The sequence below is a fragment of the Amphiura filiformis genome, chromosome 18, assembly GCF_039555335.1.
Source record: "Amphiura filiformis chromosome 18, Afil_fr2py, whole genome shotgun sequence".
NCBI lineage: Eukaryota > Metazoa > Echinodermata > Ophiuroidea > Amphilepidida > Amphiuridae > Amphiura > Amphiura filiformis.
The window spans coordinates 62355719-62499897 of record NC_092645.1 but is presented as its reverse complement, the minus strand read 5'-3'; the positions used below and the strand labels follow the sequence as shown (position 1 = coordinate 62499897).

At 36.8% G+C, this 144179-nt stretch overlaps 3 protein-coding genes across 4 annotated transcripts; 2 read left to right on the top strand and 1 right to left on the bottom strand.

Moving 5' to 3' along the window:
• Positions 1-43621: 43621 nt before the first annotated feature.
• LOC140139286 (uncharacterized) lies at positions 43622-45050 on the bottom strand. Its single transcript, XM_072161066.1, has 2 exons — positions 44050-45050; positions 43622-43673 (listed from the first exon to the last, which is right to left on the bottom strand). Exons 1-2 carry the CDS (start codon positions 45048-45050, stop codon positions 43622-43624), a joined length of 1053 nt encoding a protein of 350 aa, XP_072017167.1.
• Positions 45051-85399: 40349 nt separating this feature from the next.
• On the top strand, positions 85400-115155 carry LOC140138904 (uncharacterized). 2 transcript variants are annotated; one of them, XM_072160689.1, is made up of 16 exons: positions 85400-85612; positions 91396-91484; positions 93456-93608; positions 95581-95694; positions 95874-95996; positions 98386-98508; positions 100926-101048; positions 101450-101572; positions 101894-102016; positions 106362-106484; positions 106800-106922; positions 107457-107579; positions 107960-108085; positions 109237-109404; positions 113836-113987; positions 114447-115155. In XM_072160689.1, exons 2-16 carry the CDS (start codon positions 91409-91411, stop codon positions 114594-114596), a joined length of 1923 nt encoding a protein of 640 aa, XP_072016790.1. In that variant the 5' UTR covers positions 85400-85612; positions 91396-91408; the 3' UTR covers positions 114597-115155. The 2 variants fall into 2 exon arrangements, with proteins under 2 accessions (XP_072016790.1, XP_072016791.1); XM_072160690.1 differs by lacking the exon at positions 101894-102016.
• Positions 115156-133322: 18167 nt separating this feature from the next.
• LOC140138906 (neuropilin-1-like) lies at positions 133323-138532 on the top strand. Its single transcript, XM_072160692.1, has 5 exons — positions 133323-133583; positions 133968-134093; positions 134849-135019; positions 135368-135510; positions 135623-138532. Exons 3-5 carry the CDS (start codon positions 134869-134871, stop codon positions 135824-135826), a joined length of 498 nt encoding a protein of 165 aa, XP_072016793.1. The 5' UTR covers positions 133323-133583; positions 133968-134093; positions 134849-134868; the 3' UTR covers positions 135827-138532.
• The last annotated feature ends 5647 nt before the right edge of the window (positions 138533-144179 follow it).

Genomic DNA, 144179 nt, shown 5'->3' with positions numbered 1-144179 from the left:
ATTTTAGTTCGTACTTCGGTCTTAGTACCTGTATTACTGCTGTATGTGATACAGCTGTGATTTTAGTATGTACTTCGGTCTTAGTACCTGTATTACTGCTATATGTGATACAGCAGTGATTTTAGTACGTACTTCGGTCTTAGTACCTGTATTACTGCTGTATGTGATACAGCAGTGATTTTAGTACGTACTTCGGTCTTAGTACCTGTATTACTGCTGTATGTGATACAGCAGTGATTTTAGTACGTACTTCGGTCTTAGTACCTGTATTACTGCTGTATGTGATACAGGAGTGATTTTAGTGCGTACTTCGGTCTTAGTACCTGTATTACTGCTGTATGTGATACAGCAGTGATTTTAGCTCGTACTTCGGTCTTAGTACCTGTATTACTGCTGTATGTGATACAGCTGTGATTTTAGTGCGTACTTCGGTCTTAGTACCTGTATTACTGCTGTATGTGATACAGCAGTGATTTTAGTTCGTACTTCGGTCTTAGTACCTGTATTACTGCTGTATGTGATACAGCTGTGATTTTAGTTCGTACTTCGGTCTTAGTACCTGTATTACTGCTATATGTGATACAGCAGTGATTTTAGTACGTACCTCGGTCTTAGTACCTGTATTACTGCTGTATGTGATACAGCAGTGATTTTAGTTCGTACTTCGGTCTTAGTACCTGTATTACTGCTGTATGTGATACAGCAGTGATTTTAGTACGTACTTCGGTCTTAGTGTTTGTATTACTGCTGTATGTGATACAGCAGTGATTTTAGTTCGTACTTCGGTCTTAGTATTTGTATTACTGCTGTATGTGATACAGCAGTGATTTTAGTTCGTACTTCGGTCTTAGTACCTGTATTACTGCTGTATGTGATACAGCTGTGATTTTAGTTCGTACTTCGGTCTTAGTATTTGTATTACTGCTGTATGTGATACAGCAGTGATTTTAGTTCGTACTTCGGTCTTAGTATTTGTATCACTGCTGTATGTGATACAGCAGTGATTTTAGTTCGTACTTCTGTCTTAGTACCGGTATTACTGCTGTATGTGATACAGCAGTGATTTTAGTATGTACTTCGGTCTTAGTACCTGTATTACTGCTGTATGTGATACAGCAGTGATTTTAGTTCGTACTTCGGTCTTAGTACCTGTATTACTGCTGTATGTGATACAGCAGTGAGTTTAGTTCGTACTTCGGTCTTAGTACCTGTATTACTGCTGTATGTGATACAGCTGTGATTTTAGTTCGTACTTCGGTCTTAGTACCTGTATTACTGCTATATGTGATACAGCAGTGATTTTAGTACGTACCTCGGTCTTAGTACCTGTATTACTGCTGTATGTGATACAGCAGTGATTTTAGTACGTACTTCGGTCTTAGTATTTGTATTACTGCTGTATGTGATACAGCAGTGATTTTAGTACGTACTTCGGTCTTAGTACCTGTATTACTGCTGTATGTGATACAGCAGTGATTTTAGTTCGTACTTCGGTCTTAGTACCTGTATTACTGCTGTATGTGATACAGCTGTGATTTTAGTTCGTACTTCGGTCTTAGTACCTGTATTACTGCTATATGTGATACAGCAGTGATTTTAGTACGTACTTCGGTCTTAGTACCTGTATTACTGCTGTATGTGATACAGCAGTGATTTTAGTTCGTACTTCGGTCTTAGTATTTGTATTACTGCTGTATGTGATACAGCAGTGATTTTAGTTCGTACTTCGGTCTTAGTATTTGTATTACTGCTGTATGTGATACAGCAGTGATTTTAGTTCGTACTTCGGTCTTAGTATTTGTATTACTGCTGTATGTGATACAGCAGTGATTTTAGTTCGTACTTCGGTCTTAGTACCTGTATTACTGCGGTATGTGATACAGCAGTGATTTTAGTTCGTACTTCGGTATAAGTTTTGTGACAAGAGTTTGTTCTATATATCGTTATGAATTCGGCAGACGGCCGAACCCAGGCTTTTGGTAAATTCATTTTACGGATGCATTATTTTTGAATTAGAGAACAAGGGATCTATGCTTTACCTATAGAGGGCAGCATATCCATTTTAACGGTTATCGTAATGCACCGATAGCTAACCCTGTATGTCGCCCTCTTTTGATTACTTATTATGCTGTTATCATCTGATCTCCGTTAAAAAATTGATATGCTGCCCTCTATTATGTACATTGATCCCTTGTTCTCTAATTCAAATGTTATGCATGCGTAAAATGAATTTACCAAAAGCCGTCTGCCGAACTCATAACGATATACTTACTAAAAATAGAATAAGAAGATCATGGTTTTTGCTTGAATTCATTTTTCAGTTCTTGTTTTAAGCTTTTGATTTGAAAGCTTGATCTCTTGGTGGATATCACTAATTAATAGTATCTTATGACGCATTTACTAGTGGAAAATTGGCAATGAGAATTCTTCTAAAACGATGAGAATTTGACAAAAGTATGAGAATTTAAAATTTTCTCATTGATATAAAACTTTCTCATTCAAAGTGACAGTTTGTTGACACGGTAATTAATATTTCTCATTCATTTGGATGAGAAAATTTTATATAAATGAGAAAATTTTAAATTCTCATACTTTTGTCCAATTCTCATCGTTTTGAAAGAATTCTCATTTTAAATTTTCCACTAGTGATTGTGGCTTTAATGCATGGGAGATGATACCTCGTGAAATTCATTCCTCATCAATGTACGCGTCACTTAATATCATGATATGGTCAACAAATCAGTAGCGTAGCCAGCGGTGGGGCAGGAGGGGCAGAGTGCCCCTGACAAAAAATTGAAAGATAAAAGTGCCCCTCTGACAAAAAAATTAACGAGAAAATCGGGAAGGCTATGGAAATGAAAAGGGACAAGGAGGCCATTTCCCATCAAATTTCACCCCGATCACGGGACAAAATAGTGTAAAATACCAGATTTGTGCGCGCTACGCGAGCGCATTAATCCAAATATAATATTTTTTTGGAAGCTCTAAGACTTTTACATGAGGGCAATTCCATGTTAATCTGTGTTGCACTTTTTGGTACCTTTTACAAACTTTATGCTCCAGCTTTTAAATTCATTTGAGTTGAATCTTAATATAAATGACCATACGAGTATGTTCCCCGGAAACACCCCGCCCTTTTGGATTTCTCAGCTCTGAAAGACCCGTAAATTTGACCAAAAAAGAGCTCAGAGAGACCCTTGATTTTGATCATCTCAAAGACCGGTAAATTGCTCATTTTTCACATTTCTGTTTTTCTCATGCGATTTGCAACTAAATGCCAAGAAAGACCCTTGATTTTGACTGTCCGCAGCTCCAACAGCCCCCTTTTACCGGTACGCCGCCAGCTTCGAAATCCACCTCAAAATACCGGGGAACACACCCACCAAAAATGTATGATGTGCCCCCCCCCCCCTCACCGAGGTGTATATACTTCACGTAAACCTTGTTTTGTGATATATTCAATATTTGTGTAGTTGCAAAATTGGTCTAGATGTATAAAGCGAGCGCGTCGAGTAGTAAAATTGCCCGCTCTGTAGACTTGTCAAATACACCCCGCCCATTTTACCCTTCTTAGGCTCAGAAATATTGTACATCTTCTTACTGATTTGATTGTTCAGTAAGTCTACTTGCAAAATGGAATTATCACTGTCATCATCTTGATCTTCAACTCTTTCTACTGTATCAGTTCTACCTCGGCTTTATCATAATATAAAGCAATAACAACTGCAAAATATTCAACTATCCATTTCTGGGTATCGATCATATAGTGCAGTATATGTTCGTTGGACGAAGTTCCTGGATCAATTTCAGATCTGACATTATGCAGTCATGTCTACAGCAGACTTCACCACGACCTTTGCAGGACTTAAACCCCATTAAACCAAGATAAACCTCATTGAAAACAGCTCAACTATGTTAAATCAGGGATGTGTCTCATATCCATGGTTAAATCCACAAACACATGTTTCTAATTTACCTGTGCGATATTACAATGGGCTGCGGTGAAATAGGTATCATGATTTCAGTTGGATGCACCATTACAAAGCATAGTAACAATACTGTGAGTGGCCTTTGTTTCCCAAATAAGAACAATAGTCTGCATATTGTTAACCAGGCTTTTTGATGGTACAACTCATGTCGAACTTGTCAGAGTAATTGTGATTGTATCACACAAGTAAATGAGAAACATGTGGTTTTAGACTTAACACGGTTTGGAAATAAGTTTTTCATTTTTTAGCTCCCTATCGAGCAGTCAGAACTCCATATTTGGGAGGGCTCGACAACAAACTTCCCAAAATCGCATTTTAATAATATTTCAATGACCATAGAGGGACAGAATTGAAGTTTATTTACAGTTTCTATGGCGAAAATTGATCAAACCGATGACACGGCGGTAACCCTTAGAAGTTGGAACGATCACAAGTCAGCTGTTGAGCACAATTGCCATTGAAATTACACGTCCGACTGCTATGAAATTTTGGAATTTCTCTTCGGAAAAAATAGCTCGACAACAGCTTTTCCGTGACATTTTTACTTCAAATTGTAGTATGTTAAGGATGAATATTATAATTCACATGTGAGCCTCTATGGCTAATATTGGATGAAGGGTTTTCCAGCTCACTAACTAGTTTATTGCCTATACCTACAGTACAGTGAGTGAGCTAGAGGTCAATCATAAATTGGAGCGCTGTTTGTGCACTGAATAGGAAAAACGGACAGTAAATAATGAATTAAGTTCAATATCTTCGATCAATTCGCTATCGTTCTCATTTATTATGTTTATTTGTTTGTATGCCGACACCCTCATTCATTTCTTCTCTCAAATACATGATAGTCTTCCCAATTGTAACGCATTAGTTTGTATGCCGACGCCCTCTTTCATTTCTTCTATCAAATACATGGTAGTCTTCCCAATTGTAACGCATTAGTTTGTATGCCGACGCCCTCTTTCATTTCTTCTATCAAATACATGATAGTCTTCCCTTGTAACGCATTAGTTTGTATGCCGACGCCCTCTTTCATTTCTTCTATCAAATACATGACAGTCTTCCCTTGTAACGCATTAGTTTGTATGCCGACGCCCTCTTTCATTTCTTCTATCAAATACATGACAGTCTTCCCAATTGTAACGCATTAGTTTGCATGCCGACGCCCTCTTTCATTTCTTCTATCAAATACATGACAGTCTTCCCAATTGTAACGCATTAGTTTGTATGCCGACGCCCTCTTTCATTTCTTCTATCAAATACATGACAGTCTTCCCTTGTAACGCATTAGTTTGTATGCCGACGCCCTCATTCATTTCTTCTATCAAATACATGACAGTCTTCCCTTGTAACGCATTAGTTTGTATGCCGACGCCCTCTTTCATTTCTTCTATCAAATACATGACAGTCTTCCCTTGTAACGCATTAGTTTGTATGCCGACGCCCTCTTTCATTTCTTCTATCAAATACATGACAGTCTTCCCTTGTAACGCATTAGTTTGTATGCCGACGCCCTCTTTCATTTCTTCTATCAAATACATGACAGTCTTCCCTTGTAACGCATTAGTTTGTATGCCGACGCCCTCTTTCATTTCTTCTATCAAATAGATGACAGTCTTCCCAATTGTAACGCATTAGTTTGCATGCCGACGCCCTCTTTCATTTCTTCTATCAAATACATGATAGTCTTCCCAATTGTAACGCATTAGTTTGCATGCCGACGCCCTCTTTCATTTCTTCTATCAAATACATGACAGTCTTCCCAATTGTAACGCATTAGTTTGTATGCCGACGCCCTCTTTCATTTCTTCTATCAAATACATGATAGTCTTCCCAATTGTAACGCATTAGTTTGCATGCCGACGCCCTCATTCATTTCTTCTATCAAATACATGACAGTCTTCCCTTGTAACGCATTAGTTTGTATGCCGACGCCCTCTTTCATTTCTTCTATCAAATACATGACAGTCTTCCCAATTGTAACGCATTAGTTTGTATGCCGACGCCCTCTTTCATTTCTTCTATCAAATACATGACAGTCTTCCCAATTGTAACACATTAGTTTGTATGCCGACGCCCTCTTTCATTTCTTCTATCAAATACATGACAGTCTTCCCTTGTAACGCATTAGTTTGTATGCCGACGCCCTCTTTCATTTCTTCTATCAAATACATGACAGTCTTCCCTTGTAACGCATTAGTTTGTATGCCGACGCCCTCTTTCATTTCTTCTATCAAATACATGACAGTCTTCCCTTGTAACGCATTAGTTTGCATGCCGACGCCCTCATTCACTTCTTCTATCAAATACATGACAGTCTTCCCAATTGTAACGCATTAGTTTGTATGCCGACGCCCTCTTTCATTTCTTCTATCAAATACATGACAGTCTTCCCTTGTAACGCATTAGTTAGTATGCCGACGCCCTCATTCATTTCTTCTATCAAATACATGACAGTCTTCCCTTGTAACGCATTAGTTAGTATGCCGACGCCCTCATTCATTTCTTCTATCAAATACATGACAGTCTTCCCAATTGTAACGCATTAGTTTGCATACCCACGCCCTCTTTCATTTCTTCAATCAAATACATGACAGTCTTCCCTTGTAACGCATTAGTTTGTATGCCGACGCCCTCATTCACTTCTTCTATCAAATACATGACAGTCTTCCCTTGTAACGCATTAGTTTGTATGCCGACGCCCTCATTCATTTCTTCTATCAAATACATGACAGTGCTCCCAATTGTAACGCATTAGTTTGTATGCCGACGCCCTCTTTCATTTCTTCTATCAAATACATGACAGTCTTCCCAATTGTAACGCATTAGTTTGTATGCCCACGCCCTCTTTCATTTCTTCTATCAAATACATGACAGTCTTCCCTTGTAACGCATTAGTTTGTATGCCGACGCCCTCTTTCATTTCTTCTATCAAATACATGACAGTCTTTCCTTGTAACGCATTAGTTTGCATACCCACGCCCTCTTTCATTTCTTCTATCAAATACATGACAGTCTTCCCTTGTAACGCATTAGTTTGTATGCCGACGCCCTCATTCACTTCTTCTATCAAATACATGACAGTCTTCCCTTGTAACGCATTAGTTTGTATGCCGACGCCCTCATTCATTTCTTCTATCAAATACATGACAGTCTTCCCAATTGTAACGTATTAGTTTGCATACCCACGCCCTCTTTCATTTCTTCTATCAAATACATGACAGTCTTCCCTTGTAACGCATTAGTTTGTATGCCGACGCCCTCATTCACTTCTTCTATCAAATACATGACAGTCTTCCCAATTGTAACGCATTAGTTTGCATGCCGACGCCCTCTTTCATTTCTTCTATCAAATACATGATAGTCTTCCCAATTGTAACGCATTAGTTTGCATGCCGACGCCCTCTTTCATTTCTTCTATCAAATACATGACAGTCTTCCCAATTGTAACGCATTAGTTTGTATGCCGACGCCCTCTTTCATTTCTTCTATCAAATACATGATAGTCTTCCCAATTGTAACGCATTAGTTTGCATGCCGACGCCCTCATTCATTTCTTCTATCAAATACATGACAGTCTTCCCTTGTAACGCATTAGTTTGTATGCCGACGCCCTCTTTCATTTCTTCTCTATCAAATACATGACAGTCTTCCCAATTGTAACGCATTAGTTTGTATGCCGACGCCCTCTTTCATTTCTTCTATCAAATACATGACAGTCTTCCCAATTGTAACACATTAGTTTGTATGCCGACGCCCTCTTTCATTTCTTCTCTCAAATACATGATAGTCTTCCCTTGTAACGCATTAGTTTGTATGCCGACGCCCTCTTTCATTCCTTCTATCAAATACATGACAGTCTTCCCTTGTAACGCATTAGTTTGTATGCCGGCGCCCTCTTTCATTTCTTCTATCAAATACATGACAGTCTTCCCTTGTAACGCATTAGTTTGTATGCCGACGCCCTCTTTCATTTCTTCTATCAAATACATGACAGTCTTCCCTTGTAACGCATTAGTTAGTATGCCGACGCCCTCATTCATTTCTTCTATCAAATACATGACAGTCTTCCCTTGTAACGCATTAGTTTGTATGCCGACGCCCTCTTTCATTTCTTCTATCAAATACATGACAGTCTTCCCAATTGTAACGCATTAGTTTGTATGCCGACGCCCTCTTTCATTTCTTCTATCAAATACATGATAGTCTTCCCAATTGTAACGCATTAGTTTGTATGCCGACGCCCTCTTTCATTTCTTCTCTCAAATACATGACAGTCTTCCCAATTGTAACGCATTAGTTTGCATGCCGGCGCCCTCTTTCATTTCTTCTCTCAAATGCATTTAGTCTTTCCTTGTAACGCATTAGTTTGTATGCCGACGCCCTCTTTCATTCCTTCTATCAAATACATGACAGTCTTCCCTTGTAACGCATTAGTTTGTATGCCGGCGCCCTCTTTCATTTCTTCTCTCAAATACATGACAGTCTTTCCTTGTAACGCATTAGTTTGTATGCCGACGCCCTCTTTCACTTCTTCTCTCAAATACATGATAGTCTTCCCAATTGTAACGCATTAGTTTACATGGCGACGCCCTCTTTCATTTCTTCTCTCACATCCATGACAGTCTTTCCTTGTAACGCATTAGTTTGCATGCCAACGCCCTCTTTCATTATTTTTTTTAAATGCATGTAGTCTTTCCTTGTAACGCATTAGTTTGCATGCCGACGCCATCTTTCATTTCTTCTCTCAAATACATGACAGTCTTTCTTTGTAACGCATTAGTTTGCATGCCGACGCCCTCTTTCATTTATTTTCTAAAACACAGGACATTGTTTCTTTGTACCGTATTAGCTTGCATCCCAACGCCTGCTGTCATTTCTTATCGTTAAATTATCCCTCTATATTTGCTAATTAAAGACCCATTTAGTAATCCAAGCGAAAGTGTAAAAAAATGTTTATAAATTGCTAAAAAGTGAAGGATAAGTCATTCAAATTGTCATTTGGTATTTTTGAAACAAAAATTAAGCAAAAAAAAACAAACAAACAAACAAACAAACAAACAAAACAACAAAGAAAACAGCAGTATTAACGAAGTTGAAGCCCCATTCGAATACATGTAGCTAATTTAGATACTGTCAGTATCTAAATGACAGATTCATGTAAATTGCTAATTTTTGTCTTAAGGGAAGGGATATGAACGTTTGGACAGTATTTATTGTGGGACATTAGAGCACATCAGACATATCGAATTGCATTCTGAATACGAAGAATGTCATTCTGATATCAAATAATTTTGATTTTTTTTAAAGTCGCAATGTCATACACATTTTATGGGAAATCATTAAAAATTGATATTTTTGATATTTACCAGTACTCGAAGTAAATATAAATCTGATGATTTATACTTAACGTGTATGTAGGTGGGATGAAAAGCCGACGATCAATTGAAAATTTTGACCTTTCGTATTGAAGATATGGATTTTTCCCCCAAAACAACAAACAAAATTAGGTCTTTTTGGGAAAAAAATCCATATCTTCAATATGAAAGGTCAAACTTTTCAATTGATCGTCGGCTTTTCCTCCCAGCTACATGTATACACCACTTTACTTCGAGGACTGTTATATATCAAAAATTTGAAAAATATCAAATTTTTTATAATTTGTCTTAAAATTTGTATTATATCGTGATTTTCAAAAAATTAGAATTATTTGATATCAGAAAGACATGCTTCGTATTCAGAATGCAATTCGATACGTCCGAGGTGCTCTCATGTTCCATAAAAATACTGTCGAAACGCTCAAAACGCTCATTCCAGATCCCTTAAATTTACGGCTTTCGGCTGAACCACTAGCAGGCTATGTTTACATATTTATGACAATGACGAAGGTACCAAAATCTGAATTTTGATGATTCTTACGATCGACCGGATGAGCAAATCACTGAATGGGCCTTTAACCTTCCATATTACACTTTCTCTTGTGCCACGATGGGTACGTATGGTGTCGCCAACCGCAACAAGTGAAACTAAGTTTGGTACAGTTAATATTCAAGGAATCGGTTGAAGTGTTTCCAGTGTCACGATACGATATACGAAAGAATAATCGTGTTTCAGAGGGTAATTGATAACGCTTAACGTTTTAGGACAGAAATAAACGATATCCCCTACTAGGCTATTCCAGTAAACCCACACATCACTATAGAAGACATGGCCTTATTATTCTACACAAGGAATGTGAATTTCAAATGGGTATGTCTTCCAAATTTTATAAATACAAAATAAATAAAAATGATAAGAGGTGCACGGATTTCAACTGGAAAAGCCCGATTCAGGGATGAGTGAAATGAGGCTTAAAAAACGACTTGCCCTTATCGACCGACCCAAAAATCTCAAAAAAGTAGGTTTTAAATTTGAGATTTTGATATTTTGGTTTATAATTTCAAAATATTTGTTTATAAACAAATTGTGACTCGATTTCTGCATTTATGTTTCATATAAACCACGTGACTACGTTGAAATTTTTTTTACATATTTTATTTTTTAGAAAATATATTAGTAATCAAAACAAATTTCTGCAAATGATGATCTGAGTATCTATCGCATTGAATGCAAAATAACACCACCGCGATTTTATAAAGAAACAACACAGAACCACGTGCTGAGGTCGTGCTCATTACGCAGCATTACGCATAATGACGTATTTATGTAGAAATTAAAAAAAAACTTAAATCGATTGACCGACCCAGGTGTTGGCACCTAAAGGGCAAGTCAACTAATTTTTTTAAAGCCTGATAGCGAACAATCGATCCTTGTTGTGTTTATTGCATCATTTCCTCAATTTTGATAGCCATGCCATAGTAGTGGTGCTCTCCGCTCCACCTGTAACCGTTCTACATCCATGTCCATTTTAAATCAGGGCTCATGTCCCTGCCCTATACACATGGTGACATGGCTATAAATTACCAGACACTCAAGATAACCGTCAGTAAAGTAATGAGTAACGAACCTGCCACACCGGCTCTACATATACGATACCTTGACCTACCTTGACCTAAGGCGTCGGCACGGGTGGCTCACTCTGCCTTGCCATCTGTGTCATGATGCTTTGCCAGGTTGTTCTTTGTGTTGCTAGCCTTCCAGCTTCCACCAGGGATGTCAAGTTTATGGTTAAGGAGTCTGTCTTGATGCAGTCCGTCCATCTCTTTGCGGGTCTTCCTTTAGGTCGTTGTGGAAGTATGCTTGCTTCCAGGAGGATTTTTGGATACCTTGTGTTTGGCATTCTTTGGATGTGTCCAAAGAATCGCAGTCGTTTCTGGGTTACTCTGTTTAAGATGGTGTGGTTCATATCTAGTGATTGACGGATGGTTGAGTTTCTAATTTTGTCTAGTCGAGATACTCCCAGGATTTTTCTCAGACACATCATCTCAAAGACAAGCAGACGATTCTCATCTTCCTTTTTCAAGGTCCAGGTTTCTGCCCCATATAGCAGGATGGAGAGAACAATTACTTTATACAGTTCAACTTTGGTTGAGCGGCGAATATCCTTGGCATTCCAGATTGGCTGTAGTCTTTGAACCGCACCTAGCGCTTTTCCAATTCTGTGTTTGACATCCTCCTTACATGTTCCTCTGCCAGATATTTTGCCCCCGAGGTAGATGAACTCATTTACTTGATTTAGGTTTTGTCCATTTATATTGATGTTGAGCTGGATTTCTTGTCTACTGATGACTTGTACTTCAGTTTTGGAGATGTTGATCTTGAGCCCTAGGTTGGAGCTATAATTGAATACTTTGTCCACAAATGTTTGGAGGTCCCTGGGTGTCTCTGCTATGAGAACAATGTCGTCGGCGAAGCGGAGGTTTGAAATAAGCTGGCCTTGGATCTGTGCTCCTGTGGCGATGTTGTGAGTTGCATAAAGCATAACCAGTTCAAGGAGGATATTGAAGTGTTTGGGCGAAATTACGCATCCTTGACGTACACCCACTGTGGTGTGGAACCATTCCGTGAGGTCACTATTTACTCTCACTGCATTGTTGGATTTGCTGTAGAGGGCCCTAAGCATATTGATTATCTTGAGTGGAAATCCGAAGAAGCTGAGTGCTTTCCATACACCCTCTTGCCATACCGAGTCGAAAGCCTTCTCAAAGTCTATATAACAGCAAAATAACTCCTTTCCCTGTTCGAGGTATTTTTCTGCAATTTGTCGCAGTGTAAAAAGTTGATCCACAGTCGACCTTCCTGGGCGGAATCCCGCTTGGGATTCGGAGATAACCTCTTCAGCTTTCTTTAATATTCTTTTTTGGATAATTGTGGTGATGATTTTACCTGCATGGCTTAGTAAGCTAATGCCCCTATAGTTACCACAGTCCAGTTTATCCTTCTTCATGTAGATAGGGGTAATGATGGCTCTGCCCCAGTCATCAGGAAATCTTTCGTTTTTCCATATCGTAGTACAAAGTTTGTGCATTATTTCCACGCCTATTTCTCCGGTAGCTTTTAGTTCTTCAGCAGTCACGTTGTCATAGCCAGGGGCTTTGTCATCAGTGAGTTTCTTAATTGCACTGATAACCTCCTCTTTCAGGATATCTGGTTCTTCCTCATCCATAGCCATTTGTGGAATGCTATCAGTCATTTCAGTGTTTATTGGATTTTGTTTGTTGTAGAGGTCTTCGTAGTTCTCTTTCCAGCGACTTTTCACATCCTCTAAATCTGTTAGCACTTCCCCCTGCTTGTTTTTAACAGTTTGCATTTTAATGCTGGGTTTATTTGTTATCTTCTTTATGGTGGAGTAGACCTCCTTTGCTTTGGTAGCTTGATGCGCTTTTTCTACATTGACACATAGATCCTTTAGCCAGACATCTTTGCATCCCTTGGTTTTCCGTTTTATGTCTCGTGTGAGATAATTGTATCTTTTCCGTTTGTTTGTATCTGTTTTCATCTGCTGTTTCACCTTTGATCTTTCTTCGCTCAGTCTTTTTTTTAAACCAAGGAGCTTTCTTGAGGTGTCACTTATGGCAGATTTGATACCATTCCACATGGTATCAACATCAGTGTCGTCATCATTGAGTAATGGGGCAAACTTGCCTCCAATTTCTATCTCATATCTTATCCTTGTGTCTGGATTTTTGAGTTTGAAAATGTCATATCGTTTGGGGTGGTTACATTTTGGTTTTGACTTGAACTTCAGTTTGATGTCACTCAGCACCATTTGGTGGTCAGATCCAACGTCTGCACTTGGATAACTTCTGCAGTTGGTAATACATCTTTTCCACTTGGTGTTGATCATGATGTAATCAATTTTGTTGTGCGTTTTGTGGTCTGGAGATTCCCATGTCCATTGCCTTTTGAATTTGCTTTGTTTGAACATTGTATTGGTTATGCACAAGTCATTTGTTGCACAGAATGTGGGTAGTTTTTCACCAAGTCCGTGTTTTCCCATGATGGTCTCCCATCCTGAGTTATCGCTTCCAACTTTGGCATTTAGATCGCCCATGACGATTAAGATGTCATTTTTTGGTGTTTTGTCAGTTTCTCTTTGTAGTTGGTCGTAGAATTCATCTACGCAGGTCTCACTGTCGGCAGTGTTTGGGGCATACACTTGAATGATGGTGATTGCTCCCGTCTTTGTCTGAAATCTTGCTGAGATCAATCTTGGTGAGATGGGGTTGTATCCTAGAAGTGCACTTTGAGCCACTTTGTTAAGTATCAGCCCTACTCCTTTTCGGTGTACTGATAAATTGCCAGAGCTAAGAATTTTGTAGCCATCTATGGTAAACTCTCCAGATTCTGTCCAGTGAGTTTCAGCTAGGCCAAGTATTTCCCATCTGAACTTTTGCATTTGATTTAGTAGAATTTCAAGATTGCCATCCTGGTGTAATGTCCTAACATTCCAGGTGCCTATTCCTATATTACACTTAGTAGTTAGTAAAGCCACCTTTTCCTTTGGTGCATCGGCGACAGCCCTTCCAATTGGGGCTCGGCTTGGTGTTGACCCCGCTCTGGGAGGAGCATCAAACCTTCCAGTTAGCTTTAAAGCAGTGGTGTTTTGCAAAAGTTCATTCTACAAATCATATACTTTGAAAACCTGCTTAATTTATTGTTGTTAATGAGTTATGTACGTTTTTACAAAAGTGTTGTTGTTTCAGCCCTCTTTACAACATAACTCAAGAACCACAGGACCTACAAAATATATCTGTGATATTTGAATTCTTCTACACGCTCGCTATGAATTGAGCAATGGAATTTTTGCTAAAGCTCACTACCATTCGCAAGATGCTGTGACCTACATTTTTTGTTGCTGCTTCGACCAACAATACCTCGTATTACCTTAACATGAGTACTTCAATTATGCCCCTCCCATTCCCCTCAATCAATGTTGGTAGTTGTTTTTTGGTCATGCATCCCTAGAGACATCCAATATCGATTGGTGGGGAAGGGGGAGGATTGTAGTAGCAGGAAACAATTCAGACTTAACATCAAAGAAAGCTAAATTTCAGTATGTTAAGTATAACCAAAATACGGGTTAAAACAATCCTACTTTTACACAATCCTACTTTTACACAAGTGTTCGAACAATTTATGACCGGGATTGTTGGATGGAAAGCCGTCCATCATATGAAAAGTTTGACCTTTCGTACTTATATATATATGACTCATTTGTGCTGTTTGGAACTGTTGCGGCCCATTATGGTTGCAGAAAGAAATTACGCTTGCGGCACATAACTTCTGAACCATAGGTCGTATTGAGAAAAAATATTCCATATTAATCCTTGGTATACTTTAAAGTTATATTTGAATACTTTCAAATTTGTACCCCTGTATAATCTTATGGGGTCATTTTGTGGTCATTTATTTCAAAATGCTCAAGGGTGTCAGGGTGGCACCCGCCAGATTCTCAGTAGTTCTCAGAGATACAGAAAACACAAAAAAACATTGTGCGGACGCTACTTTTGAGTCAAGCCAAATATTCCGGATGATTTCAGCACCAGACTATTTTAAGGCCTTTTAAAACGTTAATATTATTTCTAAGTGTGTATTATATCACTAATACATAAATTCAAGACAATTCATTGGTTGATTACTATTTGCCATTTTTACCATCACCCTCTCCGTGTGATAGTCTTTACTATCATAGTGCTCTGCCGTAGTGCGCCTGCGCCAAGCCGTGCGCTGACTAATTGAACTCGCCGATTTAGTTATGGGGTGGAACCCAAAATGTGAAGTATTATCACGGCAAAACATGGTGTTATGTTGATGAAAAAATGTATTTCCTACCTTAAATAGTATTTTAGTAATATAATTTATGCATGAGTGATATAAAACAAATATTAACTGTCTTAAATTCGTGTAATGGTCGAAATATAATCACTCGGTGAAAGATGTATTGTTCCATTCCAATGGAACAATCCATCTTTCACCTCGTGATTATATTTCGACCATCTACTTATAGACAGGTAATATTTGTATACTATTAGACAACTACAGAATGATAATTTATCCACACGACGAATGTTTACTTGTCAATCCGTTTTAACGGAACACATTAAGTTCGGTTAATAATTATGACGGTTTTATGGTTATTCAAATGTTATTTAACACCGAAGTATATCCTTGTCATTTGATTGGTTGATTGTAGGTCATTATGTCATTCAAACTTGATTTGCCGCAATTCTGGATGATTAATAACATAGGAAATGTAATACAAATCTACAAATAAAGCTGTGAATAATCCGAATTTTTCTTTAGTGAAAGAAAAAAGTAGAAAACAAGAAAATGAAAGCTTGCAATATGGTTATAGGCCATGGATACGCTGAGTGGCTAGGTAAGGTTAGATTTTATTTTATCGCGTAGCAAAAGCAGCCTGATATATTAATAATAATAATAATAGTATTGAATGGCTTTTTTGGGTGATATACAGGAATATATTGCACTTGCTAAAAATATCGTACTTCTCTAAGGTTCGTACGATATGCTGTTAACTCGTGCAAAGCAAATCAAATGTGATTTTCCATGCCAATATTTTTCGTCCATCATAACAACTTACCCTAAATTTCGAAATCGATGAGATTTACATATTTTGGTGTAAAGACACAAAACTACCTTTTCTTTTTCAAGTTTGACAATTTTTTGTTGATATTTTAAGGTATGTTTTTAAAGTCAAGACAAAATTGAGAAAACTGTGTCTGTGTAATATAATGCTTACGGTTGCATGAAGTTGTTTAAAGATTTCGTATGCGGCGAAATAAGAGTAATGTTTATTACTTTAAAAAACACTAAATACAACCCTATTATTATTTTATTCAATAATTGTAGCCAATTATAGTCATTGTTTTAAATTGCTAGCTAAATACATTATGCACTGGGCAAGCCAGAGAGTCAAGAAAAGTGACAAAGCGCAGCCTGATCTATATTCGAGGTCCGGGTTCCCGAAGAAAAATATTATTCGTTGAACTATAGCGAAGTATATTAACCCATCTGCTTTTGTGTTTGGAAGAATAAAAGTAAAATGAAGTATTTTTTGTCCGTCCTGCCCAGCTGTGAACCACCGACCCCTCGGGTTTGGTGTACCCTGTCGTGATAGCAAGCCACGTGTGGTGACCTGACCGACCAACCTTTTCGTGCCCATATGCAGTTGGATCCTCACGTAATTACACTCCTCGGCATGCTTGTAGCACCCAGGTCCAGGCTCTTAGGTCAAAGGATGGGATGTTAGGTGAATAATAATAAACATTCCTTTAAAAAAGGAATGTGGCGCCCAATGTGAACTTGGACGTGATATGGTGAATTCCATGGTGTGTAGATTTGGTATTATAATGATTTTTCTAGGGAAGTGTAGAAGATGATCAAATGCAAGAGAAATGTGTTTGATTGGGGAAGGTGTTCTGACAATCCAAATATAAACTTAGTCCACCTCAAATGACCTGTAACAATTGAATATATGAATACAAAAGCCACCTAAGTCCATACTTTGGCCAAATTGAGTTAAGCATGGGAAATTGTTGCTATACATAGGCCTGTCATATGCATGAAAGAACAACTCAAATTCATTCTCTGTGTCTATTGGGCATGTGAAAAATAGCATGTATGAAAGAATCACCCAATTCCATGATTTGAGTCTTGTAACACATTGATTGAAATCCAGTATGTATAAAAGTCCACTTGTAACACATTCATTGCTAGAGAATGAAAAAAAAAGTGGGTAATGGTGAATCCAACGGACGAGGACACAAAACACATCAAGGATCAATAAATGAAGCAAGGTACACCAACTTGATGTGGGGAAACAAGTAAAATACAGACTAGACAAAACCAGCAAATGTAGGCATAGGAAGTAAGCAAAGTTCGATAGCCAAAAATTACCAGTTCCAAGGCTCACAAAAGTGCTAAACCTGCAAAAACAACAAGGATCAATGGTAATACAAAACTGCACTAGAACAAGTGATGAAAATCACTGTGCATATAAACAGACACGCTAAACCAAACATCCAGAGTAGGCACAAAACAAGCAAAGTTCGATGGCCAAAAATTGCCAATTCCAGAGCACACAAAAGTGTCAGGAAAACAGTACACTGGAAGTGATGAAAATCACTGTGTACATAGCAGTCAAACACTAAACAGACAAAAAACAACCGACGTTTCGAGCAGATAAACTGCTCTTCTTCAGGGACAGACAACAAAATATAAAAGCAAACAACGAAAACTACATGCTGTAATTTAAAAACAAATTCAAGTCAAAAACTGAAGGCAAGTTCAAATAGAACTCAGTAGCAAACAAGATAAGCTCAGAGCAAAATAAGCATGTTTTTGAATAAAAATCATTATGATACCAAATCTACACACCATGGAATTCACCATATCACGTCCAAGTTCACATTGGTAGTAAACTGTGCTTCATTGAAGTAAGACATTCAAAAGTCCAAAATTTAAAATGAACCCCACGAAGTCCCTGAAATGCTAATCGTCATACCTAATACAGGTTAATCCACTCATTTGCACATAAAACTTACCATATTGACCAGGTAAATCTAACTGAAGGAATTAAAATGATACACGGGTTTTTCTCTCAAAATAACTTCGCATGGACTTAGGTGGCTTTTGTATTCATGTATTCAATTTGTGATTGACATTACTTAATTCACCTCGGATGACTTTGATCTGACATTCAACATATTCGCACTTACACCAATCATATCCATAACAATTTAACTCTTACAACTTCCTGTCAACTCTCTAATTTAAAACTCTAAATTTCTGTCTGTTTGCCTTTTCTGTCTTATTTAGTACACTACAGTTTGTTACAATTATTAAGATAAGCAAACATTGCTGGGTTGATAACAGGATTTAGTTATTTACTTAATCCAATCATGGAGGTAGTAGCTAGATTCTATGGTAATTAGCAAACAAAAGCCATCAGTTTAAGAGGCCTCGTTAATTGATCTTATCACTATGGACCACAAGAGTCTCATCCCAATGGCATAGTCCAATAACCTCAATTACATAATCATAGTGCAAAATTTGACCTCAAGTTGCAGAGTATGAGTTTGTGTACAAAGGATGAATGTACAAATGTATTAGGGTTTAAGAACTGTTCCCATGATAGATGAGCATGTTGTGGATCCTAGTGTATGGTCAAATGTCACCGTCTATCGGGTTCTAAGGCACACGGTAAACTGATTGAACGCATACAAAGGTCAGGATTTATTTGGTGTTTTTATACATCCTAATTTTGTATTTTAAACAAAGAATATACGCTCACCATTTTATCCCGTGCATATCAGAAAACAATAATAAAATAAAATCCAAGCAAACTGTGGTTTTATTTCTGCGCTGGGCATAATTTTAGCAAACAAATTGCGAAATCAATCTGGCAAGAGTGAAATTAGAAGCTTTTCACAAAGTCATGCCTATATTGTGGTGCGCCTCCGTAGAGGACGCCACAAAAACAGAAATTTGCAGGTCACGAGTCATATTGGACGCAATGTTAAAACGAGGCCTGACTGGTACTTCCCAATGCAATGTAGAGCCTACGTTACGATTTTAAGTTTAAACTGTTTACCCATAAGTTGAATTGTTTAATTTCACAGAGCAATCTGTTCAATTTATACATTGATCGGTGTTAATATTGTGCTCGTCATTTCTTAATTTAATTTTAATTGAATTTGTTTAAGTTTGGCAATAATTCACAAACATGAAACTTCAATCGTGGCGCTAGATATACGTCTTGCATTAATCAATAATTGACTACTTCATGTTTGATTTATGGGGCTTAATTTTACATTAATTGTTGTATTGTTGTAATTTTTCCCGGTTGATGAAAATTGTCTTGCAAATACTTATTATGATTCTAATATAGTGCATATGCTATGTAAAGCCTTTTATTATATTAGCTATATCAATTATTGTTTTATTATTAATTGATAGAACCGTGTATGAAAGCCAAACCTTGGCAAACCCACACCAACACACCTGGTACAAAACACAACCAACCCGTGCTTACCAAACCTTGGCAAACCCACACCAACACACCTGATACAAAACACAACCAACCCGTGCTTACCCGCGGGTCACAAGAAGTACTAATGTGTGTAGTCAAAAGTATTTGGTTGCTTCACCTTTCACACATTTCTGAAATGCTTTCTTATTTAGTAATACAATCAGATGATGAGGATATTTATATAACAGGAGATAAGCCTGATTGAAATCATCAAATACCAGCTTATTTCCTGATTAATATTGTATTAAATATTTAATGTACAATGCCACATAATATAATAAATGACATTGAGGCAAAAGCAATTACTTTCGGAAGTAATTTTCATTATTACAGCTCTAGCAATATAATTAAGCACGATCATTCCATTACAAACGATATTGCAAAATATTTCCTGGGGCAGTCCTATCCTCTCGCAATATGGTACTTCCCAAAGACGTAGGCGTAATTCTAGATGAGTAAGCCGCTCGGTTGAAATCACTTCATGTCACCCCATATCCAGTGGTTTTTTTCTCAACGTTATTTTATGAACCTCTGTTGTACTAGCAATGCCACATTTCCTTCTTAGAAGCAGATCAGAGGTATTCCCGATATACGAGTGTGTTAATGTGAGCACCCCCTGAGTGATCAAACAGACCCGTGCCACGTAGCAATGGTTCAATTTGTCGACATTATAGTTAAATTTTGGCACCAGGATTGCAGATGAAGATACCAATTGATACCAAGTCTACACCACATCACTTGTGTCTCCGTGTCTGAAACCGAATGACTTCTAGGAATGCTCCGCTTTATATCCAGCCGTAGTTTGATCAATCGAACTTTATAGAGAGTTAAAGATACTAAAGATTTGTATCAAAAGCTGATTTTTGTGTAAGTGGATAAACTGCAAAATGATTAAAATGCCATTGGATATTTCTTTCACGTTGGCCATTATCGTTGCAGGTAAGTTTACATCCTTTGTTCATTTTATAATTCTCAGACAGATGAAGAAACCAAAATGTTATAGTTGATGACGGATAGAATGTCATAAAATGCTGTTCGATACCATCAACTACAAACGATTTTACAGAAAACGTTTAAATGTGTGGGTTATAAAAAGGGTATATAAAGGGCACAAAAAGTTTTCATAACATTCAAACATTTATAAGCGCTTGCTACAAAACATTGGAACATTATGTTATTTTTAAATGAAACTTAAAAGTGTTGACAAATAAGTTGATAAAAGTTTTGCAAAAATATTTGCCAAGACACATTTTGCAATTACATTTTGACAACATGTAAGACGTTATAAAAAGCCTTTTTGTGTTTAAAAATTGGTTTAAAGTAAAGGACAAGTCATTAAAATTGTCATTTGGTATTTTTGAAATGAAAAAAAAATGGCAAAAATCAAGGAAAGCAGCAGTATTAACAAAGCTGAAGCCCGTAGCTAATTTCTTTTAAGTAGAGAAATTACATATCCGTGTAAAATGTCTTATTTTTGTCTTTAATACCAGCCTTTTGGCTTAACCACTAACAGGTTCTGTTAGCACATTATGAAGAAAAATGATTTTGACGATCCTCTAGATGAGCAAATCTCTCTGTCTCTGTCTCTGTCTCTGTCTCTAGTTTCACGAAAGCGAGTTTATTTGCGTATCGATCTACATAGCTACGTATCAACGCGAATTCCATAATTAATTTAGGCTTAGTAGGAAAAGAGACAAATAAGTAATACAATTATTGAAACAGTACTTCGAAAAATTTATGAGATATGTAAGTGAACTGCAAACTAACCCAGACTTGATGATAACCGACCAAATTGTTTTCCCTACCTCACAACAAATAAATCCACAAATGTTGAAATCACATTTTTTGCAAGCTCCTTCTTGAACATTGACCGTTAATATAGAGCATTTTTGCAATAATTATCAGTATTTTCAATGAAAACGTTGATGGTAGGAAACAGCCACGCCTAAGTTTATGGCTTAGTTAGGTACATATTGAGGAATGCAACTCATTGTAAAACAAGAGATTAGTAAATTATGCGATACATAAAACGCGTCCCCGCCAGAACGGTTCTCGGGCTCTCGTGGTTGTTAAACAAAATTATTTCCATATTTACAAAATGACCTCAAGTGACCCCTAGACACTCACACTTGTTGACATGACACATCTCAATATACCCAAGGGTCATTGTGTCCAAGTCGCATTGAAAGCCATCAAATCAACAAATGAAGCCGAGGGTTAACATTTGTTTGCAAACGTTTAACATTATCTGCACAGACGCACCCCCACACACCTCCTACATCGGAGATCATATTATAGCCCCATCCCTTCTAAACTTCTTTGGCGGGGACAAAATGAAAACTTGAGATGTCAGATGTTTTAACACTTACAACATATGTCTTGTGCCTAAATAATAATAAAATAAGGAACCAATGCCACCTCCTTTAATTATATATATATTACTGAACCGGTTGAACACATTGTGATGTGCCCTGGGTAATTTAATTTGATTATTTATCTTTGTTTACGAAATTAGAGTTATTTCATGAGTGATGACATGTCTGGGAATTCCCCCTCTGCAGCAACTTGAAAACAAATTGAATCATATCTAACTTTGGATTATGGGAATCCCCTCAGGAAGTGATGTCATGTGAAAGGTTAATGTTATAATTGAGACTTCGGAATTTTCCAGATTACATCATAGTGTGAAGGTAGTAATTTTCTATGCTTGGTATATAAGAAGATGTAAACATAATTCTACGCAGGTTATAGTGTTGTTCTGGGCTAGCTAATGTGCTAAGCGTCCATTTCCTTCAAAGAAAGGAAATTGCAAACCAGAAATATTTAATGTAGTCAATGTACTACTACCTGCCCTGCCAGTAATGTCGGAGAAGATTTAGTCTACGTCAAAGTGCTTACCTCTTCCAAGAAAGGAATATAAGCATTCTTCTATCGACTTGCTGAAGTTTGGTTTGAAACAACACATCTGTCAAAGTAAGTGGAAACAGGGGGACAACTGCAATGCAATGCAGGCCTGTTTCCACCATTTGTACGAGGATTTTATGCAAAAGGATGTAAAAGTCTTCAGTGGACTTCGCTGAACAGTGATCTGAAGGCTGCTGGCTAAGTAAAAATATTAAACAGTGTATTTGATTGTATTGATTATATGTATTTGTGTTCACTCACAGTATAATTGTCAAATCATACGTACTTTGCTTTTGATTAAATACATAGATATTGTTAACTTAACCAATCAGTTTTGTTGTGCATTCTGAAGTGAATTTGGAAAAATGTGTTTTTGGCCTTGAGTCATATCAACGACTCTTAACAACATACCGTAGCCATGCAGTTTCTCAACATTTATATCATTATAAAATATTGGTAAACTTCTTTCTAAAGTGAAACGCTTTGCGCTCACAATCGAATGGGGAAATATATATTTGCAATGGACTAATATCATAACACGTATGTTGGCAATAGCAACCGGATAACAGAGGGAGAATTATAATGAATTAATTTAATGCTATAGCGACTGGGTATCTAATTTTGCACATCTTGCAATGCATTTCTTTCTTTATTACAATTCATATTTTATTCATGGCTGAATAATTATAATTTCCTGTTTCACGGTGGATGGACAATTGGACATGCTTTAAGCATACTTTAACAGATTAATTAAGTAGAAGTAAAAACGGTTAAAGGGGGTAACCCTATTGGTTTTGGATATGGATTGTCTTTAAAATTACATAATAATATCAAATATCGCCTCCTTTATGCTGCTTTGTGAAAAAACGAGAGCATTTTCAGCGTAAATGTGAATAAATAGCCAAATTTGCAATCCAATACCTTGGTATACGTGAATTGCATTCTGGGCAGGCAATGACGAATGCTGACATGCTGTACAATGCCCGGCCCGTTTTGAACGGAAAATGTTTTTTTTTTCGTACCGTTTCAGAAAAAAAGGAAACAAAATATATTTTCCCTTGCAATATGTACATTTCAAATGAATATAAAAAAGTTTGGGTAAAATGGAGAGGAAAAAAAACCTTCCGAGACCGGGTTTTGAACCGGGTACCTCTCGGGTAAAAACAAACGCGCTAGTCAATTGAGCTATTTAGCACACCACGCTTGCTATTGCCGTTTTCATAACTATATACGGCGCACCGTCTCCTCAGCAGTTAGTGTGGTTCGCTTTTTTCACAGAATGTGTATGACGCGAAACCAAAGTAGCTGTTGCGGTGACTGATATTTCGTTCATAATTCCCTCCCAGAATTCCAAAGTATTTACCATTGTTTACAAACTGGTATACCTGTAAAAACCGCTGTGATTCATGATTTCTCCGGAAATACATCGACTTGGAGCGTCAAATTTCAGGATAGTAATGAGAAAAATAGTATCTATTATGTGATACCAAAACCTCATCAACAATGAAAAAAATCGGGGGATGATGCTGTCGATCGGGTTACGGACCTTTAAGTACTATTCGCTACCGATGTAATGTAATAAACGCATTAACTACCATAGCAATAGAAAATAGATCCGGTTAGAAATTATCCGGGTACTTGCCCACTATAAACACTATAAACATATTTGCACTATAAACACACCGGTATAAATTGAGTGCGGTATTACCGGAAGTAGGGGCTTCTTCGTGATGCGTAGGATGCGCGCAGGACATTCGGAACGATTCTCACCCGAAGAGTTATCAGAACAGAAGCTACATGTTCACTGCTATGGTCATATTTTTGATAAAAATTTGACCAACTGTTTATTAAATATCCTCCAAGGTCTATGGTGAAACGGATGTGCCTACTAAGCATGCCGGGAAATATACTGACCAATTCAATTCAGTTCATAGAGATGATATACCACTTGTGACCTTGCGACCTTTTTCAGTCGCATGTCCCTTTATATTGATCCCTGCCCCGAACGACTGATTACCCCGGGCTGATTGCATGCAAAACATATCACTAGATGACTGACTGTAGGACATAGCGCCACCACACGAGTGTTGGTTACGTATGTGGCCTCATGCGATGCATACATACGTAAAACCGTACGTATTGTTACGAGTCGTACTGACTCAAGGCCAAAATCACCTTTTACCCGAACTCACACGAATGTACAACACAAATACACTGTTTGATTAAGCTAACAAAATCTAAGTCTTTAACTGAAAACAAAGTATTATTGGTACATATAACAACAATTGCATATATAATAAAATCACACAATCACATTTTTATTCTATCAGTACTTCTTGTTGGTGATCCTAGAGTTCTTGCAATGTTCTGGACGACTGATGTATATATCCTTATCCACTTGTCCTGCGGAAATCAGATAAGCCCATTGTACACTTGCGTTTATAAATATCCTTGCGTATGAAATCCTCACACGAAAATGATGCTGCTTTCTCCAATTACTTATCTTCTTGCGCTGCTTTCTTTAAAAATATATCTCCTTGCGCTGCTTTTTCAAATATTTATCTCCTTGCGCTGCTTTCTCCAAAAATGTATTTTTCCGCTGTATTTGACAGATGTGTGGTTTTCATAAACCCAGCAAACTGCAGCAATTCGACAGAAGAACTTTAATCATAAATCTCCTTTGTTGCTGTATTAAAAATAGCTCAATTATTGGCTATGTAAACTGGTTGAAATGTACTTCATTTTGAAGCACGAAGACCATCACACACATTTTACAATCTCCCATGACATTCTGTAATCAGCAAACTCAAGCTCTCACATTTTTATACTCCCAATCTATTAATAGACCATTTTGTCACATTTACTTCCTGACGGGAATTTCCAAAATGATATCCATTTCACAATCCAAGGGATTTTCCCAAGATTAATTATACACATAACCTTTCACATTACATCACTTCCTGGGGGGTTCATATGGTGCAATACACTGAACTGGTGATTTCCAAGTTCCAAACAAAGATCTGACTTTGTTTACAATAATTTGAGTGGTATTCCAAAATGACTTTACAGACCAAGTGCAATGGGGTTTCCCATCTCATGAAATACTTCCAGCTTGTAAACAAAGTTAAATAATTAAATTAAATATTATTACTCAAGGCACATCACACTATTAACGTACGTAAAAATGTACGTCGACGTTTGGAAAATCGCAATCTCTCTAATATTGTTATTTCTGCTGTAAAATCCAAGAGTTTGCTAAATATTACAGGGATGACTATTTGTATCTTATACCAAGTTTCAAGTCTACAGCCTTAGGACAACTAGCAGATTCTATACAAAAGCCCCAAATCAAGAATGCGTGCTATTGATTACACGTAGTTGAATGCGTATTCAACCCCGAATACAACTCTTTGCGCAGCGGTGGATACTTTTTGGATTTAGCATAAAGCCAGATAGCTGTAAATACCCGTTTTGAGGTATATTTCGATTGTTTCAGAACATACAAGTATTGCAAATAATTCGTGCACATTAATTTCTATAATATACATTTCAAATGAGTGCTCAAGAATGTTCAAAATTTTCAGAAAGACCAATGGAATGGTACCAAGATTTTCAAAGCCGTTTACTCAGAACAGCAAATTTGCGTAATCGGCACTCTGCCGTGTTCATAACGATGTGATATGCATTCCAAGTTGTTGATTTCGCATTAATATTTCCTTCATTTACAGCTCATCTGTGTGTGGTGCAGAGCCACCTTTGCGTTCTGGAAAAAAGACCAGATCCATCAAGAGGCGGTGCCTTGAGATGGTCTCTACCATTTGCAGAAATATGTCTTTGTCAAGGCGTGGTAGCACCTGTATATGCCAAAACATGTCGAAGAAAAGATGTCAAATATGAAGAAAGTGATTTGTGGTTTATTGATGACCCACATCCACTCACCATGCGTCATAACTGGGAAAAAGATATACTTGATGATTTCTTGGATCGCACTACGTATTGTAGTAAGAAGATTCGTATACTCGAAATTTCAAAAATTAAATCCTAATAAGGCAACAGTAATAGGCTTAATAGATGAAAATAAGACCCATTTTTTCAATTTTAATATTTCATGCTTATTGTATTGGCGCTAGCAAATATGATTTTTATATGTATCATAATAACATGATGATTAGCCTGCAACAAATTAACCCCATCATTTTAACCGTGATGACGATGATGATTATGGATGATGATGATGATGATGACGATGATGATGATGATGACGATGATGATGATAATGATGATGATGATGATGATGATGATGATGATAATGATGATGACGATAATGATGATGATGATGATGATGATGATGATCATGATCATGATCATGATCATGATCATGATCATGATGATGATGATGATGATGATTCATATTCGTCGTCGTCATTTATATCACCAATGTCATTATTTTTATTATGCATCAATATACAGTATGCCAAAGAATTAAGGTACCAGTTACGTTCACCCCCTGTATATCCTATACGAAGGCAGATATGTCATAAATGGAACCAACAACCAATAGCTGCATCTTTTAGCTCGAATTTAAGACCTCATTCGTTGAAATTGTTTAAGAAATAAAGACACGATGATACAAAAACCCAAGGAAGATGCAAATTTAAAAGTTGCAGTTTGCCCCATTGCATGCCCTATTGCACAAAAAACTAGCGTCGTGCTTTCATTGATTAAAACACAAAAGTGCAACTTTTTATTTCGTATCTTCATTAGGTTTTGGATCACGTTTCTTTAATTCTCAACCAATTTCAACAAATAAGGTCTTAAATAAGAGCTAAAGAGTACAGGTATTGGCTGCTTGTTTTAATTTTGACACATTTGTCTTTATCTAGGATATACAGGGGTGAATACAACTGGTACCTTAATTATTTGGCTTACTGTAGATTAACGTGCTTAATAACACAGGAACGCCTTTTATTTCATGAAATGTTTAAATAACTAGAATTGAACTGGTGCGTGAGATGGTATACCACAGAAAATATAAGAACACCACGTGTCTTTCTTTCTATCGGTACCGTGGAATACCGCTCGTTTTTCACTTTACACCCAAAATTAGAGCCTGCGTTTTTTAGAATACATACACCCATAAAGTATTCGCATTGCCATAATTCTCAAACCTAAAAGCAAGGAATAGGGTTTTACTCTATTATTATTTGTCTATTTATAGACTTAAAGAAAGCATTTGATACTGTAAATCATGATATTCTGATTAGGAAACTTAAACAATATGGGGTATATGGGGATGAATTATTATGGTTTAAATCATACTTAAACAACAGAGAACAAACTGTTAATGTTAACTCAACTCTTTCTGACTTTAGGCCAATTGATATTGGTATTCCTCAGGGCTCAATTTTAGGTCCTTTACTGTTTATCATTTTTGTTAACTGTTTACCTAATGCTGTGTCTGAATGTAAAACTGTAATGTATGCTGATGATACCTCTTTAATGTGTAAAGCTAAAAATGAATCTGATCTTAAAATTAAAATGGAGTCATGTCTAAGTAGGGTAGCTGAATGGTTCAAAGTAAACAAACTCACTTTAAATGTTGAAAAGACTAAGTTTATGATCTTTGGTACAAACAAAATGCTTGAAAGGTTCAACAATGTACATTTATTATATAACAACAATGATATTGAAAGAGTAGATGAGTTTAAATATCTAGGTATAAAATTTGATAGCAAGATGTCTTGGTCAGCTCACGTTGATAATGTTAGTAAAACTATTTCCAAAAGAACTGGTATAATAAAACGTATAAAATATTTCCTTCCATATAAAACCACTGTAATGTTATCAAATGCTCTTGTTATTCCCCACTTTGATTATGGCAGCATGGTCTGGTCAAATTTTAGTGTAGAGTACCATAATCTGCTTCAGGTACTTCATAATAATTTAGCTAGAATAATTCTCTCAGCAGATATAAGGACACCAACTAATGATTTAATGAATACATTGCAGTGGGTTAAACTTGATCAAAGATGGCATAATACTCTATTAATGACTGTTTTCAAATGTTTAAAGAACGAATATCCATCATACTTATCTTCTCAATTTGATTTTGTTCATGATAACCATAATCATATAACTAGAAATCATACTTCTAATACATTGATTGTTCCAAAATTTAAATCAAATTCAGGTCAACGTACTTTTCACGTCAGGGCAGCCTATGCATGGAATTCTTTGCCACCGACAGTAAGAGCGCAGATGGAAAATATGACTTTAGGCCAATTTCAGTCAAAAATTAAAGAAATTTAGGCCTGTCTTTATCTACATTTTGTTCATTTGCTTGCTTATTTTTTGTATAAATATAATTATTGTATTTCTGTATTTTGAATCATGGTATTTATAATTTTCTTGTATTTGATGATACCATTATACTTATTTGTAATACTAGTATATTATGTATGCTATTTTTGTAAATATTGTGTATCGTAATATATTTTGTTGCTATAACATGTATACAATGAGGGCCTGTTGAAAAGCAGTGCTTGTCACTGAAGCAGTATTACCCTCAATAAAGAAAGAATAAATAATAATAACCAGAGTTACTCTATTAACTTTATTGGTAGAGCGCGCGTACCAAATGCTTCTAACCGCACAAATGGAGCTCAGGGGTTCAAACCCCACTGGTCGCTCTATTGAGTTTTTGATCACAATATTTCTCAATATTTCTACTTTAATTTACTTCGAGAGAGTACATTTTTGAATAAAAATGATATTTTACAAGTTTGTAGATTTAATTATTTAGCAGTTAAAGTGATCGATGTTGTTTTTGATAGGGCCGAAATAAGGCATTGTGATTTTTATTTATTGTTATTTTTGACTAGTAACCGAATCCGAAAGATTACCTGTTTTGCATTCTTCAATGATTAGCCTCCAAATTATTCGTCAATATGTTACTTACTTTTCATTTATAGCCAATAATGACAGAATTATAAAAATATAAAAATTATAATTTTACATAGCCTACACCAATAAGTGAACGTTCTTTACAGAAACTGACTTTTAATAGTCCATTTCGAAAACTTATCTTATTTCAGAGTGTACTTTGGGTACTGATAACTGTGACCCCAATGCTGCTTGCACCAATAGCCCCGTTGGCTCCTTTACATGTTCATGCATTGCCGGCTACAGTGGAGATGGAGTAACATGCACAGGTTAGTCTATTTTGTTCCATATTAGTTTCTAGTAATTGTCACCCATTCGCGAGTCATAAGTACATTTTGGTAATGGTGCATTCGTATCGACATTTTCAACTCATTTTATTTAAGTAGTGTTGACTTCAAATTGTATCGTGTTTCACAGTACAAAAACATTTAACTTTTCTTTTGGTGATAATTTAATGTTTTTAACCAATATTATGAGTTATTCCAAACTTTTTTGTACAGACATTAATGAATGTAACTTGAGCACTAATAACTGTGACGCAATACCGTTGGTTCCTTCACATGTGAATGTAATGCCGGTTACCGGTATTTCTAGCAATTGTCACCCTTTTGCTAGTCATACTACATTTTGGAAATGGTGCAGCATTCGCATCGACATTTTCAACTATATGATTGCTTAAGGGGTCTGACCATTAATGTAGCGTTCTCCGAAAAGATTTTTCGAGAAATTCATTAATTAATCAAAAAATAAAAAATCTCCGATCTTGATGTACTGTATTTAAAAATTTTTGAACAAGCTATGGTGCAAGCTTTGTATTTGATGTAGAATAAACTAATGTGAAAGTCAGAGATATTGACATTCTTTCACTGAATAGAGTTGATCAATAGACCAGTGGTTGAACATAGTTTTGCGCATAATAAACCTATTAGATTAATGAATGGGAAATGAATTAGAAAGTTTCTTATCGGTGAGTTACTTGAACTCGCAATAAAAGATACACATCTGGTAAAATGCCAACTTCACCTCCAGTAGGCTCCTCGATAACTGATATAAGTCTTTATGTTGAATACTCTTGAACTACATTGTATAAATTATGTTAGTTATAAAAACTGAAGCGATCTCATCACATGTGAACTGTCCGCTGGACCTGTGGGCGGCCATTTCAATCTCCGCTATATCCACCCTGTCACCAATTAAGCCTGTCTCCATATTAACTGGCCGGATCGCTTGATGTGTGTTCAAAAGGAGTACACTAAATGTTCACTTGAATATTCACGGTTTTGAATACTGCACAACTGTACTTAGTGTTCAAAACTTTAACACCATCTGCTTATTGACTTTATGGGCGCTAAAGATTAAACAATCATTTTTATGAACACAATAGTGTTACTATTGAACACTAGAGCGTATCAAATCTTATTACAGTATGTTCTGATGTTACGTTATGAATACTAAGCATTACAAAATAAATTGAATACGTAAGACCAATTTTGAACAGCCGGTGTTCTAATGCTGAACACTTTTTTGCAGTGTTAGTTTTAGCTAGGTTATACTGCTCAATGTGCTCATTTAATATAGTCTTCTTGGGCTTTACCTCAGCTGCTCTCTCCTTCTTCTTCTTAGCGTGTTTGACGGATATGTAATTAGACCAAGACAGTTTATGTCGTTGACCAATCTTAACCAGAATAACTTGACCCTCCACTCGTCATACTTGGATTGCAAAATACACCACTAATCATAAAAAAACGCTCTCACAATCAGTAGTTTTCACAGTTTCTGAGTAAGCATCAGGAGTACAGGTACACGTTACGATCTGTTAAAGCAATACGAGGAACCGGTATTCGCTAACGCTCTTGTGGTTGCTGGCACCAAGCTTCTCGCCTACATCAACATTCTGGATTAGACCAAGTCTAAAATGTTCGCACCCCTGGTGTGTTTCTTGACTAGCTGGAACAATAGATTATCTTCCACACAGGAAAGAAACTTCTTACCAAGAGCAGAGGGGGCTTCACATTGGGTCCAATTTATCTCCCGCAAATTAAAGTCACCCACAATAACGGTGTTATCAGAGTCAATGGCATTGATGGAATTAGATAGATATTTGAAGGTTTCTTTGTACAAATCCAAAAATTTGGGTTGATGTTACGTACCTCAATGACAGTTTCGTGCTAAGACTTAGCACTTTCTCAAATTGACTGACCAATTCCTGCACATCGTCGGCTGCTTCCGGATGGAGCTGGCGTAGAATAAATCTGCTAGCACAGATCACGTGGCCGAGCAAAACCATGTAATCGGTTGGGAGGAGTCCCAAAGACAGAGAACAGAACAGGAAGAGGAGACACACAAAAGAAGCCATCTGGATAAGAAAGAGGGGAACCAAGACACTCAACAGAGACTAGGGGAACTACTTTCTTCCGCATATTTACGAATAGGTCCTAACAGCGCCATCTACGCCAGCTCCATCCGGAAGCAGCCGACGATGTGCAGGAATTGGTCAGTCAATTTCAGATGGAGCTGGAGTAGATGGCGCTGTTAGGACTTAAAAATAGATATTAGAAATGTTTCCTTTTTTATCTAATACATTATGACGTATTTCATACATTTTTGTATAGATGATAATGAATGTACTTTGGGTACTGATAACTGCGACGTAAATGCTGCTTGCACTAATACCGTCGGTTCCTTCACATGTACATGTAATGCCGGTTACAACGGAGATGGAGTAACATGCGCAGGTTAGTGTATTTTGAGCCATACCACCATTTTATTTATTTCAAATAATTTTCACCCCAATAATACGAGAGAGTCCAACTACATTTTTTTAAATGGTGCATTCCTATTGAAATTTTCAAATGTGATTGCTTTAAGTTTTCCAAACAAATTCATTTCAGTACCAACATTTGTGATGTGATCAAACAAACATGATGCATTATGTTACCCTGGAAAGCCAACTTAAATTTATTCAAGCGTTATTAAGTTTTAGTTATATCATGTTTCCGAATTAAAATAATCATTTTAACTTTCCTTTTGATTATAGCTTTTGTTTGTACATATTATGACTTAATAAATTATGACTTATTTCATACAATTCGTTCAGATGATAATGAATGTACTTTGGGTGCTGATAACTGTGACGCAAATGGTGCTTGCACTAACACTGTTGGTTCCTTCACATGTGCATGTAATGCCGGTTACAATGGGGATGGATTAGTATGCACAGGTTAGTATTTTGTGCCATATCACCATTCTATTTCTTTCTGGTAGTGTTCACGTACCTCTTCGCGGGTCATAGTACTTTTGGAAATGATGCATTCCTATGCAAATTGCCTGCCATACTTACTGTTTAGGTTTTCAAAACAAACTCGTTTCGGTAATAATATTGGTGATGTAATCAATCAAAAATAATACATTAGGTTGCCAAGGAAACCCAATTTCAAGGTAATTTTGAGGTAGTTCACCAATTCACCTATCTAGGCTCTACTGCCACAGACAATCTATCTCTGGACGCTGAGCTCAACAAAAGGATCGGCAAGGCGGCCTCTACTCTCTCCAGGTTATCTAAGAAAGTATGGGAGAACAAGCAGTTCACCAATACAACAAAGATGGCGGTCTACAAGGCATGTGTAATCAGCACGCTCCTCTATGGTAGTGAATCATGGACAACCTACTCTCCACAAGAACGGAAGCTTCAAGTATTTCACCTGAGATGTCTACGCCGCATTCTTGGAATCTCCTGGAAAGACAAGGTCACAAACAATGAAGTCATGTCTAAGGCGGGTATCCCATCAATGTTTACGCTACTACGTCAACGTCGCCTTCGATGGCTAGGACATGTCAGTCGAATGGAAGATGGTCGCATTCCCAAGGATCTCCTCTACGGAGAGCTATCTTCAGGACACAGAAGAAAGGGTCGACCGCTACTCCGCTTCAAGGATGTCTGTAAGCGTGACTTTAAAGCACTTGACATGGACTGGGTCACCTGGGAATCTGCTGCTAGTGACAGAAAAACTTGGAGGCAACATCTCTCTGACGGCCTGAAAAGGGGAGAAGACGCGTTTATCCAGAAAGCTGCTGATGAAAAACGAGCAAGGCGCAAAGCCAGTCAGTGTGAAACATTCAAACCAACCCTACCAGATGCATCAGTCTTCAGATGCCAGGTCTGCAACAAAATCTGCAAGTCTAGCTCGCATTGGTCTATTCAGCCACACAAGACGATGCTTTCCAACCTCAGACGGCGCTACTCCATAGTCTGCGAAGACTGACGGATGCCAACGTAATCATTTTAACTTTTCTTTTGATTATACCTCAAAATCCCAAAAATACAGATATTGATGAATGTGCTTTGAGTACTGAAAACTGTGACGAAAATGCTACTTGCACCAATACCGTTAGTTCCTTCACATGTGCCTGTAATGCCGGTTACAATGGAGATGGCGCAACATGCGCAGGTTCGTCTATTTTGTACCATATTTATATATTTCTTATTATTGTCACCCATACGCGAGTCAAAACTACTTCTTGGAAAAGGTATCCCTATCAAAATTGTCCACTGCTCAAAAACTGTCAAAGTTTTCCAAATACAAAAATCGTTTCACTAACAATATTTGTAATGTGATCAATCAAAAAAAAATACATTATTTTACCAATTTATCTGAGTTTATTATTGAGTTTTATTTGTGTCATGTTTAAGATTACAAGAAACATTTTAATTGATTTGCATAATAACTCAAAATGTGTGTTTTTACCCAATAAATTATGACCTATATTATTTCTGTACAGATATGGATGAATGTAATTTGAATATCAATAACTGTGACGCAAATGCAGCCTGCACCAATACCGCCGGTTCCTTCACATGTGGATGTAATGCCGGTTACAATGGGGATGGATTAGTATGCACAGGTTAGTATTTTGTGCCATATCACCATTCTATTTCTTTCTAGTAATGTTCACCTCTTCGCGGGTCATAGTACTTTTGGAAATGATGCATTCCTATGCAAATTGTCTGCTATACTTGCTTTTTAGGTTTTCAAAACAAACTCGTTTCGGTAATAATATCGGTAATGTAATCAATCAAAAATAATACATTAGGTTGCCAAGGAAAACCAATTTCAATTTTTTCAAGCGTTATTGGGTTCTAATTGTGTCATGTTTTATAGTATAATAATCATTCTAACTTTTCATTTGATCATACCTCAAAATCCCAAAAATACAGATATTGATGAATGTGCTTTGAGTACTGAAAACTGTGACGAAAATGCTACTTGCACCAATACCGTTGGTTCCTTCACATGTGCCTGTAATGCCGGTTACAATGGAGATGGCTCAACATGCACAGGTTCGTCTATTTTGTACCATATTTATATATTTCTTATTATTGTCACCCATACGCGAGTCAAAACTACTTCTTGGAAAAGGTATCCCTATCAAAATTGTCCACTGCTCAAAAACTGTCAAAGTTTTCCAAATACAAAAATCGTTTCACTAACAATATTTGTAATGTGATCAATCAAAAATAATACATTATTTTACCAATTTATCTGAGTGTATTATTGAGTTTTATTTGTGTCATGTTTAAGATTACAAGAAACATTTTAATTTATTTGCATAATAACTCAAAATGTGTGTTTTACCCAATAAATTATGACCTATATTATTTCTGTACAGATATGGATGAATGTAATTTGAGTATCAATAACTGTGACGCAAATGCAGCCTGCACCAATACCGCCGGTTCCTTCACATGTGGGTGTAATGCCGGTTACAATGGGGATGGATTAGTATGCACAGGTTAGTATTTTGTGCCATATCACCATTCTATTTCTTTCTAGTAATGTTCACCTCTTCGCGGGTCATAGTACTTTTGGAAATGATGCATTCCTATGCAAATTGCCTGCTATACTTGCTTTTTAGGTTTTCAAAACAAACTCGTTTCGGTAATAATAATGGTGATGTAATCAATCAAAAAAATTACATTAGGTTGCCAAGGAAAACCAATTTCAATAATTTATTCAAGCGTTATTGGGTTCTAATTGTGTCATGTTCTATAGTATAATAAACATTTTAACTTTTCTTTTGATCATACCTCAAAATCCCATAAATACAGATATTGATGAATGTGCTTTGAGTACTGAAAACTGTGACGAAAATGCTACTTGCACCAATACCGTTGGTTCCTTCACATGTGCCTGTAATGCCGGTTACATAGGAGATGGCGCAACATGCACAGGTTCGTCTATTTTGTACCATATTTATATATTTCTTAATATTGTCACCCATACGCGAGTCAAAACTACTTCTTGGAAAAGGTATCCCTATCAAAATTGTCTACTGCTCAAAAACTGTCAAAGTTTTCCAAATACAAAAATCGTTTCACTAACAATATTTGTAATATGATCAATCAAAAAAACAACAACATTATTTTACCAATTCGTCGGCTGTATTCCATAGTGGCGTATGGTGATTTTTGGTCATTTTTTGAAAATTGGCACATATGTTTTTAATGATGTTCTCTTTCATTTTTCTAAGTCTCATCAGTCATAATTAGCTAATTAATTAGTATTTAATTAATTAAATGTGGCGTATAGTTACAAAGTGACATTTTTTGTATTCCATAGTGGCGTATCGACCATATGCCACTTTTTATACACATTTTATAATTATGAAATATCGGCGAAAATGAAAAACATCGTATGTCATAGTGGCGTACGCGTATCGGACCTATACGCCACTATGGAATACGAACGACAAAAAAGTAACGCCATAGGGATTACACGGCGACCGAGGTGGCGTACGGTTAACGTAAGGTTAGGGTATTGCGTTTTCTTCGTTTTCCATAGTGACGTATAGTCTTATTGTCAGTTTGCCAGCAATAGTATGTATTTATTTCTTTTGAAAATATATAACAATAAAATCTATTTAGTTTACTACAGAAATTTCACATCATTTACAAAATATAATGAATGTCTGATTTACACAACTCGATTTTAAATTGGCATTTCTTCAAACCCGATTTTCTCGAAAAGTTGTTTATTCGCGGCGCCCCACTATACGCCACTATGGAATACGGACGACGAATTTATCTGAGTTTATTATTGAGTTTTATTTGTGTCATGTTTAAGATTACAAGAAAGATTTTAATTTATTTGCATAATAACTCAAAATGTGTGTTTTTACCCAATAAATTATGACCTATATTATTTCTGTACAGATATGGATGAATGTAATTTGAGTATCAATAACTGTGACGAAAATGCAGCCTGCACCAATACCGCCGGTTCCTTCACATGTGGGTGTAATGCCGGTTACAATGGGGATGGATTAGTATGCACAGGTTAGTATTTTGTGCCATATCACCATTCTATTTCTTTCTAGTAATGTTCACCTCTTCGCGGGTCATAGTACTTTCGGAAATGATGCATTCCTATGCAAATTGCCTGCTATACTTGCTTTTTAGGTTTTCAAAACAAACTCGTTTCGGTAATAATATTGGTGATGTAATCAATCAAAAATAAAACATTAGGTTGCCAAGGAAAACCAATTTCAATTTATTCAAGCGTTATTGGGTTCTAATTGTGTCATGTTTTATAGTATAATAATCATTTTAACTTTTCTTTTGATCATACCTCAAAATCCCAAAAATACAGATATTGATGAATGTGCTTTGAGTACTGAAAACTGTGACGAAAATGCTACTTGCACCAATACCGTTGGTTCCTTCACATGTGCCTGTAATGCCGGTTACAATGGAGATGGCACAACATGCGCAGGTTCGTCTATTTTGTACCATATTTATATATTTCTTATTATTGTCACCCATACGCGAGTCAAAACTACTTCTTGGAAAAGGTATCCCTATCAAAATTGTCCACTGCTCAAAAACTGTCAAAGTTTTCCAAATACAAAAATCGTTTCACTAACAATATTTGTAATGTGATCAATCAAAAAAATACATTATTTTACCAATTTATCTGAGTTTATTATTGAGTTTTATTTGTGTCATGTTTAAGATTACAAGAAACATTTTAATTTATTTGCATAATAACTCAAAATGTGTGTTTTTACCCAATAAATTATGACCTATATTATTTCTGTACAGATATGGATGAATGTAATTTGAGTATCAATAACTGTGACGAAAATGCAGCCTGCACCAATACCGCCGGTTCCTTCACATGTGGATGTAATGCCGGTTACAATGGGGATGGATTAGTATGCACAGGTTAGTGTTTTGTGCCATATCACCATTCTATTTCTTTCTAGTAATGTTCACCTCTTCGCGGGTCATAGTACTTTTGGAAATGATGCATTCCTATGCAAATTGTCTGCTATACTTGCTTTTTAGGTTTTCAAAACAAACTCGTTTCGGTAATAATATCGGTAATGTAATCAATCAAAAATAATACATTAGGTTGCCAAGGAAAACCAATTTCAATTTTTTTCAAGCGTTATTGGGTTCTAATTGTGTCATGTTTTATAGTATAATAATCATTCTAACTTTTCTTTTGATCATACCTCAAAATCCCAAAAATACAGATATTGATGAATGTGCTTTGAGTACTGAAAACTGTGACGAAAATGCTACTTGCACCAATACCGTTGGTTCCTTCACATGTGCCTGTAATGCCGGTTACAATGGAGATGGCGCAACATGCACAGGTTCGTCTATTTTGTACCATATTGATATATTTCTTATTATTGTCACCCATACGCGAGTCAAAACTACTTATTGGAAAAGGTATCCCTATCAAAATTGTCCACTGCTCAAAAACTGTCAAAGTTTTCCAAATACAAAAATTGTTTCACTAACAATATTTGTAATGTGATCAATCAAAAATAATACATTATTTTACCAATTTATCTGAGTGTATTATTGAGTTTTATTTGTGTCATGTTTAAGATTACAAGAAACATTTTAATTTATTTGCATAATAACTCAAAATGTGTGTTTTTACCCAATAAATTATGACCTATATTATTTCTGTACAGATATGGATGAATGTAATTTGAGTATCAATAACTGTGACGCAAATGCAGCCTGCACCAATACCGCCGGTTCCTTCACATGTGGGTGTAATGCCGGTTACAATGGGGATGGATTAGTATGCACAGGTTAGTATTTTGTGCCATATCACCATTCTATTTCTTTCTAGTAATGTTCACCTCTTCGCGGGTCATAGTACTTTTGGAAATGATGCATTCCTATGCAAATTGCCTGCTATACTTGCTTTTTAGGTTTTCAAAACAAACTCGTTTCGGTTAATAATAATGGTGATGTAATCAATCAAAAAAATTACATTAGGTTGCCAAAGAAACCAATTTCAATAATTTATTCAAGCGTTATTGGGTTCTAATTGTGTCATGTTTTATAGTATAATAATCATTTTAACTTTTCTTTTGATCATACCTCAAAATCCCATAAATACAGATATTGATGAATGTGCTTTGAGTACTGAAAACTGTGACGAAAATGCTACTTGCACCAATACCGTTGGTTCCTTCACATGTGCCTGTAATGCCGGTTACATAGGAGATGGCGCAACATGCACAGGTTCGTCTATTTTGTACCATATTTATATATTTCTTATTATTGTCACCCATACGCGAGTCAAAACTACTTCTTGGAAAAGGTATCCCTATCAAAATTGTCTACTGCTCAAAAACTGTCAAAGTTTTCCAAATACAAAAATCGTTTCACTAACAATATTTGTAATATGATCAATCAAAAAAACAACAACATTATTTTACCAATTTATCTGAGTTTATTATTGAGTTTTATTTGTGTCATGTTTAAGATTACAAGAAACATTTTAATTTATTTGCATAATAACTCAAAATGTGTGTTTTTACCCAATAAATTATGACCTATATTATTTCTGTACAGATATGGATGAATGTAATTTGAGTATCAATAACTGTGACGCAAATGCAGCCTGTACCAATACCGCCGGTTCCTTCACATGTGGATGTAATGCCGGTTACAATGGGGATGGATTAGTATGCACAGGTTAGTATTTTGTGCCATATCACCATTCTATTTATTTCTAGTAATGTTCACCTCTTCGCGGGTCATAGTACTTTTGGAAATGATGCATTCCTATGCAGATTGCCTGCTATACTTGCTTTTTAGGTTTTCAAAACAAACTCGTTTCGGTAATAATATTGGTGATCTAATCAATCAAAAATAATACATTAGGTTGCCAAGGAAAACCAATTTCAATTTATTCAAGCGTTATTGGGTACTAATTGTGTCATGTTTTATAGTATAATAATCATTTTAACTTTTCTTTTGATCATACCTCAAAATCCCAAAAATACAGATATTGATGAATGTGCTTTGAGTATTGAAAACTGTGACGAAACTGCTACTTGCACCAATACCGTTGGTTCCTTCACATGTGCCTGTAATGCCGGTTACAATGGAGATGGTGCAACATGCACAGGTTCGTCTATTTTGTACCATATTTATATATTTCTTATTATAGTCACCTGTACGCGAGTCAAAACTACTTCTTGGAAAAGGTATCCCTATCAAAATTGTCTACTGCTCAAAAACTGTCAAAGTTTTCCAAATACAAAAATCGTTTCACTAACAATATTTGTAATATGATCAATCAAAAAAAACAACAACATTATTTTACCAATTTATCTGAGTTTATTATTGAGTTTTATTTGTGTCATGTTTAAGATTACAAGAAACATTTTAATTTATTTGCATAATAACTCAAAATGTGTGTTTTTATCCAATAAATTATGACCTATATTATTTCTGTACAGATATGGATGAATGTAATTTGAGTATCAATAACTGTGACGCAAATGCAGCCTGTACCAATACCGCCGGTTCCTTCACATGTGGATGTAATGCCGGTTACAATGGGGATGGATTAGTATGCACAGGTTAGTATTTTGTGCCATATCACCATTCTATTTATTTCTAGTAATGTTCACCTCTTCGCGGGTCATAGTACTTTTGGAAATGATGCATTCCTATGCAGATTGCCTGCTATACTTGCTTTTTAGGTTTTCAAAACAAACTCGTTTCGGTAATAATATTGGTGATGTAATCAATCAAAAATAATACATTAGGTTGCCAAGGAAAACCAATTTCAATAATTTATTCAAGCGTTATTGGGTACTAATTGTGTCATGTTTTATAGTATAATAATCATTTTAACTTTTCTTTTGATCATACCTCAAAATCCCAAAAATACAGATATTGATGAATGTGCTTTGAGTATTGAAAACTGCGACGAAAATGCTACTTGCACCAATACCGTTGGTTCCTTCACATGTGCCTGTAATGCCGGTTACAATGGAGATGGTGCAACATGCACAGGTTCGTCTATTTTGTACCATATTTATATATTTCTTATTATAGTCACCTGTACGCGAGTCAAAACTACTTCTTGGAAAAGGTATTCCTATCAAAATTGTCCACTGCTCAAAAACTGTCAAAGTTTTCCAAATACAAAAATCGTTTCACTAACAATATTTGTAATGTGATCAATCAAAAAAAAAAACACATTATTTTACCAATTTATCTGAGTTTATTATTGAGTTTTATTTGTGTCATGTTTAAGATTACAAGAAACATTTTAATGTATTTGCATAATAACTCAAAATGTGTGTTTTTACCCAATTAAATTATGACCTATATTATTTCTGTACAGATACGGATGAATGTAATTTGAGTATCAATAACTGTGACGCAAATGCAGCCTGCACCAATACCATTGGTTCCTTCATATGTGCATGTAATGCCGGTTACAATGGGGATGGATTAGTATGCACAGGTTAGTATTTTGTGCCATATCACCATTCTATTTACTTCTAGCAATGTTCACCTCTACGCTAGTCATAGTACTTTTTGGAAATTGTACATTACTGTGCACATTACCTGCTAAACCTGCTTTTAAGTTTCCAAACAAATTCATTTCAGTTTTCAAAACAAATTCATTTCAGTAAAATTAGACATTAGGCAATTTATTCAAGCTTTATTGACATTTAATCGCTTACTTGTAAGTTTTGTATCGAAAATCACCATTTGTGGTGGAATGAGAGGGTTGTGATGATATGATCAACTTTGAAAGAGGAAACAATGGTAGACGTACAAAACAGCCTTTGGTTGATATAGGCTATGACAGTTGGCAAGCTTAACCCTATTCTATTACCCCACAAAAGTGGTATATTTGAGTGGTGTGGAGGTATCATTTAAACTACTGCGTTACAGTGTTATCGAAAAGTTTAATAATTAATTGTAAATTTTATGCAAATTAGCTCATGAATAATTAATGAGCTCATAGCCAGATAGGATGAAAAACGTATTTTGATTACATTTTTGAATTGTATGAGTACATCAATGTGGCAATTTTATGCAATTTTAAATACGCTGCCGTGTTTCTTCATATAATAAAAAGAAATCCGAGTTAATTTGGACTATATTTAAGAAGTTTATGGACAATTTTGGGCTATTTTTAGGGCAAAATATGGCATAAAGATGGTTAAAATATGCAAGATTCAAACATTTTAAACCATTTTGTGATGTGTAAATGGTAGTTATATAACAAAAAAAGGATTTTTATTAATCATGATATATAAACTATGAGGCATGAGCATTTATCTTTCACTTCCGTAGTCCCCTCTTGGGCACTACATGAAAACATAACAAATCAAGAGGAAATATATGTCTGAATTAATATCCAAAAAGTTCCCACGTTTTACTTGGCACATTTAGGAGTTATTTGGGGTTAAAAATGTGTTTTTCGTGATTTTTTTTTCCATTTTTGCCCAAAAATGTCAAATATTAAAATAGCTGTAACTTTAAAAATAAATTAAGTAGACATTTCATTTCTATTGTAGATGTTACATGTCACGTAGATTTCCAACACTGGTGAATAAAAATGTCACAGCACAACAAGATACAAATATAGCAAAAATCATATTTTTGTGCTATTTTGGTCATTTTTGACCTAAAAATGTAATTTTTGCATGGGGAAAAAATAAATATATATTTTATTGATTTAAAAAATATCTAAAATTATATCAACCTAGTTATTCTGAGCAAAAAAGTTTATAATGGTGAATGGCTGTGAGCTATAGTTTTTGATCTATGGCCCTTTCAAATTCACATATGGACTAAAATAGCATGTTTTTGTCACTTTTTCCAATACTAAGCTGAAAATGATACTTTTTTGTAATTTTAACAAAATTTTCAGTGTTTGGTAGTTCGGTTTCCATGGCAGCAGCAATTATATTGGTCAATTTTACTAATTTCAATGCAGCAAAATCATTTTAGTCATCATTTTACTGCATTGAAACACATTATTAAGTGAAGTTCCCATTAATTCAGACATATCTTTACTGTTGATTTGTTGTGTTTTCATGTAGTGCCCAAGAGGGGACTACAAAGGTGGAAAACCAAGGGCCATAGAGATGCATGCCCCATAGTATAATAGGTCATTTCACAATAAAATGTCCATCTGAAACAAAGGTGGCTTGTCCGTGGTAGTGGTCATGTGTTCAAGGTGTTTTCAAACTTTCGGAATTCACTAGGCCTGTAATTTGTTGATTTTCTCAATATACCCCAAATAGTTCATTACATTATATTCCATTTTTTACCTTTTTCTTTCTTCCTTTCTTTAATTGTTTTTATTATTATTATTATTATTATTATTATTATTATTATTATTATTATTATTATTATTATTATTATCATTGTTATTATTATTATTATTATTATTATTATTATTTCCTATTTCAGAGTGTCCTGTAGATTACCTGGCATTTCAAAACTCCTGTTATAAGATCTACAGAGCTACCTTATCGAGAGATGATGCCTCCAGTGCTTGCACTGCAGCGAATAGTCATCTCGTCGATATAACATCTCAAGAAGAGCAAGACTTTTTGGTGGAAAAATTAAACTCCCAAGACTCCAGTAATGCATGGATAGGACTTTCGTCACAGAATACCAACGGCCCATTGTACTGGACGGATGGCTCACCACTTGATTTCGAAGCATGGGATAGTGATGGTAGAGAAGATGGTGGCAGGTGTATTCGGATGAGGAAAACGAGTAATTACGAATGGGATGATAAGGATTGTAGTCAGACTCACAAATTTGTGTGCGAGTTTGAATGAAAGTTGTTTTACGATCATTATGTTACAAATATTGGTATCTATGAATGTAGTGTATACCAGAAAAAATAGACTTTCGATGATATTCAAGAAGCAACTCAAAAATTGACCTTGAGGTTGTGGCGTATGCATTTTTGTATCTAACATTTCATACCCTGTATCATAGGCGATAATCCGGGGTGGGGAGGGATGGAGAATGGTCCATACAATCACTGTAATTATGATTATAATTATAATTATAATTATAATAATTATAATTATAATTATAATTATAATTATAATTATAATTATAATTATAATTATAATTATAATTATCATCATTAAAAAGGTAAAGGATTGCCAAATATTATTATTAATACATCTTGATAGAAAGTTATGATGTATAAGATGTTAGATTATTGTATATAACTTTCATGAAAGTTTTGAATTAAACATAAAACTGGTCAACTGGACTCACATTTATTTGAGAGGCTACAGTATCGCACCTAATCCAAGGTGCATCTTCAGGCCGTCTGATGATCTGGCGGCAAAAGGTCGTTGACCTGTGACAAGGTGGTGTTGCCAGAGGTCGTGGATCTTGAGTCGAACTTCTTAGGAATGTTCTTGATGACAGAATTGTAAGCCCCCGCCAAGTTATGGCGAAGACCGCCTCCCCTGTTTAGTGAAGGTTGTTCTTTCTTGACGTGAATTGCTTCTTTGACGCCCCTTTCAAACCACCTGCGTTCTCTGTCTAAAATCACAACGTCTTGGTTGTCAAAAGTGTGATGTGTACTGTCCAAATGCGTGAAAACGGCTGAATCCCCGCAACCAGTACTAGCACGTCTATGCTGGTACATGCGTTTGGCTAATGTCTGTTTGGTTTCCCCTATGTACAAGTCCTGGCAATCAGCGTCCTTGCATTGTATTGCATAAACTAAATTGCTTTGTTTGTCCTTGGGCGGCTTGTCTTTGGGGTGAACCAACTTCTGTCTTAAGGTGTTAGTTGGTTTGAACGACACAGGGATTTGATGTTTTCCAAAAATTCTGCGAAGTTTTTCCGACAGTTCAGACACGTAGGGGATGGTGACGTTCTTTCGTTCAACCGGTGTATCGTCGCTTCGCGAGTCGCGTGTGTTAGATTCTTTGGCAGCTTTGACAGAAAGTGCTTTGTGGAAGGTCCACTTGCGATAACCGCACACACCCAACGCTGATTTCAGATGATCGTGTTCTTCCTCCTTCAGAGTCTCATTAGAAGAGATTGTGTCCGCTCTGTGAAACAGGGTGCGAATCACTCCCAGCTTGTGTACTAAGGGGTGGTGCGAGTCGAACAGTAAGTACTGATCTGTATGCGTGGATTTGCGGTATACAGATGTTGAGATAGTACCGTCGTTTGCGACATGAACCGAACAGTCCAGGAAGGCAAGTTTTCCTTCTTTGATAGGTTCTTGGGTAAACTTGATGTGCTCGTTCACACTATTAATATGTTCAAAGAAGGGGGTAAGCTGGTCTTTCCTTAGCTTCACCCAGGTATCGTCGACGTAGCGAAACCAGTGCGATGGTGGTGTGCCAGTAAACAAATTAACCACGATCGCTGACACAGGTGAACCCATGGCGCAACCATGGCGCTGTCTATAGAATTTGCCATTATAGATGAAATAAGTGGTGTTCAAACACAGTTCCAATAATCCGCACACTTGCGATACACTAAGTTCCGTTCTATCCTTCCAGGTATTATCCTTCTCCAAACAATCGCGACATCAGACGGCCTGAAGATGCACCTTGGATTAGGTGCGATACTGTAGCCTCTCAAATAAATGTGAGTCCAGTTGACCAGTTTTATGTTTAATTCAATATTTATTAAACCTGGATGAATGACAACCTTCACAAACATTTCATGAAAGTTACAATATAAATAATGTACATAATGATATGGTTTAAAAATAAGTTCACACAAAATATATACTGTTAATGTGGGAAAACGATTTCCTTGTCACAGATAACACTCTCATCTGCAAGGAATTTATTTTTAAACCATAAATGAACAAGGAAAGTTAAAAAAAAAATAAAAAAGGAACAACGATTAAAATAAATACAAGTTACAATGTATGAAGTTGATTTAAATTAAAATCTAGTCAACTGGACTTACTATTTCTTGACTGGGACGTTTCACATCCTATCCTGGATGCTTCCTCAAGCCGTCTGATTTCGTTACAATGTAGATATATACATAAAGCTATGGTTTCCAGAAACTGGTTCACTAGAAATGTTGTGCAAAGAATAAGAAGTCACCCCAAAGTTGCAGACACAGAAATTTATCATCACAACCCACAAAGAAATTCCTTCACACATATAACGCTCACATTTACATGAAATTTGTTTCTGAAAACCATTAATGAAAAAGTTAAATAAAAGAAAATAGGGAAAACATTGTGTATGCTTGTTTTCTTTTTGAGTGTGAAACAACTTGTATGGGCGTATTTCAATATTAGAAAAGCAGAGTGTTTCACTCCAAAAGTCCACTTCCCTAGAAGAAGCTTTCTGATTTCCACATTTGCATCCCTGAGCCCCTACCCGTATGGGTTGCAGCAAATATATGTAACCGTACAGCACAATGGAGCCGTAAATGTCCTAAATTGCACTCTGAGTTAAAGTGTAAAATATGCATAAAGGTCGTATTCATCGGTAACTCAAGTTGGCGCGACATCTATCTTATTTTGATAGCCAAACACCAATCAATAACCCAATTGAGGATAATAAGCTTCTACCTTAGATGGCTATAGACTTTTTAATAGCTCTGGTCTTTGTTTGCTTTGGCTAAATCCTGTTCAAGTGATAGGTTTTCATATGCTCACGATGATTAAACTTTTGATATCAAATTTGGTGTCAACCTTCGAAGGAAAGTGTATAAAAATTTATTATATAAACTATTTTGCCATAAACTTATCAGACTCTGATTAAATAGGGATGGAACTAGTGGTGACTTTTTAATTTGGCCGTGTTTATTCTGTTAACTGCAGGATTTGATTGTTGACTCCCACAAGGACCTCGAGAAGATGTTTTAACACAAAAAGGAAAGGTTAAAACCTTTCCTTTTTGTGTAAGAGAAAAGATAGCTCGCCTGGGTTTTTCAAATTTGAGTGAAAGTCGGATGCTTTCAACAGATTAGTACATTTTGGTGCTCTGTATCATGGTATAGAGAAATAAAATTGCCAAAAATTTAATGAAGCCCGTGAAGATACGGGCAATATGAGTTCCACAAACATGGGTCGTATTAGCGGCTACTCGGTATTTCGGGTTATTTCAATTACTACATTTTCAACATCAATATTTGTTTTATATAGATGTTTAACTTTTTTTTCAAAATTTTCTCACATTGTTCAGACAATGTTGCCTCATTGTACCCAAAAAAGAAATTTGCCAAATATTTATGAACATTGTGCAAATTTATTTCACATTTAGACCCGTAGGTATACGCTACCGATATGTCCATTTTTCTATAAAAAGTGGAACATTGATGGCTACATTTTTTTTTATTCTAGGAGGCACCTACCAACCCATACCAAACTTGTCCCCACGTGGGGTTAAAGCTGAAATTTCTTTCCCTCCTTTTCTCTCTCTTTTTCTTTTCCTGTGTTGTCCCTATCTCCGAATGACTCTAATAAGTCGACCCTTGTCATGACCAGCTCCTACCATTGCTTTCTACCACAAATCTGCGTTGAGCTCGACCAGATTGCTGAAGAAATTCTTAATGTTTGTCTTTGTCTGTACTGAGTAAAATCCGCTTACGTGCAGTGCTAGCATCCCCTGGTATAGCACGATGTGAATGAGATGCTAAAAGGCTATGTTTTGGCCGGGGTTCCTATGAAACGTGTCAGGGCGCAATCAATCTGACCGAACATGTTACTCTAATGTGATTGTAAATAAATGTAATAACGGCGCAATACCACGTCCGTTTTTTATGTCTACTTTTATCCACAACAACAAAAACTGAGGGGTAAATTACTAGTATCGTATATACGTTTGTGGAGTGTCAGATTCCTACACAGCGAATGCCCACCGTTACTGATGAGTACGTTGAAGATATGGACACGTATTACCAATAGATCGATATTTACACTTAAGCTTAATGCAACTTAAGTTTTTAAGCCTCCTTAAAATCCCATTAGATCATGTTTATTTAATAGTTAAAGTGCCCAATGCCTTCAATTTAACAATATTTTGACTCTAAGATAAAGCAAATGTAAGTTTAATTGAATCTAATTTTTTTACCAAAACATAAATTTGTCCATGTTATATACATGTAAAGAAGTAGCCGAAGACTACATGTAGTAATATTGTCAAATAGGATGAGGCATGTATATCGCATGCTTGCACTTCAGCAGACTTGTAGTACCCGTACCCATGGCTCCGTACCCGTATCCGTACCTGTACACATGGCTCTGTACCCGTACCCGTACTCACACCTTATTTTGGCTTCGGACCCGTACCCGTACCCGTGGCTTCGGACCCGTACCCGTACCCGTACTCGTGGACTGAGACCCGTACCCGTACTCATGGCCCGGGACCCGTGGGTACGTGGGAAAGTGAGAGTCAGAGCTAGATCTACTCTTACTTCCCACTCATGAATCCCACTGCATTGTGAGGCCTACATGTATGATCATAATCAAAACAAATCTAGGCTACACGGGATGGGGTTTGGTGGGGAGTAACACATTAAGCCAGATAGCCAGTGCCCTAAATTTTAGCCTGGCCCAGGGCCATGAAAAAAATAAATATGGCCCTGGCTACACAAAATGTGTATGCTACATCAATATATGTGGCTACATACAGTGTAGATACCTACATTGTGACAGCCTCCAGCCTGATGTGCACACTTTATGCCACCCATACATAAATTACATGTCGCATTCACACTCTGACTGATACAGCAAAAAGCAGCAAACTGGAAAAACATTTCAAGAAATTTTTTTTTGTGGTGAATTTCAAGTTATCGTGTTCATAGCATTTATTCATCATTTTAATATTCCCCATCCGAACACACTCCCCTACATGCACAAGTGCACACGTGAAGAGCTACATGATAATATGACTGGTGTGAGCAGTGAACACTTTCCGCCATGTACTTGGGATCACAGATTCTGTGTTGGAATAGTGCATCTGAGTCACATGAATCGGAGAGTTCCTTTACCTGTAAACACTGAGAAATTTATGATTTATAGGAGCTTATAGGCAAAGTATTATTAAATCTTGGTTATAATTATCCTGATGATGTACATAATTAATGATAATAATTATATTAAGCTAATTGGATAATCTGGTGTGTGCCAGAGATGTGTGGATGTGCATAGAAGGATCCACTTATTTGGAAAATTGACAATTAATTAAGTCTACCAATTTTGGATCAATTTTGAGATCCAATTGATGTTTTGAGATAAATAATAACTTGAATGCTATATCACTGCTAAATGTATGTTGAAATTAGTATTGTGCAGTATGTGTGTCCATACAAAGACATTTGCATGGATGTTGCATCCCAAAATATGCCACCTTTAAGCTAGATTCACTAAAACCATCAATATTACATCTCTTTTTGTGCTTGATTAATTCCTAAAAAACAGTTTTGCAACTTTCTGTAAATGAGAGTACTTCTTAGCAAATAAAAATGTCTCAGCAACTCAAGGCACACATAGCAACTTAAAATGTATGTTGTATGATTATGACGTAATAAATTTCTCTAATTTTTTTGGTGCGGAATGTAGTTTTATTCATTTGTTGTGGCATAAATGACATCAAATAGTGTATTTACAGCAAGGTATTGCTAATAAATTAATGTTTACACCAATAACAATAGCTTTGTTTATAACCATACCCATAATAGGACCCATACAAGTACCCGTACCCATGGCCCGTACCCGTACCCATACTGGGACCCGTACCCGTACTCGAGTCCCAATTTCCGTACCCGTACCCGTACTCATGGCTCCGGACCCGTACCCGTACTCGCACCCTATTTTGGGTTCGGACCCGTACCCGTACCCGTACTCATGGCTTGGGACCCGTACCCGTACCCGTACTCATGACGGGTCCCAATACTTCAAGTCTGGCTTGCAGTGCATGGCCGAGCATAGCGCAGTTACGTCCACGGCAAATTCACCGTGACCTTTCTGGCCATAAACCCGCTTATTGAAGATTAAACCGATATATGCAGTACTAAACCATTATATAGTAATCTATTGTCCAATGCAAATTTATTACCACCTGATAATATTGATCCAATGAGCGACCGAATTGTCCGCTACGGACGACTAATCCAATCGATAATGACGCTATTGACATGTACGAGCGGAGCTCCACTGACCGAGTTTTGGGGTATTTTTCACTGGTTTGCAGCTGTTTGCTGTCATTAACTCATCAAGGTGGACCACCGTTATTATAAGGACTATGCCAATTATTTAAAAATTGACATGTAGAGAATAAGCCATAATTGATTGACAGAAAGTACTAAATTTGTACCTATGACGGTTTTATGACACCAATTTTCCAAATACGACCAAAAAAAGGGCTGCCCGGTGAAGCAAAATGTGCATTGGAATAACACGGCGAGTTTGGATAGATGGTAGGATTTCTTTTTAATAAAAATGTATGTTCCCCCGTTATTAAAGCTTGTACCGGGTTGAAGATTGAGATATTTGGAAAAGAATAAGTAATTGAAACATAGAGCAAGTACTAAAATCATAGATTTTATACTTTTTGATATATGATGCTAACCAGTTCATCCCCTATAGCTACAACACAGCGCTACCAGTAGGGTTCAATTGCCTATTGTGAGTGCCCCTGTGTTGTGTGCATACATGTAGTTAACAATAACTGCATGATGGTAAACCAGTTGCGTGTCAATACGTATAAGACATAAACCAAATTGGTGCTTCGTAATCGTTTGATGATGAATCTGAACATATCGGTACGCTATTTTAGCATATTTAACATCGTATCGGAGCTATACGCCACTATGACATACAATGTTTTTCATTTTTGCCGATATTTCATAATTATAAAATGTGTATAAAAATGGCGTATGGTCGATACGCCACTATGGAAAACACAAAATTTCACTTTGTAGCTATACGACACATTTAATTAATTACTTACTTATTAATTAGCTAGTTTTGACTGATGAGACTTAGAAAAATAAAAGAACATCATTAAAAACATCCCACCAAACACAAAACGTTTTCGACATCATTCGCAAAAAGGTTATAAAAGGTTGTCAGAAAACGTTTAAATGTCGGGTTATATAAAGGGTGTATCAAGAGTATAAAACGTTTTTATAACCTTAAAAACATTTTTGATAATCTACTGCTCAGCAAACAAAAATGTTTTACAGAAAACGTTTAAATGTCGGGTTATATAAAGGGTATAAAAACGCTTTAATAACATTCCAAAAACATTCTTGAAAACTTGATACAAAACATTCTAAACAGAATGTTATTTTGGGAGTTGAAAAATATTTTGCGAAAAATGTTTGCCCAAAATATTTTCAATAACGTTTTAAAAACGTTTTCATGACCTTTATATAACCCGACATTTAAATGTTATTAAAAGGTTTTGAAAAACACATTTTAAGAACATTTCTGTGTTTGCTGGGTTCAAATATTTTAACATAATGTTATTTAAGTATTGACACAATATTTGGCAAAAATGTTTGCAAAAATAGTTTACAATAACATTTTTTGAAAACATTTAAAAATATTGTTGTAGTGTAGTTTTCGTACAAAACGTTTTAAAACGTTATCATGGCATTTATATAACCCGACATTTTAATGTTATTAAAACGTTTTTACCTAAACCAAAAGCCAAAATATAACTTATTTAAAACGTTTTTAAAACGTTTTGTGTTTGCTGGGATATGTGCCAATTTTCAAAAAAATGACCAAAAATCACTATACGCCAATATGGAATACAGCCGACGAATTATGCCAATTAATGTTGACAGAAAGAAGAAGAACTAGATATATTGCAGCCTACGAAGGCTACCGTGTCCAGCCGTGACCTTGAAGTCACCTCTGATGACCTTGAAAATATTTTCGTGAAATATGTAGGCATTAAGTTAAATAAAAATCTAGCTTATAAGATAATTAGACCTTTGTTAACCTCTAATGACCTTGAAATGACCTCCATTTGGTTTTAAATCATACCAATATTATATTATTCTAATTTTAATTTAAATTTAAATTGGTCGAATTTTGGAATTTTACCCCTTTGGACCTTTTGTTTACCTCTGGTGACCATGAAATGACCTCCATCATATTTTGAATCATATCGTGATCACATATAGTAATTTTCATTCGAATTGGACACATTTTAGAATTTTACCCCTTTTGATCCCAAAACAGACCCCTCCCCATGTTCAAGCCAAATCTGATTATAACCCTATATGCACCCAATGCTACAGTCATTTGGCATTATTCTGATGATCACAGCACTTAATATGCAGGAAAAAGTGAACTTTAAGGTGATTTTCAGTGATCAACCCTATTTTATCCCTTCATGACCTTGAACTCAAAATCCGTGTTTACCCTATAGACACCAGCTAATGTCAGTGCATATGTGTCAATCTCATCTCTGTACTATGTAATCTGTAGGAAAGGAAGCATTTTGAAAGTATTTGGTTATGTGCAGAAAAAATCCCCTCAATGTCCTTTGACCCCAAATCTGTGTTTACACCATAGACCCCTACTATAGTCCATGCCGATGACCAAGTCTCATTGCGCTACCATGTAATCTGTAAAAGAAGAAGCATTTTGGTACAAATCGCATTTTTAGCCAAAATTACTCATGCGTGACATTTAACCCCAAATGGGTCATGTCTGTAACACAACATACTCGAAGTTTAGTCAATTGTGATCGGCACGTTTATTCATCTAGGGATGGGCGATATCCTAAATGGTGATATGATTAATATTGTTCATCATAATATTATACAACATCCCCCTTTCTTTCCAAAGGATGTATTTATATTTTAAATACATTCGAAACTGAAATTTCCTTTCTTTCAAATGTGAGATGAACTGTTTTGATCTTTCTTTCATAGATCAATTATGCATGAAAGTTCTTTCCTTTTCTTATTGAAAAAAGTCACTGTCTTTGGTTACTTGTGATCACTTTTAAGTTGCAAAAGTGAACTTGAAAACTTTCCTTTCTTTCAAATGTTAAAGGAAGTGATCTGATCTTTCTTTTCAGATCAACTTTGCTTTATAGAAAACTGATATTTCACATATTAAAGAATCATTGTCTTTCTTTCATGTGATAACTATGAAATTAAATCATTGTCTTTCTTTCATGTGATAACTATGAAATTAAATCATTGTCTTTCTTTCATGTGATAACTATGAAATTAAATCATTGTCTTTCTTTCATGTGATAACTATGAAATTAAATGTCTATAAATGTCCTTTTATCATAGTCTCTTGTGCTTTGACATTTTTTGTTTTTTCAACTATTGAAAAGATCAACTTTTCTTAACAAACTTCTAAAAACTACTTAAACTTCAAACTTCAAAATGTCCAGAAAGATTTCTTTTGTCTTTTGGTTTGTGCCAAAATTTGGTAATGTTTTTTAGACATAATCTTTCAAATAACTTGGACACTTGATTTTCCTTCCAGATTTGGTAGATAGTTCTTGTCTCTGTACTGGTCTTGTGTCTTGATCTGGACTTGGTTTTTGGTGTTGGTTGGCTTTCTTTGATACTGGCGCTTGTTGGTTGCCTTTGGTAGTCTTTGGTTGTGGCTCTTGTTGGCTGGTTTTCTTTGGTGATGGCTGTTGTTGGTTGCTTTTGGTTGTCTTTCCTTTCTTTGGTGAAGACTCTGGTTTCTTAGAGTTCTTGTTCTTGTCTTGATTGTTCTGGTTTTGCTTGTTCAAAGTCTCTTTCTGCTGTGTTTCTTGATTTCTTGCTGGAGTCTGATGGGGCAATGAGACAACTGGTGGTGGTGTCTCTTGAGTTTTCTTTAAGTGCACTATGTTACGACGGTACACTGCTGTTGGAGTTTCGACGACATAAGATCTTTCGTCAAGGCGTCTTGAAACAATCGCCTTTTGCCAGTTCTTTTGTCCTTATACGAGGGGCTTCATACGAACTACATCACCCTCTTGCAAAGGTTCCAAGTCTTTAACTGACTTGTTATAGTTCTGGGCTTGTTTCTGGATGCGTTGCTTCATATTTTTGCTCTCATCAATAACTCTGGGTTGCAAAAGTTTATCGGACATAGGAAGTAGTGTTCTTGTCCTACGGTTCATGAGTCTTTGTGCTGGTGTGGTGTCAAAACCTTGTGTTGGCGTATTTCTGTGGTCTAAAAACGCCATCTGGTAGTCGGTGTTGGCTTTCTTACATTTTGTAAGGATGCGTTTGGCAGTCTTGACTGCACTTTCTGCCTTGTCGTTTGATTGGCTGTGACCAGGACTGCTACAAACGTGTTCAAAGTCCCATTCGGTAGCGAATCGACTGAAGGTTTCCGCGATAAATTGTGGCCCGTTATCTGATACGACCTGCGTCGGTGAACCGTACCTCGCGAAATGGCTCTTCAGCTTGGCTACTACCGTCTTGCTTGATGTGTCGTCAAGTTTGTCGACTTCCCAAAAGTTACTGTAATAGTCGACTGTGACTAGGAATTCTTGACTGTCCCAAGTAAATAGGTCTACACCGACCTTTTCCCAGGGTCTCGCGGGGAGGTCATGACTTTGTAGTGTTTCTTTTTGTTGACTCTTCTCAAATGTTCTACAGACATCACATGTGGCTATGTATTGTCTTATGTCTGATGCCATGTGAGGCCAGAATAGGCACTCTCTTGCTCGTCTCAGACATCCATCAGTTCCCAAATGGGAGGAGTGAACTTTGAGCATCATTTCTTTCCGAAGTTTCTGTGGTACGACTACGCGCGATCCTTTGAATATGAGACCGTCCTGTACCGCTAGTTCATCACGGAAACTATGGTACGGAGTGAGTTGCTCAGGTAATTCATCTCACTTTTCCGTCCACCCATTTATGATAGTTTTCTTCAACATCTGTAATATCTCATCTTGTGATGTCTCTGTCTTTAATTGTTCAAGTCTTTCATCTCTGATTGGCAGGAATGTTACCATATTGACTTCTGCATATGGTTCTGCCTTCTCAGGTGTATGTGGTAAATAGGCACGTGACAAGGCATCTGCGATGACCATTGTCTTGCCAGGACTGTATTTGATATCATAGTCATACTTCTGGATCCGCAGAAGCATTCCTTGTAGGCGTTTGGGTGCTTTACACAGTGGTTTCTTGACAATCATTTCCAGCGGTTTGTGATCGCTGATAACTTGTGTAAAACGTGTATTGGTGAAATCTTTCAAATGCATCCACTACCGCGAGCATCTCTCTTTCAATGGATGCGTACCGTGTTTCGGTATCTGTGAGTGCGCGGCTGTGGTATGCGATCGGACGTCCATTTTGGATTAGGGCATCACCCAGTCCTTTACCACTTGCATCACACTGGATGACTAAGTCATCTTCTGGGTTGTAGTATGCTAACAATGGTGCTTCAGAAATCATTGTTTTGACTTTGTCTAATGCATTCTGTTGCACATAAGTCCAATGCCATTCTACTTCTTGCTTGACTAGCTGTCTGATTGGCTCTAGGACATCTGATAGACTGGGGAGAAATCTACTTAGGTAGTTGACGAACCCAACAAGTCGCTGTACACCGTTTACATCAGTTGGTGCAGGCATGTTTAAGATCGCAGAGACCTTCTCTGGGTCTGCTTTCAGACCTTGACTTGTAATCAGATGACCTAAGAATGGGATTTCTGTAGCCCTGAAGATTGACTTGTCTTTGTTAAGTTTATTTTTCTGCTCTGTGCAACGCTTTAGCAGTTGCTCGAGGTTGGCATCATGATTCTTTAATGCCGCCTCATCATCCTGACCTTTGCCATAAACTACAAGGTCGTCCGCTACACAGATTACTCCAGTCAGTCCCTCTAATGCAACATGTATACGATGTTGGAAAATCTCAGAGGATGCTGAAGTACCAAATAGTAAACGGCGCCATCTATAGCGTCCAAATGGGCTATTGAAAGTAGTCAGGATGCTAGACTCATAGTCTAGTTCAATTTGCCAAAAGGCTGAGCTAAGGTCTAGTTTAGAGAAAACTTTTGCCTGTGCTAACTCTGGGAGCACATCATCAATAACTAGCAGTTGATACTGAGGGCGCTTGAGTGCCTCGTTCAAAGGTCTAGGGTCAATGCAGATTCTAAGGGACCCATTTTTCTTTTCTGCTACGACCATCTGGCTCACCCACTTTGTCGGTTCTACCACTGGTGCAATGATGCCTTTATTTTCTAACTGTTTTAGTTCTTCTTTTACTTTAGGCTTAATAGCATGTGGTAATCTTCTTGGCGGAAGTATGACGGGCTCCATAGTTGGATCAGTAGTCAAGTGGACTTCTCCTGGAAGTTTTCCCAGGTCTCCGTCAAACACTTGCTCATACTGCTCTTCTGGCAGTTTTGTTTCTTTAGACCTATGTACTTGTAGTACTGTGTTTGGAGAGGTGATATTGTCTGTGTTGACAGTAATTAAACTCATGCGTTGACTAGCTGCACTCCCTAAGAGTGGTGTGAGGTCATCCTTGCAGACAGTAAATGGAACAGAGTACTTCTTTCCATTTGCTGGGTTTTGCAATTTCAATCTGCAGGTGCCTACCGCTGTGTATGTAGCGTTGTTCCACATTCGTAGTGTGCTATTTTTGTAGTCTATGAGTTCTTTATTTTCTATCATTTTCTCAGGTATGGTGTTTATCTTTGCACCACAATCTACTTGAAATACCACTTTGGTATCACTATGATTAATCACCATCTCTGCATATATGTCATCTTTTTCTTTAGTAGGCCTAGCACTGTTGATATCAGTATTATTTACATCGTGTACATTTATCATGTTTATGTAGTCTGTACTGTCTGATGTATCACTATCACTGTAATACTGTTCTACTCTTTTTATTCCTGTTGCCCTAGTCCTACACACCTCAGCACAATGGCCTGTTTTGGAACATCTTGTACACTGTTTGCCAAATGCTGGGCAGGCAAATTTGTCTCTTACATGTTTCTTACCACAGTATCTACAATCTATTTGCTGCTTAGGCCTAGTATCTGTACTCTTAGGCCTATCTGATTTTCTACTTTGTTGACCATATTTTTTCTTAGGCCTATTGGTAGACTTGTGTCTACCTGCAACTCCATGGACGGTTGCTGAAGTTTCTGACGCTTTTATTTCGCTAGCATGCTTTTGGGACAAATATCAATGCAGCGCTTGAGATCAAGTGTATGCTCTTCTAACAATTTCTTACGTGTATCCTGACTTGCAATACCTTTGAGGATTTGGTCACGTATGAGAGACTCATTTAAACACTCACAAAAATGGCATGTTTTTGCTAATGTGCGCACTGAGGTCAAAAAATCTTCAAATTGTTCACCTTGTTTTTGTTGCCTGCTGTTGAAAACATATCTCTCGTATGTTTCATTCTTTTCACCAATTGCATGTGCGTTGAACTTTTGTATGATTACATCTAAGTTTATACTTTGCTGGTCATTTGTGAAATCAAAACTGTTATAGATTTCTAAGGCTTTTACCCCTATACTATGCAGGAATACTGCTGTCTGATACTCAGGCGGTTGCTCATTTATTTTAGCTACAATAACGTAGTTTTTCCACATTTGTCTCCACGTTTTCCATTGTTCCATGGATGTGAGTTCGGGAGGGGTTTTGATACCTGGGGGTACCCGCATTTGCGGTGCCTGGTTTCCGTGACCGGGTGGATGTGACTCTGCTCCAGCTCCGGCGCCGCCATGGCCGTCAGTGTTGTCGTTTGGTGTGGGCATATCAGATAACTATACCGCGTATTTACCGTTTTGAAACCTTCTATGCGATTGCTACTTACTATCGTATCTTTGATTTTGACTGTAGCTGGTCTAATTACGGCAGGACAGCTTGAAATACCGCTGCCACCATGTAACACAACATACTCGAAGTTTAGTCAATTGTGCATGATGCAGTCATGTCTACAGTAGAATTCATCTCGACCTTTGCAGGACTTAACCCCCATTAAAAGCTATTAAACCAAGATAACACTCATTGAAACAGCTCAACTGATTAAATCGGATCTTCTCTGGTTGTGCACAAGTGTCTGTTTTCATGTGCGATATCGCAATAAAGCTGGTATTATAGCTTCAGTTGGGTAACCGATTATAAAGGAAACGAAAGGAAACAATGGTATGTGTACCTTTGTTCACGAAATGAGACAATGGCGTGCTTTTTGTAAACCAGCATTCTTGAAAATGAGCAACATAATGATTGTTGACTTAACACGGTTTGGAAATAATTTCTTCATTTTTTGGTGTTATCTGTTGTTTACATATCCTTCCTAAAACACAAAAGTGCGACCCTCTCCAAACACCTAAATTAGCTAAAAATTTAGGACATGTTACAAAACTATATTGTCTAGAATTTTAGAAGAGTACTTTTAATATTGGCCGGTTATTTTTCACACAGCGACGTTAACTAGGCAATGTACTATTTACCTATAACATTAACTTAAACACCAAAGTACGAATATTTCCAAACATCTAAATTAGCTAAAAATTTAGGACATGTTAAAAAACTATATTTTCTAGAACTTTAGAAGAGTACTTTTAATATTGGCCGGTTATGTTTCACACAGCGACGTTAACTAGTCATATCCCCATACTTTTAACGTAGGGCTATTTGTAGAGGTCACGCGTCAATGGGAAAGAGCACTGTGTATTGTGTATAGGAAAACGGACAGTAACTGCAGTATGGATCGGCACGTTTATTCATCTAGGGATGGGCGATATCCTAAATGGTGATATGATTAATATTGTTCATCATAATATTATACAACAATGTCAAATGTAAAGGCTGGGGTAATGGAGCAGAAGAAGAAGAAGAAGAAGAAGCAGAAGAAGAAGAAGAAGAAGAAGAAGAAGAAGAAGAAGAAGAAGAAGAAGAAGAAGAAGAAGAAGAAGAAGAAGAAGAAGAAGAAGAAGAAGAAGAAGAAGAAGAAGAAGAAGAAGAAGAAGAAGAAGAAGAAGAAGAAGAAGAAGAAGAAGAAGAAGAAGAAGAAGAAGAAGAAGAAGAAGAAGAAGAAGAAGAAGAAGAAGAAGAAGAGGAAGAGGAAGAGGAAGAAGAAGAAACCGCTGAAATGCAAGAGAGCAGCCGTTGCTTGACTGGACTAAAAATAAGTGTGTTTTCCTTTGCGAGAGTTCCATGGCCATATCAAAATAATATACATTTTTTGAAAAACCCTATAATTTAATTCTTTAATTCGACAGTACATGTTAGGGCTGTGCAATAATTATGAGCCCTGGGGAGGATAAGATTGGGAGAGACATTTTTTGCGAGCCGAAGGGGGGCAAGCAATTTTTGGCCAGCCGAGGGGGGGACGGGGTGCAAACAATTTTTGGCACACATTCATGGGGTGCCTTTTAAATAAAACGCTCTAAAAAATACTTAGGAAAACAGTACGGAAACGCCTTAATATGCAAATTTCCCTGCTCGCTACGCTCGCAATATATATCTAGACAATTTAAGGTTTGCAAATTTAGATCCCAACTATTTGGCATGCCTAAGGGGGGGGGGGGGCAAATATTTGTTGGCGGGCCGAGGGGGGGGGTTGCGCAAGTGATCTTGGGGCGGCTGGGGGGGGGGCACGCGATTTTGGGCGGGCCGTTCGGATATTTTACTATAGGATGGGAATGCACACCACACTGAGTTACGACAATGACAGTGAGAGGTAATCAATATGAGCGTGATTTAAGTAGTCAGACATAATAGGCATACATCGTTAAGCGATAGTTTAGTTAGTTTGAAAACTTTAGTTAGTTTGAAAAGTCTCCATCAGATAATCCTTTGCAACATTATTCAAAACAGACCAGCAATTCAATTTACACTAGACGCGCTTGCCTGAATTATGATGTATTGAGTATGAAAATCCTTCCATTCCCCCTCGTTTGACGAGAGGAAGGTATTTGTATTATTTATGACAACTCCCATTTACGCAATTTATACCGAGAGTTTATAATAGTCCAAATAACAAATACGCATGCGTAAGCGTTGTTAACAACGAATCCAAAAGCGTCATTTTAGTTGTGCTTAGGAACACACTAGACGAACACTTCACAATTGGAAACCTCTTATAATTTACATGTCTGAATTTTGGAAAAAAGGATTTCAACAGATAAACGTGGATCAGCTTTAAAAGAAATCGTAGGGAGGTTAGCCATAATACGTGTAGTGTTCATTGTATTTACGTTATTATCCAAAGAAAAATTACAGTATATTTTAATTTATAGTTTCGGAAATATTTTATTTGAACACATTATTAGATTTAAAAAAAAATGTTGAAAAGACACGAGCGTTAAAATTAAATTCACTATCAGTGATTGGGTAAACATGGTAAATCATCAAAATCAGTTGTTTGCAATTTTGTATAAAGTATAGTTGTTGTACCATAATCTTGTGATTATGAGGTCCTAACTTTAAGTCAGGAAGTCGTGATCTCGTGATCATGACTTCCTGACTTTAAGTCAGGAAGTCAGGAACTCGGAATCACAAGATCATGAGCATGATGCAATGATAAAATACTGGCACCTTATAAATTAAACATATTTCATGAGTTCCTGAGATCCTATGTTGTCTTAATTGCATCTTTATTTTAATATATTTACTCTTTCTTTATTTCAAATCAGCTTAAAGTCAGGAACACAATAAGTCAGGACTCGTGATCACAAGATCCTGACTTCCTTCGTATTTGTCCTAACTACTGTTGTTGCTGATTGTTTGTCCCCGTCATCGTTGCATGGGCTACTTGTGTTGCTGCTAAAAAATAATTATTATGGTAGCTATTACTGCTTTGGTTTGTTGTTGTTGATGACCGTGTTCTTAATCAATACCACTATTGTTATGATTGTTGTCGTTTCAATGTAATTAATATTGCAAATTGTGTTCCGTTTCATTATCGAGTTAGTTACATTTGATATTTCAGCCTTAAATCATGTGTGTGTCACACGTGGTAAACCAGTATAACTTGGTATTGATGCTACAGCTTCTGTGTGTCCTGCCAGGTAAGTAGATCTACACAGTATAAACACCCCGCAATCATCCACCATACAAAACAAACTCACCCCATATAATCACACACCTATACGTAGAAAAATAACAACCATAATTATAAACACCCACAAAAATGATCAAAACGTTTTGATATTAGCCTTACTCAAGAACCGCAAGACCTGGAAGCATCAATTTCTTACTGCATTTTTAGTTCAATTGCTAAATCTTGAAAAAAACAACAGCTTCACTATTATGTTAAAATATTTGCTCCCAGCAAACACAGAAATGTTCTAAAAATGTTTTTTCAAAACGTTTTTAGAACATTTAACTGTCGGGTTATAAAAAGGTCATGAAAACGTTTTTAAAACGTTATTGCAAATATTTTGCGCAAACGTTTTTGCAAAATATTTTTTCAACCAAAAATTGACATTATGTTTAGAATGTTTTGTATCAAGTTTTCAAAAATGTTTTTGGAATGAAACGTTTTTATACCCTTTATATAACCCGATATTTAAACGTTTTCTGTAAAACATTTTGTGTTTGCTGGGCAGTAGGTTTTCACAAAATGTTTTTTAATGGTATGAAAACGTTTTAAATCCTTTACCCTTTATATAACCCGACATTTAAATGTTTTCTGACAACATTTTGCGAATGATGTCGAAAACGTTTTGTGGTTGCTTTGATATCAATAAAACAGAGTGTTTAATAACAGTATGGTCATGTGTCTTTTATGGGGACCCCTGATTTTGGGAAAACGTAACATATGAAAAAACTTTTCTGGGTTTAGCAAGCTGCTACAAAACAATTAATTTTCCAATTGTCTTAATTTTGGGCTTATTTAAAAGCCTTTTTCTTTACAAATATGTATTACTTTTGTACATCAGTATTTACTGTTGCCGTTTTATTTAAGTTAAATTCTTACGAAGTCTATTACGTACTATTATAGTAACCAGAGTGCGCATATATGTTACCATAAAAAGACACACTTCTGCATTGCAAACAATACAAATGATCAGACTTTTTATCACAAATAGTCAAGTTCTCCCAACAGGAGTTACTAACCATGCTACAAGTCCTTATTATCCCTAGACACTGAAATAAAGAAATGCCTCACACCAATTTTTGGACATCTTATCAGACATTCAGAAAGAACGCATAATTTATTCATGCAATGCTTTGAGAAAATTCATTTGAATCAGCCAACTAATATTTATTGATTTATGGTCAACTTTTTCGCTCAGAGTAATTACCCGACCGAGCCTCCCAAACAATTACTTCGAAAGCCAGTTGCGCATATAAACCAAAAGTTCCCCTAACAGGGAATGCACTATCTAACGATAGAGAAAATATAAAGACTCCATTTAACAATGTATAGAATATAAAGACTGCATCTAACGATGACAATATAAAAAGCCGCGGACTTACATATATCAAAAGAAATTAAATGGCTGACCCCTTTCTCATTTTCATATTATATTCATATTTAGATTACATGGTGGGCATCAGCATAAACCAACGCCAAATCTTCTAGTAGGCAAATACCCACGAAGATTGGAAAGACTAAATAGAATTTATTAATGTAATATATGTATAATTATGTACATTAAATTGATAATTTTAGAAAAATGATCCAAAAAACTGTCCCAGGTTCCTTGACACACATCGCCATGCTTTGAAAGCTTATGATATCGTATGCATCACTACGTTATGATGCCTACTCTAAATACAATAGGACAGCCTACCCTAGAATTCAACGCGATAACTAGCCGGCTGCGCAACCTCGTAAAAACTTGATCACAATATTTGCTTTTTACTTATATTTTGTTGAACAAGAAAAATCTGAGGGCATAGTACTTGGCCCCTGTCTAGCTACCCCATGCCAACCTGGTGTTGATTCCTTCCTTCCCGCTATACACAACATTCATCAACCAAAATACCGCCCAAGATTGAAATGGCATAAATTTAAACACTTTTACTAATGCTTCTGTAGCAGAAGCAACTTGACCACACTATTTTACAACGATATTTGAAAATTTATAACTGCGCCACAGCATAAAACGTGTTGCTGAATTAGACCTGAACCTGAAATGATCTACTCACGCACCCCCACCCTTAGTCATACTATTCCGCACGGAAAGAACATCAGTATATTCTAACCCGAGGGCTCTCAACCCATTATGTTTTCCTTTCTCCTTGCTGACTCAAAATGGCACAAATTAAAATCAATTTCACTAATGCTTCCGAGGCAGAAGCAAACTTCACCACACTATTTCACTGAGAATAAATATTACAGCTGCGCAACAGAATAGCACATGTTGCTGAGATAAAACTGAAGCTGAAGTGAACTACTCACACACGTACACTCATTATAGTCATACTATTATGCAACACAAAGAACCGTGACATCCAACATGTTCTGATTTCATTTCATTCTTAATTACATTTTGACTTAATAAAGATGAAACCTTCATGTGATTTGTCTCACTCTTGCGATACTCATTTTTGACGTCCTGTCCCCTATTTTGATCAATTTTAATCAGATCAACCTTGACATAAAGGGAGTGGAGGGTGGGAAAAAATTTTACGTCCGATTCCGAATGCTTGACTGATATAAAATGAAAACCGGTACACGTGTACCTAACGGCAACCCGGGCGAGGCCTTGCCCGCGAAACTATCACGTGACTTCCTTACGGAAGGCTATTTCCGCCACCGGGAAAATAGTGAAACGTGACTTCACTACGGAAGGCAATTACAGTCGCGTGGATAATTTTAGGTTTCATTCGACAGGCGAATTAAACTGCATTATAATAGGTGGGATATATTGACAATTACGACAACATTATTTTCATGATGTTGCAATTTAATTCAATTGCTTTTCTTTGTGCCATGAATTTTTCAGCCCTATTTCAAGGGTTCAATTTGCTATCAATTTAAAGCTGCTTTTCTCGTTTCTTTCAATATTTTGGGCATATTTTCTTTATAATATCATGCCAGTGGTGCTATCCACACTTCAAAATTATGGGTCTTATGCTAACATATTACTAATAGGTTGATGCTGTTGTATTCCAACCAAGTTCCGTAGACAAGTCAAGGAACTTGCCTGTTTGATAGATACAGGTAAGAACATATTTGCCTTAAATTTGTGTTAAATTTCCCAAAAGGTAACCATAATTCATCTTTTTTGTTTTATTATCTGAACCACGTCAATAATATATAAATAATAACGAAACATTTATGAAGCGCTAAAACAGATGTCGCTAAGCGCTTTACAAAGCATGCCCTAAATACAAAATTATACAACAAATTACAAGTACATCAAACATGATATAGCGATTTACAAAGCATAGGCCTTAAATACAAAATTATATATCAAATAACATAAACTATAGCAAGCGTCAAACATGATTATGATATTGCGATTAACAACGCATAGGCCTTATATACAAAGTTACTTATCAAAACAACCTCAATCTACATGATAAGCACACCAAAACTATATAAAGCAGGTAATATTGAAATAAAATAATTATAGCAATATCATCATAAAATCAATGTACATGAACATATGCCATAGAGTTAAAAAGAAAACCACCGGCGTTTTCGATAAAAGCAGAAGAAACATCCGTGGGCCCGTCACAAAGAAGCCACATTGCACGCTTATTGTTAAAAATGACGATGCGATAAAGAAGTAAGCGGAGAGGTTGCTAGTACATCACCCTTTATGGATACACAGATCCAAAATACATAAATGACAAGGCATCAATATTTGCGCACACTAACGTCTGATTTGATGAGTAATATTTCAATCCCATCTGATTTCTGCCATAACGCTTGTCGCTATTTGTCCGACTAGCCAAAGTCAAGTTGTCAGATGTGGAATGACCCTTGTTTGTACAAATATATCAAAGATAATTCATGCAATAACATATTTGGTTAGATGCTACCGAGATAAAACTCGCTAATTTCAACTACTTGCTTTCGGATCAGTTCAGCGCTTAATGTATGAACTTTTATTAATTGAATGATCCATTGATGACACCAAGATTATTCTTCCATTCCCTCCAACTGTATCCTTACTGTGCTTCCTGAATTGTTTAACCTGGATAGATTGCCAAAGAATTGCATAAGCTCCTTCCACTGATACCAAATATTAAAGTGTTGACCTTTCCATCAAGCTGTGAATCGATCTTCCTCTATTCCTCACTGCCTACCCATCCATAGACATGTTAGAATTCAGTTCCATAATTGCTGATGCTCTTTCTACTCGTACGAAGCACTGTATAATATGTTAATATTCGAGATGCAACAATACTCAATTTGAGGGAAACACTGTATTTTAATGAAGATGTAGATCTTTTGTCATCTTTGCCTGCACTAAATGTAGTTAGCTGATGTAGGCCTATATACTATAATTTCCCCATATAGAAGTTCCCGTTCTTTCTTCTATCGTCCTTCCTTCTATCCCCATCTCGTAGAATCCATACGACCTGCAATTAAAAGACAGAAGAAAAGGGAAGCAAATTCTGTCTGCAAAGCCTACACTAAATACTGTATGTCATATACATGTCTGTATATTATTAGCCTCGTATATATTCTTCACTCCAACTCCTTCATTAATTTATTCTAGTTGATGCCAAAACGGAAACACGTATGGCTTCCACAATAAAAAAAAAATGATTGCGACAAAATGTTTGAAATTGATATTAAAATTCGCTCAAATTGCCATTATATCCTCAGAGAGATTTTCCAATTCCGAACAGAAATTTTGAGTATGATTGTTGTTGTTTTTTCCAAATGTAAAATATCCCTGCTTGAGTTGAAATTTCATTTATGAAAACCTCTATATACCAATGGCCGCCAATCGCGTCAAATGCACAATTAAAATGGCTTTTTTCTTTGACGACAATATTCAAGTTATCATTATTACTGTTATTATTTTTATTTTGTTTGTTTGTTACGATTCGTTTCGTCAAAATGGAACACGGAACACTATCCAATTCGAGCATTACGTGTCCAGTGCACATATCCTTGCGTTAAAAATTGACAATAACTTTCCCTCATATGGCCATTTTATACCAAGAGAGATTTTTCCAATTCAGAACCAACAACAACAACAAAAAATTTAACCGAATTTTACTAATAAATGTCACTTTTAATTTATTTAACCAGAACAGAAACAAGTTTCCTTCTTCCCGGTTTATGATGTGTTATAGAAATGGCCACCTGCATGATTCATCGATCTTAAGCATTCATGAGTACCAATAATTGTATTACTTTCTGATGTGACATACACGCATCTATTCAATTCTATTGTCACTTCAATGAACATGGTGAATAGAACTGATGACCATTATGGTCATCTATGATAGAGGTCGCGCGTCCCTGAAGTCATGAATAGATTACGCAGGGTTGCCAAACCCGCGATTTGGGCGCCCAATTGGGCGATTTTCAACTTCAGTCCCGCGACAAAGAAAGTGCTCCCGCAATCTGATTACGTAGGCCTATTTGGATTGTTCTAAGAACATTAACCCAGGTTTTCTACCCATGGCCCCTAGCTGAAATACAGCAAGATAACGTTAGATTGAAATGTAAACCTGTATTTTAGAAGTAGGTATCCGTATCTGGAGCTATTCTCCATGGCTAACTTCTAAAGATGGGCTAGAACCCAGTTATTCACTGCTAATAAAACTGATTAACGGCAAGGTTTGACAAATTGTTGAAAACAAATATCTCACCGATTTATCCCCTGTTCTGCCCGTTGAAGCCGAATACAGAAATTGTGTTAGCCATCGGTCGTTGCCATTACATGTATGTTCAAGCATAGTGCCGTACTATTACGCTATGTTTTGTATTCGGCGAGGATGACGATATTTACATCCTGAACTTGCAAACAGCCACAGTGTGTTTTATTTGATATTTTTCACCCCTAAATAATCTTGTATAATTCCCTGCAATACCCTATATGTGATAAGAACTTACTTATCTCTCGAGCGCAATACTTCAAGCTTCTGGATGGGCACTGAAATGTGCAAAAAAAATCCAATTTCTTGCGCTCTCACCTTCGAAATTTCCTGCTCATCGCGAATCTTGTTTGCATGGACAACGGAAATAAATATGGCCGACCCCGTATTTAGCATTAGTCTTCAACTGCTACGCACGGTCATAATGAGAAATGGCCATTTCGTTCCACTATGTTTACTAGCTTCAAAATCGGGGCCGGAAGACTTAGGCTAAAACTAAATTTATACTACATCGCTAAGCGATAGCGATTTCTTTTTGGGCCAATGAGGTAGACCACTTTTTTGTTATATTGGAAAAAGCGCGTATCTCATTGGTCAAGTACTGATCGGCGATGGAGTATAAATTCAGCTTAGCCGCGCATGCTCATATGCCAGTTTAAAAGTAAATACTCGAGCATGCGACGAGAGAAACTGCGCTGAAAACGTAACTACAAATTGGTTTTTTTAAGGAATGCATTGCGTCGATTGTACACCCAAACCTCGTATTGTATACAAGCAACAATTTGGAGTGGTTCATATAAATGCAGGTGAGACAAATTCAACAAAAAGTGACATAAATACGGTGAAATACCACCATGGACTTTAGCATTGTAACCACTTCAGTCGCTATACAGATGTTGTATTGCGACTGATTATTCGGTCTAGTTCAAGCATAAGAAGCCCCGGAATATCAGCACACACTCTTGATTATCGTCATACAGCGAATTGCACTCGTAACGCCTGACTACCTCAGTATACTTGTATTATCGAGTAATTTACACAAAACTATGCAGACAACATCTTGATTTAATATCTGTTGCCGTCACAGTTTATTCCATGTGAAGAAAGCTGTATTGTATAAGCTTGCTGATTTAATTCGGCCTCTTCGTTGTACAATAGACATGATACATAGAGAGAAAAAATTTTACGTCCGATTCCGAATGCTTGACTGATATAGAATGAAAACCGGTACACGTGTACCACGGAATAGGCCTGGAAGCGGCACTAGACATTAGCATGAAGCCGCATTCATATGTAAATAGCGTATTGTTATTTAAATTTGCGCCCAGACGTATTGAGGGCGACAGTCATGTTATCCAGACAGAGAATGTCTTGATGCGCCAGGCATGTCAAATTGCTGAGTGAATGTGTATAAATCCCCTTTCTGTATAGGTAATAAGCTAGTACATTTCGTGTTCCAGTTTGTTATAACAAAAAAATAAGTATTATATTAAATATATTAAGTGTATAAACTTTGAAATTGACGTGAATTTGAAGTGCAGAGCTCCAAATCTAGCTAAATCGTGTAGTGTGAAATTATGCTGTGTGACCCCCTCTGCGTGGTAGAATTATATTCATAAAACATTGAATTTAACATATAATATGGGCAGCCAACCACGATTTATCAGCATTTAAAAGATATATTAATTAACAAAGATAAATAATTAACAGTACAAATGACAATTTAACTAGTAAACAAGTCTGAAATCTTAAAATGTTGCCACGTGATTTCCCGAACACATGATATGTCTACATGTGACCATTATTCAGATTTACCGAAGTATTTGGAGTATGGTGCACGGCTTGCAGGCAACTGTGTATTTCTTTACCTCCGTATAAAATCAATAATTCATGCTGGGAGCCAAGTAACATTCTGTCTGCTTAGTGCATATTGGTATTTTATTTTACTTGAGAGCATATAGAAATACATAAAGACGAATAAGGCGCCATGATGGAAAGCTATGGAAGGTCAGGTCGGGTATCAAAGGTTATTTTAACTTCAAATACTACTTGTGTTTCACACCTTGCCTCTGTCACGTATTTCCTTCATGTTATTGACCTCAAGTCCTAATTTTGACTTTGCTATTGCAAAATGTCATTTCATATCAAATTAGTAGACTTTCTTTGAAACAAACATATCACTGGTGCCTGATGGGAATATCCGTCCGCCATTTCATTAAACTGGATCGTTTTCGCCTGGTTTGCGCCCAGATGTATTGAGGGCGCGCTATACTCTCATTGAACAGGCAAAGTTCGCAAAACTAACAACGTTGTTATTTGCCAATAGCAATTAACATGATCCAAGGGTCGAACATGAATTATTCATAACGGATCGATAACTGGCCTCACTTTCTAGCTAGTAAGTAAACCAGCGGAATTTTTCATAGGTTTTGCGTTGCTAATAGAACAACCGTGAATTTAGTGTCACCCCCTTGCGTGTACCTAACGGCAACCCGGGCGAGGCCTTGCCCGCGAAACTATCACGTGACTTCCTTACGGAAAATAGTGAAACGTGACTTCACTACGGAAGGCAATTTCAGTCGCGTGGATAATTTTAGGTTTCATTCGACAGGCGAATTAAACTGCATTATAATAGGTGGGATATATTGACAATTACGACAACATTATTTTCATGATGTTGCAATTTAATTCAATTGCTTTTCTTTGTGCCATGAATTTTTCAGCCCTATTTCAAGGGTTCAATTTGCTATCAATTTAAAGCTGCTTTTCTCGTTTCTTTCAATATTTTGGGCATATTTTCTTTATAATATCATGCCAGTGGTGCTATCCACACTTCAAAATTATGGGTCTTATGCTAACATATTACTAATAGGTTGATGCTGTTGTATTCAACCTTAAGGTTATACGAGGTATTGTTGGTCGAAGCAGCCAAAAAATTCATTATCTGAATCAATATATTATTGAAAAATAACACTTTGGTGTTTTGCAAAAGTTAATTCTACAAATCATATTCTTTAAAAACTTGCTTAGTTTATTGTTGCTGATGAGTTATGTACGTTTTACAAAATTGTTGCTGTTTCAGCCCTCTTTACAACATAACTCAAGAACTACAGGACCTACAAAACTATATGTGATATTTGAAGTCTTCTACACGCTGGCTATGAATTGAGCAATGTAATTTTTGCTAAAGCTCACTACCATTCGCAAAATGATGTGAACTACTTTTCTTTCTGCTGCTTCGACCAACAATACATCGTATACCCTTAAAGCTATTTTTTATTCCTAGAAAATAAAACGACACAAAGTAGAGCTTGGTGCAGTCCCTGCTATTTTCCCAGTGCTTTTATCTCTCAGAGTCTATTTTAGCGTAGCGGTTAAATTAAAAGAAATATTTTCAAGACAATATTATAATATTTCTAATGGATGAAATGAAGTATAACATGCCAGAAACGTAACTTGTATTCTTAATTACCTACAGTTTTTAGTAAATTAAATCGCATCGTTCCGTGTCTTAAAACCATAGCAACCACCAAAATTATGAAAATTGCTCGTCAATAGGGAAGGTTACGTATTTATTTATAACTTGTCTTATTAGGGTGTTTTCAATTTCCCAATGTCAGACTCCTCGCGTGTTGTCTGCAACGGTAAAACACCAAACGATGTCGTCCGGGTCGCCACGACAGTTGTCGGACTCTTCGCGTGTTATGGAATCGGGACGACGGATTACTAATTAGACGATGACAACGTTTGGTGTTTTACCGTCGCAGAACCTTCCCTTGTGGAAATCAAAAACTCCCTAATAAGACAAGTACTGCAACATCATTCTTAAAATAAAAGATAATATCGGAAACCGTATTTTCGGCGCAAATGTGGGTTATGGACATTCGAGAAATAACATAAAGTTAGATTCTGCTTCAGATTTTTGACGCTGTGTGAAAATTGAAAAATAAAATTGAATGATATAATGGATTTAAACGTTTCTGTTATTCTAATAATCATCGATGTTAGATTTAGAAAACTATTTCTTCATTCAACTAGAATTGAGTTGTAGTGTTTTCTTTAATGTGTTGATCACCATCGTCACAGGTACCTTTTAATACGTTTTTTAAATATCATTGCTCTCATAATAAACATTGTATTCTCAAAATCAAAATTGCGTTTCAGACGGACGGACATATAGTACATAAAAAGAACATTCCCGCTTACCTGAGTTGTCATGATTTTTCACACAAGCAATTAAACATGTTAAAAGCAGCGATTAAACACACAAACAAACAAACAAAAGTCGAAAACAAAGCTAAAAATTTCGCAGCTGAGAACCACAACTTGGACTTCAATATACCAGGTCCAATCAGTTTAAAGTTGTCATTTTTCCAAAGGTGTCAAAGTTCATTCAACATATTCGTCAATAATATGTCGATAATTCTGATTTCTTTAACATGTTTTATCATGTAATGTGCTGTATCACATTTCTAACAGAAAAAATTCTCAATATCCCTCATCTATGTTATGCATACAGGATGATCTCTAGAATTCGCGGACTTCACCAATTTCAGTCATAATCCTTTATATAGTAATATTTTCCGTACCCCATGTGCAACGGTGTATTTAATATCGTCAGCCTCATAACATAAAATCGCCTAAGTCATTTTTTTCCATGTTACGTTACTTGTTTGGAATTAATGAGAAACGTGTAAGAATGACTGAGGCAATTTTGTTATGAGGGTGACTTCTGGTTTCGAATTAATATTTCTTTCAATTACAGCTAATCTGGGTGTGGTACTGAGCCACCTTTGCGTTCTGGAAAAAGACAAGATCCCTCCAGAGGCGGTGCCTTGAGATGGTCTCTACCATTTGCAGAAATATGTCTTTTTGACTTTAATAGGTTAAACTTTGTAATAAATAAGTTCTGAAAATAAAGACTTGAGGGGCAGCTGTGCCTAAGTCCACATTATTTTGATCATTTTGAGATATAAGCATTTAAAGTTTTCAAAATATTGTAACAAAAAATGTAATAAAAAAAGTAGCAAAGGTATTAATATAAAATTGGTATGCACATTGGACATATCTTTAGCAATGTTTTGGCAGAGGAAGTTGGTTGTTGATGATTATTGATAATATTATTGATTATGCACTTTTGCAGCTCGGATCAATAATGATACCAAATTTGACAAAAAGTTTTGCATTATATTTTCTGACCTCTAACAACATCAAATCTGCTTATTACTCAATTTCGTCAAATAATGTACGCCTACCTCTGTACCAAGACTACTCTGGAGGGGTCTGCATAAACCGCACGGGCTTAATATCAATTGAGATGTGTCGGGAGATGATGTAAAATAAGTGTTTGATAGAAAATGTGCTTTCCATGAGTTTACATTATTGTGCTGATAGTACATTTGCATAAAATGGCGGATTTAAGGAGGACGAATTTGAGCATTGTGGGGGACACAATATCGGACTTTATGCAACATTGTTCTGCTATCATCAAATGTATTGGGTTTGAGGTGATATTTCCTAAACTTCGTTAGCAATTGTCATTCGTTAGAGGTTAAATGCACTCGCAATGTACCATGTTTATGAAAATGGGAGGAGCTTAAAATATGGCACTTAAAAGTAGTACGTACTCAGAACTTTTTATCGGCCCCATGGAGTCTAATGTTATAAACTTAAGGTACAAAAACAACTGCGCGGATTTCTGGTTGTCCAATGAACTGACGCTGTTTATTTGTGTACAGTAAGTTCATAACATGTGGCCCCATTCAACCTTTCTGAGTACGTACCACTTTTAAGAGCTTTTTTAGAAGCTCCTCCTACATTTAAATCTGGTACATCCCAAGTGCATTTCAGTTCTGACTAACACTTATTGGTATTTAGGTTCAGTAATATCACCTCAAACTTCAATAAATTTAATAACATCAGAACAATGTTGGCCAAATTCAAAAATTTTACCCCCGGCCAAACTCAAATTCAGTCTCCTTAAATCCGCCATTTTAGGTTAATTCACTATAATTATTATGAGCACTATAATGTAAACTCACGGAAAGCACATTTTCTATCAAAAATTATTTGACACCATCTCCCGACACACCCAAATAATTGTTATTTAACCCTTGCGGTTTATGCAGACCCCTTTCAGATTAGTCTTGGCACTTGATGAAGAAATATTCCATGCTTAATGTCAAGTCTGTATCAATACTATTTACTTGAAAAGGCCAAACTTCAATGAATTAATGCTAACCCAAAGTTTTTATCCGAAATCTTAATAGAAAGTTATCAGTCTATGACAAATGCAAGATAGATAGCTATAGATGCTTAGAAGTCGTACATGTATTGTAGTATACTTAGTCTATTAAATATGTAAATAATGATATGGTTTTTAGAAACAAGTTCACAAGAAATAATGTGCAGAGAGGAAAAAGTCACGCACAGAGGATTTCCTTGTCACATATAACACTCATATCTGCATGGAATTTGTATCTCGAAATACCATAAATGAAAAAGAATATAAAATAAAACAAAATATGGTAAAAACGTCTACGTATGTTTGTTTTTTTTTAATGTTACAGAAAGTTTGTATGAGTATTTTTTTTCTTTTTTTAAATATTGGAGAAGCTGAATATTTCCCTCGAAATGCTAATTAGAAGCTTCCTGATTTGCACATTATTAGCAGTCCTGACTCCTATACCTGTTTTGGTTGTAGCAACCCCATATATTTTCAAATTGGTGTATACCCATTTCTCAAACTCTGTAATGAACCAGAGAATATGAGAATAAATCGTCATCTCTGAACGAACAACTAATAACTTTTCTTGCATGATGTCACATGGTACAAAATAATTATCGCGGTCTTAGTACCTGTATTACTGCTGTATGTGATACAGCAGTGACGTTAATTTGTACTTCGGTCTTAGTACCTGCATTACTCCTGTATGTGATACAGCAGTGATTTTAGTTCGTACTTCGGTCTTAGTACCTGTATTACTGCTGTATGTGATACAGCAGTGATTTTAGCTCGTACTTCGGTCTTAGTACCTGTATTACTGCTGTATGTGATACAGCAGTGATTTTAGTTCGTACTTCGGTCTTAGTACCTGTATTACTGCTGTATGTGATACAGCAGTGATTTTAGTTTCGTACTTCGGTCATAGTACCTGTATTACTGCTGTATGTGATACAGCAGTGATTTTAGTTCGTACTTCGGTCTTAGTACCTGTATTACTGCTGTATGTGATACAGCAGTGATTTTAGTATGTACTTCGGTCTTAGTTCCTGTATTACTGCTGTATGTGATACAGCAGTGATTTTAGTATGTACTTCGGTCTTAGTACCTGTATTACTGCTGTATGTGATACAGCAATGATTTTAGTTCGTACTTCGGTCTTAGTACCTGTATTACTGCTGTATGTGATACAGCAGTGATTTTAGTTCGTACTTCGGTCCACCGCTGTTCTCACCAAGTAACTGAGTTCACGCGTGACGTCATATCCGCTTATTATTTTCCCGCGCAAATTGATTGTTATTTTCGCTGAAAGTGCCGTACAGTCATAGCAGGGCGCATCGGATCATACCTCATAACAGGAATTCGCCTCGAGATTGTGTTTTACCATCTATATATTTTTTTTATCAATAACAATGTTGATATAATTATTGAAGTTTGGTGGCTTTATATTTTTTTACTGAATAAATTTTCTGATATCTTAATTTTCTTTAAAAAAGAAGAATTGTGTTCATTTTTTTGATATTTTTACACAAAACCACAATATTTATCGCTTTATATTTATCATTGGCGTGGTTTAGCCGAAAGAAATTTTGACGTTTTTATTAAAAACACCCTTTTAACTTTATTATACAGTTTACGACACCCCGGTAGCAGATTTTATTTTCTTGCACGAGTCGTAGATCCATAGGCCTCATAAGTCACAATGCACGCGATGTACACTGTTTAACCCCGCACGTTCATGCCTAAAAAAGCTAAACCTACCGTCATCACTGATCCCAGTATTTATTATTGATTGTTTTTATTATTGTTGATGCTACATGCTAGCCATGTACGTACTTGACGAGTTATGTACCACATCTGGGGGTGCGGGTGCAGCCGAATACCCGGCCCTGCAGCCAATCAGAGAAGATTCTCTGTCTGGCCCGATGTTGCAAACCTCAGACTAGACGCGCACATACATGTGAATTGTTTTGCAAAATGCAACGTGAAACCGTACGCTAAACACGGGAGTGATCACAACGCAATTACATGTTAACGTATTTGCTTTTGGGAGTGACAGAAAAGCTGAACCATAAAACACAATTTTTGCAGTAAACATGCTCTTTATCAAGTGGAACTCTTAAATGAAAAGTTTGTTTGCAACTGCTTTCTTGGAAAGATCGCGGAAAGTCAAGAAGTAGGCCTATAAATTCATTGCATGAATGGATCATTCAGTGCATGATCGATATCGGGATATAAAAAGCTGTGGATTTTAACTGTGGAATATTATTTATCTAGGCATAGGGCCTATGAATAAGCAGTTTTCCAATCAAGTGAAGTAATATTATTTGAAATGCCCGGGGAAATACCATAGTCACACTTGATCATTCTAGTAGGCCTACCTCTGGAATGAGGATATGCAAGCCTGCGGAAGTAAACCTCGACTTAATCTTTGTTCATGACTTTGTTTTGACTCAATCGGGTCATGGATGACAATGCATGGAGTTGTCATTGTTGTTTTCTTTCTTGTGTCTTGGCTTGACCTCCTGAATTACTAGTTAGGACCTAGGCCTAAAGTATTTTCAACTGGTAGCATCTTTTTTTTTTAAATTTCTTTTTTCGCCTAGGCATGCTAGGCCTAAAGTCATCATGCCATGCATGCGGATGTCATAATTTTCGGCATGATGATGCCTGACGGTGTTCAATCAAAAAGTTATTTAACATCTTCCGAAGCTTGTGATAAAAATGTACGATACCGGTATTTGAAAAGGAGTTTGATCATTTAACAAATCTGATTTTTTTTTGGCACATGCCTAATCATGATAATAATGTTTACACATGTCCGAAGTAGGCCTAAACAGTTAAATTGGATTCAGAATAATCCATAATTTTAAAACAAAGCAATCCGGGAAAGCAACGCTTAAATCCGTCATGCGTGACCATACATGATAGTTTTTAAGGCCGTAAAAATAATGTTTTGGTTCTCGTCCAGAGGAAGTTCGTGAATATTTTGTTTTGTTTTTAATGTGAGATTCTGAGGGCTAACTCCCCTATAGAGTAAACCTACCACAAAAAGTTTATTGTAAGTGATCCGTGTTCTCTATAAATAAGCCTAAACTTTTTTTTATGCATAGTTTTCTTAAAGTATCCCAAAGTCTAAAAATTGGTGAAAAATCTTTAAACAAAATCTGACAAATCCCAGAAATTGAGGAGGGAAGGGACGAGAACCAAAACATTAATTTTATAATTATTTTAGGGTATAAGCAGCCAAGATAGAGAGTCAGTTTTCATTCGTTTGATCTCATTTATTGGCTTAAAATGACCAGAAAACTTTCCTGAGTTTTTTCGGGGTCCAAAACGCAACTTAAAAGGTAAAAAAAGAGGCTCTCGTAGAAGATTTTCACAAATTAATGACTAAGGAAGAGAGGTTTTCAGGTTGTGTTCCTGAGCTCGTTTAAGTGGCCCACCCAGGCGGGGGGGGGGCTTCCTCCTGTCCCTCTGGGATACTAGCTGTCCTGATATTTAAAAAAATTAAAGCATTACCCATTTTTGACCATGTTCGTCAAAGTTTGCTCCCCCCCCTTGAAACTTGCCTCCCCACCTCCTGCACACCTTCTGAAAAAGTGTTGGCTACATGTACGCCACTGGTACCTTTTTGCTGTTTTATTCGTTTTTTGCCAACCGTTTCATTTCAAAAATACTAAATCGCAATTTGAATGACTTGTCCTTCACTTTTTTTAAAGCAATTTATATTTACAAACAATTTCAATATACACTTTCGCAGTGATCACTAAATGGGTCTTTAGTCTGCGTCTAGGGATAGGCCTACATCATGTATATGCAAAATGTCAATTAAATATTATATATAAACAAAACTGAATGCATCTTTACATGCACTGCATATCGGGGTGCAGAGTGAATACACACATTGATTATTATTAGGCCTATATTTCACTATCATTTAATATAAAGACATGGGCCGGCAAGAATATGCACGTAGGCCTATGTATACAATCATGCATTAGGGCACTATAACATGTATATCGTCCACGCTTTCTCAAAGTTTTTGCAATGTGTTTTTGATAAACTAAGAACTTCTAAACATGTCTTTTCAGAAACAATTTCAGAAACAAAGTAAGGGGCTGGTTTTTTCTTCGTAAGGGGGGAGGGGTCCCAAATATAGGACCTACTGGGATCATACATTTTTGAAAAGAAAAATAGGGGGGGGGGTAGTGGCGGCACCAGGAATTATTCCCGGGGGCATGGGGGACAAAGTGAATGTCAGGGTGAAAAATCGACAAATTTAGCGCAAAATTGACACAAAAAGAGGAAATTTACGTAATTCGGGGGTAGGCCTAATGGGAGGCGGCAAACTGGGGGGGACAAGAAAATATTGGGGGAAATTCCCCCTCCCCCCGTAGCGCCGCCACGGGGGTAAAATTGGGGGGGGGGGGGGTAAAATTGATAATAACCAAAAAAGTCACAACTGCGATGTTTATTATTCAAAAAGACTGCCATTTCAATACAATTTTAATTAGCCTAAAGTGTATCGGTGGTGGGGGTGGGGTCATCAACTTTTTGTTGCCGAAATAGGAGCTAATAGGGGGTCGCTATTTTATTCCTGCCGACTTTTTAATTTGGGACCCCCTTCAACCCCCTAATGCCATATAAAATTAATGTCATGGTTCTCGTTCCCTCCCTCCTCAATTTCTGGGATTTCTGAGAACATGGAATCATTTCCAAGACTTTTCATGGTAGGCCTACTCTAGGGGGTTTGGGGGTTTATCCTTTGACATTTAAAAAAGGGGCCTCCTCCTTTCCTCTATAGCACAGTTTGGAAAAAAACGAAACTAGGGGGCCTACTAACAAAGCTAATTTTACATTGAAAAAAACAACTATCAAGTAGGCCTAGTAAGTAGGCCTATTTACACATTTGTATCTAGATATAGGCCTACCTGTCATATGAATACCGGTAACATATGGAGTAAAAGTAAGTTTAGTGGGCCTAGAATTTTTTATATAAACGTTTGTTATTTTTTGTCTTAAACATCAGGGGGGATCAAAAATGTAGACCCTAAAAAGGGGAATCATAAATATTTAGACCTTAAAAAAGGATCAAACAAGAATTTTTTTGTGTCCCAGGCCCAAGCGCCAGTTTTTTCACCCAACCCACCAAAGTATTTTATAAACACTCCCTAAATAACGCACTTTTGTACACACTCATTTGAGAACTTAAATAATCTGCTACCGTGATTTCAGCTTATAGATAAGCTTGTTTATATGTTAAATTTTTATTTAATTCAAATTAATATGAAAGGTAAACCCCGCAATGTAGTAAAAACTTGGCCACAAAATCACTCCGTACGGAGACTACCGACTAACGTGTAGCGATCCTGTACATCGCGCACTGACGGATGCACGGACTTGGCGCAAATTAGACCGAGCATATTTACGAAATTTTTATCCCTACAACGAAATTAAATACACCAATAGTTGCTCGAAATGTCTTCTTTTCAGCATACTGAATGAATTCTATCAATGTGACGGGAAACCCCAGCTTAGCAGCTTTTTTGTCTGCTCTCTTCGGAGCTCTTCGGTTACATGGACATCGCCATGTTACACCGCGCTCTCGTGATAGTAAAACGACTGCGCGTTTATAGATAAGTCTACGCCCGCGCTGTAACTGAGTTGTCGCTACAGCGCGATATGAACAGCGGTGGGTCTTAGTACCTGTATTACTGCTGTATGTGATACAGCAGTGATTTTAGTATGTACTTCGGTCTTAGTACCTGTATTACTGCTGTATGTGATACAGCAGTGATTTTAGTATGTACTTCGGTCTTAGTATTTGTATTACTGCTGTATGTGATACAGCAGTGATTTTAGTATGTACTTCGGTCTTAGTATTTGTATTACTGCTGTATGTGATACAGCAGTGATTTTAGTATGTATATACTTCGGTCTTAGTACCTGTATTACTGCTGTATGTGATACAGCAGTGATTTTAGTTCGTACTTCGGTCTTAGTATTTGTATTACTGCTGTATGTGATACAGCAGTGATTTTAGTTCGTACTTCGGTCTTAGTACCTGTATTACTGCTGTATGTGATACAGCAGTGATTTTAGTATGTATATACTTCGGTCTTAGTACCTGTATTACTGCTGTATGTGATACAGCAGTGATTTTAGTTCGTACTTCGGTCTTAGTCCCTGTATTACTGCTGTATCAGTATGTGATACAGCAGTGATTTTAGTATGTACTTCGGTCTTAGTATTTGTATTACTGCTGTATGTGATACAGCAGTGATTTTAGTTCGTACTTCGGTCTTAGTATTTGTATTACTGCTGTATGTGATACAGCAGTGATTTTAGTATGTACTTCGGTCTTAGTACCTGTATTACTGCTGTATGTGATACAGCAGTGATTTTAGTATGTACTTCGGTCTTAGTACCAGTATTACTGCTGTATGTAATACAGCAGTGATGTTAGTTTGTACTTCGGTCTTAGTACCTGTATTACTGCTGTATGTGATACAGCAGTGATTTTAGTTCGTACTTCGGTCTTAGTATTTGTATTACTGCTGTATGTGATACAGCAGTGATTTTAGTTTCGTACTTCGGTCATGGTACCTGCATTACTGCTGTATGCGATACAGCAGTGATTTTAGTTCGTACTTCGGTCTTAGTACCTGTATTACTGCTGTATGTGATACAGCAGTGATTTTAGTATGTACTTCGGTCTTAGTATTTGTATTACTGCTGTATGTAATACAGCAGTGATTTTAGTTCGTACTTCGGTCTTAGTATTTGTATTACTGCTGTATGTGATACAGCAGTGATTTTAGTTCGTACTTCGGTCTTAGTATTTGTATTACTGCTGTATGTGATACAGCAGTGATTTTAGTATGTACTTCGGTCTTAGTACCAGGATTACTGCTGTATGTAATACAGCAGTGATTTTAGTTCGTACTTCGGTCTTAGTACCTGTATTACTGCTGTATGTGATACAGCAGTGATTGTAGTTCGTACTTCGGTCTTAGTACCTGTATTACTGCTGTATGTGATACAGCAGTGATTTTAGTTCGTACTTCGGTCTTAGTACGTGTATTACTGCTGTATGTGATACAGCAGTGATTTTAGTATGTACTTCGGTCTTAGTACCTGTATTACTGCTGTATGTAATACAGCAGTGATTTTAGTTCGTACTTCGGTCTTAGTACCTGTATTACTGCTGTATGTAATACAGCAGTGATTTTAGTTCGTACTTCGGTCTTAGTACCTGTATCACTGCTGTATGTGATACAGCAGTGATTTTAGTTCGTACTTCGGTCTTAGTACCTGTATCACTGCTGTATGTGATACAGCAGTGATTTTAGTTCGTACTTCGGTGTAATGTTTGTGACAAGAGTTTGTTATATATACGTACTAAAAATAGAATAAGAAGATCGTGGTTTTTGCTTGAATTCATTTTTCAGTTCTTGTTTTAAGATTTTGATTTGATAGCTTGATCTCAGGGTGGAAATCACTAATTAATATTATCTTATGACGCATTCACTAGTGGAAAATTGGCAATGAGAATTCTTCTAAAACGATGAGAATTGGACAAAAATATGAGAATTTAAAATTTTCTCATTGATATAAAACTTTCTCATTCAAAGTGACAGGTTGTTGACACGGTAATTAATATTTCTCATTCATTTGGATGAGAAAATTTTATATAAATGAGAAAATTTTAAATTCTCATACTTTTGTCCAATTCTCATCGTTTTGAAAGAATTCTCATTTTAAATTTTCCACTAGTGATTGTGGCTTTGATACATGGGAGATGATTATGCGTGAAATCCATTCCTCGTCAATGCACGCGTCACTTAATACCATGATATGGTCAACAAATCAGTAGCGTATAGCGGTGGGGAAGAAGGGGCAGAGTGCCCCTGACAAAAAATTGAAAGATAAAAGTGCCCCTCTGACAAAAAAAATTAAAGAGAAAATCGGGAAGGCTATGGAAATGAAAAGGGACAAGGAGGTTTCCCAACAAATTTCACCCCGATCACGGGACAAATTATAGTGTAAAATACCAGATTTGTGCTTGCTACGCGAGCATATTAATCCAAACATAATCTTTTTTGGAAGTTATAAGACTTTTAAATGAGGGCAATTCCATGTTAATCTGTGTTACACTTTTTGGCATCCTTTTACACATTTATGCTCCAGCTTTTAAATTCATAATATAAATGACCATACGAGTATGTTCCCCCGGAAACACCCGTCCTTTTGGATTTCGCAGCTCTGAAAGACCCGTAAATTTGACCAAAAAAGAGCTCAGAGAGACCCTTGATTTTGATCATCTCAAAGACCGGTAAATTGCTCATTTTTCACATTTCTGTTTTTCTCATGCGATTTGCAACTAAATGCCAAGAAAGACCCTTGATTTTGACTGTCCGCAGCTCCAACAGCCCCCTTTTACCGGTACGCCGTCAGCTTCGAAATCCACCTCAAAATACCGGGGAACACACCCACCAAAAATGTATGATGTGCCCCCCTCACCGAGGTGTATATACTTCACGTAAACCTTGTTTTGTGATATATTCAATATTTGTGTAGTTGCAAAATTGGTCTAGATGTATAAAGCGAGCGCGTCGAGTAGTAAAATTGCCCGCTCTGTAGACTTGTCAAATACACCCCGCCCATTTTACCCTTCTTAGGCTCAGAAATATTGTACATCTTCTTACTGATTTGATTGTTCAGTAAGTCTACTTGCAAAATGGCATTATCACTGTCATCATCTTGATCTTCAACTCTTTCTACTGTATCAGTTCTACCTCGGCTTTATCATAATATAAAGCAATAAAAACTGCAAAATATTCAACTATCCATTTCTGGGTATCGATCATATAGTGCAGTATATGTTCGTTGGACGAAATTCCTGGATCAATTTCAGATCTGACATTATGCAGTCATGTCTACAGCAGAATTCACCACGACCTTTGCAGGACTTAAACCCCATTAAACCAAGATAAACCTCATTGAAAACAGCTCAACTATGTTAAATCAGGGATGTGTCTCATATCCATGGTTAAATCCACAAACACATGTTTCTAATTTACCTGTGCGATATTACAATGGGCTGTGGTGAAATAGGTATCATGATTTCAGTTGGATGCACCATTACAAAGCATAGTAACAATACTGTGAGTGGCCTTTGTTTCCCAAATGAGAACAATAGTCTGCATATTGTTAACCAGGCTTTTTGATGGTACAACTCATGTCAAACTTGTCAGAGTAATTGTGATTGTATCACACAAGTAAATGAGAAACATGTGGTTTTAGACTTAACACGGTTTGGAAATAAGTTTTTCATTTTTTAGCTCCCTATCGGGCAGTCAGAACTCCATATTTGGGAGGGCTCGACAACAAACTTCCCAAAATCGCATTTTAATAATATTTCAATGACCATAGAGGGACAGAATTGAAGTTTATTTACAGTTTCTATGGCGAAAATTGATCAAACCGATGACACGGCGGTGCCCCTTCGAAGTTGGAACGATCACAAGTCAGCTGTTGAGCACAATTTGCCATTGAAATTACACGTCCGACTGCTATGAAATTTTGGAATTCTCTCTTCGGAAAAAATAGCTCGACAACAGCTTTTCCGTGACATTTTTTACTTCAAATTGTAGTATGTTAAGGATGAATATTATAATTCACATGTGAGCCTCTATGGCTAATATTGGATGAAGGGTTTTCCCAGCTCACTAACTAGTTTATTGCCTATACCTACAGTACAGTGAGTGAGCTAGAGGTCAATCATAAATTGGAGCGCTGTTTGTGCACTGAATAGGAAAAACGGACAATAAATAATGAATTAAGTTCAATATCTTCGATCAATTCGCTATCTTTCTCATTTATTATGTTTATTTGTTTGTATGCCGACGCCCTCATTCATTTCTTCTCTCAAATACATGACAGTCTTCCCAATTGTAACGCATTAGTTTACATGGCGACACCCTCTTTCATTTTTTTCTCACATTATATGAAAGTCTTTCCTTGTAACGTAATAGTTCGTATGCCGACGCCCTCTTTCATTCCTTCTATCAAATACATGGTAGTCTTCCCAATTGTAACGCATTAGTTTGCATTATTCTGATGATCACAGCACTTAGTATACAGCAAATAGTGAAATTTAAGGTGATTTTCAGTAATCATCCCTATTTGACACCTGCATGACCTTGAACTCAAAATCTGTGTTTACTTCACAGACACCAGCCAATGTCAATGCATATGTGTCAGTCGCATCTCTGTACCATTTTATCTGTCATTGCCCGAGAATACAGCTTTAATTTCCTGAGATGAACATAGTGGTCAATCATATTATATATCGCTGGTATTTCGTTATCATTTCAGTCAGAAATATGTCAAATTAACGATAAGAGAATCGCGCGTTATTGTCGGGAATTGGGTAGGCCACCTTATTTTCCAGTTCTTGATATTAAGTCGTATTTTGCTTACAGGGAAATGAATAATCAATAGTATTACCATATAATATAGTGTAGTTCGAGCTCTGATTCTATCACGGCTAGACTATGGAAATGCCTTGCTCTATGGTGCGAATGCTAGAGATCTTGACCGCTTGCAATCACTCCAGCATAAAGCTGTCAAGCTGATTCACTCAGTTGGTAGACGTGAAAGCCCTTCGCCTCTAATGCATAACCTCCGTTGGCTGCCTATCCGTGATAGAATCAAGTTCAAGATTTGTATGTATGTCTATAAATGTTTACAAGGTAATGCCCCCCAATATTTATGTGTTTTACTCTCTCATAGAGAAATACCTTCAACTGGTTGTAGGACAAGATCTTCCAAAACACCACATTACTAAAAGCTCGTGTTGGTAAAAAATGCATCGGTGACAAATCGTTTTGTGTTGCGGCACCTTCATTAGGAACAGCCTCCCACGTAACATCAGGGAGGCTTCATCACTTCACTCTTTCAAAAAAATGCTTAAATGTCATTTGTATCCAGAATGTTGATATTTTTTATTGCTTATTTTTGTTTTCTCTTTTTTTGTGTGCGCTCTGATCGCTCTGTAAGAAGCGCCGTTTGTGTATGTATGTATGTATGTATGTATAATCTTCATCAGTTGAATTAGGTGGTTATAAACAGGTTATAATACAAGTAAACATTAACAAGCACGGACCATATGCTGTACCACTTGCACTGATTTCCAATTAGCCAATTCGGTCATATGCACCCACCCGCATTCTGGTACGTGCAATATGACTGCAGACTGTTTCACCATATATGGTTGCGAAATGTACCGGGTTTTAAAAGAAGAGGCTCTGGAAATATTAAACCACAATGTAAGCTATTGGAAACTTGAACACCATCGACCTTGTAAATATAGAGCTTTGAACTGGTAATAGTTCCTAGATAGGAAATTGCAACGTAGGCCTACGTGCGTTTTCATTAAACCCTCTCAGATTTGTTTAAAGTTTGACAAGCAATCATAATTAAAGGGCAAGTTTGTCTCAGCGTCCTGCATTTCAACGCATTCTTTTTCATTTTCTTCTCCGCCTTCCTCTCGTTATTTTCTTCTCCATTCTCCTTCTGTTATGCTTTGCGCTACATGAATAATGCAGTATAGGTGAATACCCAAGTCGGGGGGGTGCTCAAATCTGGATAGGGATGTATGGCTGGGACCCGAAAAACTACCGCCTTCAAATTATACCAACTTTTGGTAACCTTTTACAAATTTGGCTAAAATACGATGAAAAATTGATACTTTATGAAATTGAGTGCCATTAATAAACCAAAATGGCTGAAAATGCACCCCGAGTCTAAATTAAATCGCTGAATGTGCACCCGAATCTCCCGTACATCCCCATACCCACATTTCCACTATGAACCATCCCCTGTACCCACTCATTAGTGGCGTAGGCCTACCGACTGGGGATGGGCTTTGTTACCGTTATCCTATTGGGCAGATATAAGGGCGTGGATCTTTTTTACGCCAAAACGCTTTTTGTCCATCTAACTAAATCCAATATTTAAAATGTTGTCGCCGATTCATTCTCAGGATGGCACAATGCGATGAAATTGTAGTCGCCCCTGCCCCTTAGCAGGCCCGCCGATGAGGGTCGGGATCATTGGTATCTATTGGTAACTTTCCCTATTAAATTCGAGCACATATACGTATGGGAGCTTTAGGGCCCGAGAGCTCAGAGCTATTTGACGTGTATTCACTATAACTAAAAGAGGACAATATCCGATATATCCGGTTGTTATTGTGTCATAATTATGCAGCACCGGGGAGTTGTGCGGTGGTTCCTCCGTTTGGCTACCTTTGTACCTTTTGCATCCATATTTGGTTATGAGAAAGTCAATATGAGGTTCTCAATATTCTGTTGGGTGTTTACGTGGTTAGCAGCAGTAGGCCTACCCATGTCATATACTCTCTCACTTGGAGAATGAATTTAGGCGGAAACTAATCACACCACCGCACACTTTAGGGGCTGTGCAATAATTACCCGTCGGGTGGGGGGGGGGGGCAAAAATGCTTGCCCATTCTCGTCCTGCTAAAACAAAATTGCCCCAAATCGCTTGCCTCCTCTCGGCCTGCCAAAAAATCAGCGCCCTCATCTGCACATGCCAAATTGTTGGGAACCCAATTGGCGATCCTTAAATGGCCTTATTTCCCTACTGTTTTCTTGAATGAGTGCCAACAATCCCCCCTTTTTTTACATGCCAAAATCTCTTGCCCCTCCTTTCGTCCTGCAATTGTCACACTCTTTCTTTCCCTGACATATAAATATTGCACAGCCCCCCTGTACAGTTTCCCTGCATGGATGTGGTATGCCTATAGTGACTTGAGCAAGCGCTATTATATTATTCATCACGCATGCGTATGGGAGGTGGTAGGCAAAACATCGACTGTAGGCGAACATATTTGTACAAACGGACGCTGGGATTTTGAAGGCATAAATATTGGGTGCGATTAAGGTTTTTAACAGTTTGTGGAATTTGAGGAGAACTACCTAGAGTGGCGTTTGCTGATTTTTATTAGTAGATGAGCATTATAGCAGGTGGGTACATACAAACAACCACTTATACTTTTTCTTTCGGGTTTTAGATATTATACTTAAATCACGCATGACTTTGTTAAACTATATTATAGTTATTTTATGCAATTTTTCATAAATGCATCTACAACTTGCCGTAATAAGTTCGGGAAAGTTTGAGAAACGTCGTGAAGTTTTTTGCATGTTTTCAGCAGCGAATTATTATACATAATTATGGGTGAACCATTTACATTATTAGGTTCATTACTTTTATTTTATTGTAATGTTTTACGCATCTACAAACCGCGAAAAAAAACATGGCACACTTGCTCAAAACAATTCAAATGCGTACTATAACAATAGTATGAAGGCGAGTGAAACACGGTTACAATGCATGTGAAGAAAAGACTCCGCTCTGTATCCCATCCTACACCACCTCCCTCTTTCAATATTGGAGGGTCTCATGTACATGTTGGCAACATTTCTTTGTCAACATTGAGTTGGGGGAGCGAAGGCAGAGATCGAGATTCACTAACTACATTTTATGATAAATGACGTTAATCGTATCTGTCACTGGCACATACCAATACCTAGGCCAACTTTGCGTATATACCAATATAAAACGCATCAACAGAGAAAAAAGACGAATAGCTAAAGAATGTGTGTGGGAGAATCAGTAATATGAGAGGGAAAATGGTACTGGACTACACAGGTTCACGCGACTCTTACCCGTGTGTGAAAATGTGCAGTTACGCTGATCCACCACATGTATAGATTTTCTAACCACTCGACCACACAGAAATGCAAGTGGTTGAACAAAATATTGATGGTGATAGGGATGGTAATGAGGATGATGATGAGAACGACGATTGGCCATCTCGAAAATGGAACACATCATAGTGGGATTTAAAACGTTTAGCGAAAATGTACGGAAATCTCTAGGCCATTAACGCTTTCAGTCTGTGCCGCGGATATGTGTCTATACAGACTAAATTATGAAGATTGTGAAACAAACTATCGAATTATATAATGTCGATTGGTTTCTCATTGTTAAAAAACGTTCCATGTATAGGCAAATACGTTCCATATATAGGGAAATAAGAGTAAATGTAATATTAATATCATTCGAGGTATATGTCTATGTGACCTATGTGACGATAGGAAAGAGGATTAAAATACCCCTCGAATGCTGGCTAGACCACTTGAATGCAGGGCAGACCTGTCGAATGCTCGCTCGATTTGACGAACGCTCGCTCGACCCGTTGAATGCTTACTCGACCTGGCGAACGCTCGGCGGACCCGTCGAACGCTCGGGGTACCCTTCGAACACTCAGAGGGCAGTGGATTATAGACCAGAGTCATGATAAGGTATCCCACGAAACGGTTCAGTTCTTCTAGGGGTCCCAGGGATGAGCTCAGGGGTACCAGGAATACAGGTTAATGCGAACCGAGGAGGGTAAGGGTGGTTCCTTTCGGCTACGGAGATAGGCCTACATGTTATCGTGGAGCAAGCAGTACTACTGATCGCACCCACAATTAATTATATGAAATGTATGAAATATATAGTTAAATAAACTAATACAACGTATATTTTAAATCTTAAAAATTTCGTTGATATCAGTTCTTAACGTTATTAAACAGTTATGATTTTATTAGAATTTCAAGACAAATACTCTCTGTCGCATCATTAATTATGTGTGCATTGTTATAACAACTTCAAAAACGTTATAAAACAATAACTGTCCAGTGTCATTATATTATGTGTATTGTGTGTTTCCATGATCTCGTTAACATTCTGATAAAAACAAATCGTCACTTAGAAAAATCAGTAAATTACATTCGTGTTCCGCTAATTAGGAAACTAGCTCAACAGATTTACCAAACAACTGCAACGGGCATGATATACATGGGACGGTCAATAAGTTCCCGCAATCAATATTTATCTCCACGCAGGAATGACGTTGAAGACATGACTACTTAAATAAATACAAATTTGGGCCTTTGTCTTTCAAAACAAAAGTGTATTAGCAATGTTGAATACTTGATTACGCAATGACATTAGCATAAAGCAAAATAGCATATGGACACTGCCTGTTTTATGGTGAAAAGTAGTGGAGAAAGGAACTAGGCAAATTGAGGTATTGTTACATAATTCCAAATATCTCAAGAATAAAAGAGTGGAATCTGGCGCGGTTTTGTGATTTTGTAGACCGATAAAACACGGTTAACGCTATTCTCTTTCTAGACCTATACCATTTTGATTAAAGATAACAGATCAAGTTGAATATTTCTAATTTTGAGTAGGCTTTTCACCCATTGCCCTTTGCATAACAAGAGATCCTACTGGTTCGATTAAGTAACTACTGATCATTGAAAACGGAGGTTCCAGTGGTGAAATCTGAAACAATTCTTTCTTATTCAACCCCTTGTTTGAACCCCTATTTTTAAATTTGATTTGTATCCCGTGTTCCTCAATTCATTTTGTTGATAGTAATGTATCTTGTTGACTTGAGTTGATACACTAATATCGATCTTCATTTTGCTTTGTTACTTGCTTTTTTTAATGCTTTGCTTGTTTCTTCGACCTATCAGACACGGTCTGATTCTCATGGACCGTTTGTCGATCGCTCGTTGTTGTGCTCATGGTTCACCTCATTGAGCACCCAACTGACCTTGTCTGACTGGTTCGATGGAACCTATTTACCATCATTTTTCCAAGACATGCTTTTTTATATGAAAATGCTATATAGTTTTTCATTATTAATCTGGTGGAATATTCATTTGTTTTGTCTCTTATATTACCGTATACTATTCATGATTTTCATGCTATTGCCAAACCATATTTATCTGGGTGTTTGCATTACTTTTTAATATTTTGCATTTTCCCCAGTTCACCCATTTGTATTTGTATCCCATGTTTCCGAGTAAAATAAAAGCACAGATGACCAAAGCGTTGTCATTCTGTGGAATCACTTTGCTACATTGTTCACCAAACTGGTTCTCTGTTCTTATGCTCACCTCGCCAGCTTTTTAACCGTTTGGTGTCCAATGTTGCATTCTCCCATTCCCTAGCCATTATATTATGTTTTGTTTTACTAGTGCCCTCACTATATCATTTTTTGTTGTTGTGGTTTAACTGTATCTATGTTGGTTGGGACTGTATTGATTAGTTATTGTTTACTCATCAAGTATTATTTATTTATTGTGGATCCTGGAGTGCTCTATTTTTCACATTGTTACTGATATTTACTTTGTTGCTATACTGGTAATTTTAGATTTGTTATTTCTTATTTCCCTGTTTAGTCAAAATAAAAGCATGGGTTGACTATAAAGCATGTCATTCTTTGGAACTTAATTGCCTCAGTGTACACCAAAATGGTTATTTGTGGTTCTTTTGCTCGCCTCATCATCTGGCCTCCCGTTCCTCTGGCCTATGGATTTTGTTGTACACTTTTGCAGTTTCCTCATTTGACCATCTTGATATTTTCTTAAAGTTTGCCATAATTTGTGTGTTCACTATTCATGTATTTCATGCAACTGCCAAACTTTATCTGGGCTTAAGCAGTACTTTATTATTTTCATTTTCACCATGTCACCCTCTTGTTTTTACATCCCAAGTTTCCCAGTAAAATAAAAGCACAGATGACCAAAGCGTTGTCATTCTGTGGAATCACTTTGCTACATTGTTCACCAAACTGGTTCTCTTGTTCTTATGCTCGCCTCGCCAGCTACTCCTCGGAGTCTTCAGCATTCGTTTTAACCGTTTGGTGTCCAATGTTGCATTCTCCCATTCCCTTGCCATTTTAGTATGTTTTATTTTACCAGTGAAATGCGACAGCGTATGTATAATTATGTAATAATGTAATAATGAACATGCGATTATAATTTTAATAAAACTAACTGGAAAAAAACACGTTTGAAGCCATGGCGTTATCTCTTGCTCATTATAATGAGTTCTAAACAGTAAATTTAAAAAAAACAACACATTAATGGTTTCACCATTTTCTAAAATTATTTGCCATCCAGGTGTTCAGATATTTTTAGGACACACGGTATAAAATATAATTGCAATCTAAGTAGGGGGGCCTTGGTAGGCACTAAATGACAAAATGTGTCATGTGACATTCTAAAATGATTTTCTCGCAAATTTGACTTCGAAATGTGTATCAAGGATCTATTTAAAACAACATTTGTGCAAATGTTCCTTTAAACGATTGAAACAAAACTTGAACAGGAAAATGGAAAGGTGAAGATGTCATGGTTAAGTGTTTTTGACTGGATCAAAATGATCAAATTATGCCTTAGTATAACCTAGTACAGGAAACAATTTATGGTAATGGTTAGGGTTTATAAAACTTTTATTTGGTTTTTAACACTAATGACCGTTCGGACTCAATATAACCGCCGAGGGATTCATGCGAGTTTCCCACTCTGATTTATAATGGCAAGGCAAATAATATTTTTGTTGCAACAATCCTAGTCTTTAGAAACTTCTGGTGATCAAATGAACGGTTTTGATTTTCTCCAGTTTTGCTCGCACACATTACTTTCATTTCCTGCAGCCCCTATCTGTTAGACGGGCCTTAACATTCTGAAGAAAATTGCACGTTTCACAGTGCTGAACGGTAAGGATTGTTTTCTTCAGATTATGAGATCGCTCAACAGGTGTGGTCTGGTGTGTGTGTGTGGGGGGGTGTAGGGGTGTGTGGGGTGTGTGTGGTGGGTGTGAGATGGGGTGCATTTGTTTAAAATAAACAAGGTTTAAAATAAGAGCAATTATTATGGATGCAGTTATATTCCAATTTTATGAAGTGGTTTATATGATATTGTAAAATGCCTCTGATTATTCGTGCAACCCCAATGTCATTCGCCCTGCTTATTATTTGCTCATAATTTCCTGGTTTTACACGGCAATTAGATTAACACATTTGAAATCTGTCATACCTCTGTAGAAGATATAAGAAAAGTCTTCCACAATGGAATTATGTTATACAAAATGGAATTTGCTAGGGTTAATTCTGTTGAAACAAATACTCTCCCTGTATGTATGGCTTTACTTATATATTTCAAATGGAAGTTACACAATTGTCTATTCTATTTCAAATCTATACTGTGGATGACTTCAGCTAAATCTTTCCCATGGGGAGTGTGTATTGTGAATGGGATACCGGTAGCCCATTTCACCCCATGGGGAGTGTGTATTGTGAATGGGATACTGGTAGCCCATTTCACCCCATGGGGAGTGTGTATTGTGAATGGGATACCGGTAGCCCATTTCACCCCATGGGGAGTGTGTATTGTGAATGGGATACCGGTAGCCCATTTCACCCCATGGGGAGTGTGTATTGTGAATGGGATACCGGTAGCCCATTTCACCCCATGGGGAGTGTGTATTGTGAATGGGATACCGGTAGCCCATTTCACCCCATGGGGAGTGTGTATTGTAAATGTAATACCGGTAGCCCATTTCACCCCCTGAAGTGAATTCTAAATAATGACATCGTGCTTCTGGTCTTGCTGAATGCATTACACTGTAATAAACGTGCTAAAATCTTAAGCAACACGGATTATCAGGTGAACCACAAAATAATTTTTGGTTAAAATTTTAAAGTTTAAATTAACCTCTAATAACGTGTGTTAAAAAATTTAAACGTATTGGTTAAAATTGTGTGGTTCACCTGGTATACCGCATTGGTTAATCAATTTAATCTGTGTTTTAAGAGTGTAATAGACTATTTTATTTTGTGTATTTGAATTTCAACCAAAATAATTGTATGCACGTCTTTACTCAAATTTTCGCTCTACAGATTTTAGTCCAAAATGGCCTGCGATGATAAGAATATATTCATGAATGAGATGGAGATGGTGGAACATGATGTAAGCAGAGAAGGAGGAGGTTAGTTATACTTAAGACAAAAGCCACAGAATGATTCCCAATATTTCTGTTGATGCCATAGGCCATATAGTAGTGTTATGGTCTATTGGACTTTATTCTTTAGAAACATTTCTGAAACTTTATTCTTAACACTTCCGAGACTTTATTCTTTAGAGACATTTCCGAGGTCTGAAGTATTTAAAGAAATTTCCAAGACTTTATTCTTTAGAAACATTTCAGAGACTTCTTAAGAGACGTTTCCGAGGTCTGAAGTATTTAAAGAAATTTCCAAGACTTTATTCTTTAGAGACATTTCCGAGGTCTTAAGTCTTTTTCGGTGTTCTCGCGTCATCTACTTAAATAAGGGGGTGAACTAACGTTTTCGAGTTCGGTGTAAAAATATTTGTTCGTGTTTATCGGTCAGTGGATGGAGAATATAAATAAGGTTAAAAAGTCTCAACATGTTCACTTTTTTCGAGACTTCGTTAGGATGAACATGTCAGGAAATACGGGTAGGAACGATAAATCTGTTTACGATGAAGATATAGCTTGAAACGACAAGTGAAAAAAAAACACATCTTCGGCGAATGAAACGACGTCTAAATCGTTCAAGACATAATTCAGAGCGACGTTACGATTATAAATGAACTCTTCCGTCCGGTGTTGTCGATCGGGACGTATCAATTATCGAGCGATTGCACATCATCATGTACAGTATGTGATGGACATAGATTGAACGATTACGGCAAACGTTTTAAAGGGACGTACGCTTCCAATTAGCGTAGTCGATCCGGACGTATCAATTATTGAGCTACTGCACATCATCATGTACCGTATGTGATGAACGTAGATTGAACGATTACGGCAAACGTTTCTAAAGGGACGTACGCTTCCAATTAGCGTAGTCGATCCGGACGTATCAAATATTGAGCTACTGCACATGATCATGTACAGTATGTGATGGACATAGATTGAACGATTACGGCAAACGTTTTAAAGGGACGTACGCTTCCAATTAGCGTAGTCGATCCGGACGTATCAATTATTGAGCGACTTCACGTGAACAATATGTGGAGAGCGTAGTCATTGCGACTAAAATTGAGCGATTACGTCAAACGTTTCTACCGGACGCTTCGAATTAGCGTGGTCGTTCTGAATGTATCAATTATTGAGCGACTTTACGTGTACAATACCGTATGTGGAGAGAGTAGATTGTCGTTACAACTAACATTGAGCGATCACGTCGAATGTTTCATACGAGCACATTTAAAATAGTCAGTCTCAGATCTGTGCTCAAGTGGGAAATGGTGTCCACTTTATATTTGATATTGATTTCAGCTTATATGGGGCAGGTGAAAATGTTAGCGAACGCCAATTAAAATATAAATTTGCCCAAAGGGGTCCCCTTGGTTCACGGGGGGGGGGTTGTAATGGTAGAATTCAATTTCTTCCTCTCGATACAAGGGTAAAACGGACAAATTGTGTGCATTTTCTTCGTTGTCCCACATTTATTTTGTACGTGCAGAATATAAAATAATAGCTAAATAAGGAGAATGAATTGAATAGTTAGACGGGCGCACGTTCACTGCGTATGGGAATCGCTACCTCTATTGATCACACCTCAGTATTTGATTTTCACTGCTTTCAACGAGTCACTTATTTTTACGCCTGATATTGTATTAAATTTGTAAAGAAAAAGCCCAAGTTATTTCAATTTTATGGTTCAAAACCTCTGGCTTGCTACATTTTTCAATCGGCTCTCTGCACAAGATTGATCCAATTTAGTCACTTAATTTAATGATGAGGGTATTAAAAAGTTTCACAATTAAAACATTCACACATAAGTCATAATAAACTTGCACCCTGTTCCTGTTGCTCATTCACTGTACTTGCCAATCACTGGGCTTATAGGCGCATTTCCTGACCAGTGATTGGATAGCATAATGAATACGTCATGTCAACACTATTTTACTGGTTTTCTGTATATTACAGTGACAACTAATTCGAATGGCATCAGTTGCACGTCCAATAAACTGCGTTGGGGCATGATTGTCGTTCTCATGATAATTGTTATAAGCAATATTCTGACTGGCATCGGAGTGTACGTTAACGTGCGGCACCGACGACAATGTCCAGAACAAAAAGGTAATAATAATGCAATAAAACAAACAAAATAACAAACCAGAAGGAAACTTACACATTAATGGGTCAGGTTATCTTCTATCAGCGTCTTTCGCAGCGGCTACAATTTACCTCTGCGTCTTCCGCTACAGAAAACGTCGGGAATTAGACAAATACACTAAAAAAGCTAATCACTTGAGCGGGAAATAAGGAAGCGTCGAAATGGAGAACAAAGTACTGCATGGACAAAACTATTTACTTGAGCAGGAAATCAAGGCCAATCACCGAAAGTTGCTGTGGAGAACTGAAATATACCGCAAAGACGTTAAGCTATAACTTGAACATTCAGCACCAATTCTTGTGAAATTATCAATCAAACATGATTGTGATGCCAAGAAAAGCCAATAATTATTTATTCAAGCGTTATTGAGTTTTAATTATATCATGTTTCAGAGTACATGAAATATGTTTGAACCTAAATCTAAATGGCGAAGAGACCAAGGAGATCAATCAAATTTGCGAAATGATATTGGAATATATCCAAAGATGGTTTTTTTCCCGTATGATAATTATGCAGCTACTTTATTGTAATGGTTAGGTTTTGTGCAACTTGAAGCGTAAAATACAGTCTTGAAAGGTATCATATAGAAAGGTAAGAAATAAAGTGCTGCATATTCAGATTGAATTGCTTGATCTCATCACAAATAATTTATTGGAAATATAACGTGGATTCCACACAAGTGGAGAATGTGCTGGTATGTAAACTTTCTTTTTTTGGTGAGAGAGTTACATTATATACGAAGCAGTATCACGATAATGTATAAAAATAATAAAATGTAGGTATCGTTAATGTGGAAACAAAGAAAGCTGAAATTGATGAGAGAGTTTGTTTATGCTCTTTTTGTTTACGCATTCTTTACTCTGTGTTCTGACAATAAATTTGAAAATAATAACAGTTTCACCTTTAGGCTTAATCAGTGTTTCATATGCAAATGACGTTGTTTACAAGTTAATTGCGACGGATAACCAGAAATTATACTAAGGAAATATTTACTTAGAAATCTCGGATCCCCCAATCTAGTAATATTTACAGCTCATCTTAACCCCGATCTTACCCCCTCAGAGAGTCGAATTGGCACGGTCAGGTGGTGTGCGGTACGAATATTCAGAAATAAATAAATAATATTAATACAAGCTAAAACCGTTGCATGGGGTTCGATAATGAACCCCACTAAAAAGCTTTCGAATTAATTAAATGTAGTACCAATTTGATTATATAACTGGGTGAGACTGAGGCGCTGTGATGGTTTTAAATTCGCCGTGTCGGTTAGGCTCCGATCACTCAGCAAATTGGAAGGCGCGTAACAGTGATCATCATGGCAGCTGCAAAATTCACTTCCCGATGTACGTCCGTGTTCCGAGACGTATGGAAAGCGCCACACGGCTGAGCGGTTTTGCCTTCTTTCTCTATCAAGGCGCTCGCCCAACTCGCCGTCTGGGCACGGAAATTTGTTTACGCCCTCGTGGTACCTCACGCCCAACGTTACGTTAAAATGGCAATCGTGCTAAACAAACAAAGAAATGAAAATATCTGTTGCAACTTTGGGATTTGCATACAAGTAATTCTAGTTGACAACAATTAGTTCTTTTAATACAAACACATTTCTGATTTTATAGCATTGTTTAAATATCAACAAGAAGTAATTATTACAAAATTTAATTAACACTTCTATCGCATCTGTAGTTTCCCGAGTACACATGTATAGACAGCACGATTATTTTCTGCAACACCGGAAGTATGTCAAGACGCTAACGCTTCTCGCCCAAAAATGATACAGTATGTTGCCAAGGAAAGTAAATTTAAATTCATTTAAGCGTTATTGAATTTTAATTATTATGTTTTAGAGTACATGAAATATTTTAACTTGTTTTTATTATACCTCAAAATCTGTGTTTTACCAAATACATATGACTTATTTCACATATTTATGTACAGATATTAATGAATGTTCTGATAGCTGTGACGCAAATGTACCTTGCACTAACATTTATGGTTCCTTCACATGTGCATGTAATGCTGGTTACGTTTTTGATGGAGTAACATGCACAGGTTAGTCTATATTGTGACATATCACCATTACACTCATTTTAAATAATTGTCACCTCTATGCGAGGCATAATTTTTACATTTTAACTATTTAAATTCATTCAAGCGTTATTGAGTTCTAATTGTGTTATGTTTTATATTCAAGAAACTTTTGATCATACCTCAAAATCCTCAAAATCCAGATATTAATGAATGTGCTTTGAATACTGATAACTGTGACGCAAATGCTACTTGTACCAATACCGTTGGTTCCTTCACATGTGCATGTAATGCCGGTTACAGTGGAGATGGAGTAATATGCACAGGTTAGTCTATGTTGTGCCATATCACCATTCTATTTATTTGAAATAATTGTAACCTCTATGCGAGCCATACATTTTGGAAATGATGTATTCTTATGTAAATTGCTTGCTATGACAGCATATACGTTTTCAAAACAAAATCGTTTCAATACAAATATTTGCGATGTGATCAATCAAGCAAGATGCATTATGTTGCCAAGGATAAACAATTTAACAATTTCTTCTTCTTCTTCTTCTTCTTCTTCTTCTTCTTCTTCTTCTTCTTCTTCTTCTTCTTCTTCTTCTTCTTCTTCTTCTTCTTCTTCTTCTTCTTCTTCTTCTTCTTCTTCTTCTTCTTCTTCTTCTTCTTCTTGAGACTTGATCATCGGCATGGACTATGGTTGGGGTCTATGGGGTAAACACAGATTTGGGGTCAAAGGTCATTAAGGGGACTTTTTCTGCACATAACCAAATACTTTCAAAATGCTTCCTTTCCTACAGATTGCATAGTACAGAGATGAGATTGACAAATATGCACTGACATTAGCGGGTGTCTATAGGGTAAACACGGATTTTGTGTTCAAGGTCATAAAGGGGTAAAATAGGGTTGATTACTGAAAATCACCTTAAAGTTCACTTTTTCCTGCATTTTAAAGTGCTGTGATCATCAGAATAATGCCAAAATGACTATAGCATTGGGTGCATATAGGGTTATAATCAGATTTGACTTGAACATGGGGAGGGGTCTGTTTTGGGGTCAAAAGGGGTAAAATTTTGAAATTTGCCCAATTCAAATGAAAATTGATATATGTAATCACGGTAGGATTCAAAATATGATGGAGGTCATTTCAAGGTCACCAGGGGTCAACCAAAGGTCAAAATGGGTCAAATTCCAAAATTCGTCCAATTTAAATCTAAATTAGATTATGTAATATTGATATGATTTGAAACAACATGGAGGTCATGTAAAGGTCATCAGAGGTCAACAAAGGTCAAATTATTTTATTAGGTAGATTGTTATCAAACGTAATGCCAACATTTTTGCGAAAAGGCAATTGTGTTCCAAATATTTTCAAGGTCATAAGAGGTCACTTCAAGGTCACGGCTGGACTTCGCAGCCTTCTGAGGATGCAATATATCTAGTTCTTCTTCTTCTTCTTCTTCCTCTTCTTCTTCTTCTTCTTTAATGTTTGTCCAATTTGAATGAAAATTAATATTTATGATCCTAATACGACTCAAAATACGATGGAGGTCATTTCAAGGTCACCAGAGGTCCACCAGAGGTCAAAATGGATACCAAAGTAAATGAAAATTAGTATATGTGATGTTGATATGATTAAAAACACGATGAAGGTATTTCAAGGTAATCATTGGTCAACCAAATGTCAAATTAGTTTATTATGTAACCGGCGTCAAGAATCCCCCTTTACTTTTGGTTTCATTTCAAATTATGTTTTATCCACCATTTAGGACAACAAATTATTATTTCCATCATAGCTATGTAAAATTATGGTTTTATATGCATTTGTTTTGTTTTTATTTTCCCTCCAATGTTTTGATTCCAATGTTTTGATTTTGTTCAACCAAAATTGCTTTGTTTACATCATCAATGATAATGGCATGCACCTACCATGTGATTTTACCCCAGAAACAAGGAATCTGCATAGTAACCGGTTATGTAATATGATGTAATCTTAAACTTGTTTTTGCCACAATCATGCCTTAAAACATGGGGCATCCCATAATTTCTGCCCAGTGACTTGTGATGTAATATATGAGTTGACCTTACCAATTTCCTGTTTGCACTAATTTGCATATGTTCCTCCTCCCATCATGCCCATCTCTTTAACAAGGTCAACATCACCCAGGGCCTATACTAACACATGTTTTGGTAGTGTTTAAATTTGTGGCATAGGTCATTTTGTTTAGCCCATGTGCTCTCCTTGTCCCCTAGCTCACTTCTCTACCAGGCATCCATCTGCCAACATCAACCAACTTTGATTCCTCCATCACCACATTGCATTGTTCTTGTATACCACTACTACTGTACATTCATCCAAGTCGATCTTCTGAATAAAATAAATTCCATCGTATGCAACTTCAAGTTTATGTGTCTTCGTGTTTATGTCTTCAGTTTATCTTATTTGCCCCCACGATTAATCGTCGACATCATTTAAAATCTCCTCCCCGTTACATATGGAAATTGTATATTCTGATTGCTATTAAGTTTTCGAATCAAATTCGTTCACAACCAATATTTGAGATGTAATCAATCAAACAGAATACATTATGTGGCAAAGGAAACAGACTTTAAATGAATTCAAGCGTTAATGAGTTCTAATTGTGTTATGTTGTATAATTCAAGAAATCCCTAACTTTTCTTTCAATCATACATCAAATCCTCAAAATACAGATACTGATGAATGTGCATTGGATACTGATAACTGTGACGCAAATGCTACTTGTACCAATACCGTTGGTTCCTTCACATGCACATGTAATGCCGGTTTCAGTGGAGATGGACTAACATGCACAGGTTGGTCTAATAGATCAATAAAACATACTACATAAATGTTGGCAAGCAGAGCCGATTTATTCAACCAACCTTTATTGAGTTCTAATTATGTCATGTTTTTGGGTACAAGAAACATTTTGATCATACCTCATACCTGCATATGTTTGTTTATTATTTATTCATAATAATGTCACCTTTTTGTAAATGGTGCATTCCTGTCGTGTTTTTTTTCTGCATAATTTTCATGGGCTAAATATTAATTAGGGGTGTGTCGGGAGATGGTGTAAAATAATTGTTTGACAGAAAATGTGCTTTCCATTAGTTTGCATTATGGCACTCATAGAGTACTGAATTAGCTGAAAATAGCGGATTTTAAGAGACTGAATTTGATTTTCTTGGGTACAAAATTCCGGATTTGATCAACATTATTCTGATATTATCAAATTTATTGAGGTTTGAGGTAATATTTACTGAATCTAAATACAAATAAAGTGTTCATCAGAACTGAATTACACTTGTAATCTACCAGTTTTGAAAGTGGGAGCAGCTTTAAAAATATGGCTCTTAAAAGTGGTTACGCAATCAGAAAATTTGAAAAGTTTTGTAAAACTTACTATCCATAAAGAAAAAGAGTGAAACCAGGAATTTCACAATTGATGCATGATGTTGCCAAGGGAAGCCAATTTAAATTAGTCAAGCATTATTCACAATTCGAGGAGACCATTCGAATTAAGTAAGTGTTATTAGAGACATTGCGATTTCCAAACGTAGACATCGAACGTACGTTGATCTATTCAAAACCACTCTCCTGTATCCAAGCGAGGTCACGTATTTAGCTATTTTTGAAGATATCCCACGTGCGAAATTGACGTAGATACATCGTTGAAAATGCACAAAATTTGTCCATTTTACAATATATTACAGACAGTCAAAGATAATGAACATATGAAGGACAGTCTAATTATTAGTATGATCCTTTTTGTTTGTAACAAATCATTGTAATAAAGGTACAGCGATGTGTTAAAAATGGACTAAATTTAAACGCAATATTCACACGCAGAGATTGCCCATTGAAATGTGTGTGATACTTTGCGTTAACAAAATTACATTGCGATTTCCCATTTTGGATCCAACATAGAATAAAAACGCAGATGCTACGTTGAACTATGCTGATTTTACCTCATGTCTAAATCCATGCAATGCGCCCAATTTTCAGGACGAAAAAGTCTCATTTTGAAAGTAAAGTCATGATGTATGGATGTAGTGATCTTTAATCTACCAAAATATATGTTTTGGGGCAACTATAATATTTGAGGAGCACAAAAAACAAGTCGGTTTAATCAGCACTGTAGGTCCAAATTTTAATCAAAATCAAAAGCGGTCTGTTTGAATTTATGCAGAGAATCGGCTCACTGTTATTTTTCAATCACTATGCCCTCTCTTGACCTAGATTAGAAGCTGTTAGATTAGATCAAATAGTATAGTCTTTATTCTGGCTTTTTTGTTCTCCTTCGTGACGAATGAACACAATCCAGTTTGGAACCGAGACTAGCAATATTCAACACCGTATTAACCGTACGCGAAAACGCACGTGCCACGTGCTGCGTTTGGAAAATCGCAATGTCTCTAATAAGTTTTAATTATAGTGTACATGAAATATTAGAATTTTTCTTTTTCTCATACCTCAAAATCTGTGCTTTACTTACAACACATGACTTATGTCATACATTAATGAATGTACTTCGAGTACTGACAACTGTGATGCAACTACCACTTGTACCAATACCGTTGGTTCCTTTACATATGCATGTGATGCCGGTTACATTTGGAATGGAGAGACCTGCACATGTTATTCTTATTTTGTACCATATCATTATTTCAAATAATTGTCACATATGCGCGAGTCAAACAACTTCTTGGAAATGGTGCATTCCTGTCTAAATGTTCTAGCATGATTGATTTAAGTTAATTTTCAAAGCAAATTCAAACTAGATGCATGACTTTGCCCAGGAAACCCAATTTAAATTCAGTCAAGCGTTATTTGCAGTTCTAGGAGACCATTCGAATTAAGCAAGTGTTATTCACTTTTGATTATATATTAGGCAAAAGAAATAAATTAGTTCGATCTTGCGATCGACCATCGATGCTTGGTCGATCCTTATTATTTATAAAATCAATTAATTGACTATGGCTAATTGTGATAACATATGAATCTTACCAAGTTTTGGTATTGACCAATAAAAATTCAGCATTAATTCTCATTAATTAAGTTGTTAGTATTTTAATAACAAGCATCGAAGCAGCATCGACGGTCGATCCAAAGATCGAACTAATTTGCTTCAGAGTACATGAAAAATATGAGATTTTTTCTTTTGATCATACCTCAAAATCTGTGTTTTATCTAAAGAACATGACTTATTTCATACATTTTTATACAGATGTTGATGAATGTACTTCGAGTACATTCAACTGTGATGCAACTACTATTTGCACCAATACCGTTGGTTCATACACATGTGCATGTGATACCGGTTACAGTTGGAACGGAGTAACATGCACAGGTTAGTTTATTTTGTGTCATATCACTAACAACTGTGAAAATTTTGTCGAAATGTCCTAGCATGATTGATTTAAGTTCATTTTTAAAGCAAATTCACAATTTATGCATGAAGTTGCCAGGGAGAGCCAATTTAAATTTAGTCAAGCATTACTCACAGCTTGCGGATATCACTCGAATTAAGCTTGCGTTAATGAGTTTTAATTATATCATGTTCAGTGTTCATTAAGGGATCTGGAATGAACGTTTTGAGCGTTTCGACAGTATTTTTTGTGGGATCTGAGAGCACATCAGACATATCGAATTGCATTCTGAATACAAATAATGTCTTTCTGTATCTCTTTTCAATAAAACAAAAGTATGTGTACTAATGTATTATGACTTTTATCATACAATTCGTAACAGATGATAATGAATGTACTTCGAGTTCTGATAACTGTGATGCAACTGCTACTTGCGCCAATACCGTTGGTTCCTTTACATGTACATGTGATGCCGGTTACATTTGGAATGGAGATACCTGCACAGGTTAGTCACATTTTGTGCCATATCACTATTTCAAATAATTGGCACATATGCGCCAGTCAAACCACTTCTTGGAAATGTTGCAATCCTGTCGAAATGTTCTAGCATGATTGATTTTGCCAAGGAAAGCCTATTTAAAATTTAAATTCAAGGGTTATTTGCAGTTCGAGGAGACCATTCGAATTAAGTAAGTGTTATTGAGTTTTAATTATAATTATACTACGTTTCAGAATACATAAAATTATTGATTTTTTCTTTTGCTCATACCTCAAATTCTGAGTTTTTATCTAAAGAACTTGATTTATTTCATACATTTTTATACAGATGTTGATGAATGTACTTCGAGTTCTGATAACTGTGATGCAACTGCTACTTGCGCCAATACCGTTGGTTCCTTCACATGTGCATGTGATGCTGGTTACATTTGGAATGGAGATACCTGCACAGGTTAGTCCTATTTTGTTCAAATAATTGTCACCTTTGCGCGAGTCAAACAACTTCTTGGAACATTTCTAGCATTATTGATTTAAGGGGGTACTACACCCATTGGATTTTTTTGCGGGTTTTCTGCATTTTGTGGAGAAATGAGAAAAAAAAATTGGTCAAAGTGGTATGCAAAATGAAGGGGCAAATCTTCTCGTTCTATTGGTGGCATCGGTATCAATGTAGCTTACATGCTTTTAAAGGTAGAAGCTCGGAAGAGGTACATAGACCTCGATTCACAAAATCGAGTTTCTTTAGAATTTCAGAATTGATACCGTTAATCCAATCACACACACTTGTTAAGCATTTGTGACAGACGTTAAAAGTACCAAAATTATTTTTTGGGGGAAATTAATTAATTATGCACAGCTTTGAAAACATTAATATGCATCAATTTCATGTTATCAATGAAATTAAACTTATTCCCCCCCCCTTCTAGTGGACAATGATATGCAAAATTTGTGTTGTCAAGGCAGCATATTTGTTTCAGGTTTGATAAGGTTGAAATTAAAGAACAGTCAATGCCTTGGTTTTCAGTATTAGGTGAATTTTTGCTCAGTTTTCTGAGGAAATACGGGAAGCTTACAAAACATGATTTATAATGCATTTGTAATGTGAATCGGTATGTTCACAATGATAACAGCTAAATGGGACACCCTACTAGTTCACGTGTATTAACAGTTTCGTCACTTACCTGTACCGCATGCTGAAATCATTCCACTTTAAGAAAATCCAGTATAAATCCAGTATAAATCCATGAAACTCACTGTATTCGCTGGCCGAAAGACTTCCGCATACATTTTTGTACAGACGCCATGATTTGGTTTTTCTAGCGGTGGGCGATTCGATACCATTTTGGTATCGGTCATTTTCGATACAATACTTTTATTTTTATGGAACGTAGGCCTATTGAAAACAAAAATAATTATTCGAAAATTGAAAACAAATATAAAAAAAGATTCTTTCATTCTCTATTAGCGACTTCAGGTAGCGAATAAATTGTGTGTGGTAGGCCTATAGGGACCGTCGACCGTTCACAAACACTTGCTGGGGGGGCTGAAGCAAAAAAAATTCATCACGAACATTTTTCGGGGCCCCTTTAGCCTACAGACCTCCTATCATTCACATTTAAAAGTGTATAGAAACTAGTTTACGCTAGGAATCCTCATTTCATACAATTTTTAACAATGTTTCACACACCCGAAGTTTTCGTGTTCTTGAGCATTGTAAAGTTGCAATGTTCGAATCCAATCAAAGTAGGCCTAATTGCAAATCTTTTACAAAATATTTTACAAACACCACGGTTATATGTTATGAAAGATTTGAAACTATAGCCAATGTATTGGTTTTGTTTAATGTTTACAATTAATTTCAACACAAAAATTGTGTTAATAATGTTTTAAACTTAAATTGTCAACAGAAAGAGTCAGCTGATCATCAGGTTTTATGTCTTCTTTTAACATGAGTGGAAACAAAGGAACCCGAAGAATGTGCAAAGTTATTGACTTCGGCTAGCATCTTAAATATAAACTCTGAGTCAAAAATAAGCTTTGTTTCATTAATTAAAAAGAAAGTTGTAAAGTTGTTGTATCTTGTTGGTAAAGTGAAGTTTGCTACTGGTTTTATTATTACCTGTGTTGCGATTCGAAATCCCACAAAGAGTAAGTAAGTTCGTTATTAAATGTGGTAGGCCTCAGTACCCCCTCCAATCCCCAACATAGGCCTACACATTGACTCAATTAAGGCGCGGAATCAGGTAAATAAATAAAGAGAAGAGAAGGGGAAGAAAGGAGAAAAAGAGAAGAGAAAATGGAGGAAAGGAGGAGAGAAACTAAATTGCACGTAATTGAGTAGGCCCATGTGTAAATAACCGCACAGTCGGGACGATTGGAAGTAGGTCCTAGAGGCCTGCGATTATTTTAGGCATTGCTTGAAGGCGGGTCCTCGTCCTAAAAGCATGTGAAAATTACTGCGGGTCCGCCGATATGCAGGGCCCCTCACATTTTGCCACCAAAGTCAGTATTAAGACGGACTCCATAACGACTTCATCGATTTATGCATGCTTTAGTAATTGCCAATCTCAAGTTTTGCAAATTGAGTTCGGGCCCTTTTTTCTGTTTAAAGCAATTGATTCAAATAGTAGTGTAAAAACAATGCACCGAATGGCTTCAATTTGACCTTCATTTTGCAAATTTTTCAAACTTCTCAGGGGGGAAACATCCCCCTCAGACTCCCCCTTGCGTAGTGGATAAACATATGATCATTTTCGCTCTTCTTCCAACATTTGCAAATTTAAGCCCAATTTGCGGTATAGGCTTACAGGGAAAACTTGTCCAAGGAAGGTTTCATGGACCATCATTTTACAAATTTGCGGCTTTTCCAAACTAAAATTTTACACACTAGTACCAAAATGGTCCACCAAATCACTTCAATTTAGTCTTCATTTTACCCTCCCCTGCGTAATCAATATACAAGTGGCCATTTTCGCTTCTGCTTTCGCCGATTTATGTTTAAAACAATTTATAGGCCTACGATAATAGGGAATTCGAAACTTGTCCACGAAAGGCTCTCACAAATTTTCGGCCGCCAAACTAAAATTTTACACTAGTAGGCCTAGGCATAATAGTGCCAAAATTGTCCACCAAATCGCTTCAATTAGATCTTCATTTTGCACACGTTTTTTTTTATTTCTGAGGGGGAACATCCTCCCTCAGACAACCCCCTGCGTCGCGCGCAAGAGCTCCGCGGCCATTTATTTTTCATTTTATTTTATTTTTCTACAAATTCGACCCACACCCCTGACTGCTCTAGATCGACAATGGGTACCAAAAGCTGGTATCGCCCATCCCTATGGAGATTGACTACGTACTCTCGCTAAATAAAAATCCCTTAAAAGGGATGAATAAGCGTCCTTATCAACCAATCAACTTTAAGACAAATAGGTGAAAAACTATGTTTTTTCATATTTTTTTTAATTTCACATGATCCGTGCATATATCGCCTAGCTATAAATGAAAAAATATTTTTTTAGACCAATAAAACCAATATATGGGTGTAGTACGCCCTTAAGTTGGCTTTCAAAGCAAATTCAAAATCGGTGAAAGATTACGCCAAGGAAAGCCAATTTAAATTTAGTCAAGCGTTATTTGCAGTTCAATGAGACCATTCGAATTAAGGAAGTGTTATTGAGTTTTAATTATATCAGAGTTCATGAGTTCAGAGTTCATGAAATATGTAACTTTTCTTTTGATCATACCTCAAAATCTGTGTTTTATCTGACTTGTTTTGTCCATTTTCATACAGATGTTAATGAATGTACTTTAAGTACTGATGATAACTATGGTGCGACTGCTACTTGCATCAATACCGTTGGTTCCTTCACAAATGCATCCTTTTTAATATAGCACAATTTTGTTTGTTTCTAAAACACGTTTTATATATTTTTGAAATAACTTTTTAACCCAAACATGTTTTGGTTAACAATAATATTCGTCGGCTGTATTCCATAGTGGCGTATAGTGATTTTTGGTCATTTTTTTGAAAATTGGCACATATGTTTTTAATTAAGTTCTCTTGCATTTTTTCTAAGTTTCATCAGTCATAATTAGCTAATTAATCAGTAATTAATTAATTAAATGTGGCGGATAGTTAAAAGGTGACAGCGTTCGAATTCCATAGTGGCGTACCGACCATACGCCACTGTTTATACACATTTTATAATTATGAAATATCGGCAAAAATGAAAAACATCGTATGTCATAGTGGCGTACACGTATCGGACCTATACGCCACTATGGAATACGAACAACGAAAAGTAACGCCATAGGGATTACACGGCGACCGAGGTGGCGTACGGTTAACGTTAGGTTAGGGTATTGCGTTTTGTTTGTTTTCCATAGTGACGTATAGTTTAATTTTCAGTTTGCCAGCAATAGTATGTATTTATTTCTTTTGAAAAATATATAACAATAAAATCTATTTAGTTTACTACAGAAATTTCACATCATTTACAAAATATAATGAATGTCTGATTTACACAACTCGATTTTAAATTGGCATTTCTTCAAACCCGATTTTCTCTAAAAGTTGTTTATTCGCGGCGCCCCACTATACGCCACTATGGAATACAGACGACGAATTTGCATACCTTTTGAAAACCTTCTCTTGTTTTCTTGTTTTTCATTTTCTAAAGGGATGCTACTTATGAACCGAAATGTGCCTTTGTTAGAAAAATATTTTCCATATAACATATAAACATATTATAACGTGTTCAAATAAATTGTGACTTTTATCATACAATTCGTTACAGATGATAATGAATGTACTGTGGGGACTGATAACTGTGATGCAACTGCTACTTGCACCAATACCGTTGGTTCCTTCACATGTGCATGTGATACTGGTTACATTTGGAATGAACAGACCTGCACAGGTTAGTCCAATTTTGTGCCACATCACTATTTCAAATAATTGTCACATATGCGCTTGTCAAACAACTTCTTGGAAATGTTGCAATTGAAATTTTCTGGCATGATTGATTTATGTTAACTTTCAAAGCAAATTCAAAATCGATGCATGATCTTGCCAAGGAAAGCCAATTTGAATTTAGTTTGAGGAGACCACTCGAATTAATTAAGTGTTATTGCGTTTTTATTATATAATGTTTCAGAATTCATGAAATATTTGAATTTTTCTTTTGATCATACCTCAAAATCCGACTTACATGTATTTCATACCTTTCATATAGATGTTAATGAATGTACTTCGAGTACTGATAACTGTCATACAACTGCTACTTGCACCAATACCGTTGGTTCCTTCACATGTGCATGTGATGACGGTTACAGTGGAGATGGACTAACATGCGAGGGTTAGTCTATTTTTTGTCATATCACCATTCTAATCATTTTCAATAATTGTCACTTATAAACGAGTTTAACATTTTTTTTTGGAAATAGTGCATTTTTATTGTAGTTTGTCATTTTTAAAATTGCACGAATTTCCAAACAACGGTTCCTATGCTGTGTGCATGTGATGCATGTGATGCTGGTTACATTTGGAATGGACAGACATGCACAGGTAAGTCACATTTTGTGCCCTATCACTATTTCAAATAATTGTCACCTATGCTCGAGTCAAACAACTAAATTTTCTAGCATGGTTGATTTAAGTTCATTTTCAAAGCAAATTCAAATTTGATGCATGATTTTGCCAAGGAAACCCAATTTAAATTTAGTCAAGCCTTATTTTCCGTTCTAGGAGACCATTCGAAATAAGTATTATTGACTTTTAATTATATAATATGTTTCAGAGTACATGAAATAAATTATTTGATTTTTTCTTTTGCTCATACCTCAAAATCTATGTTTTATATAAAAACTTATTTCATACATGTTTTATACAGATGTTGATGAATGTACTTCGAGTACTGATAACTGTGATGCAACTGCTACTTGCACCAATACCGTTGGAACCTTCACATGTGCATGTGATGACGGTTACAGTGGAGATGGACTAACATGCGAGGGTTAGTCTATTTTTTGTCATATCACCATTCTAATCATTTTCAATAATTGTCACTTGTAAACGAGTTTAACATTTGGGGGGGGGGGGGATGGTGCATTTCTATTGTAATTGGTCATTTTTAAAATTGCACGAATTTCCAAACAACGGTTCCTATTCTCACGATGATTAAACTTTTGATATCAATAATTAGGTATCAACCTTCGACGGAAAGTTGATAGAAAATTATTATATAAATTATTTTGCCATAAACTCATCAGATTCTGATTAAATATGGATGAAACTAGTGGCGACTTTTTAATTTGGCTGTGTTATGTAACTTTTCTTTTGACCATACCTCAAACTATTTTATTTATTTGACTTGTTTTATACATTTTAATACAGATGTTAATGAATGTACTTTGAATACTGATAACTGTGATGCAACTGCTACTTGCACCAATACCGTAGGTTCCTTCACATGTGCATGTATAACTGCCGGTTACAGTTGGAATGGAGTAACGTGTACAGGTTAGTCTATTTTGTGCCTTATCACCATTCTATTCATTTCCAATAATTGTCACCTTAACGCAAGTCAAATTATATTTTAGAAATGGGTTTCTTGTTATCTTTACATTATGACTAGAATTGTACATTATCGTACAGATCATAATGAATGTACTGCGAGCAATGATAACTGCAACGCGCATGCTGATTGCAGTGACAAGCACTGCATTTCAAGCAGGCCCTCATACAAAATACATTATGCAAGCAATATAAGTATATAAAATGTACACAAACTATACAAATTAAGAACGAAATTGGTACAGCCAAAAAAAAGTTGTGTGATAAATTGAAATTGAAATTGAAATTGGTACCTTGGGAGCCAAGCCATTTAAAGCGACGTGTTATAAATGGTTGGCCTATATAGGTATTTTCTATGGGTAAAAAGGCAATAACTTCTGAGTGGCCAACTAAATCAATTTTCTACAGGAGGGGGTCCCAAAATGGGGTCAAAGGTTACATGGGTCAAATTTCAAAATTGCTCGAATCTTGTTTTAATCCCCACCAAAGTATTCTCTAGTAATAAGGATTCAGAAAAAGTATAGTTTGACCTACCTGTGACGCACGGTTCTTAAGTTATAAGCAAAAAGGTCAAAGGTCAAGTTCTGACCTCAACCGGGATCAACATCTTAAAATGCTGCAATTTTAACCAAAAATGTCTCAAATTGATCCTATTGCAAACCCATTTATATTTAAAGAAGTTTGCACCATCTAGGATGTTCTGTTACATAGGTTACGTAGCAAAATTGTTCAGGGTCAATAGAGCTCATCAGGAATTTGACCTTTCAACCCGTTACCTAGGTAACAAAACATTTAAAATGGCAAACATTTCTTTATTTTGAAATGGCGTTTCAAGGGGAACAATTATTTGAGACATCTCTTGTTTGAATCAGAGCATTTTTACGACGTTGACCCCTGTGTATGTCAAAATGTGTCCTTATGAAATGTTCATACATATTCAATAATTGCTGCAATAACTCCTGCATCATGTGAAGGAGATTGATATATTAATTTTGTCTTAATATAGGGCACTATAGTTGTTGTAATTTGGTAGGGTCCGCGGCATTCACTCAAGTTAGTTTATTCTTGTACTTAATTGTTTCTATTCAATATTCCAGTTTGCATCGATTATCTAGGAATGGAAAATGGTGACATACCAGATGCGAATATTCAGGCATCATCACAGCCTATCACTAACCGACCAGCCAAACATGGACGGCTGAATGGTCCCAGTTCATGGTATGCCTATCCCCAGACAGGAACAATCTGGATACAAGCTGATATAGGTAACCACATTACACCATGTAGAGTTGGCAGCATTTTATTACCATATTTATTTTAAGTTTCATTTGCATAGACTCCCAATAAATCATTCAGGTATTTTTTATTAATATTCCATCGCGCGTGCATAGCCACATGTGACCATCTGCAACAGAAAGCCTGGGTCTTATCATCAGTTTTCCTAAAACTGAGTACATGACCAACAACTGCAATTTACATCCACCACTACAAGTATACATGTATACGGAGAACTCATTAAGTATGTCACCGATTTTAAATATCTTGGTTCCATGATGGGCTCTAGCACCAGTGACTTCTCCTGGTGGAATGCACTTGCATGGTATGAATTTTGGAAACGGGAGCATCTGTGAAGAAGTCTAACAATCACTGTTGCAACAAAAGTCAAAGTTTTTCATACCATTCTATTGCTGTGAGTCCTGGGTGAGATCTCTTGGCATGGAAAATAAGATCAACGCTTTTGGTACATCATGTTACAGGATAATGCTAAATATCAAGAGCACTGACCATGTAAGTATTGAAAGAATCTATATGATGAACACTGTGCCTCTTATCAAAGTATTTTGTTTAACACGGGAAGTGACCCCTTAATGATATATGACCACTAATATGTTTATAATTTATAGACATTTGGTAATATCAATGCATATGTGCAAATGGCGTCACTCCGCTACGTTTTTTGAGGCAAGAGAAACATTTTGAAGGTATTTCGTTAAACACCGGAAGTAATCCTTTTAGTACCTTTGACCCGAAATATGTGTACAAATCAAAGACACTATGTAATAGTAATACATGTGTGCAAGTGGCATCACTGTCCCACGTAATTGCAATTCAGCGTAGCTAATCTCAAAACTCCATGTTATTGAGTATATTGAGATTCATGTTATTGCCGTGCGTCACTGTGTACTCTAGTCGCAATTTACTTCTTTCGCGACTGTACAGCTGGTGGTCAAATATATTTGAACACTTACATTACATAATAAGATCTAAATTTCGATCTGAAAAACTAACCGCACTCTTTCCACAATCAGTCATCATTCAGGTAGAATAAAGCCGATGGACCAATGAATAAAGCGTGACACCTTAGTAAAGGAATTCGATCAAATGCGTTAGCACCTGTTTGTATAAAATACACGGTTGACAAATAAGGTACTTCGTACACTTGGTGTATAACAACTAATCGTCTCCTCGAGTCGGCCGAGAAATGAACAAATTGATTCCTCAACCGTGAATTGAACCTGGGACCTCCCGTTTATAAACAGCGTTCGAAATAAGGCGCGTCCTTGCGTCAAATACCAGGGAAAGTAGGCACAGACCCGCGAATTTCCTACGGTACGGGTACGCGCGACCCTTAAAAAATTAACCAAGCAAACAGGAGTAAATCCTAGTTTTGTTGTGGAAAATCTGGATCACATAACACGTCAAGCTCCCTGAGTAAACTTTCATTTTAGTTTCCCATCAAGTTTTCAACTCCGGATTTCAATTTTCTATAGTCTACATACTGTGAACGCTGAAACTAATTCTCTCTCTCTCTCTTGAAATTCCAAAGGCAAAGGTCCGGGGTCGGACCCTTGAAAATTGGTGAGGACCCTTGAAATTTCAAAGGCTAGGGTCCCGAGGACTCTTGGATTTTTCTTCTTATCTCGAGGCCTGTTTATAAAGCGGACTCTCTTACCACTGAGCTATCGAGGATTAATGGCATTGAAGAAAAAGATGTTACCTTTTCGTTCAGATTCCCTTATTTGAATAAGTATACATACATGTTCTCTCATCTTAGAAGTTATGCATTGTGTTTTAAAACAAAAAAAATGCAAAATGTACATCTGAATAGAGTAGTTTAATGGAAATGTATTCCTCCAATAGAGTGTTTATCTTAAATGTTGATGTATATTATGATCCATCCAGTCGTAGAAACAGAGGTGAATTATAAATAAAATACTGGAATAACTTACTATTGTTTTTGCAACTGCAAAGATGCTCCGGTATTGATCGTAATCGGAGACTGGTTACGTGTCAATCGGCAAGGAATATTGACAATCGATGTATCCCAGGCGTGCGACAGTTGGAATCTCAGGCCCCGTCGTTTGTTGAGGGATGGCTTCTCCACTCGTTCCAAAATCGCTTCTCGAACTCCCCGCTCAAACCTCCTCTCCTCACGGTTTAGAATGATAACATCCTCCGTATCAATTTGGTGCCGGAGGTTTTGAAATGAGCGTATATAGCAGAATCCGGTTGCCAGTCAGTAGAACTAGGACGTCTATGTTGTCCAAGACGAGCTTTGAGGGATTAATTTGTTTCTCCTTCATACGCTTCTGTGCAGTCCGGATCCCCACACTTATAACCGTCATAGTTGGACTGTTTGTCTCTGGGGCTTATCTTTAACATATGCACTAGTTTTCCGCGCAATTTGTTTACCGGCTTAAACGCGGTTGTGATGCCGAAGAGCTTATAGATGTTCTTTTTCTTTCAGAGACAGCAGCACAGTGGGGGATAGTTATTATTGTTTTGCGAGTGGCTTGTTCAGAGTCTTCATTGGGGGTTACTGGTGCTTTTTGGCGTCATTTTTTCTTTTGGCCTGCTCAAAGGCCCAGTCCGGGTAACCGCACTTCCTAAAAGCTCCATCAATGTGATCTTTCTCATGCTGAACGTTGATTTCTTTGCTTATGATTGTTTCTGCGCGATAGTCGCGAATGCGTATGACCCCGAGTTTGTGGACGAGTGGGTGGTGCGACCCAAACTGCAGGTAATGATCTGTGTGGGTCGGCTTACGGTAAACTACTGTTGTGAGCTTCCGTTCGTTGTTAATTTGGACATGGCAATCAAGGCCTTTGAGCAGGCCAAAAGAAAAAATTGACGCCAAAAAAGCTCCAGTAACCCCCAATGAAGACTCTGAACAAGCCACACGCAAACCACTGATAACTATCCCTTACTGTGCTGGTGTCTCTGTAAGAGTAAAGAACATCTATAAACTCTTCGGCATCACAACCGCGTTTAAGCCGGTAAACAAATTGCGCTGAAAACTGGTACATGTTAAAGATAAGCCCCAGAGACAAACAGTCCAACCTTGTCTACGGTTATAAGTGTGGGGATCCGGACTGCACAGAAGCGTATGTAGGAGAAACAAAGCAATCCCTCAAAGCTCGTCTTGGACAACATAGACGTCCTAGTTCTACTGACTGGCAACCGGATTCTGCTATATACGCTCATGCCAAAACTTCCAGACACCAAATTGATACGGAGGATGTTTTCATTCTAGACCGTGAGGAGAGGTGGTTTGAGCGGGGAGTTCGAGAAGCGATTTGGGAACGAGTGAGAAGCCATCCTCAACAAACGAGGGGGCCTGAGATTCCAACGGTCGCACGCCTGGGATTCATCGATTGTCAATATTCCTTGCCGATTGACACGTGACCAGTCTCCGATTACGATCAATACCGGATCATCTTTGCAGTTGCCAGATGAAGTCCAATGAGATTGGATGAAAATTCGCAAAATTCGTAAGTTATTCCAGTATTTTATTTATAATTCACTTCTCTAGTGTTCATCTTGTTCATCTTGTTCAATATAGTGTTCTTCAAAGATTAACCTTTGGATAATGGACATTTTAGGCAACGGATGCTCTTCAAGTTGAAAATAAGTTCACTACAACAACTCTCATCTACATCTATAACTCGCCCAAATTACCCCTCTGACTTCAAGGGATACAATAGCTACAACAACCTACTCGCTATACATCCCGCCCTATAACTCGGTCTACAACACACCCACGCATATACAACAACTACAACAAACACAACTCGCTCCACAATTCAAACCACAACTGGCCCTACAACTCGCAAAAACATAATGTTGTCATCATGCATAGGCGGTAAATGATCATGCAAACCAACCTTGTTCAAAACGCATTCATAGTCAGGCATTGCCGTTTCAGGCGAGCGATCGCTCTCGCTCGCCACCGCTCGCCACCGCTCGCCCAAACTCGATTTCTAGTGAGCGTTTTTCCACTTGCCATAGACACTAAATATCACTCGCTGCGAATCTCCAAAAAATCAGCCATCGAATCAACCAATTCTGCATTTAATCGATTATGTGCCCCTTCAAGCCTAGAAAGTCACAAATTTTAGCACGCTTCGCGCGCATTTCAACATAAATACATACATACCAATTTAAGGCGAAACTCCACTAGATTATACCCAAATATGTGGTATTTGTGAATATTCGACCACTCGCCTAGAATCATGCTAGCGAGTGATTAACGGCAAGGCCTGAATCGTGTTCACAGTGCTCCCTCAAAATAAAATATACATTTGTCGTAAATATACACTCTAAGGTACCATACTTTTTAATGCTGAGATGAGAGGCATATTGCTTGTCATAATGATTAAAGAAATTAATACTGTTTTAATATCTTTCCTCATTAGGTTATCAGACCTCAGTATCAGGCGTTATAACGCAGGGTGATGGGAATTTTAGTCCAAAAATTGCTGACTGGGTGACATCATTCGAAGTCTCAACATTCGAGACTACTGGTGCCAACGAGGTGTTTGTTGAAGATCAATATGGAAAGGCAATTGTAAGAAATCACTGTATAGTAGACATTGCCTACTCCCTATTCCAGATAACTACAGCACTTTTTTTTATTCTTTTATTTCTTATTTGGATTAAAGAAATATTACCCTTTTTGCCAAATGAAACATAGCTAAATCTTAACCTTTAGATTTTGTCACTGAAGGTCACATTTTGATACTTTTGCCATTAGAGCTAAATTTTATTTGACAAAACAGGATAATATTGTTATTAATAATTATCAAGTGGAATAGTCTCTTCAGTGGCTAAAGAAGACCTGTAGATGCAGGTCGCAAGCTACCACAGCTCTGCAAATAGTAAGTCTTGTGACTGTTGTTTTAAATCAACTCTGTACAATAAGTTAAGTTCTGTATTTTTTGGAATAGGGAGTGGTATTATGCTAATTGACATGCAGACCAAAATGTACGTTTTGTTAGTCACTGTCATAACATTCTCTAACTTGCAGGAATTTCTTGGTAACGTTGACTCCATCACCAAGGTGACCACAATGTTTTCTGAACCAATACATGGCGTCCGTATTGTTCGCATCAACTGCCTGGCCAAACATGGAGAATACTACGTACTGAGATTTGAGATATTAGGATGTAGGATGTAAAGAAGACTTGATACGTGACTCAACGCGACAGAATGAGGCGGGTTTCGGCAATAATAATAATAATAATACTAATAATAATAATAATAATAATAATAATAATAATAATAATAATAATAATAATAATTTGAATACTTATGTACATACAAATTGGTGTTTTGCACGAGCTTAAGCCGACACCCAATTCATTGTAGATTTAGATAACCCCTTTACTGTTTCAAAGTCTTTCAGAGGTAAATGATCATATAAGAAAAAATTTAGGAAACTTGCTTTTCCCTGCTGAATTTAATCTCCACAGGCCAGATTTGTTGCTATTCTTCGTATACATACATATATATCGGCATTTAGGATAATTACAACTTAAAAGTTAAACTACAGCTGGAATAAAATTACAGTATAGCTTATGGGGCTCAATGAAAGATGCCTGCATGAATTGATTCTTTGCAATACGCTCAGTAAAAGTAAATAGGCTTTTGAGCAATGTGCGGAAAGAGATTGTTATTTTACATTTTTACATTTGAAGCATTATGAAAAGGATGTAATCCAAATAAAGCAATGTGTAGTTTTTGTTGAAATGTTGTACAGAAAACCACTCGCTAACTTTTTTGACAAAAAGGGTTTTTAAGGGTAAAAAGGGTTTTAAAAATTCTGTCCTGTTTTGCAGTTCATGCAAAATGGTCCACATTCTTTTGACTCCGTTGCTAAATTCACCGACGGGTCGTCCTGTAACGGCTGCACTGTACTCATTTTTTATCAACGTGAATTTATAATTATTTATGCATAGGGACATTTTGTACTACTGGTTGGTATAAACAATAATTGCACAGGGATTTGTTGTTGATGATTACTTATTATTGATATCATCAATATTATTTGGGTTTGGACTAAGCATTTCATGTACATATCCTTAAAACTTTTGAATCCATGCTTTCTTCAAATGTTTTCAGCTTTGACAGCCAGTTGCCATGGCAATTGCCATGAGCATGAAAGTTAGTCTTAAAAACACAGTGGTCAATCTGTCATCCTAACCAGCTGGACTTCACTTGGGTCACCATACTATATGCCCTCTGGCAATTCCAGCCCTGAAACTCACTCCCCTGCCCAGCTGACCTCCAGAGCACCAGGAATGTGTTGACATGCAAAAGGTCAAACATTAGCAGGTGTCGAGGTATATAAGATCAAATTATGAAATCCAATATCAGAAAATGAAACCAGTGGAACAAAATTAATTACCCTCGTTTTTCTCTAATCGAGGGTAATTTTGCTAAAGTTCTTTAAGGACCCGTCGACGAAATGGGCATTTTGCATCTCAAATCAATAACTGCCCCCCCTTAAAATCATTTAAAATTATGATTTGGTTAAAAAATTTGCATCATTTTTTCTTATTGCCTTGCAACATCAAACCTGCTAATAATTCCATTTCGTCCAAACCTCCACAAAAAAACCAAAACAAACAATAACAACAAAACGGAAAAAAAACAACGCAACAACATCATGGTTTCGTAAAACGGTACTGTCATGGAAATAAGCCTTGTTTAGTTTGAATGTAAATTTTTTTTTTTAAATGTATTAATAGTAATCCTATATTATCATTTTAATGCGATTACGTAATATAGAACAGTCAAAGATTGAGATGAATATTAATGTGTTTTGTTATAAATATCTCTAAAAGATATATCCAACAACATAAAGAAGAAAAAAGGAAATAAGGTGAAATGTTTATTTGCATAAAACAAATGTAGTCGCTTATACAGGGCTTAAATTTCAAAATTGAGCGATTATGTGTAAAACCTATAACAATGTATTCCTCTTAATAATAGGATTCAGAAAAAAAATAATAGTCTAAGTCTAACCTATATCAGATGTATTTTATTGAGTGATACACATAAAGATATTGGACTCACGGGTGTAAAAATGCTCAAACAAATCCTGAGAGTGAAAGAAATACAATATAATTGGAATTTTAGCCCTGCATTAGCGGTTATTTTTGTTTATACAAATACAGCATTTTCTCCTACTTCTTTCTTCTCCTCTTTTGATATGTTGTTTAGGAGGGTGCTTAGAGACAAAGCCAAGCAAGCGTTTGTGTTCCAACTCTGTCTACATGTACTAATAGAAAATATCAGTCTATCACAAATGCAAGATAGATGCTTAGTCTTGTAAATATGTACATAATGATATGGTTTTTAAAAACAAGTTCACAAGGAATACTTCGCAAAGGGGAAAAGTCACCCGCACAGGATTTCCGTGTCAATTATAACACTCATATTTGTATGGAATTTGTTTCTGAAAACCACAGAAAGTGTCCACAATATTTCCAGCCGTGACCTTAATACGACCTCTGATGACCTTGAGATTACTTTGGACACAATTGTTTTTTTTTTTTTTTCATTTCAGTGTAATAATAATCTATCTAATAAAACAATTGACCTTGGTTGACCTCTGATGACATACACTAACTTTCGTTTAAATTTGGGCAAATATTGGAATTTTACCCCCTTTTGATCTTTGGTTGACCTCTGGTGACCTTAAATGACCTCCATCATATTTTGAATTATGCCAGGATCACACATTATAATTTTAATTCAAATTGGACAAACTTTTGAATGTTACCCCTTTTAGCCCCACAACAGATCCCCCCATGTTTAAACCAAATCTGATTATAACCCTATATGCACGTAATGCTAGAGCCCTTTTAACGTGATTTTCAGTAATGAACCATATTTGACAACCGCATGACCTTGAATTCAAAATATGTGTTTACTCCGTAGACACCAGCTAATGTCAATGCATATTGTGTCAGTCGCATCTCGGTACCATTCTATCTGCCAGAGAATGCAGCTTTAATTTCCTGAGATGAACATGAACATAGTGTTCAATCATATCGTTATGAATTCGGCAGAGTGACGAATCGAGAATTTTGAGCAAATTGAGTTTTTGTATGCATATGATTATGCTCTAGGTTATATTTTATTTCCACCAAAAAAATAATGGTAAATCTTACTCACCGACGTAGTTATTGAAATTTAGATTTGGACGAATCGCGCCTAAGTGCGATAAATAAATTCGGCAGAGAGACGAATCGTATACTTAGCTGTACAAATCATGTTGATCTATAGTATTGTATAGCGGGAAACCCCGAATTTTCAGAATTACATGCCCTATACTATTATATTTGATACCAACGTATAACTGTAGGTATCGTATATCCAGTGATACCAAAAATAAGTACAAACATTCCCCACATGATGTTGTTGTGGTTTAATAATGTGAGTGCCCGAGTGCTAAATTTTTAGAAGAACCAATGGAATGGTACCAAGATTTTCAAACGCCGCACAGTGTCATCGCCCCGATATCTTCATGGCAGAAAATGCCATGGTAGGTTGAATCCACAGCCACGCATTGCTATTGTGTTCCCACCTGCTGAATAGTTTTTAAATGCATAGTGGGCTGAAGGACATCCGACTAAGGCTAATAACATTAGCCTGTGACTGACTTCTGTACGGTCAGCGAGCATACCTTCGCCATTGTCATCTGCTTATATACTGCCTCTACGATAGTCTCCTACACAGCCAGTTTGTGTCAGTCGGTCTGACACTCGTCGATCCTGGTCACTTTTTCAGCTCAAGACGCAAGCTACTCTTTCAAAGCGCAAACTAACGACTATCATATCTGTTCAAAATATATATTCAAGTGCAAGGAACCACATCTGGTTTCTTTATACGAAATCATTTACGGGAGATATTCATCATTTTCCACCCCGGTATCCAAAGATTTATCGTCTGAATATCAATCGTGCATAGCACATTTACGTGTATCGATCCCGTGTATTCATTTCAGTGTCTCTGGTTGTATAATGTAATTATTAACCGGGCGATGTCGGTGTTCGCCGTTTAGTCAGAACAGCAATTTTGCGTATTGGGCACTCTGTCGTGTTCATAACGATATTATTATATATCTCAGGTATTTCGTTACCATTTCAGTCAGAAATATGTCAAATTAACGTAAAGAGAATCGCGCGTTATCGAGAATTGGGTGGGCCCCATATTTTCTATTTCTTGATATAAAGTCGTATTTTGCTTACAAGGAAATGAATAATCAATGATTACCATATAATCTTCATCACTTGAATTATTTGACTATAAGAAATTATAATACAAGTAAAGCACGGACCATATGCTGTACCACTTGCACTGATTTCTAATTTGCCAATTCGGTCATATGCAATTAACCTTGCTCTGATACGTGCACACTACCACGGAGACTGCATACTGTTTCGCCATATATGTTCGCGTTTTAGACACGTTTTAAAAGAAGAGGAACTTGAAAAAACCACATCGAAATGTACAGCGTCAGCTATCGGAAACTTGAACACTGCCGACCTTGTAAATATAGAGCTTTGAGCTAGTAATAGTTCCTAGGAAATTGCAACGTACGTGCGTTTTCACTACCGCTCAGATTTGTTTAAAGGTTGACAAGCAATCATAATTAAAGGGCAAGTTTGTCTCAGCGTCCTGCATTTCAAAGCATTCTTTTTCATTTTCTTCTCCGCCTTCCTCTCGTAATTTTCATTTTATGCTTTACGCTACGTGAATAATGCAGTATAGGTGTATACCCAACCCTGTTTGTGTGTGTGGGGGGGGGCTCAAATTTTACGAAAAACAGACCCAAAATTATACTAACTTTTGGAAACCTTTTACAAATTTGGCTAAAATACGATAAAAAATGATACTTTATGAAATTGAGTGCCATTAATAAACCAAAATGGCTGAAAATGCACCCCGAGTCTAAATTAAATCGCTGAATATACACCCGAATCTGCCGCTATGAAAAACATTTCCACTATGAAAAAGGACTAGCTCAAATCACTCGCCAAATAAGTTAGCAGTTCATAAATTTTTCCCAGCCTTGAAAAAAAGTAGGTAGAGCTGGGAATCTAATCCGGGATCTCTCAGTTCTGAAACTCAATGCATCACCACTAAGCCAACCAACTATTTGATGTGAGAAGTTTAATAGTAGTCCTTGATATTCAGATATTGCTGAATAGAATAAATCAATACTGAAATTTATCTGATGTACGATGTTATTCAAATCTTGACGTTCCCCATACACTTGGAATAATTATTTGAAATGGCTATCAATCAATCAATCAATCAACCAATCAATCAATCAATCATTCAATCAATCAATCAATCAATCAATCAAAGTTTTTCCGTTTTCGAGTTGTCAACAATCAATAATAAACCGATGAATCATGGAATATTATTAAATACTTACTAATCTTCCAAATAAATAATCAAGTCAGTAAATAAACAAGTAAATAAATAGGCATAGGACCCGTAAATAAATAAATAAATAAATACATAATGCAGAATGCAGTAGGTATTTTAGTTACAAAATTCCAAACATTCTATTATTTATAATTTTTTACTATACACGCAAAGGAGCTGTGCTTTTAAGATCGGCGCCTTATCAATAATGGGTATTTCACTCCATAGTCAAACTGCTGTGTGCCCTGACGGATTATGCATTGACTAGCTGCAGGGCCGGATTTACCTTTTTGGAGGCCCTGGGCCAGGCCAAAATTTGAAGGCCCCAAACGCACCGTGAGGAAGGCATGTGTACTTAAGTGGTCACGTTTCTAGATTTTACTAGGACATTTCCGCGCGAAGCGCGAAAAATTATATTCTAAACTATTTTAACCCAAATTGAAGCTGAATTTTGCTATATAATACGCCAGTGTGCGCAAAGCGCACAAAATGTTGCAATTTTTGTACACTGTTTTGGCCAAAAACTATTTTATTTTCGGCTAAAATTGAAGATGCACACTGCACAGGGCAATTTTGGGGGCCCCAAAGTTTGGGACCCTGGGCCCGGGCCCATCTGGCCCTATGGTAAATCCGGCCCTGACTAGCTGCTAAACCATTCAGTCTTTTATCTGTATGCTTTATAACCATGATAACAGATTAAGAGTCTGTAACAAGGTCGGTCATTGGCGGCTTGCTGATAGGTTCTGGCATTATACAAAGAGATATCTCAAGCAGCGCCGATCACAGCACATGTTTGATAATGGGCAACCAACGTATCCACATTAGTATAGTATAGGCGCTAACGCAAGCTTTCATGCGGGAAATATGAAGACACTCTCGCTAGTCGTGCTCTTTTTTGAGATATTGATACGGCGCTAAAGGCTACAGCTTTTCCAGACACAATGACAAACCCTGATGCATAGGTAAGTTATCATCTTATTACAAGGATTTCAAAGTAAATTTAACATCAATAGACCCACAAAGAGGAATACGACATCTATCGTGAGCCAATCTGCATTCTGTTGCCTGCAAAAGCCGGTGATCAGATCAAATTTCTAAAAGGAGCAATACCAGATATCCGTCTTAAAGACAGAGTAAGCTTAAATAGCATTGAAAACACCAAATTACAGTCACAACATATATAATATTACTAAATTACCAAAGCGAATGGTAACATAGGTATGTGGAAAAAAAAATAAATGTAGATATTTATATAGCGCTTTATGCCGTAAACAGCCTCAAAGCGCTTTACATTTATTCCGCCGTTATTAGAATATGTCGGAACCACGTTTGCTGCCTACAAATGGCGCAGGGTTCATCAGTACAACGACTGTGACTACCCCTAACAGCTTCCCATTGCACCTGGGTGGGGTGAGAAAGGTTCTTCTAAAACGTGACAAAGCGCCTTGCCCAAGGGCGCAACACGGTGGCGGGACGGGGACTCGAACCCACGCACGTCAAGCAAGCTCTCAGATTATGAGTCCAAGGCCGTAACCACTGAGCCACCGTGCCCTCGAAAAGAACAGCATAACAACGTATGTGCCCAAAAATTTGTCTTTGGCATGTCGCTTTTTTTAAATACCACCTAAAATATCAAATTTTGGAAAACATCCCAAAATTTAAAACAAACACGAACCTTCCAAAATAAAAACATATTCGCACTCGGCGGCCCAGTCACTACAGCCGCTGTGATTTTGTGTATCTGGTCGCTTCGCTTCTTCAGATACCCGTACTTCAAGTTCGCACATACCGTACCCCATGCCTTAATGTGTTTTGTCGTGATTGGGCAGTATACCTATAAGAGGACAATATCCGGTTGTTATTGGGTCATAATTATGCAGCACCGGAGAGTTGTGCGGTGGTTTCTCCGTTTTGGCTACCTTTGTAGCTTTTGCATCCATATATGGTATTGAGAAAGTCAACTATTCTTCTATGACGTTCTATTGTTGGGCGGTCACGTGGTTAGCTAGCATTATCCATTTCATATATCCTCTCACCTGTGGAATGAATTCAGGCGGAAACTAATCACACCACCGTATCCTTTAGTGGCTGTGCAATAATTATCGGGGGAGCGTCAAAATGCTTGCCCATTCTTGTCCTGCTAAATCAACATTGCCCCTTTAGGTCTGTCAGAAATTGCTTGCCTCCTCTCGGCCTGCCAAAAATCAGTGCCCCAATCTGCACATGCCAAATTGTTGGGAACCAAATTGGCGATCCTTAAATGGTCTAGATATATAACGTTTCCCTACTGTTTTCCTGAATGAGTGCCCCTTTTTTTTTTTTTTGACGTGCCAACAATCTCTTGCCCTCCTTTCGTCCTGCATTTTTTTTCCTTGCACACCCTTTTTCTCGGACCGGTAATTATTGCACACCCCCTAATAAATATAGTTTCCCTGCATGGATGTGGTATGCCTATAATGACTTGAGGAAGCCCTATTATGGTATTAATGACAATCAATAAACGGACCCTGTGATTTTGAAGGCATAAATATCGGGTGCGATTAAGGTTTTGAACAGTTTGTAGAATTTCAGGAGAACTATCTAGAGTGGAGGTTGCTGATTTTTATTAGTAGATGAGCATTATAGCAGGTGGGTACATACAAACAACCACTTATACTTTTCCTTTCGGGTTTTAGATATCATTAGTAACACACATGGCTTGGTTAAACTACTGTATTAGAGTTATTTAAGACAATTATATAGTATACGCATCTGCAAATGAATTGCCGGAATCAGTTCTGGAAAGTTTGTGAAACGTCGTGGAGTTTTGATGTTTTCAGTAGCGAATTGTTTATGGGCGAACGATTTGAATTATTAGGTTCATTACTTTTTATTTTATTGTAATGTTTTACGCATCTACAAACTGCGAAAAAAAAGATGGCACACTTGCTCAGAAACAATTCAAATGCGTACTATACCAATAGTATGAAGGCGAGTGAAACCTGGTTATAATGCATACGCAGAAAAGACTCCACCCTATATCACATCCTTCACCACCTCCCTCTTTCAACGTTAGAGGGTCTCAAGTACATGTTGACAACATGTCTTTGTCAACATTGAGTTGGGGGAGCGAAGACAGAGATCGAGATTCACTAAAAGACAGCCAAAGTTTGCGGCACAACTCTGGCATGCGATATCTTATTAAATTCCTGTTTCATACAAAATCGTGGAAGGGCTAGTGGCTTTATGATCATTTGTCGCTTTATCATGGTTATAGTGGTTGCTTGATTGATCAAAGAATTTAGGTTTGGTAAAAGCAATTTTTCGCCGATTTGCTTCTTGGTAAAAGCAATTTCCCGCCGATTTGCTTCTTGGTAAAAGCAATTTCCCGCCGATTTGCTTCTTGGTAAAAGCAATTTCCCGCCGATTTGCTTCTTGGTAAAAGCAATTTTTCGCCGATTGGCTTCTTGGTAAAAGCAATTTCCCGCCGATTTGCTTCTTGGTAAAACCAATTTCCCGCCGATTTGCTTCTTGGTAAAAGCAATTTTTCGCCGATTTGCTTCTTGGTAAAAGCAATTTCCTGCCGATTTGCTTCTAAATTAGAACGTGACTGAAAGTGAACGAATAAAAGATTTCCAACTACATTTTATGTTAAATGATCGTATCTGACACTGGCACATACCAATACCTAGGCCAACTTTGCGTATATATACCAATATAAAACGCATCAACAGAGTAAAAAGACGAATAACTAACGAATGGGGTGTGGGGGAATCAGGAATATGAGAGGAAAAATGATAGGACTACACAGGGTCACGAGACTCTAACCCGTGTGTGTAAAAATGTGCAGTTACGCTTGATCCACCACATGTATATATGTGACGTGTCATGTCAGAGGGGCACACTTTTGGGCAGGTTATCAATTTTAAGGTTTTCACATATCTTAAATATAGAGATATTTTGCTCCACAACACCGTTTTCCCCAATGAAATCGGACATTCCTAGGTGAAGATATTGACTTCGTAAGCTAATATCGGCCTTTGAAAATACTATTGACAATGTTGAGAGTAGTAATTACCTTGAAAAATGTCTCACAAAATACAAGATGCCAGTTATATTCCGGTCTGAAACTATTAGACAATATTTTTAACATTTTAAAATAACATCACAAATTCGCAACAAACCCAAATTGTGAAAAAAATCACCCCGGGAAGATTTTTGGTTATTTCGCCATTTACGATTCTGCCCAAAAGTGTCTCCTTTTGACATGACACGTCACATGTTTTCTAACCACTCGACCACACAGAAATGCAAGTGGTTGAACAAATATTGATGGTGATGATAATAACGACGATTGGCCACTCGAAGGGGAAGACATACGTTGAGCGAAAATGCACTTTTCGACGGCGGAAAGCCGTACAAGTTATCTTTTAAGGCATTAACGCGGATATGTGTCGATACAGACTAACTTCTGAAGATTGTGAAACAAAGTATCGAATTATATAATGTCGATTGGTTTCTCATATTTGCAAATCATTCCATATAGGCAAATAAGAGTAAACGTAATATTAATATCATTCGATATTATGTAGGAGGTATATGTCTATGTGACGATACAAAGATATTAAAATACCCCTCGAATGCTGGCTAGACCGATCGAATGCAGGGCAGACTGCTCGCTCGATCTGTCGAACACTCGCTCGACCAGTCGAATGCTCACTCGACCTGACGAACGCTCGGCGGACCCATCGAACGCTCGGGTTAGCCGTTGAACACTCAGAGGGCAGTGGATTTAGACACCGAGTCATGATAAGGTGTCCCACGGATCGGTTTATGCCTTCTAGGGGTCACAGGGATGGGTAGGGGTACTGGCCAGGGATGAGGTCATGGGTACAAGGAATACAGGTTTATGCGAACCGAGGAGGATAAGGGTGGGGCCTTTCGGGTACGGAGATAGGCCTGCATGTTATCGTGGATCAAGCAGTACTAATGATCGCGGTCACAATGGTAATTATATGTTTGTAGTCGATAATGAAACGTATGAAATAGTTAAATAAACTAATACAAAATATGAAATTTCGTTGATATCAGTTCTTAACGTTATTAAACAGTTATGATTTTATTAGTATTTCAATTTCAATGTGTATGCATTGTTATAACAACTACAAAAACATTAAAACGTTTATTGCCCAGTGTCATTATATTATGTGTAACAGTGTTTCCATGATCTCGTTTACAATTTGATAAAACCAAATCGCCACTTAGAAAAATCAAAAACTACATTCGTGTATTACTATCAGGCCATGACCCTTTTTTCATAGAGGGCCTTTGTTCCGCTAATTTATAGGAAACTAACGCGACAGGTTTACCACATGGTTGTTTGATACCCGTTTTGAATTATTTAAGCAAGTACAGGAAACAATTGTTGGTAACGGTTAGGGTTTATAAAACTTTTATTTGGTTTTAGCACTAATGATCCTTCTGACTATCCTCATATAACCGCTTTCAATTTTAGTGGTTTATATGATATTCATACACTCTTATATCAAAGCAGCCAATCAGAAAAGCTGTTAGAAAAGTACGAAACATGCATTGATTGTGTATATTGTGCACTCCGCGTACTACGCGCAGTGTTTCGCGCGCGTTCGCGTCGCGTAGGATTGATTCATTTTTCGGGCGGGTTGATGCATTTAGATTTGCTTCTGTTTTCCAACATTTTTAGTGATAATTTGTTATATAAAAAAGTAAAAATCACGTGTTTTTTTCTTCTCGTGTATGAAATAGATTAATAAACTTGTATTACTTATCGCTCGAGAAATTAGACAAAATAATGCACTTCGGGGCTCGTGCATTAGACGCATCAACATCAGCACGCGTGCATTATTTTGTCTAATTTCTCTCCCAATAAGTAATACGCGTTCATTAACCTATAATTATTGTAAAGTGCCTCTGATTATTCGTGCAACCCCGATGCCACTCGCCCTGCTTATCAGGTGAACCACCACATTTGTGGTTAAAATTTTTAAGTTTAAATTACCCTCTAATAACGTGTGTTAAAAAATTTAAACTTATTGGTTAAAATTGTGTGGTTCACCTGGTAACCCGTATTGGTTAATCAATTTAACATGTGTTCTAGGAGTGTAATACACTATTTTATTTTGAGTATTTGAATTTCAACCAAAATAATTGTATGTACGTCTTTACTCACATTTTCGCTCTACAGATTTTATTCCAAAATGGCCTGCGATGATAAGAATTTATTTACGAATAAGATGGAAATGGTGGAATATGATGTTGGCAGAGAAGGAGGAGGTTAGTTATACTTAAAACAAAATCCACAGATTGATTCCCAGTATTTCTGTTGATGCCATAAATATATAAGTAGTATTATGGTCTATTGAGACACTCAGAGACTTTATTCTTTAGAAACATTTCTGAAACTTTATTCTTTAGAGACACTTCCGAGACTTCATTCTTTAGAGACATTTCCGAGGTCTTAAGTCTTTTCGGTGTTCTCGCGTCATCTACATGTATAAGGGGTAAACTTACGTTTTCGAGTTGGGTGTAAAATATTTGTTCGTGTTTATCGGTCAGTGGATGGAGAATATAAATAAGGTTAAAAGTCTCAACATGTTCACTTTTTCGAGACTTCGTTAGGATGAACATGTCAGGAAATATGGGTAGGAACGATAAATCTGTCTTCGATGAAGTTAGGCTTGAAACGACAAGTGAAAAAAGACAAAATTCACAGCGACGTCACGATTATAAATGAACTCTTCCGTCCGGTGTGGTCGATCGGGACGTATCAATTATCGAGCGATTGCACATCATCATGTACAGTATGTGATGGACATAGATTGAACAATTGCGGCAAACGTTTTAAAGGGACGTACGCTTCCAGTTAGCGTAGTCGATCCGGACGTATCAATTATTGAGCGACTTCACGTGCACAATATGTGGAGAGCGTAGATTATCATTGCGACTAAAATTGAGCGATTACGCCAAACGTTTCTAACGGACGCTTCGAATTAGCGTGGTCGTTCCGAATGTATCAATTATTGAGCGACTTTACGTGTACAATACCGTATGTGGAGAGAGTAGATTGTCGTTACAGCTAACATTGAGCGATCACGTCGAACGTTTCATACGAGCACATATAAAATAGTCAGTCTCAGATCTGTGCTCAAGTGGGAAATGGTGTCCACTTTATATTTGATATTGATTTCAGCTTGTATGGGGCAGGTGAACATGTTAGCGAAAGCCAATTAAAATTTGAATGTGCCCAAAGTGGTCCCCTTGGTTCACAGAAGGGGGGGGGGGGTAATGGTAGAATTCAATTTCTTCCTCTCGATACAAGGGTAGAACGGACAGATTGTGTGCATTTTCTTCGTTGTCCGCACACTTATTTTGTACGTGAAGAATATTAAATAATAGCTAAATAAGAGGCCTCCGTCGCAGGAGAATGATTTGAATAGTTAGACGGGCGCACGTTCATTGCGTATGGGAATCGCCACCTCTATTGATCATACCTCAGTATTTCATTTTCACTGCTTTCAACGAGTCACTTATTTTTACGCCTATTCAACGCCTGTTATTGTATTAAATAATTTGTAAAGAAAACAACCCAGGTTATTTCAATTTTATGGTTCAAAAACTCTGGCTTGCTACATTTTTCAATCGGCTCTCTGCACAAGATTGATCCAATTTAGTCACTAAATTTAATGATGAGGGTATTAAAAAGTTTCACAAGTAAAACATTCACACATAAGTCATAATAAACTTGTACCCTGTTCCTGTTGCTCATTCACTGTACTTGCCAATCACTGGGCTTGGTCGCATTTCCTGACCAGTGATTGGATAGCATAATGAATACGTAATGTCAACACTATTTTACTGGTTTTCTGCATATTACAGTGACAGATGCTCGTACATCTAATTCGGAGGGCATCATTTGCACGTCCAAGAAACTGCGTTGGGTCATGATTGTCGTTCTCATGATAATTGTTATAAGCAACATTCTGACTGGCATCGGAGTGTACGTTAACGTGCGGCACCGACGACAATGTCCAGAACAAAAGGTAATAATAATGCAATAAAACAAACAAAATAACAAACCAGAAGGAAACTTACACATTAATGGATCAGGTTATCTTCTGCCAGCGGCTACAATTTACCTCTGCGTCTTCCGCTACAGAAAACGTCAGGAATTAGAAAAAAAACCCTCTAAAACAGCTAATCACTTGAGCGGGAAATAAAGAACAAAGTACTGCATGGACAAAACTATTCACTTGAGCAAGAAATCAAGGCCAACCACGGAAAGTTGCTGTGGAGAACCGATATAGACCGCATAGACTTTAAACTATAACTTGAACATTCAGCACCAATTCTTGTGAAATTATCAATCAAACATGATGTATTGTGATGCCAAGAAAAGCCAATAATTATTTATTCAAGCGTTATTGAGTTTTACTTATATCATGTTTCAGAGTACACGAAATATGTTTGAACATAAATCAAATTTGCGAAATGATATTGCAATATATCCAAAGTTGTTTTTTATTCTGTATGATATTATGCAGCTACTTACGTTTATTGTAATTGTTTGATTGGGTTAGGTTTTGTGCAACTTGAAGCGTAGAATACAGTTTTGAAATGATTCATATAGAAAGGTAAGAAATAAAGTGCTGCATATTCAGACTGAATTGCTTGATGTCATCACAATCAATTTATCGGAAATATAACGTGGATTCAAACAAATGGAGAATGTGCTGGTATGTAAACTGGCTAAAACCGTTGCATGGGGTTCGATAATGAACCCCACTAAAATGCTTTCGAATTAATTAAATGCAGTACCAATTTGATTATATTACTGGGTGAGACTGAGGCGCTGTGATGGTTTTAAATTCGCCGTGTTGGTTAGGCTCAGATCACTCAGCACGGCGCGTACTAGTGATCATGGCAGCTGCGAAATTAACTTCCCGATTTACTTCCGTATTCCGAGACGTATGGAAAGCGCCACACGGCTGAGCGGTTTTGCCTTCTTTCTATATTAAGGCGCTCGCTCTACTCGCCGTCTGGGCACGGTAAATTAATTTGTTTACGCCCTCGTGGTACATCGCGCCCAAACGTTACGTTAAAATGGCAATCATGCTAAACAAACAAATAAATGAAAATATCTGTTGCAACTTTCGGATTTGCATACAAATAATTCTAGTTGACAACAATTAGTTCTTTTAATACAAACACATTTCTGCCTAAGATGATTTTATAGCATTGTTTAAATATCAACAAAAAGTAATTATTACAAATTTTAATTAACACTTCTATCGCATCTGTAGTTTCCCGAGTACACATGTATAGACAGCACGATTGTTTTCTGCAACACCGGAAATATGTCAAGACGCTTACGCTTCTCGCCCAAAATGATACAGTATGTTGCCAAGGAAAGCCAATTTAAATTCATTTAAGCGTTATTGAGTTTGAATTATTATGTTTTAGAGTACATGAAATATTTTAACTTTTTTTATTATACCTCAAAATCTGTGTTTTACCAAATACATATGACTTATTTCACATATTTATGTACAGATATTAATGAATGTTCTGATAACTGTGACGCAAATGCAGCTTGCACTAATACCGTCGGATCCTTCACATGTGCATGTAATGTCGGTTATAGTGGAGATGGAGTAACATGCACAGGTTAGTCTATATTGTGACATATCACCATTCCACTCATTTCAAATAATTGTCACCTCTATGCGAGGCATAATTTTTGGAAATGATGCATTCCTATGTAAATTGTTTACTATGATTGCTTACACGTTTTCAAAACAAATTCGTTTCAATACCAATATTTGTGATGTGATCAATCAAACAAAATTTATATTTTAACAATTTAAATTCATTCAAGCGTTATTGAGTTCTAGTTGTGTTATGTTTTATATTCAAGAAACTTTTGATCATACCTCAAAATCCTCAAAATACAGATATTAATGAGTGTGCTTTGAATACTGAAAGCTGTGACGCAAATGCTGTTTGCACTAATACCGTTGGTTCCTTCACATGTGCATGTGATGTCGGTTACAGTGGAGATGGAGAAACATGCACAGGTTAGTCTATTTTGTGCCATATCATCATTCTATTAATTTTAAATCATTGTCATCTCTATGCGAGCCATACCTTTTGGAAATGGCGCATTCCTATGTTAAGTGCTTAATATGACTGATTATAAGTTTTCAAAACAATTCGTTTCAGTACTAATATTAGTGATGTGATCAATCTAACAAGATGAATTATGTTGCCAAGGAAACAAAATTTAAAGCTATTCAAGTGTTAGTGAGTTCTAATTGTGTTTTTTTATACCTCCAAATCTTCAAATACAGATATTGATGAATGTGCTTTGAGTACTGATAATTGTGACGCAACTGCTACTTGCACCAATACCGTTGGTTCCTTCACATGTGCATGTGATGCCGGTTACAGAGGAGATGGAGTAATATGCACAGGTTAGTATATTATATCAATAAATATGATACATAATGTTAGCAAGCATAACCAATTTATTCAAGCGTTATTGAGTTCGATTTGGGTCATGTTTTATAGTACAATAAGCATTTTAACTGTTCTTTTTATTATACCTCAAAATCATCAAAATACAGACATTGATGAATGTTCTTTGAGTACTAATATTTGTGACGCAAATGCTACTTGTACCAATACCGTTGGTTCCTTCACATGTGCATGTGATGCCGGTTACAGAGGAGATGGAGTAATATGCACAGGTTAGTCTATTTTGTGCCATATCACCATTCTATTTATTTTAAATAATTGTAACCTCTATGTGAGCCATACCTTTTGGAAATTATGCATTCTTATTGCTTGCTATGATTTTTCAAAACAAATTCGTTTCAATACCAATATTTGTCATGTGATCAATCAAACAAGATTCATTATGTTCTTTCTTTCTTTCATTTTTTCTTTCTTTCTTTCTTTCTTTCTTTCTTTCTTTCTTTCTTTCTTTCTTTCTTTCTTTCTTTCTTTCTTTCTTTCTTCTCACATCCTTGACAGAATTTACTATAACTCCTTAATTTATTGCCCGATTATGATATAAAATTGGATTTTTTGAACCCAATACTACAAATTAATTGGTCGAGCTATACGTCTCGTCCAATATTTTAAAACTCATAGCGAGACCAATTAATTTGAAGTATTGGGTGAAAAAAAACATCCAATTTTATCATTATTATGCTTTCAGAATCTTTATTTGTCTTGAATCTCTTTATGGAAAATTAGTTTGAAGGCATGCAGCTTCCAAGTTCATGGCCAGCAAAATACAGTACTGGTAAACTTTGGTGCAGCTGCAATATTTGAAGGATTACCAATGCTAGCAGTATAGTCTAAAGAGACTGACACCTGTGGCATATGCTGGTTTCATACTTTCCTGCCGCATTGCTGCTCTGACAATGATTTTACTGCACTGTGCTGTCGCACCAGCTATGGTTACATCAAGCCAAGATATCAATCACTCTACCAGTTTGCCCAAAGCGACAGATCGCGAAGTCTAGGAATTTAATTCAATTTCAAGTCAACTCGGGAGCTGCGTCGCACTCGCTCTGACATACCGTATGAGAACATTAAATGATTTCTGTCGGTGCTGAGCAGCAACATTGGCTTTATTCATGTCGCTGCCGTTCAGCGGGTGCCGCTCCGCTTGCACTGTTACAAAAAAGTACAAGCGGCGTGATTGATGAAACGGCAAGCGGTAGAAGTTATGAAATCAGCATCTAGGCCTAAGACTAGGCTTGGACTTAAATTCAGGCCTAGCTGATTTATATGCATGAGTTTTATATTCAATTGCTCCCACCCGTACATATTTATAGACCTGGTCCTGGCAGCTGCATGCATATAGGCCAGCCCTAGCAGTTCAGTTAGAACTATGAGACATTGGGCTAATGAATTCCTAGCCTAGACTAAGCCTTGAGGCTAAGCTTTGTGATTTGTGTTGTCTAATCATCTCTAGAAATAAATAGAATAAACCTACCTTTCTAGCTTCACACAATGCCAATTGCAAGCACATAAGCATGCATGTCCCATTGTCATGATTGTCTTGTGCAACTTCCAAAATAAGCTTATTGAAAAGTAAGCTTACTTACCTTGGCCTTGACTTCCTGCTCATGCATTCTACGCAACTCTAAAAACATGAACAATCTTGAAACATTACAGCTCAAAACACTTGCTGTCATCTTTTTCTACTTTAATTTCCAAATCAAATGATTTTTGAGTTAGAAATGCACTGGGATTTATGTCCCTGCTGCACTGCAGTTCCCCAGTTCACTCAGCCACACACAGCCAATTCAGTTTTTAGTTTGGTTGTTGCCAGTGTTGCCAGATCTTGGTGAGTATGGTGCCCAATTGGGTGTAGATTGTAGTTAGTAATGACATGGCAATATTAAATCTCACAAAGAGTATTGCACCCAATTGGGCTGTAATGATTGAATACAGTCCGAGTTTTGTATTTTGAGTCCAGGTGTGTGAAAAAATCGGACTCTACAGCTCTGTACAAAGTATAGGGAGTAAGATTCTGAAAACATAATAATGACTAAACTTAAGGTTCGTTCATACTACCACCGCATTTGCGATGCGTTGCTTTGCGATGCCGATATATCGATTACTTTTGCCGCAGTATTTTGCAGTACGATGCAGTGCGACAACGAGCTACAACGCACCGCATCGCAAAGCAACGCATCGCAAATGCGGTGGTAGTATGAACGAACCTTTAGGCAAAGGCTCACTACCCCAGCCTTTACATTTGATCTGACCCATACGTAATTATGGCAAAAGAATGTGATTTTACCAAAAATTCTTCTTTGACTACAAATTACATTGTATCGTAATGAGATTTGGTCATTGACCTTGGCTAATGCCGGGGCCTATAGGGTGTACACGGATTTGAGGTCAAAAGTCGTTAGGGTGTATTTCTGGTACATAACCAAATACTGTCAAAGTGCCCCTTTTCCTGCATATTACATGGTACAGAGATACGACTGACACATATGCATTGACATAAGCTGGTGTATATGGTGTGTACATAGCTTTTGCGTTCAAGGTCATGCAGGAGTAAAATAGGGTTGATTACTGATAATCAACTTAAAATTGACTATTTGCTGGATACTAAGCGCTGTGATCATCAGAATAATGCCAAAAAAGCTCTAGCGTTACGTGAATTTATAGTTATAATCAGCTTTGTCTTAAACATCCGGAGGGGTTTGTTTTGGGATCAAAAGGAGTAAATTCGAAAGTGTGTCCAATTTAAATGAAAATTAGTATATATGATCCTAATATGACTCAGGATACGATGGAGGTCATTTCAATGTCACCAGAGGTCAATCAAAAGTCAAAAGGGGTCATATTCCAAAGTTCATCCATTTGAATGAAAATTAGTACATGTAATGTTGATATGATTCAAAACATAATGAAGGTCATTTCAAGGTCATCAGATTATTTAGTAGATATATTATTATTGAATTTACTGCCTACATTTTTCACGAATTGTGTCATTTCAAGGTCATCGGAGGTCTTTTCAATGTCACGACTGATTTCATATATTTATGTACAGATATTAATGAATGTACTTCGGGTACTGATAACTGTGGCGCAACTGCTACTTGCACCAATACCGTTGGTTCTTTCACATGTGCATGTAATGCCGGTTACATATGGAATGGAATCACGTGCACAGGTTTGTCTATTTTGTAACATATCCGTTATATGTATTCCAAACAAATGTCACCTATACGCGAGTCAAACTACTGTTTCGAAATGGTGCATTCCTGTCGAAATTTTACTTGCACCAATACCATTGGTTCCTTCACATGTTTATGTACTACCGGTTAAAGTAGAGATGGAATAACATGCTCATGTTCAATATGCTTGATTATAAATGATTTTCAAAGCAATTGATACAGTAAGTTGCCAAGGAAAGCCAATTTAAATTCATTCAAGCGTTATTGAGTTTTAATTATCATGTTTTAGAGTACATGAATATTTTAACTTTTTTGTTATTATACCTCAAAATCTGTGTTTTACCAAATACATATGACTTATTTCATATATTTATGTACAGATATTAATGAATGTAGTTCTAGTACTGATAACTGTGACGTAAATGCTGCTTGTACTAATACCTATGGTTCCTTCACATGTGCATGTAACGCCGATTACAGTGGAGATGGAATAACATGCAATCCATGTTAGTATATCTTTGTAAAATTTTGTAGTATGGTTGATTCTAAATGAATCACAAAACTAATAGTGTAATATCAAAACTGAATGTTTCCTTTTTAAATTTAAACTCATTCAAAATGTGTAATAATTTAAATATAATGAAAATGTTAATATGATAGAGAAATATTGTTGGAACTGAGTCAATTGACATTTTGGTTTCATTATTGAATTTGGTTAATGTTATGATAGACGCTGTTCTAGGCTTTAATCTGGTAGCCTTCTTGCCTCGGCAGATTCCATCAATTATATAAGTTGGACCATGGGTTGGACCTTTTTCCCAAGTCCCATTCAGTGATCCCAGCGCGAGGGTAAAAACTTAAATTGTTTATAAATTGCTTAAAAGTGAAGGATAGGTCATTCAAACTGTCATTTGGCACTTTAAAAGTGAAAATTGTGGCAAAAACAAAGAAAACGTTAGTATTGGCGAAGCTGATGTCCCATTCAAATACACGTTGCTAAAATGTATATACTGTCAGTATTACATATTAATATAACTGTCTCATTTTGTCTTAAATACACGGCTTTTGGCTGAACCACTAGCAGGTTATATGTTAGCTCAACTATGACAATGACAAAGGTACCAAAATCTTAATTTTGATGATGTGTACGATCGTCCGGGTGAGCAAATCAAATTGGCCTTTATTTTTTCTTACACCACAGTTCCGTTAGAATATTCATCCAAGTTTATTCTTGTAACCAATGTCGCTGTTTCAATTCCAGTTTGCATCGATTATCTTGGAATGGAAAATGGTGAAATACCAGATGCAAATATTCAGGCTACATCAGTGTATGGCTCCAACAGAGCCACAAATGGAAGGCTGAATCATCATTGGGGTTTTTGGTGTTCGGTTCCGGGTCAGAGCGGAACAATTTGGATACAGGCTGATATAGGTAACCACACTGCACAATGTAGAAACGGTGGCATTGTATAACCAAATTTATTTTAAGCATCAGTTGCTGGACTCCTGATAAATAAATGAAAATACTTAATAACCAAACTAACCTTGCTCAAAAGACATGATGCTCACCGTGTTCCCAAGAATAAAATACACATTTGCCGTATTGGGTTCACTCAAAGGTTACAATAATGTTAAAAATGCTCAAAGACACATCTCTTGTCATAAGGTTTAAGGAAAATATAGTTTAACCTAGCTAAGATGTACTATTCTTGAGATTTACAAGCGAACGATAATAAGAAACCCTAGGCCAATAGCTTATAAAAATTTCTTTTATCATTAGGTTACCAGACCTATGTATCAGGTGTTATAACGCAGGGTGGTGGTCAGAGAAATCCATACTGGGTTACTTCTTTCACAGTGTCAACATTCATGACTGCTGGTGCCGACGAGGTGTTTGTTGCAGATCGAAATGGAAACGCGATTGTAAGTAGATAGTAAACATTGTCTTATATATGCTCATGGACTTGCAGACCATCATGTCTCTGTGAAGTGCTTTTAAATTTGTTAATGACTCATAACATTCTCTCTCCTACAGATATTTCCGGGCAACGTTGAAAAGGACGCCAAGTTGACCACAACTTTTTCTGAACCAGTACATGCCCGTATTGTACGCATTAACTGTCTGAGCAAAGCAAATCACTATTACGCACTGAGATTCGAAATATTAGGATGTAAAATAGATAGATATATGACTCAACGCGACAGAATGAGGCGGATGCCGTCGGTAAATGTAAATTAATGAAAATGCGTTAGACATGGTAGATGACAACATTTTATATATTCGTGATGGTTGTAAGATATTGGATCTGTTCTGATTAGAACACAGATCTAGAAATCTCCTCTTTCATGGTGTGTTCGTGTCTTTTCGCAAGCTCCTGTTTTTATTAGGAGATTTATGTTTTATAATTTTCCTTGTGCCTCAACTGTTATTAAATCCAGACACCAGTTATTTTGAATGGGTACCTAATTTTTTTTTTAATACTCACTTTGTAGCACTCTAATAGCACAAAGCAACTGTGATGTGCCCTGAGTAATTTAATTTAATTATTTAGCTTTGTTTACAAGCTGAAAGTATTTCATGAGATGGGAACCCCCTTGCACTTGCAAGAGTTGGTGTGTAAAATAATTTTGAGATTCCCCCCAAATTACTGTAAACAAAGTCATAGCTATGTTTGTAACTTTGGTATCCCCAGTTCAGTGTATTGCCCATTAGGAAAAAACCACGGATGTGATGTAATGTGAAAGGTTAATGTGTATAAATGATCTTGGGAAATCCCAATATTGCATCATCTGTTGTGAAGATGTGAATTAAGTACTGGTTTATTAATAGATGGTGGGTTTTTGGATGAGTATTGGTATAAAATGTGAGAGCTTGAAGCGGCACCTTACAGAATGTCACGGGCATTGTAAACTCTGCATGATTGTGTTGGTCGTCTTCCTGCTTCAAAAAAGAAGTACATTTTAACCAGTTTACACAGCCAATAATGTGCTATTCTAATACAGCAACGAAGAAGATTTATGAGTACACGAAAGTGCTCCTCCTGATCAAAAGATTAAAGTTCTTCTGTCGAATTGTTGGAGTCTGGTTTAATACTAAACAACACACCTGTCAAATACGGTGGAGCAGTGTCGAAATAAGCCTGTTTCCTGGAGAAAGAGGAATTGGTGAAAGAAGCACCATTTTGGAGAAAGCAGCGCAAGGAGATAAGTGTTTGGAGAAAGCCGCACAAGGAGATAGTTATTTGGAGACAGCAACACGTGAGCATTTTATTCGCAAGGATATATAAGTGTACAAGTGACTTCACTGATTTTCGCAGGACAAGTGAATAAGGATACATGCATCAGTCGTCAAAAACATTGCAAGAACTCTATGAATAATTCAGTTATGGGACACTAGGTCCTTTGATGCTACTGTCTGGGCCCCCATACAGGAAAAAGTTGCTGTCATTGGTATTTTTGTAAACACCAATGGGTCATTGTTCCAATGCAAAACGATTCATCCATGTGTCTCTTCAGCTGAATAAGACCGTATGGGCGGGTCCCTCTGGGGCTACTTTCTGGGCCCCCGTACAGGCCTAAATGGCTGTCATTGCATAAAAATAGGCATGAAAAAAGCATCCTCCTGGGAGTGATATCCAACAAGTTTTGTCCATGTGCCTCTTGAGCTGAACAAATGCTTTTTTGGCCCCCTATTTTTTTTCTCCCAGACTGTACGTACAAGCTGTGATCCGACAGATCATTGAATCGTGGCCCTATACTAACATAACCAGGTCATCAAACCTTTTGCGTCTTCTGAGCTGATTAAATCTCCTGGGCTCCCAGTCTAAATAAATAAATGACCACAGCAAAAACATGTCATTTTCATGATGTAATATATTTACCCTCAACTAGTACTCATGTGAATGTCAAGTTCACTACGTGCGCATTCCTGATGCAACACGGGGTTCGCTACTGCGTACAGTGTATTTGACATGTCATTTGAATAGGTCCAGCCATAGCATGACAGGTGCCGTATCACAGCGGTATTCGTCATCGGGTCAAGTGTTTTTAAATACGTAAAAAACAACTTGAATGTAATGCTAATTATTGCACATTCTGAGGAAATCTGATTATCTTTTTGAAATAGCCGAGTGGGCGGGTTTTCGATGAATATGTTTTGTGTAAAACTGAAGCATCCTATGTATAAAGGAATATATGAATATTAACTGCACAGCATATATAATGATTCGTGATACCCAATTGTGGTACAGTTGGTTTCGTTCAGAATTTGTTGAATAGATAATTAAACTTGTTCAGTTTTATTTTGAGAGTTCAGTCAGAAAATGAGCAATATTCTGTCAGTTTATAACACAGCAGCGATTTCAACAAAACCTAAACAAAGCCTAAATGCAAAATGTTATTAATTTTATTATGTTAATGAAAGGAGATACATCGTGCAGAAATGCCTTCAGCAAAAAGTGTTCCTCTCTAATGACCATCTTTATGCTTACCTCCAAGAGTCAAGATGCTCTATAAGAGATGTGTAGTATTTAAAGGAGTATTTCGTGATCCTAGCATCCTCTTTTATGACATTTTTCAGTACATATGCACAAAAAAGCATATTCCCAAAATTTCAGTTGATTCCGATTTTGCGTTTGCGAGTTATGCATGATTATGTGTATTACACTGCTCCATAGACAATACGTTGTAATTTCGTTCTGGTGCACCAGATCGAAATTCAAATTTCGCGATATCTTTGCTAAACGAATTAATCTGCAAGAAATATTTTGTACATAAACATTATGTAGCCAGAGTATTCCAGTGATATAAAAATCTCAACTTTTTTGAGAAAAGTGGGGGATGAGGCTGTGGATCACGAAATGCCCTTTTAATTGTGATGTGGTTCGATGTTTAGTGCCAAATTTTTTTTAACCAATGAAAATGAGAGAAATAAAAAGTAATGAGAAAAAATAGAAAAGAAAGATGCACTTGTGTTTAACTTTCGTTGTACTATATTTTCATGTTTAGCCACACTTGACACCCCCGTCATCCTGCGCTCACAAGTTAGGTTGCTGATACGGAGTTGAAACTTAGCACACGATTACAAGAAGGATGCAAAAATAATACCTGAAAAAATAACAGTGTTGTACCCTCGCAAAATGCGGTTAAAGCCATAATGTACGATTTTATAGCATGAAATAGGTTGATTTTTTTTAAAACCTGATTTTTTTTTGCATATTTGTAATGTTTACATATGTCCTAACTTGCACCTAAATGGAATCGGCCATATCTGTTGTCTTTGTAGGTCAACAGAGCAAAGTTAGACATATTATCATAATTTAAAAATTATGATAATATGTCCTCCCATAGAACTGCGTGTTAAATGGCCAAAATAACCAGTGGGGTTTCTTTCACTCTACCTTGTTATTTCAACCTAAAATGGACAGCAACCCTTCCCGTCAGTTATTACTAATACTATTTCAACATTTTGAATAAAGAATAACAAAATCAAAATTTTACAGAAATCGTACATTAAGGCTTTAATTTAATTTTCTAAATGTAACCTTTTTATGGGACACCTTGTACATGCTATATAATATAATAAACGACCTTGAGGCAAAAGTAATTTCGGAAGCAATTTTCATTATTATAGCTCGAGCTATATAATTAATCATGGTCATTCCATTATAGACAATATTGCAAAATTTAAATCGATTTACGTTCTTTTCGGGAGCACTCCTATCCTTTCGTACTCTTGGTTCCCCCGACATATATTAATAGGAGCACTTATGCGTGATTAAACGGAAACGTGCCACGCACACCGACATCGCCTAGTAATTTCTTGGTACAGCAGAGATAATAAAATAAATACCCGGGACCGATACACGTGAATGTTCTATGCACGATTTTGATATCAGACGAAAATGTTTGGATACCGGGATAGAAAATGATGAATATCTCCCGTAATTGATTTTGTCTAAAGAATCCAGATCTGGTTCCTTACACTTGAATATACGTGTTGAACAGATATGATAGTCGTTAGCTAGCGTCTTGAGAAAGAACTGTGCGTCTTGAACTCAAAATCTGACCAAAATTTTGATTTTATATTGCGCTGGTCCTGTATGGACTACAGCGCGCAGGCTATGGCTGCACTCACTACTCCCGTGGAGGTCGATGACCATTGCCCCCAATGTCGTATACAAGCTTACTCACACAGCAAGAAATCAATTACCCCGGCTATTGTCAGTAGCCTTAGTCAGGTAACTCAGCCAATTTTGCGTCTCATAAGGTCGGAACAAAATGGCCATACGTGGCTCTGGATTCAACCTACCATGGCGATTTCTGCCATGAAGATATCGGGGCGATGACAAGCTGCCACGTAGCAGTGGTTCAACCTGGATTATAGATGAAGATACCATTTGATACAAAGGCTATTAGCGCAGCAGGTAAATTAAAAGAACTAATTTCAAGACAATCATATAAGTGATGGATGGATGAAATGAAGTATGAATTAAATTAAATCGCATCGTTCCGTATCTTAAAACCATGGTAACCGCCAAAATTATGAAAATAGCTCTTAATTAGATCATTAACGTATTTCATTTAATACAAGTACTGCAACATCATACTTAAAATTAAAGATAATATCGGGAGCCGTATTGTCGCGGTTGAAGCTACTTCATGCCGGCCCGTCTCAAGTAGGCTTTTTTTTTTTCTCAACGTCACATTTTATGAAACTCCGTTGTCCTAGGCAAATCAAATTAAGAAAAATAAGGGGTTAACCCACCACTCATTGTAACAGAATCCCCTTAATCACCAATCATTTCAGAAAAGCATATTTAATAAGTCCCCAAAATCCAAGAAGTGAACAGTGCCTAATTTGCATAACTCCAATAAGGCCGCTTACGCATATGGGAAATTTCAAACTTGGTCCAATCTTGTTAACAACCATACCAATGTATTGCTCTCCTCATAAGGATCCAGAAAAAGTAAGTATAGTTTAACCAGTTTACGTTCTTGAGCAAAACGGTCAAAGGTCAAATATTGGGCCCATGGGCGTTTGCAATTGAAATATGCTTAATTTTAATCCAACTGGTCTCAAATTGTTCCTTTGGCAGAAATAAATCAAAATGATAAAATTGCATTACATTGGATGGTTTGTTATATAGGTAACAGCACAAAATAGGTCAAGGCTAACAAGGCTCAAGGTAACAAATCACCTGAGATATGGCAAACTATTCTTTGTATTAAATATCTTTGCAAGTGGAACAATGTAAGACCATTTTTTTATCAAATCGGAGAATTTTTCATTTTTTGTCCCCCTGTAGAGTACACATTTTAACATTGACCTTTCCCCTATAACTCAAGAAATGTACATCGGAGATAGGTCAAACTATACTTTTTCTGAATCCTTATGACGACAGAAATACAATGGTATGGTTTTCATAGCAAGATTTGACCAAGTTTGAAATTTCACCCATTGCAACAGCGGCATTTTGGATGTATGCACTCTTCAACTGCGGGGATTTTTTGGGACTTTTGATATGTTTTTGTGTAAACTTTTGGGAGATGTATTCACGAAAAATGGATTCTGTTATAATCAGTGGTGGATAATATGCTTAATTTGATTGGCCTATAATAATGCCACGTTTTCTTCTTAGAAGCAGATTTCCCCGATATCTGTTAATAGAGTAATGGGCTTTTCCATTTAAAATCCACATTACCCCTGTGGAAGATTTAGCTACAGTCCACCGAGGGAGTATCAATTTTGAATAGAATAGACAATTGGGCAACTTCCATTTGAAATACTCACTCCAGTTGTGGAAGATATAGGTAAAGCCACAATGCAGGGGGAGTATGAGTTTCAAAATGATTAACTCTGACCAATTACATTTGAAAAACATACTCCCCATGTGGAAGATATTTGCAAAATTATCCACAGGGGTAGTGCAGATTTCAACTGGAATAACCCAATCAAACAGACCCATGCCACGTAGCAATGGTTCAATTTGTCCTCATGTTTGCTACGGTTTAGACACCTGGATTGCAGATGAAGATACCACTTGATATCAAAATGACTGGTGTCTCCTTTGAAACGGATTAACTTCCGCATAAACATTCCGCATAATATGAATTCGTAGTTTGATCAATCGAATTTGATTGAGAGTTAAAGATTGGTATCAAAAGCTGATTTTGTGTAAGTGGATAAACTGCAAAATTGTTAAAAAAATGGAATTGGATATTTCTTTCATTTTGGCCATCATCGTCACAGGTAAGTTGACATATTTTGTTCATTGATTTTATCATTCTCAGACAGATGTAGAGATGTTATAGTTGATACCGGATAGAATGTTACGAAATGCTGGTTGATACCATTCAATCAAATACAAAATATTTGACAGACAACGTTTAAATGTAGGGTTATAAAAAAAGGTATATAAATGGCACAAAAAAGCTTTCATAACATTGAAAAAAATTAATTAAAATTTGCTGTTAAACATTCAAGCATTCTGTTATTTTTAAATAACGCTTAAAAGTGTTGACAAACTATTTTGCAAAAATATTTGCCAAGACGCATTTAGAAATAACGTTTTGGCAAGATTTTAACAATATTGTTGCGGCGTTATTTCATATAAAACGTTACAAAAAGCCTTATGCTATAACCAGTCATTTAAAGGTCTATTCAGTGATCCCATTGAACAGCCAAAGTGTTCAGAGGACACGGTGACTCAGTGGTTACGGCCTTGGACTTAAAATATGAGAGCTTGCTCGACGTGTGTGGGGACGGTACACGTACCGTGTTGTATCCTTGGGCAAGCCGCTTTGCCTCGCTTGCCTCAACCTACCAAGGTGCAATGGAGCTGTTAGCCTGTTAGGGGTAGTCACAGTCGTTGTACTGATGAACCCTGCCCCACTTGTAGGCAGCAAACATGGTTCCGACATTTTATAATGACGGCGGAATAAATGTAAAGCGCTTTGAGGCTATTTACGGCATAAAGCGCTATATAAATATCTACATTTAATTTTATCTACAAGAAATTGTTATCAATTTGTCTAAAAGTAAAAGATAAGTCATTAAAATTGTAATTTGATATTTTTAAAATGAACAATTTGGCAAAAACCAAGGAAAGCAGCAGTATTAACAAAGTTGAAGTCCAAAACAAATCCATGAAGCTAATTTCTCTACAGATTCATGTAAAATATCTTTTTTTTCCTTTGATACCCTGTTTTTGGCTTAACCACTAGCAGGTTATGTTAGCACATCTATGACCATATAATTTTGTACGATCCTCTCTGGTTGAGCCAATGACGTAGAAAAACATAGATCGCTGAGCTCGAGCTGGTACGTTGCCGTTTCATTGACAATCACACACTGAATAAGCCATTATGAAATGAAGGGACCTAACAAAATCAGCATCAAATCAAATACAACTAAAATGGAAACTGAATTTACTCTAGCATGTATGGATTAATAAAATTAAATAAATTACTTGTTTTAGCATATTCAACTTTACTGTGTACCATTTTTTTATCAAGAAATTGCTGAATAATAAAGGCAAGCACGCTCCTAAATCTAGTTCATTCGCCTGTTGCCATGCAGCGCTACAGGAACGGCGACTGAAGGCGAAATTTCGTAAAGTGGTAGAGTTGTTTAGCGTGGCAACACTGATGAAATACCAGATTCAGGCTTGCCTTTATTATTCAGCAATTTTTGATAAAGACAATGGTATACTGGGAAATTTAATGCGTTTTAATACATGATTTGTTCAACTTTGTGATCTATACAGCACCCAAACCGGGACCCAAACCTGCTTCACAGATTCGGCGAGCAGGGCACTCTATCCTTTCTACCTCATTGGGTTGAGCAAATCACTGAATAGGCCTAAAAATGTCATTCATAACCTCATTAATAAACGCGTGACATTCAATCACATTTAGTTGTTTGTGAAAACGCGAACGCAAATCCAGGTCATTAATATCTCAAAATTGACCGCCAAATGCGTTATTGTTCGAAAGTAAATATAAGTAACCTCCGCATGCGCCGTATTGTGCATCGAACAAAATGCACGCGCGCTGGCTGCCGTATTTGGATTGCCCGATTTCGATTTGCCCAATTTGTCCTGTTTTAGCCTGATCGATTTTATTTTGTAAAATGAAGAGATCAAAGTGGCGGTTATGATTGAGGTTAATATCTTTGCATCGGTAATATGTCGGGCATTGTGAAAAATCTAAGCATTTTGCTTTGGACTTCGGAATATCCCTCGAGGCTACGCCCCTCCGGATATTCCTCGGTTCCAAAGGCAAAATGTTTAGATTTTTCACAATGCCCTCCAAATATTTCCCGATGCGCAGTTTTTGCTCATTGTTTTGCTAATGACAAAGCTTGTGTTGTCAATTTGCTGCTATATAAAATAATAAAACTCTTTTAACAAAACTCTTTTTGGTCAAAATGTTTTATTTATAGGTTAATAAAATTGGGGATTAATATAGAATAAGAGATCAATATTAGCTACAAGCAATTCAGTGTATGGAAACAGAAACGACTAATCGCTCACTAATTTATATTAGCCTTATGATAAGTGACTGTACATGTACACGACGAATGAGCCGTA

Coding starts and splice junctions, on each gene's coding strand:
- LOC140138906 (XM_072160692.1), top strand. CDS start 134,869: ATGGAAAATGGTGAAATACCAGATGCAAATATTCAGGCTACATCAGTG. Junction 135,020..135,367: donor TTGGATACAGGCTGATATAG/GTAACCACACTG, acceptor TTTTATCATTAG/GTTACCAGACCTATGTATCA. Junction 135,511..135,622: donor ATCGAAATGGAAACGCGATT/GTAAGTAGATAG, acceptor TCTCTCCTACAG/ATATTTCCGGGCAACGTTGA.
- LOC140139286 (XM_072161066.1), bottom strand. CDS start 45,050: ATGGGTTCACCTGTGTCAGCGATCGTGGTTAATTTGTTTACTGGCACA. Junction 43,674..44,049: donor ATCAAGAACATTCCTAAGAA/GTTCGACTCAAG, acceptor TCATAATTACAG/TGATTGTATGGACCATTCTC.
- LOC140138904 (XM_072160689.1), top strand. CDS start 91,409: ATGGCCTGCGATGATAAGAATATATTCATGAATGAGATGGAGATGGTG. Junction 91,485..93,455: donor TGTAAGCAGAGAAGGAGGAG/GTTAGTTATACT, acceptor TGTATATTACAG/TGACAACTAATTCGAATGGC. Junction 108,086..109,236: donor GAATGGAGTAACGTGTACAG/GTTAGTCTATTT, acceptor TCAATATTCCAG/TTTGCATCGATTATCTAGGA.